The 121,896-nt window shown below is 47.6% G+C and overlaps 3 protein-coding genes, 1 long non-coding RNA gene and 2 pseudogenes across 5 annotated transcripts; 4 read left to right on the forward strand and 2 right to left on the reverse strand.

Moving 5' to 3' along the window:
* Nucleotides 1–12,072: 12,072 nt before the first annotated feature.
* Nucleotides 12,073–117,780, reverse strand: LOC144179816 (uncharacterized; annotated as a pseudogene). Its single transcript, XR_013324332.1, has 9 exons — nucleotides 117,443–117,780; nucleotides 113,124–113,461; nucleotides 63,015–63,410; nucleotides 59,295–59,357; nucleotides 53,325–53,680; nucleotides 32,308–32,312; nucleotides 24,083–24,280; nucleotides 22,049–22,110; nucleotides 12,073–13,029 (listed from the first exon to the last, which is right to left on the reverse strand). The product of XR_013324332.1 is annotated as an uncharacterized LOC144179816 (transcript).
* On the forward strand, nucleotides 33,282–37,122 carry LOC144178965 (uncharacterized). The gene is made up of 2 exons (XM_077707116.1): nucleotides 33,282–33,542; nucleotides 34,646–37,122. Exons 1-2 carry the CDS (start codon nucleotides 33,513–33,515, stop codon nucleotides 34,898–34,900), a joined length of 285 nt encoding a protein of 94 aa, XP_077563242.1. The 5' UTR covers nucleotides 33,282–33,512; the 3' UTR covers nucleotides 34,901–37,122.
* On the forward strand, nucleotides 79,915–81,485 carry LOC144178950 (zinc finger protein 862-like; annotated as a pseudogene).
* On the forward strand, nucleotides 90,816–103,586 carry LOC144178969 (uncharacterized). Its single transcript, XR_013324118.1, has 3 exons — nucleotides 90,816–91,004; nucleotides 99,844–100,006; nucleotides 103,471–103,586. It is a non-coding gene; the product is annotated as an uncharacterized LOC144178969 (long non-coding RNA).
* LOC144178953 (uncharacterized) lies at nucleotides 102,450–112,520 on the reverse strand. The gene is made up of 2 exons (XM_077707103.1): nucleotides 112,410–112,520; nucleotides 102,450–107,155 (listed from the first exon to the last, which is right to left on the reverse strand). The coding sequence occupies exon 2, from the start codon at nucleotides 103,669–103,671 to the stop codon at nucleotides 102,931–102,933; it is 741 nt and encodes a 246-aa protein (XP_077563229.1). The 5' UTR covers nucleotides 103,672–107,155; nucleotides 112,410–112,520; the 3' UTR covers nucleotides 102,450–102,930.
* A 75-nt stretch (nucleotides 117,781–117,855) lies between the features above and the next one.
* Nucleotides 117,856–119,747, forward strand: LOC144178956 (uncharacterized). Its single transcript, XM_077707106.1, has 4 exons — nucleotides 117,856–118,113; nucleotides 118,350–118,509; nucleotides 119,168–119,331; nucleotides 119,437–119,747. Exons 1-4 carry the CDS (start codon nucleotides 117,911–117,913, stop codon nucleotides 119,579–119,581), a joined length of 672 nt encoding a protein of 223 aa, XP_077563232.1. The 5' UTR covers nucleotides 117,856–117,910; the 3' UTR covers nucleotides 119,582–119,747.
* The last annotated feature ends 2,149 nt before the right edge of the window (nucleotides 119,748–121,896 follow it).

The raw sequence follows: 121,896 nt of genomic DNA on the forward strand, positions 1-121,896 counted from the left end.
TTGTAGCTTTCCTGAAGGAGGGAAAGGACCCGTCATCCCCCTCAAGTTACCGTCCTATTGCCCTGACGAGCTGCCTGTGCAAGCTCTTCGAGAAGATGATAAATCGCAGGCTCGTGTACTTCCTTGAGTACAACGGTCTTCTCGAGAGCTGCCAGGCAGGCTTCAGGGTAGGGCGATCGACGAACGATCAACTGTTAGCTCTTGACTCGTACATCAAGGATGCCTTCGCGCACAAGCAGTATTGTTTAACTGTGTTTTTCGACCTTGAGAAGGCATACGACACCGCTTGGCGTTATGGGATCCTTAGGGACCTCAAGTCATTCGGTGTTTCGGGAAACATGTTGAACGCTCTTGTCAGTTACTTGTCGGACAGGACGTTCCGAGTAAGAGTTGGTGGTGCACTCTCAAAGGTTCACGTGCAAGAAAATGGCGTGCCACAGGGTGGCGTGTTGAGCTGCACTCTCTTCATAGTAAAAATGAACTCTCTTGGTAAGGCACTGCCACCTACAATCTCTTATTCCATGTATGTAGATGACGTCCAGATATCCTATAAATCATGCAATATGTCAATCTGCGAACGTCAAGTCCAGCTTGGTGTAAAGAAACTTGCCGGCTGGGCAGACAAGAATGGTTTTAAATTGAATCCGGTAAAAAGCTCCTGCGTTGTGTTCTCCAGGAAGCGCGGTGTCCATCCGGACCCAGACATTCATCTTAATGGCGTGTCGCTTCCTGTGAACAAGGAGCACAAGTTCTTAGGTGTTGTGTTTGATCACAAACTCACATTCATTCCCCACATCAAGGAACTTAAAAATAAATGTCTCAAAACAATGAATATACTTAAGGTTCTCTCCCACCAATCCTACGGTTCCGACAAAGAACTCCTGCTTCGCTTGTATACTGCATTGGTTGGGTCTCGTTTAGACTATGGCAGTGTGGTATATGGGTCGGCTACTAAAACAGCGTTGCGAATGCTTGACCCAGTGCTACACTTGGGGCTTCGTCTCGCCTCGGGTGCTTTTCGCACTAGCCCTGTCGAGAGTCTGTATGTCGAGTGTGATAAGTGGAGCCTTGAGAACCAACGAACGTACATGGACTTGCTATATGCTTTTAAAATTTCATCACTGAATAATCATCCTTTTTATCCTGTTTTTAACGATACATCAACATCTCTGCTCTTTGCAAATCGCCCATCCGTTCCTCTGCCCTTTTCACTTAGAGTGAGAGAGCGAGCCTCGGATCTAAGTGCTTCGTTTTTAGATGTGTACAGGTCATCCTTTTCTAACAGTTTACCGCCTTGGCAAGTTCGCCCGGTGTCGTGCGACCTTACTTTTATGAGACTTGAAAAAAATCGTGTACCACGAGCTGCAATACTGCAGCACTTTCTGTCTTTGCAGTTTAAATACACATGTGCAGAATTTTATAGTGACGCTTCGAAATCCTCCAGTATGGTGTCGTGCGCTGCTCATGGTCCTAATTTCAATGCAGCCAGAACCATGAGCGTGCACACATCAATTTTTTCAGCAGAAGCGTATGGGATTTTACTGATTGTACGACACATTCTTGAAACTCAAATTCCCAATTCCATCATCTATACAGATTCTTTGAGTGTTGTTCGCGCACTGTCATCGCACAAGCCCCCCAAAAACCACATAGTTAATCTTGTATTCAGCACTATCATGTCCGTGTATGCACAAAAGCATGAGCTGGTCCTCTGCTGGGTCCCAGGACACGCAGGGATCGCTGGGAACGAGTTGGCAGACGAGAGGGCCGGTGCTGCTGCACTCAGGAACACTGTGGACATTACAACGGTACCCTACACAGACCTCAAGCCACACATAAGACAACACCTGCGCAGAACATGGCAAACACACTGGGACGAACAGACAGACAACAAACTACATGTAATAAAGCCACACTTGGGACGGTACACAACTGACTCACACAACAGACACACTGAAGTCGCCTTGGGTAGGCTGCGGATAGGGCACACCCATGCGACGCACTCGTATCTGCTGACGGGATCATCTAGACCCCAGTGCAGCAGGTGCGGAGAGGCCCTATCCGTAGTGCACATACTAATCACATGCAAGGCACTTCACGCAACACGACACAAACACTTCAGAGAACTCTACAGACAACATATTCCCCTACATCTGTCGTTTTTTCTAGGTGACGATGCCATTGTTACCGTGAAACGTGTGTTTGAGTTTTTGTCAGAAGTCAAGTTTTTAAACCTCATTTCCTATCACGCATAATCATATCTGGCCCTATACACCAGCCATCCTCACTGTCTTTTATTGATTTTACTTTTGTTCTTGCTTACTGATTTCAGTGTCTAAGTTCTCACCTCTCATATTTAACCACTGTTTTGGCGCTCTTTGCCCTAGTTGGCCTTGCGCCATTAACATCCAACCATCATCATCATCATTTACACACCCGACTTGTCAAGAAAATCTATTTCCTCATCTATTAGGTGGTTATTACAGCCTTACGTTGTCGAGTACCCAAGTTAAATAGGTACTTGCACAGTTCTCGTCTGGCGCCAACAGCTCTGTGCAGCTATTGCAACGAAGACGAGTCTGTTGAACACTACCTTTTGACATGCCGACGTTTTTCCCGACTGAGACGTCAGTCCCTGGAGGTGCCGCTTTACAGTTTGGGGATATCCATAACAGTGCCCGCTACTATCGTTTGGGGCATCCGAAACGGGGTACTGCCGCCGGGATGCATGCTCTGCCCTCCTGCGCTACATTGAAAATTCAAAACGATTCTCTTTATGGTTCCGATTGTTCACCCTTGCTTTGATTTTTCAGATTTTTTTTTTTCGAAACTTTTTCCAATAGGTCTAAATTATCTTTCCTAAGCGTCTCGTGATTAGATAAGAATTCCATTCATTTTAACCATCGTCTGTTGATTGGCCGATCCCCTGATTGGGTATGTGCCATATACCTAAAGGCGCAGCAACAACAACAACAACAACACAGCTCCGCCTTCTTTTATTGCGATTACCAGATTTCATCCCCACTAATCATAGCATGGCACATTAGATGGTCGACTGCACTGTAAATAATTATTTACAGCCCTGCTTATTTGTGTCAGTTTTGGTGTTTACAAAACGAACGCCAAGGAACGCCATGACAGGAGGGCGCTCGTGATGTCACCGTTCTTGTCGCACCACTGCCGGTCTGGATGCGCGCGCATCCAGTGTTTTCCACCATCTCTTGCAGCCAGGCACTATGTCGTCAGCCCCAAGACCATGATGGGATGCATACGCCGGAGCAGCGCGTGCCAACCGCAGCCAGGGCGTTCGCCACGCCACAGGGGCCCTCACATTGGCAGTTTGGGACCAGGAGGAGCAGGCGGCATCATGCTGACGCTGATTGCGGAAGGGTATCCGTTCTGAGTTTTTTCGAGTGCGAAAGCTTTAATTTATTTAAAATATGTTATACTGAATGGTTACTAATGAAACTCGCTGGGAATATCTCCATACAAAAAGGATAACTATACAAAACATAGTTATCTCAGCATTGAAATTTTATGTCAGTACTCCTTTAAAGGGGCCATGTAGACAAAATACAAGTTTCTTTTATCCGAACGATTTCAAATTTTATAGTGCCCCCAGCGCTTGTCTGGCAGAAAACGATGCCGTATTCACTGAGAAATAAATCAGCTTAGGTTAAAATTTTGATTCTCCCGCCATATTGTGTGTTTTCGGGACACCAGCAATAAAGTCACAAGTGCGTGTATTCAAACTTCCACTGTGTCATTACGCTCAGCCATGGCCTCCGCGATTTGCTGCCGGCGGCGCGCCGTTGCTCCGGCCGTCCCATTCGGCGCGAAAGCAAGGGGAGCTGTGTAATTTTGCTTACTCCGACACACGCCGCGAGGCGGCGCTTTTAGCCTAAGGTTGAAGCGAGGCTCGTCTGGCCGACGCTGCCTGCACTTTGAGTTGTAATTCAGCCTTCATTGTCGCGTCTTCGTCATAGAAAACTCTCAATATGTGGTCTATGTATTTTGACTCGATCCTACAAGTACAAAGCTGTTTAACGTACGTTGTTTAACACCCACGATTGCCTTTGCACGCAGCTTTATGCAAACGACCACTATAGTGGTTATTTGCTTGAAAGGCGAATGCCATAGCCCAGGGTTCTGTCATCTCAGGCAGAGTGAATGCCAGCGTGCTGAATTCTTTTTTCACTGTTACAGCATTTTCGCAGGATATTGCTGCGCGAAAATATGCTTTTTTTTGCCTTTTAATTTGTTTCGAACGCTCTGGGTATTCGTTGTGTGTGTGTGTGAATGCACGTGCGCGAAAACAGCATAATACCGACAAGCTCTCGTGTATTATTTATAGGCAGGTGACTACGATAATAAAATAATCTGCTAGGCCTCTACGGGTACGAATCAATCATTTTTTGCATTTTATTTAATATGCTTGGGGTTTCAAGTACCTACTGCAATCTCGCTACCAAATTATTTGTCGTGAGTAAAAACGTCATGGTATTCCGCGATGCCTTTCATATCGCTATCGACTCCACATGTGTATTTTTTCCAGACTGTTTCTGAATTTCTAGATTTGCTGGGGTAATATATTCTGCACATAATTTGTTGGCATGACATATTAAGGGCATTATTTTTTTTGGTGAGTAGTTAAGCTGATCACTAATATCTGTATGCACAACATCGGCTGTAAGTAAGTTGTTCGGGATATTAGTGAATAAACACATCAAGTGGACAACTTTACCAATCGTAACTCGGTAAAGATTTTTATTACATTACTTAGACCACGTCCATTTGGTAGACTGGAAGTCTCTCTGTACGCTTGTATTGCAAGCATGCATGCCAATAAACGGCACCAGCACGTTGTGTGGAGCGCCTTGGCACGACACCTTCTGGCCTAAAGGGTGTTGCCAGGAGCCCCTCACCGCGAGCTCCCTTCCCTCGCCTACCGTGCGGCCCGGTCGCCGGAGAGATGGCGCGAGTGGGCGTGTAGGAGAGGGCGGTGGTGAAGAGGAACCGCGCGCGGGGACTCAGGACTCGGGGCCGAGAGAGTGTTTTTGGTGTACATGTGTATGCCCGGACGAGGATGTAAGTAAAGAGTTCTTTCACGCAACCACAGTGTGCCTCATTCCTTGGCATGCCGTAGAGAGCAGGCCCACAACGTTTACCCTGCCTATTGCTCATTTGGACAGTATACACTTCAGATGCTTAAGTATACGACGTCTCTGTTAATAGTATCGCAGTAAAAGTTGCGCCAAACGTTCCAAGTAGCGTTGCCATGTCATCTACTTTATCTGTAAAAAACCGCACGCTTAAAGGAGAAAAAAGGAAACGACATAGGGAGTATTTTCCTGTTTACTAATGGTTGGATTTCGGTCGGCTGAATTCCCTTAATTTGGTTCTTGCTTGGAACGCACGGAATATGAGTTCCGTGCGTTCCAAACAACATGTACGAGATTTTCAGAAATAAAACCGGTTGTGTTTTGGAAGCACGCGCGACTACAAAAAAGAATACTGCTGTGCAATGAATTCACTTATGCATCACCCCGGGATGCATCTACGTCGAAAATTCCAAGGCACCAGTAACTACCCTAATGGCACCAGCACCTACTTCCACCTTTCTCCTGCATTGGTGTGAGGTAACTTTTTAATTATTAAAGGGGCCCTGAAAGGCATTTTGAGCACACTAAATGAACTAGCGCAACCGTTAGATTGGGTCGTCAACGTCCTCTGTGCCAAGTATTACTCTTTTACGCGCAGCGGAAAGCTCACACTTTTGTTGCAAAGTTTGTCATTTTTTTCTCACCCTTCCCTTCGTGTTTTTGGACGCCGCCATCTTCACATGTCTACATCAACGATTCCCAGATGTTCGTCATGAGCTAGATATCCTGCTATTGGGTGACTTTTTCACGCACTTCCGGCAAAGAAATGAGTCGTCTGCTCAGCGTCGGCTCGCAGGCTGATCTGACAGCGGAGTGCCGGAGTGCTTGGGCATTTTACGACAAACGAAACAAGTGTAAAACAAATGCTTAACCGTTTGTATTGAATGCAACACGGCCATAACACGACATGGATATTCTGTTACCTGAGTACGTTCCATAAAGAAAGCGTTGAAGCCCCGTGGCACTTCTTTCATGCAATCGCAGAGAACGCCCTGAGCCAAATGACGAGTTTGACGCATACATTTTATTCAACTTCAAAACAATTCGGAGATGCGTTTCTAACGAACACAACGTCACAACATGCGTTGAAAGTCTGAACCACGATTGACAGAGGATGGGTTGCCTCCTGCCCGTCGTAAATTCGGTACTCACCTCGCGCGCGGTTTGCGGGGACGAACAGCAAGTAACTTAACTCTGGCGCACAAGCCGATGGCTTTTAGCCACGCACACTGCACATACCCCATGCGAGGTTGAGTCGTACGTCGCTCGAGAAAGATAATCCAGACCATGGGAAGCACTATCCACCCGCAGAAGCACAACGTCGCATTTCATCGCGAAACAAAGGCGTCCACAACACACACACCATCGCCTCCTGTAATGCCAAACGCATCTCGCACTTCCCAATGGGAGTGAGTGGTACGCCTGCAGTGCCCACATGTCGCGAAGTGGAGCCCCAAGCTGAACCGGGATCACGCAACCGTAACTGACTTCTTGGGCGGTTTGTGCCTCGTTGCCAAGGCAACCGATGTTTGAGATTGTCAAAGAAATGGCGCTCGCTCCAGCGCTAGAAAGCTCAGAGCAGCGGCGGAGCATGTTTTGCCAACGTTGCCGCTCTCCACCACGCGTCGCCCCAAGCTGAACTGGTCACATGATTGAAGCGTTTTGTGCACGGGTTCTGTATCGGTTTAATACGACTTTTTCACATGCCGCCGGCAGGAATTACCACCGCCGCAAAATAAGACCCGGCACCAGCGGGGCCACATCTGATACGGCGCGGTGCATCAAGCGAACGAGCGCACAACCCTCCCCGTGCCGCTGCGAGTTCGCCGCCGATAAAAAGTCATGTGCCGCCAGCAACGTACACCGCGAAAGGGCAAGGCCAGGCCGCCGCATACATGCGGCCAAATTTTTCGTTTGCTTTTCCAGCCTTGAGCGGAGTGCGGGATTCATGGTGTCAACAAAGGTTGCCCATAGCAGACGACAGTCTGAGCAGCGCAATAGCGGAAGTACGTCACCGCTGCGGGGCACAGCATCATGGGAGGCAAGGCTCGCGCGCCGTCAGCAGCGGAGAGTAAGTCGAAAGGAGGAGGAAACGTGGAGCGACGATAATGCGCGGTTTTTTATTTACGATTTCTCAGCTAATACTCATCGCTTTAACAAAATTCTTGCGGGAGGAGATTGCAAATACATTGCTTTATTTGGGTACATGTACATCCATGCATCGGAGGTATTTCAGGACCCCTTTAAACATCGCACACAAGCCGCGAAGGCGGAGTTTTCACCCTCTGCGCCCGCCCGTGCCAGCGAAAGCGACCTTAGGCAACTCGCGCCGCGGTGCGGCAAAAAACGCGGCCACGCCCCCTTTTCAACTTACGCTCTCTTCGGGCGATTGGGACGGCCGGAGCAACGGCGCGCCGCCGGTAGGCGATCGCGGAGGCCACGGCTGAGCAGCCTTGCTTACTGTCAGTCCTCCCAGATGGCGCTATCATACTCATCCACGGGCCGCTGTCCGCTGTTGCTTTGTTTGTCTGTATCTGCACCTGGCTTGTTTGTGTTACTGTAGAAAGCAATAGTTTCGTGAAACATGGGGTATCCTAGACAAACAGGGTCACGTAAAACAACGTCGCTAACGCTAACTATGCAACTCTCAAGCAATAAACTGCTGTGCAGCTAAAACAAGCATAGTGCGCCCAGCACCAACAGCAGTGCTATCAGTACTTGTATGTTTGCATGTATTTTCGTAAGTTTCATTGTTTATTGCACCATTATTACTGTTGTAAAATGAATATGTATTACGTTTAAGCGCAAATAGTTTCCGGCAAGCTTATCACAACTGTAAAGCAGGTGGTTGGGTCAAGTTATAATGTCTCTGCCAACTACCACTCAAAGCTGCTTCCTAATATACGCACAAAATGCTACTACAGCAATACCAGAAAAATAAAAACAAGCAAAAGAAATATTTATGTACTGGGAGCACAATTGCGGTTTAACTGATGATCTAAAAGTTCACAATCTGAAAAACAATATACCGTAAAATTCCGAGCAAGCACCCCCCCTCAGCAAGTCGGAATTACCGGCAAAGTGGAGGGGGGGCGCTATCCTGGAACGGCACCGAAATTCAAGGTGGCGGCGACAATTGTTTTTACGAAAAAAAAACGCAGTGCGCGTGGTTTTAAACTTTCATTAGGAAGATGAACTTTATTACGCAAAAGATGTTACTGTTAGTTACTTTGGAAACCATTGAAAAACTTAGCAGAAAAAAAAAAAGTTCACAGCACTCTGCTGCCCCAGTCTTCGGGTGCCACGGCTTGATCTTAGTGCTGTTTGTCACTTTCGAAACCATCCACAGACTCCCCAGAGTCTGTAGCAAAAAAAAGTTCGGCGCACTCGGCTTCCAGTCCGCCCCGGTCTTCTGCCACCATGGCTCCGACATCTGCCAGCCCGCCGTGCAGGTCGCCGTCCTCGGAGCCATCGAGTGCGTTGGCAATGCCGCACCCCTTTAAGGAGCGTGCCACTGTTTCCTCCGGTACAGCAGCCCACGCCTCGGCAACAAAATCAAGGACCTGCTGCCGCGACGGCTTCTTAAAGTTGCCTTTTGGCGTCATTTCCCCATCGCAAGGAGTTCGCGGAAGTCCGGAAGGCGCTTACTGCCTCCGCAGATTCCTTGGGCGTCCGCTGGCTCTCGTTCGTGGCGTGGCGCATTGCAACGCCGAACCGCTGCTTCAACCTGCTTATGTAGTGGCTGGAAGCAACAAAGTTACCCAACTGCATGCTGTTTGTTATTTTCACAGCCTCTATAGACAGCGCCGGTTACTAACGGCGCGTCCCACACTTTTTTCGCGCTCTAAGAACTCGAACAGCGCATCCACGTACTCGCTGAACACTGGGGCGCCGTTCCGTAGCTTCCGTCGAAGTTTTGCTTTTCCAAGTTTTGCTGCAGGAGATTGTCAAAATTCTTCTCCCATTCCCGTATGCGCTTTTGGTCGAGCTTGAACTGTCGAGAGGTCTGGTGCACGTTTTTTCCGTGCTCTCGGTGCCATCGGATCACCTCGATTTTCTTTGCAACTGTGTAGGAATGCATGACCTACTACCGCCAAAACAAAGAAACAAATGGCGCGTAGCGTTCCGGGAATCCGGACGCAAAGTTGAAGCAGGATTGGATTGGACAGGATTCTTAGACTGGATCCGGCAAACCAGTGTTGCCTGCACACGGTGCGTGATAACTACGCGGGAGGAGGGGGGTTGGGGCGCTTTCCCGGAACGGCGCGGAAATTTGAAATTAGCACTGAAGTGGTGGGGGTGCTTGCACGGGTCCATGCGCTTGCACGGGTGGGGGCGCTTGCTCGGAATTTTACGGTATTCATTTGGCTACAGGTTGCATGCCTTTTCAAAGATACCACCCAGTGCTAAAGTCAGCCTGCAATCATGACTAAAGAAAGTCGACCCATCGTCACGACCAAAGCGCATCCACATGAAATTGCCGCCATGCACAACCTGGCAGGTTTAGTTGGCATTTCTTGCCATGGTGTGCCCTCTAACAATGAGGAGGAGCTTATTTGCAGCCAATATATGTTCAAATAAACACGGAAATACAATTTTCGGGTGAAATATTCAAGTAAGGCACATGCTTTCTTTCACACATGTTCAAGCAATAGCATGCCGGCATGATTGGCTTGCCTAAGCCACAACTTTTAGCAGCACATAATTTTTCTGGCAAACTGATTGTATACAGCTGACGCAGCAACAAAACGATAGGCCACATGGGAAACTCTAAAGAGAATGCAGGTGTCCGCTACCATTTCAAAACAGCCCGTTCCACAGGAAACTTGCCCTTTTCTCGGTGTTGTGTGCACATCCATGCATGTCAGACATAAAGGATTGACAGACTCCAAACGTAACAGCTCGCAATTCCATAATTAAGGAGAGACAGTGTGTGACCTCATCTCTTGCAAGAAAAAAAACGGCAAATCGTATTAACACCAGGTGGAGCTAAAGCACTGCACGGGCCGATTTTTTCTGGCCTGGTCCCGGCCCGGCCCGGTGTTTTCAAATATGGCCCGTACCCGACCCGGGCCTGAAAGGTTTGGGCCCGGCCCGGCCCGTTTCAGCCAATTATGTCTTGAGCATAAACGAGGCACTGTCCAATCCCCAGTTTTTGTGAAGATACCAGCAGCACACAAGATATTTTTTGGAGAGGGCTGTGAGAACTTGAGACATCACGATTTTCAGTGATACTGCGTATACCGTCGGTTAATTGCGCTTCTAACACTTTTGCGAAATACTTGCAGGGCAATATTATAAGCGGAGGCATAGGTGGGTGTCTCATGCACGCAGTGCTAACCACGCAATGTCCTTATTGCATTTAAAGGAATGACTACAACATACAACGCCCACATAAAATGGAAGAACCGTGGACATTTATAGTTGAGTTTACATCAATTTCTGACAAGCTGGGGCTGTTGAGTAACAACAGCAGAAAATTCGCATGCAAACTTCGTTTATTGCACAATGCAATGAGAGAGGGAAAAAAAGCACTGGAACTGCTCCTGGTGGGATTAAACCAGGCTGAGTAGTTGAGACCGGCAGCCAGCCAGAGCCTCTAAAGGCTACAGCAAGCCTGAAAGAGGTGCATCTTCCATGATACCTTTCGCGGGAGGATCCCGACGAGAGGAGAAAGAGGCATCAGAGGAGGTTGGCTTGCCAAAGCTAGGCCGCCTGACTTCATGCTCCATCCTAAAATTTTTCTTCCTCCATGCATATCACGCGTTCGCCACTCGACGCCGTTGCGGCACCCTGGCTCACTGAGGGAGACGGGCGCGGTGGTGGCGCGGCGCCTCCTCTCTCATCAGTCTTCTCGGTCTTTTAGAATTCGTTGCCTGGGTTATGTAGTTTTGTGTTTGAACAGACATCCGAACCAATAAAACCAGGCATTAGCATACAGGCGCCATTACCCACAGGTATAAGACCCGGCAATGATGCGGGCCTGGCTCAGGTCCAAGGCCGGCCCGGGCCCGATCGAACAATCCCTTACCTGGACCTACCCGGCCCGCGGTCCGGGCCTCCCTGGGCCTGTGCAGTGCTCTAGGTGGAGCTGTATCGACCCACAAATTTATTCTATCAAGAGCGCCCCCTTTGGGAGCTATACATATCAAACCCATGCAACGTAGCAGCTCAGATGTCCTTTGGAAAAGAAAGCCAGCTGTAGTTCTCGAGTGCACCGAAGTCGTGTTTCTGATCCAGATGTAGCCTACAAGTGGAAATAAAAGATTTTGGAATCTTTTACATAGGGGAGGACAAGAGTTTGCAGCAATGATAGCACTGCTTCTGGGAGAAAGCTACAAAGAACCACTTAAATTTTTCTGGCAGGAAATTCCGCTAGCTGCCCCCTAGAAACATCCGCATCGTTGCTGTAAACAGTTGCTCCTTCCCATCCCCATTTCAGAAGGGATCCCCGGTATTTCATTTCTGAAAACTAAGATGGGGGGGCACAGAGGTTGTTGGCTATTTCATTGTGCAAAGAGTCATAATTTTCAAATAAATACATTCAGGGAGTGAAGAAACACACAGCCGTACGTACACTAACATCAACTGCGCACTGCAGATAATTTTTGCCATTTAGCAGATATATCAAAGAAATGAATCACACTATATCAATAAATAGGGTAACATGACCATCCCCTTAGATAATGCCATTTTCAGGTATCAGCACGTTTCAAACAAGAAATAATGACACTTCCCTTCTGTCTCTTTTTCATTATGGTTTCTGCTACCTTATTCCATGCATTTTCCAAATGGTGGAAACAAAGTTGAATGGGTAACCGACGTAAGTTTGTCTTGTGTTTCCTTACTCTCTGATTGTTCATAGGTGCACATATCAGTTACTTGTACAAGGAACACACGTGACAAGCACTGAATGTGAACTGTTTTTTACTGACAGAAGAACAATCGCAGTGGCAAATTACATGAGACACACACAGCTAGTGCATTTGCACGCATATTGGTGGTGACGCCTAATTGTTCTTTCCAATAAAAGTGCCCCTTTTTGCCTGCATCAGTCCGCAAAGCTGCAGCACGTGTTCAAATGAGCCATACACTGTGGGTTCCTGAGACAAATGCACAGTTCCCACCCACAGTTGCACTTCCCGCACAAGCATGGAGCAATCGTCACCCAGCTGGGAAGGCCACATTGCGTCAGCGAAATTTTTACTTGCAGCATGGTCTTGTAGGGTAAATGGGTCCCACTCTCTGACCCCACCTCTTTCATGCTGCACAAACCTCTGTAGGAATGTTGTGTTTGCGCGCACACTCACACAGCTGAGCCCTTCCCCTCTTGCCACACCAAGCATCCCCTGACAGCGTGCCAAGGCTGTGGAGCATAGGAGTCAGCGGAGGGAATACCCGGTTGTGTGGCTGCGCACATGGTGGACCAGGCTGCCATTGAAGGCAAAAGTCGTGGGGCACAGGTGGCACTCGTAGGGCCTCTCGCCCGTGTGGATGCGCAGGTGCTGGATCAGGTTGCCCTTCTCCGTGAAGGCCTTCCCACAATGGCTGCACTGGTGGGGGCGCTCACCGGTGTGGATGCGCAGGTGGTGGACCAGGTTGCCCTTCTCCGTGAAGGCTTTGCCACAGTGGTTACACTGGTGGGGGCGCTCGCCCGTGTGGATGCGCAGGTGGTTGACCAGGTTGCTCTTCCGCCCAAAGGCTTTGCCGCAGTGGTTGCACTGGTGGGGACGCTCGCCCGTGTGCGTGCGTACGTGTTTCTTGAGGTCACTCCAGTAGGGTGTCATGTAGCTGCACTGCTGGCAGTGGAACAGTTGACGATCCGGTGGGGCGTTGTGCTGCCTCCTCTGGCCATTAGGGGAACAGCCTGCAACAGGGAGTAGGGGGAACAAACTGATAGCCCTGCCACCGACAAACACAGTGACTATGCACCAGCAGCAAGGTTTTAAAGGGGCCATGAAGCCAAAATGCAAGTTCATGTTATTCGAAAGATCTGGTGGTTTATATTATCCCCAGCGGCAAACGATGTTTTATTACTGAAAAATTTAAAATTTTAAGCTAAAACTTCGGGTCTCCCACTATGTTGTGCACTTTGTAGCACCAGTGATGACATTCGAAGGAAAGGTGTCTAAAACAAAAACTATTAATATTGACTAGAGCTGTTGCAAATGAGGAATCATCATTCCTTGCCTCCTTTTCCCTCTGCCTTCACAGATGACGTGACTACCTCTGAAGGACTGGTGTGCGAACTTTGTTTCTTACCAGCTTTGTACCAAGCTTTTGCTACTGTTCTTAGTTAACAACCGTGAAAAATTGCGTATGCTTGACAAACCGAGTTATGCCAGTTGGCCAGCATTGTGTAAGACAAGCCCCACATGCCTGATGGGTGTGCAGCATCTGCAGGCATACTGCACGCCATAAAAACTGGTGCTTTTATGCTGACATGTGTTTGTAATGCACATTGTTTTACCACTATAGAAAAAATGTGCACTAAGCTTAAGAGTAGGAAGCTCGTTCTGCAAGCTTATAATCCCTGTAATTTTTGTGTTGCATTTTGTCAGCTTCAGCCAGTTCCAGCCCACTGCCCATAATACAGCATAAGTACAGAGCGAAAAATAGCTAGGATGTTGCATGCCTTTTGTTTTCATCATTACACAGCTTACTTGAGTGAAGTTTGCGTTAAACGTGCTGTCAGTGTTAATTTAGAATGGCAACCTTTCGAATGAACCAAACAAGGAAGTCTTTCTTGGGCTACTTAAATGCAAAAATTTTGGTCTGCCTGCCTGTCTCTTGACTTCTGGCCAAGAGTTGAACCATTCGCAAAACAACATGTCGGCAGAACCATTCCAAACAACTAAATCTGCTGGACTAACTCGTACATGTCACCATTATTCATTGCAAAGGCTCCCTCAGGCACAATTGACGGAAAATGCAAATATGTAATTAGTAGCTCCTGTGTTCTTTTAGTCAAGAATACACCTTGGGTTAGTTTTTACGATATCAGGGGGGAAAACAGCCCATTAAAAATGATGCAGAAAGACTCCAGTGCAGGCAAGGTAAAAGAAAGCACAAAAAAAACAGAGCTCACACTGTCCTAGGCAGAGCAAGAGACACAAGATAAAGAACGGAATTTGCACTGTCCCAACCGATGGGCACGAGCAGTTTGAACACGGGAAAATTGAACTGCACTGAACAAACCTCCATTCAACTAATCGCACGAGGAGTGAGAGGGGAGGGAATTGCGTGACGGGTGTGAAGGGTGTAGTGGCAGACGACGATAGTCATTTGATAACATTTGCAGTGAACCATTCAGATACACTGCCAACATTTTGGCCACTGTTATGGAAGCCACCAGAATAAGCAGAATAAATCATCCTCGAGTCGTTTTTCACAAACGAACCAGATTAGTTTCCATCGATTGCAGTCACGCAAGGAATGGGCACACACAAAGCTGTTGCCAGCCGAATGAACTTAAAGAGACATTGAAGCAAATTAGTTCATGTCCTATTTGTGGCTGCATTATTAACTGTCCTCCACCTGATTAATTGATTATTAGCAGGTTTAATAGTCTCGATTTATTTTTAGCAGGTGACCGAACAAATTTTCACGGAATAAGCACGGTGACTCTATAAAATAACCCAATGACGCCACAGTGGTGTGGAATCTCTCTCCATGCTATGGTAGCCTTCAGAGCTATAGCTTTTGCCTTGTTTGTTAGTGTGGATTGTTTAATGCAACAGCGGTAGCAAACTCGGTTGGTCACAAAGCTGGTGTCGCTGGGCTGAAGAGAGCACACAACATGGCTGATGGATGGTTCACACATGCACAACAGAAGGGCCGGCATCTCAGAGAATGCAAAATAATTAAGGTGAAAGAATGCTCAAATGGCCGACATGTTTCCCAGAAAGCTCCCGTAAACAAAGTAAAGCAATTGAATCGAAAATAAAAGTGAGGAAATATGGATTGGGTGGGAATCAAACCCAGAAATCTGAAATGTGAGACGTGCAGCATCCCCAACACCAGGGTGGCTCAATGGCTCCAGCCAACTCAAGATGGCACCAACTGAATGTGCTGTGGCCTTCAACTTGGAAACACATGTTAGAGACATGTACCAAGGCCTACTTTCATAGTTTTGGCTTACTAATTAGAGATCTAGCAATGAAGCGAGTAACACTGTGCTTTGCTGCTAAATGTCTGCTTTGGGTGTTCAACAACGGCGCCATCATGCAGCGTCCACTAAAACCTGCATTCATACGGTACCCTCCCCTGATTGTGCTTGAGTGCAAACGTGGGAAAGGAGAAAGGCACAAGGGGGAGGCATAAGGAAGGACATGCTCATCAATGGCACATTAAATAAATGGCACATTAATGCATTTGCATTCAATGCATCATAAGGTGTCCTTGCACTTTCGCGTTTGTTCACTGAATGTTAAACATGGTGGCAGTCTATTCAATTAAGCCCTGAGGGCTTCATCTTGTGACATCGTAGCTGACATCAATATATAGCAGGAAGGATGATATGAGGAAAGCGGCACTTTTGACTGCGCTTTGTCTATTAAGAAATGCGCATAAATCCATCAAAGCTTAAAACCTAGCTTACCAATTCAAACTAGACAATCTTCACAACTGACAAAAGTGGCCCTTTAGGCTATTAGACACTAGCTAGACTAGCAGCAAGATTATAAATAGCTATGCAGTGAGAAGTGCAGGTTAAATTCCTGCAAACCTGACGCTAAACTATCAAATCAAGTAAAAACTCATCATTGACACGGCATTCTTCATACGCCACCTAAGTTCATCATTAAGCAAGTCCACTGAGCAACAGCCGGGCACGTCAGACATCTGCAAGACGACAACCACAGCAGCGTCAGACAGCAACTGAAGGGCACTGAACAAGGACGACCAACAATGGGAAGAGAGCACTTTGTAACAAACGAGCAACAAGCTCAAGCACTGGTGAAGTTGGCAGGAATGACACGTGCAGCATTTATCGGTGTCACCAAATGTTGCTGGAATCGTCACTCATAACCGAACAAGAAAGTTCCAAACACGGCCTTCTGTCTGGGTTGAACAGCTGGCATGTTCTTTCTCAGCAGATGGTACAGCTAGGCTGAGGTGCTTCGTAGGACTGGAGGAGACCACAGGGAGGTGACGATTTGACTGCTCGGTCACACATAATGGACTCGCAGATCATGGCCGTGTCAGAAGCATTTTCAGCACGATCTTTTAGTCCCAGCGGATCAAGCGGGTCAGGGGTTCACTGGCACGACTGATGCCTGCAAATATGGAGCACGACATACCAAGCCACTTCAGTTTTGCGAAGTCACAAAGCTTATTCTACAAGCCACCGTGCAGGCCAGGGGTGCCTTCACAACGGCTCGACAGTTCACACCTCCAACAAGCAGTTTGATACGAAATTGTTGTTTTATTTAGTTTCCTGGAAATTGACTGTCAAAAGAATCAAAACACCTAAGAAGACAGCACACTGTTCCGGGGCGCCCAGCAGCTTTTTTCTGCTGCTAGCTCGAACATGCCTAACCTGCATAACCTTTCACTACGACACAAAAATTCATGTCCGTGTCTCTTTCATAAGATATATCATACTCACAGAGCCCTCCCTGATTCAGTGTTTTGATCCCCAACCTACCGTACAATGCGGAATATAGGTCGACTCCCTTACCTTGTAGCCGAAAAATGCAAAAAAAATTAGGTACCAACCATTGTTTTATAGACTATAACTTGTTTCGGCTCAGATTACTCATTTAAAGCTGCCTGAAGTATCGTCGGACGACTGCTTCTGGCTCGCTGTCGCCCACACAGCAGGTCGTCCTGGGTGCAGTCCAGAGAATTGCGTATGCAGCACTTAAACACTCGCAAGACCATATCATCGTGAAGCAAGCGCAAAGCATGGGACACTCGTGGCCAGAGGGGGGAAGTGTGACAGCCGGCAGTCGGCGGGGCGCACAGGGGAGCGATGAAATTCATAGCGGAGTTGTAGATGGCGCTACTTGACACTGGTGTGCTGCCGTCGCGACTGCTGAAGAGAGCGTCGCCGAGCTGCTAGCACGCGCGTCGCGCACACTTTGCGTTGAAACGGAGGAAAACGTTTGAGCGATAAAAAGACAGTGGTTGAGAGTCAATTTTTTTTTTAATTTGTGCTGAAGGACATGTGATGCGCAGTGCAAACATCACGAGCTGTTTGCAGCTCAGAGCTGCATAAATACGATTAACTATACTTATTTTAGTGAGGAGAGAAAAAAAACCTATGCGTGATTCGCTAGCTAGCGAACGGCAAGAGAAGCTTAATGTGACAATCTAAAAAAAAAAGGAGAAAGAGTCTTAATGCGGGCTTGTTGGTGCATACTTAAATATCGAAAACAGCGTGCGGTCTCGTCTCGCCTTTCTTTGTCCCGTCGTAGCGCTGTTTTCGATCTTTGATGAAGAGTGTATTTTACACCCGGACGCTTAGCGGAATTTTCAGACGCTGGATACGTTCGCATTCATGAAAAGGCATGATGCTAAGTTAACGCAAGCAAATGGGGGAAGCGAACACGAACGACTCGGAACGCAGATTTTCAACTTAGTCCTTCACCCGCCCGGCGTATAGTCGGTGGCCACGCAAATAAAAAATTAAAAACATACGAACAAGCAAAAAACTACGTTGTGCACACACGCAATAAATCGCGGCAACTCTTTGCCGTTCTGTTCGCTTCAGAGTTCGCCAGCACGGTATACCTTTAACAGAAGCTTTAGTATTGTAAAAGAATTTGTTCATGTTAGTGCTTTGGCGAACCTAACATGCAGCAAATATTTTCCAATACAGTAGCTTTTACAGTGCGGAATCACAAGGTCAGAGGAAATACATATAGCACAGCAATCTACATACGCAAAATGTTCACTGGAGCGCACATGAGCTTTTTATTTCATAGAACACCTATCACATTTACAGGTCAGACAAGGAGAAGCAGCGGTATAGCAGCGGACTCTACTTGACCCTCCTTAACTTTAAATGCTTCTGGCGTTCCCTTTGAAGAGCCTTGTTCTTGTTCAAAGACATTGTATACATGCAGCCTACCACAATTTTCGCAGTAAGTTCTTTGCGATGAAGCTCGCCCCCTACTTGGCGGAGTGTTACACTGCTCAAAAACTGCATAAAGTCGTGCACACTGAATGCGTGAAGTTTCTCTGTTGAGAAGAACAACGTAAATGCATCATCTAACACCAGTACAATTGTGGCCAACGCATCGCCAGGGTACAAAAGGCCTCCCCTCTCAAACTGTAGCGTGCACACACTATCCGCAAGGCATTCAGTTGCTGCTCTGATGACTGCCAGGCCAGAAGCACACTGTCAGGCCTGAAGAAGCAAGAAATTTTACCACATAACCTTCTCGTTACACATCCTGCACGTTCGGCAACCGCTTCACCCAGGCAAAAAAAACATAATTCGCGCTTTCGATGCCATCAGTGCACACAACGTTACCTATTACATCGCACATGAATTGCACAATATCACGCACTGCACACCTCTGGCGCAGTGGCACATGAGCTACGCTTCCGAGCTTCGACGTGACGGCGATCGACGTACACAGCGGGGTTTACTACGCGGGCAAGTGGGTGGGCGCGCCGGCGAGCACACCAGCGGTGTTTCAGTGCCCCTGGCGGCGCCGGAAAATTTCATCGCACATCGCGCCTCTCTTTTCAACGGCGTGGATATGTCGCCCGTCACACTTCCCCCCTCTAGCCGCCATAGTACAGGGTGGAGACGCGCATACGCTGGCGCCGCCCTTTTTGGGTCGCCCACTCGCTGCCGAAGCAAGTCATTGTGTCAAAACCGCGCTAAAATTATCACCCCAACGCGGTTTACTGGCGAAGATTGAATCATCTGTTTCGAGTTGCTAGGTCTCGTGGGAAACGAAAATAACGACGCGTTGAGCACGTTGACCCAATTGCGGCAGCACGGGACCGTTCAAAGTGTGTCTCCACCCTGTACGACGGTGCTGTCCTCCAGGTCCCCTACGGTGGCGTCCCCACGTTTCTTTACGTTACCTGAACATAGATGGCGCCACCATACAGTGGCAAGCCTTTGGTTTGTTTTTGACCGTATTTAAACCCGGCTTGTTTTTGTTCTGGGAGAAAATGGCCGCCAAAAAAAGCCGTTGCAGCCGTCTCTGCTATCCTTTTTTTCGACAAAAATTTGTAGAAGAAGCGTCTAGGTCTGCTGACCAGGTGCGACAGCTTGCTGTGGCAGCCAGTTCGAGTGCAGCGGATGTCACAAACACATCTCTAAATGTTGCTGAAGTGTCAACCAACGAAGCAGCACTGCAGCATGCCGCGACACCCGGCGTGAATGCAGCCGACGTTGCCTCCACATCGTTGAAACGACCCTACCACTTCGGGATGCGGCACAATGTTTCTTCCAGCCATGCGGAAGCTGGTGATGGCAACAAGCACGCATCACGTTTAAACAAATCATGGCTTCGCGATCATCCATGGCTGCTTTACGATGACATCAAAGGTGGGATGCTTTGCAAGCTGTGTAAAAAGTACGACAAAAGACCATTTGACAAGTCCGTGTGGAACGAAGAACCCTGTAAAAGGATTCCGCTGGAAAGCGTTCGCAAACATGAAAATTGCTACTCGCACCGCGACGCAGTAGTGCTGGAGGCACTTAGCAACGAGGCTGCGTCGCCTTTGGAGGCTCTGCAATCTCCAGTTTCACGTGGTGCAATTCAAAAAGCATTCGCCAGCCTGTACTACCTATGCAAACATAGGATAGCGCACATGACGAACTACGAGCCACTTCTGGACTTACTGACGTTTCAGGGGCTGAATGTAAAAGACCAAATTGCAGCGGGAAAGAACGCGACCTATTGCATCCAGCGAGGTATCAAAGAGATGGGACCCGCCTGTCGAGTGTCATTGAGGACAATATTTTGCAGGAGCTTAAGCAAAGCGAACATTATTCTCTAATGTTCGACGAGACAACCGACTGCACTACAGTAGAGCAGTTAGTTATCCACTGCCATTACATTTTCGATGGAAACTTGCAGGTGAAGTTCCTGGCAATGATTGATGTGCTGGGCAGCCCAGACCAACAGTTGAATGAAGAAAAAGTGATTTCTCTTAATGCAGCCAATGTTGCAGGAGCAGTGGAAGATTTTATAGTAAAGAAAGGCTTGGCCTTTGAGTGCCTTCGTGGCATTGGAACTGATGATGCCCCCATAATGACAGGAAGGAAAGGGGGAGCTGTGAAGCTGCTAACTGACAGGCAGAGGGCAGCAACGGCTCCACAATGTACTCAAGCTGTAGGAGTACATTGTGGGGCTCGCAAGCTTAACCTGGCTGCAAACCATGCTGCAAAAGCACTTCCGTACATTGGCAAGTTGAAGGACCTGCTGCAGCACCTGTACAGTTTTTATGCATCTAGTCCAGTCCGCACTGCTGGACTGAGTGCTGTGCAAAAGTACTAGATACACAAGGAGGAGGAGGAAAGATCATTGGATCAGCTGCCACACGCTGGCTTAGTGTAAGGAGGATTGTGTGCAGCCGTTCGGACAATCTTTCCTCCATACTGGTCAGTCTGTCAAGAGAAGCAAGGGAGCGGAGCGACATAAAGGCTGCAGGCTTGCATAAATTTGTGTCCGACAAGAAGTTCATTGGCACTCTATTGACGATGTCTGAAGTGCTTCCATCCGTTGACAGGCTGTCCAAAGCGCTTCAGTCAAAGTCGCTGCATGTGGGTCTTTTACAAGGGCTGATTAAGTCCACAATCAAGATGCTGGAGGCACAAAAGAACATCCAGACACAAGTACAGGCCTTTTGTGAAGCCAATGGTATACCATTTACACCCACACAGGAATATGAAGAGTGGCTAAGGGCTACAAAAAGTGCATTCCTGGACAAGTTGACTGAAAACATCAAGGACAGATTTCAGGACGATGCCATACTGGCAGCCTTTTCTGTGTTGTTTGCCAGAGGCAGCTATGAAGAGGCTGTGTCTGGCAATGGTGTGGAGATTGCAGATGCACTGGAAAAGCTCTGCTGCGCACTGGGCAAGTCCTACACTTCTGACATGATGGAACAGTGGCGAAGTTTTGCAAACTTTGTGCTTGAATGCAAGAAGCTGCAAGAATTGGCAGATTCACAGTTTTTGCTGCATGTGGCTACAGGTATGAAGGAGTTGTTTCCTCTCTTGGCACACATTGCTGGTGCATACCTGGTCCTGCCTCCACACTGCAGACTGCAAAAGAGACTTCTCTGCTTTGAAGCTAATTAAAACACACTTGAGGAACCGCCTCAAGGAGGAGCCGCTCGATGCACTCATTCGTATTGCATGTGAAAGACCTGAAGTTGAAGAATATCCCTATGACAAGGTAGTGGAAAACTGGGCCAAGCTGAAGAACAGGAGGCTGAAAGTGTAAACGAGTCACCAAATTAAAATAGATGTTTCTAGGTTTGACAGTACCGCTGTGTTTTGAAATTTTTGCCCCCCCCCCCCCCCCACCTGCTTTGATGATGTCCACCTCTCGAAAAAAAATTGGGAGAACCCTGCCTGCCAACATCCATCATCTTAAGGGGATCGTGTGCACCCGAGCGTTGTATAATCGGGGTTTTTAATGCATTTTTCCTGTGGGGAGTTTGCAGGGACCGCGGCGATCAGTCGTAAAAAGCGGGTCGTCAGAAGACTTGCGGATGCATCAGCGGGGTTCCACTGTACAAACAGTTTCATTCATAAATCTTGCTAGCAAAGGCTTTCTGCCAATGGCACCCTCACTATGCCAAAGACTGCAAGCGAACCGGAGAGACTGCTACCCTCTTCTACGCCACGTGGGCTTGCCCACAACTCTGAGAAGTGGTGGGGTGGCCCACACATAAAAACAACCTACCGGCAATGGTGGGTCCTACCGACTTCATAAGAATCATGGGACGCCGTCCCGACCAGCCGTCACTGACAGATCCCAGAGGACATAACCAGCCAGGCCAAGACGGGAGCAAAAGCCACTGGAGCACTGGACTAAGGGCTCCACCTGTGATTCCCTCACTTCTATCCCCCTCCCTGTTCCTCCATCTTTACTGCAATAAAGTTTATTCATTTACTCAGTCGTACCCACAATCAGACTTCCCACCATGGAGGAAAGAAAAGCTTAGGAGAGGCCCTGACGTCACACCCAGCGCAGCCGGAAACGCCATTTCTGTAAGTCGAATGGCGGACCATTGGCCCTCCATGCCATTGGCGGACTCTTTTTGCCTCTCTCTCTCGGTGCACCTTCTCCGCCTCCTCCGTCGTGTATCGCCTCTCTTGTCGTCTGCATCTGCCAGCGCCGAGCCCGCGGAAATCAGCTGATAGGCAGGTAGAAGGCCGTTTTGCAGCGCGTGAACGTGAACCTAAACGCGCGGTTACACTGTTACACGTCTTCAGTGTGGCCGCAGCAGGTTTGCGAAGCGGCTCGCTCTAACAATGCCGCAATGCTCGGTGCCAGGCTGCAAGTCGCGATCGGTACCCAAGGAATTGGGCGTCACTTTCCACCGGTTAGTGCATCATTCCGCTGACAAGTATTGCTGTACATTGGTGTGCATTCATCCTTTGTTTGCAATCGCCGCTGTTTATAGGTTCCCAAGCGATGGAGAACGCCGCAAACAGTGGGCGAACGCCGTGCGGCTACTGGACTGGAAAGTGCCCAAGTTTGCGTTGCAGTTTCACTGGCAATCCCAGAGATGACTAGTCAATTAAACGGCCGTTCTATATATATAGGTAAGCAGTACTTCATGCAGATTTCACGCTAAAAAATTGTGGAATGTTTTTACCGTTGTTCGCGTGCCTTCGATAGAATTTTTTGCGAAGGAGGAGGAGGAGGAGGAGGCAAAACGTTTTATTGAGTAAAAAAAAATGAGAGGGTGGGTGGCGTCAATAAACTTTTTTTCGCCAAGTTTCAACTTGTCTCAGTGTCAATAAATTCAAGGTGATATCAGTTGAAAACGTTCATACACTAACCTCGCAGTATGAAGCGTTGAAAAGCGAAATCCAGAGCGAGACCACAAAAAGATCCAGATTCCAGATCCAGCACTCTTCCAGTCAACAGACGGACACCTACTAAGGTAATAGGACGATGGAATTATATCAACTGGGAATCTACCTTGTAACAGTTGCGAAGGCACTGCCGCGCATTGCCGGCCTAGCAAACTATATATTGCAGCGGCGATAACCAAAAAATTGAGTTGCGAATCGTTCGGTTGCAAGTCGCCTACGTACTGCACACCGTGTATCACTTCCCGAAAATCTACCTGACGGGTGTCTGCGCGTACGACGGGACGGCGCGTTCACGATATCTGCACTTCAAATAGCGCGTCGTGATCGCGACCGGAGCAAAAGCTTGACGCGGTACAAGGTGCACTTGCAAGTAGAAATTAAATGACATATTCACATCGGCGCAGCTGTCGCAACTCGCAGCATCCTTTTCGAGTTCCGCAAGACCACAGCGCAGCAAAGCGAAGCAGCAATCTTCGCAATCGGACGACAAGGCAGGCGCTGCCTTTCCTCCATGACTGGCGAACGGCGGGCGGGCTGTTGCTAGGACGCCGTTGCTAACGCGACTTCAAATGGCCGCCGAAAACACGTGACTTCCTCCACACTTTTGCCAATGCGCGGGGATAGCTGGGGGCCTCTCCTAAGCTTTTTTTTCCTCCATGCTTCCCACACTAGAGTGGAGCATTTGTCACCGTGCTGGCCACCATGTTAGGACAGAACATTCGGCCGTAGTCAGGTCCCATAAAATAAAATGGGCTCGTTCTCCATGACCCCCCCCCTGGTGTCCTGCACAATCCCTCTGGCTAACGACCGCACAAAGGAACTCGCTCCCCTCCGATCTCATTGGAGGGAGTGTGCGCACCCACCCACCTGGTCCCTGCTCCCTGGGCACTACTGGTGGTGGCGGTGCTCCTTCTGCTCGTGGGTTTTCCTCTGGATGTGGTGCGTGAAGGCCATCGCGCAGAAGCGTCAGTGGAAGGGCCTCTCCCCCGTATGCGTGTGCACGTGGCTGACCAGGTGGCTCTTCTGGGCAAAGGCGTTGGGGCACAGGTGGCATCGGTAGGGGCGCTCACCTGTATGTATGCGCTGGTGCCTCTTCAGGTGGCTTGGGCACAGTGCTGTGAAGCTGCACTGCTGGCAGCGCAGCAGTCTGCGAACCGCCTGGGGGTCGTGCTGCACCTTGTGGCCATTTGGTGAGGGGGAAGAGCCTGCAACCGAGAAAGCGGGGGAAAATTTTAGTGCCCTTTCACTCCGTGTGAAGAGGGATCACCAGCGGAGCTCTGTAGCATAATGTTAGAATAGTCTTAGCTGCTAATTCTCACAGAATTTTGTTTCCACATAGTTCTGATAAAACGACAGTTCCGGCCGTTTCTAGAACACCTTTGCAGTTAAAACAGAGCCGTTCCACAGATGAACACACTGACTGTATCAGCACTAAGATTTTATAGATGACAGTCTACCTTAAGCTACTTGAGCATGACAATTTTGACCTGTGTGTCTGTCCCTCTACCTGGCCTTGTGGCCAAAAGTTGAGACCATTCATCAAAATGAATTATCTGCAGAACCGTTTCACACAACTAAATCTGACGTCCTCATTATTCATTGCAAGGAAAACATTGGAGACAAAATGTCAGTACTTAACCGGTAGGTCCCGTGTTCTTATAGTTAAGAATTCACCCCGGGTTGTTTTATGATCAATGAAAAAAGGGTGGCAAAATGGAGCAGAAAGACCCCAGCATGTGTGAGGTAAACGAAAGCACGAATGTGCTCAAGCAGTTGTACGCAGAGAAAGAAAGAAAACAAAGAAAAAGGGATGTGCACTGTCCCAACAGGTTGCTGTGAGCAGTGGAAAGAAGGGAAAATAAGGTCACACTGGACAAACCTCTGTTCAGCTAATTGCAAGAGCGAGACAGGGACGAGATAGTGCGAGGGGTTGGAGTGGAGAGCAGAGGAGTTACATGGCACGGGAGGCACACAACTGTCTTTTGACGTTATTCGTAGTGAACAGAGCAGATACGTGGCCAATTTCTGTTAGACTGTCTTGGAGCCTTCCCGGAAAAATTGTGTCCATGATTCACCCCTAACAAATGAACCAGATAAAGTTCCATTCACAACAGTCATGCCAGGAATAAGCCAACACAAAGCTGCTGTCCGCCCAATGAACCTAAGGGGACAATGAAGCAAGTGTGTCTAGGTCCTATTTGTGGCCTTGTTATTAAGTGTCGATTGATTGATTGATTGTAGGATTTGGCTTCATTGTAGGAAATGGCTCCAGCTAAATAAAGGCATACACACTGAATGCACTGTGGCATACATCTTGGAAGCGAACGTTGGATACATGTACCGAGGCCTACATTTGTAGTTTGGGCATGCTCATTGTGCAAATAGCAAACAAGCAAATAACACGAATATCTCCAAAATGCCCGCTTTGCTTGGTGTCCAACAACAGTGCCACAATGAGGCACCTACTGAAACGTGCAATCAAATAAAACCGCCTCAACAGATGGTGTGAAAGCAGTGTGAAAACGGGAAAAGACAAAGGTGTGAGAGGAAGTGATAATGAGAGGGCATTTTCAGTAATGGCACATTACTGTATTCTCATTAAACTATGTCATAAGGTGTCTCCGTAATTTTTTGTTTGTTCGCTCTGAATGTTAAACATGCTAGCAATCTTAAAGCCCTGACGGGTTGCCAATATGTCATCATAGCCGACGTAAACAAACTATTGGGAGAATGGCATGAGAAAAAACGCACTTTCAACTCTGCTTTTCTCGTCAAACATGTGTGTAAATCAACCATAATCACTTAAAATCCAGCTTATATATTCTAGACAGACAATGTTTACAACGTAGTTAGGTGTCCATTTACGCTATAAGAGGTTAGACAAATTAGCAGCCGGCCTATGCACAGCTCCATGCAATGTCAAAAATTGGGGAAATGGCTGCAACGGTAAAAGATTAAGAATCGCAACGAAAAAAAAAACATTTTCATTTACACACGGCATTTTTCGTACACTACCCAAGGGCTTCATTTAAACATGTGCACATAGATCGCTGAGCACACCAGACTTTAGCAAGAGAACCACAGCAGCATCAAGGATGACTGACCAACAACGGTAAATAACACAGCAGTGCGTAACAAATACACCACAAGCTCAAGCACTGGTGGAAGAGGCAGCAAAAAGGTAGCACAGACACTGCCGGGAGCGAAAACAACGAAATTGGTACGCGTATCATTCTTTTGTTTGTCTCGCCGTTCACAGCAACCACTGCGGCAGGCGGCCGGGATTGACACCCCGTAGACACCACAAACTGGGCGACAACGCGGCTTCTCGTTTTTTTGGGCATCCGGCCAGCGATCGTCACACCGGAGAGTCCTTCAGTGTTCTTGAAACACTTTGGCGCACGCAAGAAAAATTCGAAATTCACGTGTCAAACTTTCAAAACAACCCTCCCGTTGGGAGCCGCCACTATTGATGCCATCTTGATGCGACTTTGCAAGGCCTGGCTAAAGACAGCAAAACAAAAAGGACACTTTTTGACGCAGACAGATTCTTCGCTGTAAACAACATGCATATTTTTTAAAATGCGTTTTACATATGTGGAGTATTGTTGTGGTGCCACTCAGTCACTGGCCTATATTGGTTTGTTTTGTTCATTTGTTTACGCGAAATCGAATCCAAGGCGTCGGCCAATCGGCTCTGAGGCCGACAAAGAAAAAAAAGCGGAAGTAGTCGAGTTATGCACTGCCCAAGATGCCAAGTGTTGTTTGTGTGGAGCGGCTCACCCAGTTGACTATTCTAATTGCCCTGCTAGACCTCAAGAAGTCCAAGTTGTCGAGGTCATGGGTAAGCGTCGCTGCTCGCGCGGGGATGCTGTTACCATTGTCAAAGAAAGGACACATGGTTACGCTGGAGTTACGGCCAAACACTCTCCATCACTCGCTGATGCAACCGCAGTGAGTACCATTGTTGGAGCGGTGGAACAAGCCGTTGCCAAGCTCCAACAGCCTTCCCTCGCTGACCCAGCTTTTGCTTCCGTTGTAGCAGCGGCTGTTGAGGAGGGTGTCTCTTCAGTTATCACCACGGAGCAAGATATAAAGAGGAGCGCCGACTGCGGCCCAGAAAAAAATCATTTGCTCGGGCCGATAATGTCCAAGCGCCGCCAGCCGCCCAGCTTTCTCTTTGCTCTCTTCCTCCTTCGTTCGCCCTCTCGTCGCTGTGCCTCTGTACATGGCTCTTCCCTTCTTCGCTCTCCCCAGAGAAGTCTTTTCTTTTGCAGCGACGCCTGTCTTATGCCTGTCCTACTATGCAGGAGAAGTACTGTCGGGAGCAAAAGTCTGGATTTCACGCGAGCGGCGGCCAAAATGCATTGCAGCGCCACCCTGCGAAAGCTCGCCTGCTGCGAGACACCGGCTGTAGGGCCTATCTTAACTGCACGCATGTTCGTTCGATTCATTCGATAAAAGCAGTCGCGAAGCGACACGCTTCCTTAAACCAGTTTGAGACTATTGATTTGCGGTGCAGTCGCAGATAGCAACTACTTTCGATGTGCAACGCTGATAAAGAGTGACGAAAAACTACCCGTTCAACGCATCAGTGGCCGCTTACTGCCACTCACTGAGACCGTATCGCAAATGCTACACGCCGACGGAATTGCCCAGTCGTAAATGCTAGACACGGCCGAAGCGACACCGTTCGGTCTTTCCGTGAACAAAAAGCGTATCAGACTCGTGGCGAGCAAACGAACATGCGTGCAGTTAAGATAGGCCCTACAGCCGGTGTCTCGACACAAGCATATCGGGCCAGCAGGCACCGCACCCTGATTGGTCCGTTAAAATGACGTCACACACACATTAACCGGATGTGACGTTTGATTTTTTTTTTTTCTCTCGCCAGGGCAGTCATTTGGCAGCGTGAGTTCAGAGCACGACCTACTCTATACTTACGACCACTTCATCAGGAGCGCGCCTACGGAGAGCGCTGTCCCCGGTTGCGGCCGCCGTAGTGTAGCACCACTCCACCAGATGGCGCCATGTCTCAGCTGTTGCGTTCGGGAGCAGAGCAAGGGCCGAGCTCTCCGTGCGGCCTCAAACTGTTGATGGACTACTTACTTTCGCTTTATTCCCTTGATAAAAAGTTCCTGAACTGAGAGGGTTTTTCTCAGACACACCCCTAAAACAGGCAACATGGAAATGAATGCGCATTGTTGTTCAGCCTGGGCGAAAAACATAGCTACAGACCGATCAAAACTAGGCGTTATGCTACTGGGGGATTGACGAATTTTAGCTTAAATTTCGTGACGCGAAGTCAGTTTCTAGCGTGATTTTGTCTGAACATCGGAACATAGGGTTTTTTTTTATGATCCCCCTCTTTTTTTTACGTATTTGTGGATATCTTACACACCTTCGTTGCATTTTTATACCTTTAATAAATTAATTGTGGGGTTAACGCGCCGATACCACTCCGGTTAGGTGCGCCGTAGTGGAGGGCTCCGGATTAATTTTGACCACCTGGGGATCTTTAACGTGCACCGAAATCTCGAACACACCGGCGTTTTTGCTTTTAGCCTCCGTCAGAAACGGCCGCCGCGGCCGTTATACTTTTTATAAAAATAGATGCTGCGAGGTCATACTTTTTTAAGAACTTTTATTTCTTGCCCTTTCAGTCAGTTGTTTAGCGTAGATGACGGCCAAATAGCAGGACCACAGAGATAATTCACATCAAAAGAAACATGCATTTCTTCATAAGGCACCTTCCTCGGAGAGTGCAGCACTTTTCCAGTTCGTCCACGGGACATCAACTTTGTCACATACACACTCACACCTTGAGCACCTTCCTGGATTCCGGTTTGTTGTTGAGGTTCTTCGCCTTCTGCTTCTTTTCGGACACATTTCTTGTGTGATTGGCCAAGAAGGGCCTCATAAATTTTGTAATTATCCTGGTAGCAAGGGCCCTTCTGTGGTCTTCGGAAGCGTCATGCTCACATTGTAGAAGGGGGTTCTTGCATACGGCAGGAAGCACAGCCTCCACAAACTTCTTCACTGGCCACCTACTCTTGAGGAGTGCAGTGACTGAAGCACTTGCGGCTTTCTCCAGGTTTACGACAAATCCAACAAAGGACAGTCGTGGGTAGGACAGGCCACCACGGTCTATGTTGGCAATCAGTGCCGTTGTGGGAGAGGATGACGCTGGTGCCTTCACAGTGTCAAGGCAGCCCGGGCAAGGGATGTTGTCCTGCACGGCCCGGACCAGGAAACCGGCGACAAGGCCTAGTGTGCTGGCTTGTAGTCCTGGTTGGGGTGTTCCTGAAACAGACAAAACAAAGAAAACATTACGTTACACTCCCCTCCCCCCTTCGAGAAAATATTAAAAGAAACATTGAATTTTTTTTCAAGTTCTAGAGATCAAACCCGCAAGCAGATGGTTACCTGGGAGCCTCTCCAGAGCATCAGTGTAGGGTTCCAAAATGTTAATGAGGTCAACAGGACTTGATGCGGTGGGGGAGGCTGTTGACACAACCTTCTTTAGCTCCCCTAGGGTTCCAACTGTATGGCTTGTGTTTCCACTTTTGGATGAATGTAGAAGCCCAGTCACCAGGATCTTCTGAAGTGAAGACAGGGCGGCACGGGCATTTGTCTGGTCATTTTGGCCATTCAGTTGGCGCAACATGGAGAACAAAGCCTCCACATCATCGCTGACGTATCGTGCTGTCAGGACGAAGTGGAAACCCATGGCCAGCAGGTGCCTTGTGCAGGCGACCGTAGAAGCAGTGGTAATGCACAAAGCCTCGTAAGTTTCCTCCGAGAGAAATGCAGCCTTTGCAGGGGCAGTGTTCTTCCAAACCAGGAAGTAATCCAGAAGATCGTTCTCCAGCCAGGTCAACCTGCAATGAAATAAAGATATGGTATCTCAATTGTTGAAAAAAAAAAGTAAAATAAGTAAAAGTGCACCATTCACCTCTCGTCATTAGAATCATAGAATGGCATCCTCATGGGGTCCCTGCTTAAGATGTGAAAGGTGCTGCTGCGGATGTTGTGAAGGGTAAACCACTTGTACACAAGCTCCATGAATTCGATGGTAGGGAGAGAGTCCTCAAAGCCGAAGATGCTAAACTGCTTTCCGTACTTCTGGAGGTACCTCAGCACCGAGGTCACCTAAAACAGAATATGCATTGTAATATTAATTAATGGCTTACTTTCAAAATGATATACTGTGAAATATTTAGGTTCTGCATACCTGAGGAGAGACAATGTCCAAGGCCCTTTTCACATTCATTTTCTCGAAATTGGTAGGGAAGACATGTTTTCGGGACAGTCCTCTCACCAGAGTGAAGGCACCTGCAAACAATTTTTTCTATATCATGATATGCACTTCATCACAGAAAGTTTAAAAGGCGCATCAATTTTTCTAACTTTTTTTTGCAAGGGTTAATGCCAGTAATGAGATACAGGAAGGTGTCACTTTACCTTGCTTTTGCTGGAGGTCATAGATGCCCCTCACATACTTCGGACTTATGTACTCCCCATTGTTGCACAGACACCTGTTCTTTGCTAGAAACTGCGATCTAATATTCTTCAAAATGTGGCAGGCGTCAAATGCAAGAAACAGCTTCCGTTCCTTGTCCAGTGGGTGACTGCGATGGTAAAAACATTAACGAGAGTTTAGTGCAGTACTTAATTGACATCACGCATGTTCATGTTTTATTACATACCTCACTACAGGGGCGATTTTTCCTCCACTTAAAGTTGAGAACACCTTGCAGTTCGATGCATGATTGTCTCCTACAAGTCTCAAAACCTTAAATCCTGCGCCTTCAACTGAGCGCATGACTTGCAGCGCCAGCTGATGCAGCTGTTGTCCATTCAAAGCCTTCGTAAAGTAATAACCAACTGGGAGCCTGAAAAAAAAAAGAATTTGGTGCTTTCACTACACTATCGGTAAAAATTTAATTATTATTAAATCTAAAACATCACAATGTCTATATACCTGTAGTGGGTTGAAAGCCCCACGAGAACAAAGCACAGCAAGTGTGTAGCAACTTCGTCTTGCTGCTCATACTGGATCTCCAGTCCGCCCAGTTGCACTAGTCCATGGACTGAATCTGCCTCCCTTTGGTATTCTAAGCCCTGCTTAATGGACATCTCGTCCATGACAAGGGAGCCATGCCGTGCCTGCACATGTGAAAAAGTTTGTAGAGGTAGCTCAAGCTAGCAATCACTTCAGGGAGCTTAGAAATTCTTACCAGCTCTGAATGAAGTTTAGCCTCTTGGTGCAGTCTTTGCTTCATCAGAGATGACACCACTTCTCCTGTACATGGCCCAACATACCGTTTCAATGTGGACCGACTAGGCAGGCTGAGAGCTTCAGAAGCCCGAACGAGCTCATAAGCGCAAGGCGATTTTGAGTGCCACAGTATGCATAGTCGTACTGTCTCCTCGGACCAATGATGTTTTTTCAAGTTTAGGCACCGAAGCTGCTCTTGAAGAAACAACGCCTTTGGCCTTCCTTCCTCTGCCTGGTCCTAAAATATTTGGAAATATCATCAAAACTTATTCTATACCCTTGCTATAGCGTGCATTATGGGCACCATCTGGATAACTTACCAAAAGAAGCTCGATGTTCGTAGTCTTCACAGTTTGTTCGGCTTTCTCTACTCGTCGTGTCAATGCCTCCACCTTTTCCTCCAGCACACTCTTTGCACTTTGAAGCCTGACACACTTCCTCTTGAGTGTCTTCAGCTGCTTCTGTAGGGACGCAAGCTTTTTTGATGTGAGCCCTGTCTGGGATGAAACACTGGGCGCGAGTCTTGCTTTCTCTTGGATGTTGGCAGGCATGGGTGGAACTGCGAAGACCTGGGCGTTGCTGTCTTGAATCTGTCGTAACACCTGCGACGATTCATTCTCTTGTGGCTGCATTTCGCCAAAAGCACCCGCATAGACGTCAGGAGGGGAATGTATTCTGAAAATGCAGTCAACCGGAGCAATATTGCAAAATCTCTGTATGCTTACTACACAAAGACTCCACCCAAAGACAGCATTTAGAACAAGGGCGTTCCAAAAAAAGGCATTAGCACCAACCTTTTTCTTTTTCTGCGCGCAGCATCTTGGTTCTCATCCGACGAACGCTTTAAAACACGCCGCGGTGGTTTGTCTGTCGTCTGTAGATACGCAGGGTACCCTGGGAACACTGAGGGAACCGCGTCTGCCTTTAGTCGTTTCTGTTTTAGCCCGGAACGATAGTCGTCATCCTTAAAATGAACACCGCAAACAACTGAGCGGTCACTTGGAAACCAGACCTCTGCCGCAGAGCCTGAAATCAAATGCACCCGAAACGTCAGATACCGTAAGTATTATCTAGTGAATCACACAAACTCCATGAATAATATTTACCTTTGCGTTTGACAGCTTTGATCCACTCGTCCCGTATACACGTGGTGGGAAATTCATGGAAGCTGACTCCGACTGCCTTGCCCCGTTCGGATTTACAGAACGGAACACAGCAATACACCATTCTGACTCTTCGCCTATGGGCCCGTCTTACGTTTTTCCATACCGTTCAACTGCCGCAGGCGTAGAAAATAACTTGTGACAAGAACGACACAAACCACATGTACGTACCACGCTCGGAAAGAAGCAACAGAGCGCCGAGAGCGCTTTCCGAGGCTGCCGGGGCGCTCTGAAGAACAGCTGAGATGGATCGCCATCTCTCGGCAGGGGCGCGAAATAGAACGCCGCCAAGGCGCGCGCTGTGGCTTCCGCGGGTGAAGTGGTCGTAAGTATAGAGTAGGTCGTGGTTCAGAGGACGGTTCTCTGTACCGTGGTTCATCGTTAGTGCAACGCCAGGCAGCCGGGTTCGAGTGATGTCGTTACGCGGAGTTCTAGTTGGTGACAGCCAACTCAAATTCATGTGCAGGTTGCGGCTGCGGTTGTTGCCGTTTGTGGAGACCTGCACATTTAGCTTCGGTGGCCACAACACTCCCCGGCTGTCCGAAGCAGTGTCGCGCTTGCGTTGCCGCCCGGCAGATTTCGCCGTTCTCTATGTTGGGGGGAACGACCTAGATCGGACCGGCGCAGATCCGCAGCGGATATGTGACAGCATCAAGGTGTGTACAGAGGAAACCCTCGGACTATTTTGTTTGTCTGTGAAGGCGGGATGGACATTAAATGTCGCCCTATTTGTGTTGTAGGCCCTGGTGACCCAGCTGCAGCGCGAGGTGGCCCCTGCCGTGTACGTCTTCACGGTGCTGCCTCGTTGCTTCCAGTCGGCAAGCGCGAGTTCCACTCGTCGCTTGCTGAACAGGAAGCTAACGGCCACCCTGAAGCGTATGCGGGACGTCTACATACTGAACGCTGAGGTAACAATGGACGAGCTCGTATAGGCCTACGTGTATTGTTTTGTTCTCTAGTGGCTACGTATAACTATATTTCTAACGCTGTCTTAAAAAATTAGAAATTGTACACAACTTTAGCCAGTTTTGCCTGGAAGTATGTCTATAGAAGGTACCATTCTGTTGTAAAAACATGTTGACCGACCACGTGCTTCGCCTGCGACGTCGCTGTGTTCTCGAAATGCATGTTATCAAACTTGTCGTACCCCCCCCTCGCGTTTGCACTGAAGTACGTTTATAGAGTCGGAAATAGGAGCTAAAGTCCCACTTTGTATGAAACTTTCGAGAAGTCTGCCTTACAAAATTAGTAATGGCAGAGTGCCACTAAATGTTTGCTATATGGTTTAATACCCCGGCTACATTAGGATCCGAATGTCATTCAGCATCCGCCGTGCTACACTACAATTTCGATGGTATTTGAAAGATTTCACAATTGCTCGCCGTGCTGTAGTGGCACTGTTGTCGCCCCGTTCCGTTTTCGTACAATAAATAATACAACGATCAAATTTAGGAGCAGTCTAAGGCAGTAAAATGATGTCAAATTAGAAGAGGCACCAGTTTTTACTCTAATGTGGCGGCTGTCTTGCGTGTTTTTTTTTTTTTTTTGCGACTGACCCACTGGTTTTGAGAGTATTAAAATTAAATATGTCTGTTTCATATTTTAAGTAAATCAGCAGTGAACAAAGTTCCACAAACAATAATATTTTGTTTGTTTTACGTACGGAAGTATTATATTTTTTATTGCCAATCGAAGACGCTGCGTTCGAGACTGCTAGAAATGGCATTTGAAATCCCAAATGTCTCTTTTGGTGCTTATTTGGCTCGAATCTCATTTGAGCCGTATGTCATTTCAAAACATAGTGTAGCAGGGGCATAAAAAGAACATATTTATGGCAGAGGCACACTAAATGTTTGCATACATGGTTTAAAAAGAACTTAGTAGTGAACCGATGCCTGCTTCGCATTTCTTCGCGAGTCCTGTTGTTACCAAACATTAAATATCTGTACTGTGAAGTGTGCTTGCATTTGCCCTGACAGTCTGCTTGCTTTGTTGTTGAATTTGTGCGCAGCACCGTTTCCTGAACGCGACCAAACAGCCGAAGCGGTCCCTGTTTGCTGCGGATGGATACCACGTGTCGAGGGATCGTGGCATCGACGAGATGTCCGCGATCCTTGTGAAGGCGCTGGCCAGGCGGTACGGGCGGGGCATTCTCTCGCCAGACCGAGCTGCACCTGGTGCCAAGTACACCTTCTCCCGCTGTGTCCGCTGTGGAGCCAAGGGCCACGAGAGGAACGACTGCCTGCAGTACTGCTCGCCATCCTGAGGTGCAACAAGGCACCACCGAAGACCATCGGCTTGCTAAAACGGCCCTTTTCAGGGCCACATATTTGCCTGCCATGCGGGATTCGCTGCAGCCAACCCTTCTCACCCCGTAACCTGCTCTCTCTAGTGGTATGGTCAGCATAAAACCCTACTTGGTGAATAGGTGGTGGAGAAAACTACTTGCACATTCATTGCAGTACAGGCAGCCATGATTTGTGCTTGCCCTAGGCCGAGAGTTGCACTTTCTTTTTATATGCTCTTAATTTCAAAATTCTCGACTTGCATGTACACCTTCTCCCAAACACGAATCAGAAATGGTTTGTTCCACCCAGTTGATGAAGCCTCAGTGCCACCCGCCGCGGTGGCTCAGTGGCTAAGGCGTGGCGCTGCTGAGCAGAAAGTCGCGGGTTCGATTCCCGGCCGCGGCGGCCACTTTTCTGATGGAGGCGAAAAGCAAGAACGCCCGTGTGTGCAAGATTTTGGCGCACGATAAAGATCCCCAGGTGGTCAAAATTAATCCAGAGCCCTCCACTACGGCGCGCCTCATTGCCTGCGTTGTGTCGGTGCGTTAAACCCTACAATCAATCAAGCCTCAGCGTGTCCTCTGCCCCAGTCTTGGGCAGTAACTAGTTACTAGTAACGCGTTACCGGTAACTAGTTACTTTTTTCAGTAACTTGTAACTGTAACTAGTTACTTTTAAGTTAGAGGAACTTGTAACTGTAACACTGTTACTTTTTTGTTCAGTAACTGTAACGAGAAATATCGTTACAGTTACTTTATTTCTATAAAAAATTATCCAACGGCAACACCCATTAACGACCGGTGTACAGTTTGCCCATTTCCCTTTTTCGGCCTTTCTTCCGCAGAACCTTCGTCTAAAACTATGCCAGCTCACTCCCTTCTCATGGGTGAAAAACATCTGTACTAGAAATGTTTAGGCGTGCACGTGTGCGTCGTGTCCCACGCGGTCTACTAAGGGCTCGAAGTTTCTAAGTCTAAGCTGCAGTATTTTCCTCAGCAGCGTGACATCGCTCTCACCCAGGCCATAAATAGCGCTGCGACATGCGTCTAAGCGCACGTGGATGCATTTTCGCCACATCTGGAGGGCAGTAAAAGTGTTTGACACAAAGGCGAACAGGAAAACAAACACCCACAAAATGCACTGAAACCTTTTCACTTTCGCGGAAGCCTGGAAAACTCCGGTCAGGGCGTCGCTTTCTCATTAGCGACGTGCAGCCCCGTTTGCAGGGTCATAAAACGCCGCGGGGAGTCTCTCGGCGGCCTCACGCTCGTCCAGCCCTGTGCGCATTGTAGAGTGTCCGATTGACAAGTCGCAGTTGCTTGCGACCATTGTTCGCTTTAGAGACCCCTGGCCGTATTTGGGACCACACGTTTGGGACCCCTGGTCTAGGGGCTCCATCGAGCTGTACCAAGTGCTCGAACGACGTCTAGGAAGTAATAAATTTCATGCCCCTCCACACATACGACGACCCCAACGATGGTGGCCCCCGAGTGCCCTCCCACCAGCCAGCATCTTGGCCGGCAGACGTCTGACCACAGTGCCACTGCACGAAGAAATGTTCTTGGGAAGCCTCCCGACTTCGTTTCGAGGGCTGTGGCCGAAACGAAAACAGTAGCTACGTCTGCTTTTGAATGTTGGGTGCAAGGAATACTTGGGTGAGCTTCGTTCGGCCTATGCCTCAAAGCAAACGAAGGGAGCGGTTCCTGGGATCGGAGACGTGAGTGCTGTGGAAGGCTGGGATTGTGAGAGCAGTTTTTTTCCGGTCGAGACGCAAAATCCGCCTTTGTGAGGACGGCGGAGGGGGGGAGGGGGGGGAGAGGAGAGGAAGGGGAGGACGAAAACAGTAAAGCGTTCGTTTCAGTTTCTATTCCCTTTGGAAATATCTTGTCTCATTCCGGGGATGGGGGCGGCCGCGGGTTGGGGCGGGAGAACGACTCCGAGGGCCCCCGGACAAACGCCGCTTCGGCAATGGCTCAAATTGATCTCCGTCTCTGACCACAAGTACGAAATAAAAAGTCAACCAAGCGCTTTTTTTTTTAGTATCCTTCAAAAACACCTCGAGAGCCGATGTACTCCCACGCCCGTTTCCCCTTTCCTACGAGGGCCTTCCGTCGATCCGCCACCTCCGCCCCCTTTTTTCCATTCTCTCTCACTGCGCAGGGCGGTCAAGAGACGGCATTGTAGGCGAAAATAAATTAAGTTGACATTGAAAGATTGTTTCGGCTGTGTTGTCCTCCAGTTCGTCCTCTCTGATTCCAACTTTGAAAAACATTTCCATGAGTGAAACTTAAGCGCAAAGGATGAGGGAAAGGAGAAGAGAAAAGGGAAGGGGTTGGGGCGGTTCTCTTGTACGGCCGTACGCATGTGCGAAGGGCACACGTGCTGGGTTGTTCAGTCTTGGGGGGTGGTATATATGTGTTTCGTTTTCATTAAAACTTTCAGTTGATAGTAAGCGCCTGTGTCGTTCCCTTTCTCGTCCCTGTGAAAAATTTTGCGCTTAAGTTTCACTCATGGAAATTGCGAACCAACTAGCTCGTCTCTCCATTTTGCTTTGAAAAACAACTAATTCATGCTACAATGATGTTTGCAAATAAATTTCTTCCAGTGAAAGTGCAGCAACCAAAAAATAAAGTTCCTTATGATGGATAGCAAAACTTCCGTAATAAAGAAAGTGAGCCGTAAACAACGATTGTTTGGGCATGAGTGCATCATTTTAGGTCCCCTCGTGTATAGCTTTACTACGTGTAATTTTTACTACCTGCATGCCTTCGTACGTTTCTATTAAATAAGCCAAATCTTTTTAGCTATTACTTAGTTTTATACAGTAACGGAAAAGTAACGACGTTACTTTTTTGCAGTAACTGTAACTAGTTACTTTTTTAGGTTAGGTAACTGTAACTGTAACACTGTTACTTTTTTTCGGTAACGTGCCCATGACTGCTCTGCCCTAGGGAAATTTGCTGCTAATAGCCATGCCACATTGTTTCTTTCGGCAACCACTGATTTTCACAGAAGATGCCACACTTGCTTCCATTTACTCAATGCTGCATGGCTGTGTCTGCTTAACACATCATTTCTGCTTGCATGCTATATTTCTGCTATATATACTCTTAAGCATCAGCTAACCTGAACCAAAGTAATTATGGCTAGCAATTTTGCAAGGAGTCCTCTAAAATCAGGATTCAAGAATAGCAGTGCATATCTTCGTACGAGACAGGCACACTTCATTGCACGACATCCTCATTATTAGCTTTAAAATAGCTCTCTATTGCTGCTGTTCTGCATCAGAGCTTTAGGGCAGTTTACATTGGCATGTTGTAAGCTTTACAGTGCATCTCAGAAAGCTCACGCATTCTGCAATTAAATGTAGTTGCTGCGTGTTTTTGACCCCCGTCATAATTCTAGGCTTTGCTGCTGCTTTGGCACAAATACTTCGTTGGGCAATTTTATTCATGCTTGCTGCATGAATATTGCCTGTACTGTACTCTTGCCACTGCAGAGAAAGGAATGGATTCAGATGACAGAGCATGCATTTGAAGTCTGTGGGAGGGGCCTTTGTGGTGCAGTGGACAGTAGGAGGCTGATTATGCACAAATATTCGTCATCGTGACTCAAAATGGCCATGGCAGCTAACCTGCACCAAGCCATTCTGCTAAGAGACATTATTCTGTTACCTGTTCATGTGCGCTGCATTCTACCATTTAGGATACCGCAAAGTTAGGGGGCTACTATGTAAGCTCCTTTTGCTTGAAAACAAGCGCCTTGATCTCTGATGTCTTGAGGTTTGTTGCCTTTTACTGGGTTTCATGATGGTTCTCTAAACACTTACAAACCACTGCATTGCACACACCCTTGATAAGCGTCAAAGTTTCTGAATAAATAAAATTAACCATAAGGCTACCACGTTAGGACGACCTGATTGTTTGGTTGATCATTAGCGAATAAAAAAATTTTGTAACACACAAAGTGATTATCTATCAACACACCATTAGGAACAATTGTTGAATCATTGCTTTGACAAGTGGAGTTATCTGAAGGGGATTCCTCTTGTTGAAATGTTGGCTCTATCAAGGTTCCCATTGTGGTGCTCAAAAATCGACACAGCTGTGAAAGACCTTGAAAACCCTCGCATTTCCATCATGAATGCAATTTTTATTGGAATGCTGCAGGTGCACAACGAACCACCATGTGGAAAGTTAAGTTGCAGAAGTTCATAATCAAGCGGTACTGTTGCTAGTCTTTCAAATGAGGTGTGCTCGTGGCAGCCTCCACCATGCACTCAATAGTTCCCATTTCCCACCCTGGCCTATATTGCTGTCTGTAGCAAAGAGATGTCTCTGAAGCGAACTTTCCAGGTAAATCATGTTTATTTGGATTAGTATGAATACAGTGTAGGCCCCATTGCCAAGGTAGTGTGGCAACACTCCTATTAGAGCACATCTCAAGCAATAAGGGAAACACCAACTGCAGCCCAGGCAACACATTTCTCAACATGTCTTCAGCTCCCTCAGTGTTGCATTCACAGCTCAAAATGAAAGTTCTTGGAGCACCAGTGACTTGTCCAGTAGCAGGTGCAGCAGGCAATGGGGATGGAGCATCTTCATGACAACAGGAACTTGCTGAATACAGAAAAACGAAACACATACATGAGTGACCATACTCTGCAGGACTGCATTTTAGGTAGTTGGACTGACAGGTAATAAATGAGTTTGTTCTCAGCTCGCAAAAAAAGCCTAGCACATGTTTGGGGAGGGGGCGGGGGTAGTGCACATCCAACTGCAGGCAAAAGTGGCGACATTCCAAGGCACTGAAATTTTTGTAGCACCTGTGAATGTGGTCTCCTAGCAAGCGAAAGAAAATGTACAGAGGCTGTAAGTGAGCCTTCACATCCGTCAACGGTAGCGAAACCCAAATGTCAGTCTGAGCAGGCCACGAGTTCTTTTGTAGCATGCTTTGGCAGCATGACAAGCTAAGGAGGGTTGCAGCATGCAGTAACTGAGGACAGCCAGGCTGTAATTGCAGGGAATGAATAGGCAAAATACGATGCTGCCAATGTCAAGATTACGGTGCACATTAAATAGCCCCAGGTTGTCTAAATTAGTCCGTAGCCCTCCACTAAGCTGTGCTTCGTGGCCCAGGTGTTGCTTTTTTTAAGATTAAACTGTAAGCAAAAGCATGCATTTTCTGTTGTACAGGAGTATCTGTCCCCACAGTTGGCCTCTTCTAGCACTGCTAGTTTAGCCGTGGTCAATTGTAGCAGCACCGAATCTCTCCCTTCCCCCCCCCTGGCTATCCAAAAAGAACCCATGGCAGCATGCTACCGAAGCGAGAGTGGACGGGGCTGCGGTGGGCCATTGTGGGCCGTGGCCCAGGGTGGAAGTCCTCTGGAGCTTAACGGGCTCAGGCAGGGTTGGGTATGCACCATCCCGGGGAAACGGGCACTGGATAAGGGGTGCAAGAAAACATACAGGCAGTCCAGAGCAACACTTTCAGCTCCGAGACAGGCTAAGTAGACGGATGGCATGCACACACGTAACCATGATATAGAACTAGCTTTCATTGTCGCGTCACCTGTTGGTCCGCGGGTGCAAGCACCACTCCTACCAAGCAGAGGCATGGGCTTGAGTTGCTTGAAAACTGGACTGGGTGGTTCATCTAGGTTGGCCCAAGCATGTGCTTGGGCCAACCTAGATGAACCACCCAGTCCAGTTTTCAGTCCAAAGATTACCAGTGCGGGATGACATGCAATTTGAATGCAACTGTAGTGCATACCATAATCACAACACATTTATTATTAATGATACTGCCATCTTTTACCAAACAGGAATGTGCAGGCTGAGTTTTTTAAATGAAGTATATGTTGTGCTGGTTGAAATCTGCTAATACTAGCCCGCCTCCTTGGTAGGAGCCTCCCTATCCGCCACCTGGGAGACGCGCTCTCTAGCAGGCAGGCTCTGCTGAGAGAAAAATGTTCTGGCTCACTGCCAGATGCAGCATAACACTGCAGCCTCACCATGGGAAGACCCGAAGGTGTGGGGGGGAGGGGAAGAGAAGGGGGTGTAAAGAGGTGGCACATGTGAATTGACACGGTAGATGCAAAATACATTCTGCGGGCTGAATACATAGAGAAAATGCATGCATATTTACAGTATATACATATTTACACTATATACAGATGCTCACTAGCAGCCCTCGGCAAGAAGGAGGCACCTGTGTCCATCCGAGCCCATGCAGTGTACCACGCGTCAGCCTCAGCATTATTTAACACTATATACAAATACTTACCAGCAGCCCACATGGCCACGCTCGGAGGCACCTCTGGTGCTCTAACACATGTACCATCCAAGCCATGGCCACGCGGCTGCATGCCTTAAGTTAGACGTAGAGACGCGGCAGCTGCTTGGGTAGGAGAACATGACCAGCAAATGACCTATTAAAAGCTGCCACCGAAACGTTGCCACTCTTGCCCTTTTGCACAAACGCCAATATCAACAGTATTCATGCCCTGATGATGTGCTTATCACATCACTTGCCAATTCGCCATCCATAATTTGCTTCTTCAGTATTTCTTTCTGATGCTCAGTTGGCTTCGAAAGGCTACTAGATGGGGCTGCCAGCCTGCGCTTTTTTGTGGAGTAAAACCTAGGCTGCTGCATAATCTTCTTGTTCGCTGGTTCTTTTGGCAGATCTGAAACCTTGGAAACATTACGGTCCTTTTCCCACATTTCCAATCCATGGTCCAAAAGCTTGATCATCTTCTCTTGGGTTTCTGCAGATGTTGAAGATGCATAGCATGCTGCGTAGGCATCCAGCTTTATTTTAAATGCAACGGCGCGTTCTACACTGGTAGATGCCTTTGTTGTTGCTATGCTGTCAAGCACCCGCTTTGCCTCATGTTCTTTGGATACACTGTCAGGCAGGTCCTGCACATTCTCATCATCTGTTCTTGCAGCCTTACTTGCTATGAGCACAGCATGAATGTGCTTGCAGACAGTGAAGTGGATGAGGTGTTCATCACAACTGCAAGCATACATGTGCACACATACGTTGCATTCGTCACATTTGAGGGGACAGCAGACTTCTTCAGCTACTTTCGAAACAGTGTAGAAGATATCTGGGTTCACCTGGGAAGGCACGCTCCATGTTCCATCCTCATTTGGTTGTACACTGCTAGTGAACTTCTTTGCAGCTTCGTGGCTGTTCAGGATTTTGCTCGTTTTCCGAGTCCTCCGACCCTTTAGAATGGCAATGGCCCTGTTCCTGATATTCCTATACGTCATTGTCATCAGAGCAGAAATTAGCCTGTCTACACGACGGTTCTTTTCGCCTTTCATCACATCGTGCTTCAAAGTTCTATGCATCCTCTCGAGATGCATGTTGGTGTTCACACCATTCCGAAGTCTATAGCAATAAGGCCAGAGTTGCAGGCGGCCTGGAGCTGCGTAGTACCTACTAAAGTACTGCATGAAATCTTCCAAGGCAGGCTCATTTTCTTTCAAGGCTATGAAACCCTGCAGGAGGCTCTGGAACTCATCTTGATCAGTGCACGCCATGAGAACACGAACGGCTTTGTAAACAACTGCTTGAAGCTCATTACCTGGTATAAGGCTGTGGATCTTCTCCCTCCAGTTCTTGTCCACATGCCAAGTGCAAAGAAGCCTGTGTTCTGGCTGTCCCATGACAGATTTCCATGCGTCGTAATATTCTATGGCATCATCGGACATGAAGACGTCAGATGTGATGGCTCCTGTGGCTAGCTTCAGACTTTCAAAAAAGGCCTTCAGCGTTTTCGCATTTGTTCTGTTGCTTATCAAATAAGCTACGGGCACACCTTTCTTATACTCATCTAAAACTAGAAGCGTGGTTAGCTGGAAGTCATAAATGTTAGTTCCATGAGTGGAATCGACGCACACAATGCCAGACCCATATTTGTTTAGCATCTCTTCCTGTAGCTCTGTCATTAATGCTAGAGCAAAGTCTTCCTTGCTGAAACTGTCATCTTTCCACTGCTCTCCCTGCTGCTTATACAGCCGGACAACTGGCTCATCTTGGGCCTTCATGGCTTCCACCCACATGTGCACGCTTGTTGCGTCGTCAGGATGGCACCGTTCTGGAGCAAAAAGGTTGAATTCACGACTAATGTTGTGCAGCTGTATGCGCTCTGTTGCCTGTAAAGGTGTTAAATCATCTCCAACAAAGATGGTTGCACTGATCCTATCCAAAATTGTGTTTAGAGACACACCTTTTGCAAGCTCTTCTGCTATTTCCGCTCTTTCAGCAGCAGTCATCATCAAGTGATTAACATCTCTGTCGTGCCCATAGTGGTGCTTTCGATACGACACTTCAACAGAAGCTCCAGGAGTGCCGTCAGCATTTGTGGTAGCAGTTATAGAGGCTAGACAGATCTTGCCAGACTTACAGGATCCTTGACTTTTCATCAAACGTACTCCTTTGCCTCGCCTGGGCGCAGCCGTTCCTGACCTGTGGCAGCGATAGTAGGTCCGCAACTTGCCACCGGCAACGCTTGAGGCACCATGCTGTTTAACGAAGCGACAGCGCTGGCTTTTTTCCTCACCTAATCGCCATTTATCAAAGTCTGCAACAGCGAAAAAAATGGGAAGAACAGACGCATTAGAGAGCCAAAGCATGATGACAGTTTCTATCAGAGGTTAACAGGACACATCGTACTGCCTCATGACAGCCAATGCCTGCAAGCTGACTCATATCCTTTTCCTTTCCCTTTCCCCACCCCTCCCCAAACGAAAACAAGAAAAAAGTGGGGAACAAAACCAGCATTAGCAAAACTATGTCTGGTTTACAGCCAATTAGATTTTAATGAGCAGGGGCAAGTGCCCAAAATGTAAATTTCAGAAAAACACAAACAATCGATTAAAAAAAAAGCACCAAAATACATGAAAATCACAACACGAAAAGAGCACAGGAGCACAACACTGCAGTTTGAAGAGGTCCTAAACCAATGCCTGCAAGCCATGCAAAGAGGTGAAGTGTTACATAATGCTTGTAGTGTCCACACATGCACGGCTGCTTTTCGAAATGGTATCAAAACACAAAAATGTCGGCCAAGGGCACTTAACTTTCTAGTGAGCAGTGAAAAGGTACATTTAGCACTGCTTGCTATCTTCACCGATAAAGCCTATTCAACACCGCTCACATTCAGGAACATATGAAAGCTAGATCTGAAACACTGCAGCAATAATTGCACTTTAATACGGTCGTGAATGTGGTGGGCTTTGGCTTTGAGTTGCGAAGGGTGATGCACCTGACCTTACGAAGAGGGGGAAAAAAAAAGAACGAACACCAACGCGCATCCCCGCAGGCTTGTCAAAAGCAAGGCATGCCCTGCGGGTGTAACTGCAAGCGTCATGCGCATTATTAGGCAGTTTTAGCATATCGTTACCGTGTTTGCGTTACCAGAATCCGGAGCTTCCATTTACCGCTGAAAACGGTGAAACACGTTTTAGACTCGCCGCGGTGGCTCAGTGGCTAAGGCGTTGCGCTGCTGAGCACAAGGTTGCGGGTTCGATTCCCGGCCGCGGCGGCCGCTTTTCTGATGGAGGCGAAAAGCAAAAACGCCCGTGTGTACGAGATTTCGGCGCACGTTAAAGATCCCCAGGTGGTCAAAATTAATCCGGAGCCCTCCACTACGGCGCGCCTCATCGCCTGCGCTGCGTCGGTGCGTTAAACCGTGCAATCAGAAACACGTTTTAGCTATCCGTTTGCGTATCCCGGCCGCCGTAGCAGGTAGCGACGCCTGTTGAATTTGTCTCAAAGCAAATTGCGCATAATTTTGTTGCTAATAGCTATTTGCATTCGTTTAAGGTAACTTGAATATTTCACATTTCAGGTGAAGCATTCACACAAGCTGTAATTGTTTTGAAAATACTGTAGCCATCACCTGTACAGCTTTAAAAAGAAAACGTGTTGGTGGCGCCATCTACTTAGTAAAGTTAGAATCAAAGTAAAATAGAATTTGCCCCAGCGCTAAATATTTAGGCAAGAAATGAGTAAAATATGTAGTAATTACTCAATAACCTACACTACGTTGCCCAGCACAACTTTTGGAGGCCTAAAAGCACTTTGCGAGCTCGGAAACTTATCGGAACTGTTTGAGGCGGGCAAGGCTTAGCACGAGTATGGATAGCCATTTTGCTCGCTCATCTGAGAAAAATGGTCGTTTGTCGCTTTCCTGAGCATTATTTAACAAGAAACACGTAATAAACAGCATCAAGTAAGATTACTTTCACAGGCTGTACCAAGCATAGGTACCAAGCATAAAGCGCCGAGCGCACTGCATTTGTTGTATTCAATACGCGACGGTACACTTTGTCTGCTAGAAGCTCGCTGGCGACGGTAAAGCCTGTGCCGGTAAGTTACTGTTCACGTTAACTCTCGCTCATGCGCAGTCGACTCCCGCAAACACGGTAAACGGTAACGTAAACACGGTTGTGTCACGTTGCCTTGATTCCAAGATTTTTTTTTTAGCGCCGCCACGACGGTGGACCGAAACACAAAGACACACCGTGCGCTGTGAGTCTTCCTTCCGTTTCGTTCCGCCGTCTTTGCGGCGCTTTTAAACCCTTGCAGTGATGTACCATCTCGCCAGAACCACGGCTCCGCGTCGTAATGTTGTTGTAATATGGTGAATGCGCGCAACTGCCACTTGCGAACGTTACCATGCTAATACGTTAGGCCTAGAAATTTGGAACGGTCACAACATGAAACAAGCGGAGGTTGATTTTACACGGTGACGAATATACGTCGGCTTACATTTCATTTGATTCAGTTTAGCTAACAGCAGGAAAGATACCGCCCGGCATTAATTGCAACGTCGCTGAGCGTGGACTTGACACTTGATAGGCCTACGTTGAGGCCTAACCAAAATTTGTAACACAGTCGCAAACAAAACAATGAAGTCATCGTTTCTATCTAACACTAATGTCCATTCAATGAAATATGAATATCTCTTCGCTCATATTTACATTTTCTTACTTCTAAACGCTGCTCACAGCTATTCAAGGTCACGTACGATAAAAGTCCTTAAATCACTGAGCACAATACTAGATGAAGCGGATTAACGTAGGCGAAATAAAAGCAAACTATTCCAAGTTTTCTTACCTTCAGCGCTGCCGAAGACCAGTTGCACAATCTCAGCGTCAAAACCGTGCATCGCTCTGTGGTGAAGGACGAGGTTGTCAAAAGTTGTAACGCTGTGACCGCATTTGTCACACTTCATGTGGCTTTTTGAGCTTGTCCCCTCTTTGTGGTGCACGTTTCTCTCGTGTTTAAGCATGACTTTTCGTTGCGAAAACACCTTGTCGCAGTCAGAGCAGCGCCGACGATCCTCATCGGTGGGAGCAGCACTCGACGAGCCCGCCATGCCGCAGAAAAGTAAATGCGCCGCAAACGTCGGAGGTCAGAGCAGCGCACCTTCAAGGCAGCACGTCTTTCTCCCATAAAAAAAAAAGCCATCCTTAAAAATGACGTCACATCCGCTTGTAAACCAACCAATCAGTGTGCTTAGAATTGACCAATCAGGGTGCGGTGCCTGCTGGCCCGATATGCTTGTCGCTGGACGGCCTCGAGTTGGAGGTCTTGGTTGCCAGATCGCTTAGAGGATCCCGTAACGCCAAGCGGTGTCATAGGCCTTCTCAAGGTCAAAAAACACCATTGCGCAAAACTGTTTGTGGATGAAAGCGTCATTGATGTATGATTCAAGGGCGACAAGTTGGTCATTTGTAGATCGCCCCGCCCTGAAGCCTGCCTGGCAGCCCTCGAGAAGACCGTTGTACTCAAGAAAGTACACCAGTCTCGCGTTTATCATATTCTCAAGAAGCTTACACAGGCAGCTTGTCAAGGCGATGGGACGATAACTGGCGGTAGAGGAAGGGTCCTTCCCTTCCTTCAGAAACGCCACTACTATGGCCTCCCTCCAAGATTTTGGAATTTTTCCCGAAAGATGCATATTTTATTGTATAGATGTAGGAGTGTTTCAAAAGTTTCTGGGTGTAGGTGTTGTATCATGGTGTATGTGATTTTGTCTGCACCTAGAGCTGAAGGCTTACATGTGGTCAGAGCGGCCTTCAGCTCATGAATTGAAAAAGGAGAATTGTAGGACGTGTGCAACTTGTTGTTATCACGCAGGGACTTCTTTTCCGCAGATGTTTTGTGTTTTATGATAGTGTGCTGAACTGGACACGTGTTCGGAATGTTGTGCAAGCGTGTTAGCCTGGTCTTCGAGTGTGTCCCCTGTTGTATACTGACCAGGGGCAGGCTGTGTGTCTGTTGTCCTTTGAGTTTGTGTATACATGTCCATACCTTGCGTGTGTCTGTGTATGATTTGATGGAAGTGAGGAAGGCGCGCCAACTCTCCCTTTTCGCCTCGCGACGCACCCGCTTCCCAAAAGCCTTTGCCCGTTTAAAAAAAAATGAGGTTACCCGACGTGGGGTACCGGTGAAGGACACCCCACGCCTTGTTCTGGACATCTCGCGCCCGCCTACAGTCCTCATTCCACCAGGGCCTCCTTGGGTTGCGGGACGCACTGGAGGCCTGGGGAATGGACTTTTGGCAGGCGTCGAGGATGTGCGCCGTGATGAGGTGGGCGGCTTCCTCCACGTGTAGGTGTTTTATGGATGTGTGGTGTAGTTTAGATGTTTCTGTGAATGTGCTCCAGTTTGCTTTTGATTCATTAAACCAATTATGGGAAGATGGACTGCTTGGGCCTTTACCTATGTATGTTAGGGATGTGGGGAAGTGGTCACTACCATATGGGTCCGTGCCCACGCTCCACTCAAGACATGGAAAGAGAATTGCAACCAATAGCCAAGTCGAGATGTGAGTACGTATTATGTCCTAAGTTATGGTATGTAGGCTGTTTTTTGTTGAAAAGGCATGCTCCTGAAGATGTAAGGAATTTCTCTATCAGGCGACCTCGGGCATCCGTTCTGGAGGAGCCCCAAAGAGAGTTGTGCGCATTAAGGTCGCCTGTTAGGATGTATGGTTCGGGCAGCTGGTCGACCAGCGCCTCGAAGTCGGAGCTCGAAAGTGCATGATCAGGAGGAATGTATATGGAACACACCGTTATCAATATATTGAATATTATTGTGCAAATTGCTACAGCCTCAAGGACAGTGTTCAAAGTGACAGGGTGGCATGCTAAGGATTTCCGGGCGATTATGGCCACACCCCCAGAAGAGTGTGTGCAGCCAACCCTGTCCTTTCTGAATAGCATGTACCTACTTAAGAAATCTGTCTGTTTAGAATTGAAATGTGTCTCTTGGAGACACACGAGACTTGGCTGATTGGCATGCAGCAGCTCATACACATCATCAAGATTTTTAAGGAGGCCTCTGCAGTTCCATTGAATTATGTTTTCTGTTCCCATTATTTGCGTTTAAGAATGGATGGAGTGTGTGTGTGTGTGTGTGTTCATGTGTCGTCTTTCGGGGCTGTGACTCTTGGATTGGGCTTTTTGGGCCTTTCTGTAGGCTTGGAAGTCGGTGGCCGCTCCTTGCGCTGCGTTGCAGGCAGGAACGGCCCGACATCCATCTCGTCGTCGGATGTCCGAGGGGTGCCCGACGGACCGGGCCCCCCCGGACTTGGCCCCCCTTCCGGAGCCCTTCGTTTGAGCCGCCACCGCCAAGGGCGTCCGGGGCACCAGAGGTGGCACAGGCGGTGCAGTGGCGGTGGGAGCCGATTCGGGGCCCGTGGTGTCCATCCCCTCGGCACCCTCCAACGCACTGGAGGACGGGGAGGCAGAGGCGGGAGCGGTACCGGTCCCAACAGAAGTGGTTTGCACCACAACCGCTGCTGCCTCAGCAAGCGGCGTGGTGCCTGGTTGGGCTGCGTAAGGCAACCCAGCGGGGGGGGGGGGGGGGGGGGGGGGGCGGGCGGGACCAGGTTAGGTTAGACTCGTTGAACTGGGTCCCTGTAGACACCACACGCCGCTCCGCCCCCCCCCCCCCCCCGGCGAGCTGCGTCAGCGTACCTCCCCAGGGGGAGAGGCGAACCTCTCTCGCGCCTCCAGGAAGGTGATGTTCTCAGTTACCTTGATGTTGATTATCTTTTTTTCCTGTTGGAACTTTTCACACTTGCGGGAGTACGATGCATGCATGCGGCCCACCGCAGTTCACACAAGACAGGGTATCGGATGGACAATTGTCACTTCACTCGGATGATCATTCGCCGCGCATTTCGCACACGTCGTTCGGCCACGGCAAGAGTTTGTACCATGCCGGAACCGCTGGCACTTAAAACAGCGCCGCGGGTTCGGGATGTACGGACAGATGGAGCAACGGATAAAACCTGCATTTACGTGTTGTGGGAGAACTGCGCGGTCAAAAGTCGAGATAATGTGCTTGGTGGGAATCTCCTTGTCGTCTCTGCGGATAGCGATGCGTCTCACGGCAGTGACGCCCTGTTCCTTCAAACCGGCAAGGAGATCCGCATCCGTTTCGTTCAGATCTGTCTCGGATATCACACCCTGCGAGCTGTTGAGGCTCCGATGGGGTGTGACTGATGTCGAGATCAGCCAGTCTAGTCTGAGCTAGAAGCTTTGCAGACTCCTGCTTGTCTTTATTTCGATTAGGAGTTCACCAGAACCTTTGTTTTTTGCACTTATACAATTTTCCTATTATGGCTTCAAGATACTTGGCGATCAAGAAGACTGACTGATATGCAAGATGGAGGGTTGGATTGAGGGACTCCATGACAAGAAATCAAGAGTAATGATCTGGTTCAGGATATGTCAAAGATGGCAATGGGGGAAACGATACTTCTGTGCGGCCCCTTTTAGGGGGCCGATCACGGTTGGGGGGGGTTTGAAAATACCATACAGCATAGTATAAAAGGGCCCATATCCCCGCGAGGGGGACTCGAGTAAATGCGTCGCATAGGGGGTGGGTGTATTGCGTTAACGTTTAGTGTTTGGGGAGTTGGTGGTAGTGAATGCGTTGTATCAGCAGCTTCTTGACGTAGTTTGAATGAGTCAAGGATATAAGGCGCGTTCGTAGCCTTTCATTCTGTGTCGGTTTTGTGGCGCAGTGGGAAGAGCACCATGTACCTCGCGTTCCGCCCACAGGTAGTGAATGCGTTGTATCAGCAGCTTCTTGACGTAGTTTGAATGAGTCAAGGATATGAGGCGCGTTCGTAGCCTTCCATTCTGTGTCGGCTTTGTGGCACAGTGGGTAGAGCACCATGTACCTTGCGTTCCACCCGCAGGGTCGTGAGATCGAAACCAGGCGCCGGTAAGTATTATTTTTTTATAGTGTAGGGGGAGGGGTGCGGACCTGTTGTTGAGAGCGAGGAGGGTAGCGTGATGCAGGAGAGGAGTGGGGGAGAGGGCGCACCTGGAACGGCTGTTGCGGACGCCGACAACGCCGGGTGACATCGTGAGTTAAAGAAATGCTCTGCATTTAAAAGCAGGGAGATGAGGGTACTTTCTCCTTTGACCTTACCCTGGTAGTCAAAGAGGTCCTGGAGCACCCTGCATGGTAGACAGGCAGGGAGCCCATCGGCCGGAGCTTGACCAAGGCTCTGACGGCCACCGTTTACGGCTTCTACCCTTCACCTTTCAGCACCTCGCCACGGTTGGACACGGCTTATGTATGGGATCTCGGGGTCCGCGGTGTTGCTGCTCACCGTCACCATGAATACTCAAGGTGCCCTGTGCGGGGCTGATGCAGGAACAAAACAATAGGCCACATGGGAAACTCCGAAGAGAATGCAGGTGTCCGCCACCATGTCAAAACAGCCCGTTCCACAGAAAACTTGCCCTTTTCCCGGTGTTGTGTGCACATTCATGCATGTCAGACAAAAAGGATTGACAGGCTCCAAACGTATAAGCTCGCACTTCCATAAACAAGGAGAGACAGTGTGACCTCATCCCTTGTAAGAAAAAAAAACAGTACATTGTATTAACACCAGGTGGAGCTATAGCACTGCACGGGCTGATTTTTTCTGGCCCAGGCCCGGCCCGGCCCGAAAGCGCCATGCTCAGGCCTACCCGGGCCCGGCCCGGTGTTTTCAAATACTGTGCCAACCTGACCCGGGCCCGAAAGGTTTGGGCCCGGCCCGGCCCAGATTCAGCCAGTTATGCCTTGAGCATAAATGAGGCACTGTCCAATCCCCAGTTATTGTGAAGATACCAGCAGCAGACAAGATATTTTTTGGAGAGTGCTGTGAGAACTTGAGACATCACGATTTTCAGTGATACTGCGTATACCATCGGTTAATTGCGCTTGTGACACTTTTGCAAAATACTTGCAGGGCAATATTATAAGCAGAGGCATAGGTGGGTGTCTCATGCATGCAGTGCTAACCACGCAATGTCCTTATTGTATTTAAAAGAATGACTACAACATACAACGCCCACATAACATGGAAAAACGGTGGACATTTATAGTTGAGTTTACATCAATTTCTGACAAGCTGGGGCTGTTGAGTAACAACAGCAGAAAATTCGCCTGCAAACTTCGTTTATTGCACAATGCAATGAGAGAGCGAAAAAAAGCGCTGGAACTGCTCCTGGTGGGATTACACCAGGCTGAGTAGTTGAGACCGGCAGCCAGCCGGAGCCTCTAAAGGCTACAGCAGGCCTGAAAGAGGTGCATCTTTCATGATACCTTTCGCGGGAGGATACCGACGAGAGAATGTGGCATCAGAGGAGGTTGGCTTGCCAAAGCTGGGCCGCCTGACTTCATGCTCCCTCCTAAAATTTTCCTTCCTCCATGCATATCACGCGTTCGCCGTTCGACGCCGTTGCGGCACCCTGGCTCACCGAGGGAGACAGGCGCGGTGGTGGCGCGGCACCTCCTCTCTCATCTGTCTTCTCGGTCTTTTAGAATTCGTTGCCTGGGTTGTGTAGCTTTGTGTTCGAACAAACATCCGAACCAATAAAATCAGGCATTAGCATACAGGCGCCGTTACCCACAGGTATGAGACCCGGCAATGATGCAGGCCTGGCTCAGGTCCGAGGCCAGCTCAAGCCCGATCGAACAATCCCTTACCTGGACCTACCCGTCCCGCGGTCCGGGCATCCCTGGGCCTGTGCAGTGCTCTAGGTGAAGCTGTATTGACCCACAAATTTATTCTATCAAGAGCACCCCCTTTGGGAGCCATACATATCAAACCCATGCAACGTAGCAGCTCAGATGTCCTTTGGAAAAGAAAGCCAGCTGTAGTTCTCGAGTGCACCGAAGTCGTGTTTCTGATCCAGATGTAGCCAACGAGTGGAAATTAAAGATTTTGGGGTCTTTTACATAGGGGAGGACAAGAGTTTGCAACAACGATAGCCCTGCTTCTGGGAGAAAGCTACCAAGAACCACTCAAATTTTTCCGGCAGGAAATTCCGCTAGCTGCCCCCTAGAAACATCCGCATCGTTGCTGTAAACAGTTGCTCCTTCCCATCCCCATTTCAGAAGGGATCCCCCGGTATTTCATTTCTGAAAAGTAAGATGGGGGGCACAGAGGTTGTTTGCTATTTCATTGTGCAAAGAGTCGTAATTTTCAAATAAAGACATTCAGGGAGTGAAGAAACACACAGCCGTACGTACACAAACATGAACTGTGCACTGCAGATTGTTTTGGCCATTCTAGCAGATATATCAAAGAAATGAACCACACTATACCAATAAATAGGGTAACAGGACCATCCCCTTAGATAATGCCATTTTCAGGTATCAGCACGTTTCAAACAAGAAATAATAACACTTCCCTCCTTTCCCTTTTTTGTTGTGGTTTGGGCTACCTTACTCAATACATTTGCCAAATGGTGGAAACAAAGTTGGATGGGTAACCGACGTAAGTTTGTCTTGTGTTTCCTTACTCTCTGATTGTTCATAGGTGCTAGAACAGACGAGACAAGAACTGAATGTGAACTGTTTTTTACTGACAGAAGAACCATCGCAGTGGCAAATTACATGAGACACACACAGCTAGTGCATTTGCACGCATATCAATGGTGACGCCTAATTCTTTCCAATAAAAGTGCCCCTTTTTGGTTGCGTCAGTCTGCAAAGCTGCAGCGCGTGTTCAAATGGGCCATATACAGTGGGTTCCCGAGACAAATGCACAGTTCCCACCCACAGTTGCACTTCCCACACAAGCGTGGAGCAATCGTCACCCAGCTGGTGAGGCCACATTGCGATGTCAAAATTTTCACTTGCAGCATGGTCTTGTAGGGTAAATGGGTCCCCCTCTCTGACTCCACCTCTTTCATGCTGCACAAACATCCTCTGTCACAATGTTGTGTTTGCGCGCACACTCACACAGCTGAGCCCTTCCCCTCTTGCCGCACCAAGCATCCTACGACAGCGTGCCAAGGCTGTGGATCATAGGAGTCAGCGGAGGGAATACCCGGCTGTGTGGCTGCGCACATGGCGGACCAGGCCGCTATTGGAGGCAAAAGTCGTGGGGCACAGGTGGCACTTGTAGGGCCTCTCGCCCGTGTGGATGCGCACGTGCTTGACCAGGCTGGTCCTCTGCACGAAGGCCTTGCCGCAGTGGCTGCACTGGTGGGGGCGCTTGCCCGTGTGGATGCGCAGGTGGCTGACCAGGGTGCTCCTCTCTGTGAAGGCCTTGCCGCAGTGGTTGCACTGGTGGGGACGCTCGCCCGTGTGCGTGCGTATGTGTTTCTTGAGGGCACTCGAGTAGGGTGTCATGTAGCTGCAGTGTTGGCAGTAGAGCATTCGACGACCCGGTGGGGCGTCCTGCTGCCTGCTGTGGCCATTAGGGGAACAGCCTGCAACAGGGAGGAGAAGGAAAAAATTGATAGCCCTGCCACCGAAAAACACAGTGACTATGCACCAGCAGCGAGGTTTTAAAGGGGCCATGAAGGCAAAATGCAAGTTCATGTTATTCGAAAGATCTGGTGGTTTATTGTATCCCCAGTAGCAAACGATGCTTTATTACTGAGAAATTAAACATTTTAAGCTAAAATTTCGGGTCTCTCGCTAGGTCGTGCATTTTGTAACACCAGTGATGACATACGAAGGAAAGGTGTCTAAAACGAAAACTATTAATATTGACTACAGCTGCTGCAAATGACGAACCATCATTCCTTGCCGCCTCTACCCTTTGCCTTCACAGATGACGTGAATACCCGTGAAGGACTGCTGTGCGCACTTTGTTTCTGACCAGCTTTGTACCAGGCTTTTGTTACTGTTCTTAGTTGACAATCGTGAAAAATTGGGTATGCTTGACAAACCGAGTTATGCCAGTTGGCCAGCATTGTGTAATACAAGCCCAACATGCCTGATGGGTGCGCAGCATCCACAGGCATACTGCACGCCATAAAAACTGGTGCTTTTAAGCTGACATGTGTTTGTAACGCACATTGTTTACCCTTCCATTCTTACCACTATAGAAAAAATATGCACTAAGCTTAAGAGTAAGAACCTCGTTCTGCAAGCTTATAATCCCATTATTTTTTGTGTTGCATTTTGTCAGCTTCAGCCAGTTCCGGCATACTGCCCATAATACATCATAAGTACAGAGCGGAAAATAGCTAGGATGTTGCATGACTATTCTGTTTTCATCATTATACAGCTTACTTGAGTGAAGTTTGCGTTAAACGTGCTGTCCGTGTTATTTTAAAACGGCAACCTTTCGAATGAACCAAACTGGGAAGTCTTTCTTGGACTACTTAAATGCAAAAATTTTGGTTTCCCTGCCTGTCTCTTGACTTCTGGCCAAGAGTTGAACCATTTGCTAAACAGACCATGTCAGCAAAACCATTCCAAACAACTATATCTACTGGAATAATTCAGACATGTCCCCATTGTTTATCGCAAAGGCTACCTCAGGCACAATTGATGGAAAATGCAAATACGTAATTAGTAGCTGCTGTGTTCTTTCAGTCAAGAATACAGCTTGGGTTATTTTTTACGATATCAGGGGGGGAAAACAGCCCATTAAAAATAATGCGGAAAGACTCCAGTGCAGGCAAGGTAAAAGCAAGCACAAAAAAACAGCTCACACTGTCCTAGGCAGAGCAAGAGACAGAAGATAGAGAACGGAGTTTGCACTGTCCCAATAGATGAGCACGAGCAGTGTGAACGCGGGAAAATTTAATTGCAATGAACAAACCTCCATTCAACTAATCGCAAGAGTGAGAGGGGAGGGAATTGCGTGACGGGTGTGAAGAGTGTAGTGGCAGACGACGATAGTCATTTGATAACATTTGCAGTGAACCATGCAGATACACTGCCAACATTTTCGCCACTGTTATGGGACCCACCAGAATAAGCAGAATAAATCATGCTCGAGTCATTTTTCACAAACGAACCAGCTTAGGTTCCAACCATGGCGGTCACGCAAGGAATCGGCACACACAAAGCTGTTGCCAGCCGAATGAACTTGAAGAGACATTGAAGCAAATTAGTTCATGTCCTATTTGTTGCTGCATTATGAACTGTCCTCCACTTGATTAATTGATTATTAGCAGGTTTAATAGTCTCAATTTATTTTTAGCAGGTGGCCGAACAGAAATTTTCACGGAATAAGCACGGCGACTGTATAAAATAACCCAATGATGCCACAGTGGTGTGGAACCTCTCTCCATGCTAGGGTAGCCTTCAGAGCTATAGCGTTTGCCTTGTTTGTTAGTGGGGGTTGTTTAATGCAACAGCGGCAGCAAACTCGGTTGCTCAAAAACCTGGTGTCGCTGGGCTGAAGAGATAGCACACAACATGGTTGATGGATGGTTCACACATGCACAACTGAAAGGCCGACATCTCAGAGAATGCAAAATAATTAAGGTGAAAGAATGCTCAAATTCCCGACATGTTTCCCAAATAATTAAGGTGAAAGAATGCTCAAATTCCCGACATGTTTCCCAGAAAAGCTCCCGTAAACAAAGTAAAGCAACTGAATCAAAAATAAAATTGAGGAAATATGAATTGGGTAGGAATCAAACCCAAGAAATCTGAAATGCGAGACGTGCAGCATCCCCAACACCAGGGTGGCTCAGTGGCTCCAGCTAATTCAAAATGGCACCCACTGAATGTGCTGTGGCCTTCAACTTGGAAACACATGTTAGAGACATGTACCGAGGCCTACTTTCATAATTAGGGGCGTACTATTTAGAGAACGAGCAATCAAGCGAGTAACACTGTGCTTTGCTGCTAAATGTCTGCTTTGGGTGTTCAACAACGGCGCCATCATGCAGCGTCCACTAAAACCTGCATTCATACGGTACCCTCCCAACTGATTGTGCGTGAGGAGTGCAAACATGGGAAAGGAGAAAGGCACGAGGGGAAAATGATAAGGAAGGACATGCTCATCAATGGCACATTAATGCATTTGCATTCAGTGCATCATAAGGTGTCCTTGCACTTTCGCGTTTGTTCACTGAATGTTAAACATGGTGGCAGTCTGTTCAATTGAGCCCTGAGGGCTGCACCTTGTGCCATCATAGCTGACATCAATAATATAGCAGGCAGGATGATACGAGGAAAGCGGCACTTTTGACTGCACTTTGTCTATAAAGAAATGCGCGTAAATCCATAAAAGCTTAAAACCTAGCTTACCAATTCAAACTAGACAATCTTCACAACTGACAAAAGTGGCCCTTTAGGCTATTAGACACTAGCTAGACTAGCAGCCAGATTATAAATAGCTATGCAGTGACAACGAACGGGTTAAATTCCTGCAAGCCTGATGCTAAACTATCAAATTAAATAAAAACTTATCATTGACACATGGCATTGTTCATACACCACCTAGGTACATCATTAAGCAAGTCCACTGAGCAACAGGTGGTCACGTCAGACATCTGCGAGACGACAACCACAGCAGCGTCAGATGGCAACTAAAGGGCACTGAACATGGGCGACCAACAATGGGAAGAGAGCACTTTGTAACAAACAAGCAACAAGCAGCTCAAGCACCGATGAAGTTGGCAGGAATGACACGTGCAGCATTTATCGGTGTCACCAAATGTTGCTAGAATCATCACTCATAACCAAACAACAAAGTTCCAAACACGGCCTCCTCTCTGGGTTGAACAGCTGGCATGTTCTTTCTCAGCAGATGGTACAGCTAGGCTGAGGCGCTTCGTAGGACTGGAGGAGACCACAGGGAGGTGACGATTGGACTGCTCGGTCACACGTAATGGACTCGCAGATCATGGCCGTGTCAGAAGCCTTTTCAGCACGATCTCTTAGTCCCAGCAGATCAAGCGGGTCAGGGGTTCACTGGCGGGACTGATGCCTGCACATACGGAGCACGACATACCAAGCCGCTTCAGTTTTGTGAAGTCACAAAGCTTATTCTACAACCCAACGTGCGGGCCAGGGGTGCCTTCACAACGGCTCGACAATTCACACCTCCAACAAGCAGTTTGATGCGAAATTGTTTTGTTTTATTTAGTCTCCTGGAAATTGACTGTCAAATGAATCGCAACACCTAAGTAGACAGCACACTGTTCCGGGGCGCCCAGCAGCTTTTTTCTGCTCCTAGATCGGACATGCCTAACCTGCATAACCTTTTACTACGACACAAACATTCATGTCTGTGTCTCTTTCATAAGATATATCATATTCATAGAGCCCTCTCCGATTCACTGTTTTCGTGCCCAACCTACATATCACGCAGCGATCACCAATACAAAGTTGGCATTCCTTTCAGCCACATGAAACAATATCTCAACTCTTTTGTCCTCAAAGCTTCCGGCTCCAGCATTTATCGCATCGATCCCCGACGCCAATGCCTTCAAAACAGCCGTTTCAAACACTGAATTGTAATTTATTGTAACATTGCCTTTTACTGTATGTTTTTTATTTGTTAGCCAATTTTCTCGGTAATGCCCCAAGCCTTGAGAGTAAATATTGAAATGAAATGACGCTGGAAAGACCGGCAGTAAAAGGATGCACGAGACAGGTTTTGTTCGTACCAGCAGCTTGCTGACGACAGTGAAGTTTGCGCTTTCGTGTTGAGAAGTGCGCAATTCGCAACCAAGGCACTAATGTGAACCACGTTGGAACTTACTTTTCAGAAAGCACTAGCAACAAAGACAGCGAAACTGAGTCTCAGTGATTTGAACTATTAATAGCAGGTGTCTTCCCGGTTGTCTCAGAGTAGCCACCAACTACCAAAATGGACATGTAATGTGCGGTCATGAATTTCCGACGCATTCAGCTAACATTTGCAAAGTGCGCTAAGGGTGTTATGGCGCTCAATGGTCAGGACATACATGGTCCGGTGCAAAAACAACTGAACTGGTACGTGTCAAAAACTCGGTTGTATCACTGTTCACTGTGCTCATTGGCTACTCGTTCACCCACGTCACTGAAGCCTGGTATAAAACAACCATGACGGCAGGCGGACAGGATTGACAGCCCGTAATCCTAACAAACTCCATGCTTCGCTAGTGCTACTCTGCACAAGCTGGCGGCTTTTCTTTTCCTTGGCCATCCGGCCGGCAAACATCACACCAAAGAGTCCTTCATTGTGTTTATAAGTCTGCCACACGCAAAATTATTTGGAATCCACTCTCAAATTGTCAAAACAAGCGTCTGGCTTGGCGCCGCCATCATTGATGCCATCTTGATACGACTTAGCAAGCGACTCCAAAACGGCTGTGCGTAATTTTGCAAAGAATGAAATTCAGGAAGCGGCATCTCAAATTCTATTAAGAAATCAGTTCGAACCCCACCAGATCCAGATTATCTGAATTCATGCGCACTCGTCACATCTGGGGAACAAAGTGGCCCCCACAGTTTTGCCCACGAACTCGTCGACCGGGCAGTGGACCAATCGTGCATGCGAGGGTCTAAGGAGCGTATGGTTACTTTTCAAGAAATTACAACTCACCACAGAAATGAGAGACTAGTTTACCCTGCCCCTCATTATTCCCTAACGAAAATCCAGCAAGCGACATGGAGGCAACTCCAATCTCCTACCTTCCTGAACCTTTATAAATTGGCCCTAATGTACCCAGGTCTGTACACCGCGAGGCTGGGTCTCTACCCAGTTCTGTGTGAGGCCGAAAAAGCCGACCTAGCCCATACCTTATATGAATGCCCCGAGCTCCAACCCAAAGCCGGATGGCATCTCTCAAACCAAATAGAATGGGAGACTGCGGTGACCGGTGTAGAAAAGGAGGAAGAGGACGAAGCGGGCCTGAGCACGCGCCACGATCATCATCAGTGTAGGTGTTCGATCACATCAAACAAAGAAGCATCGGTCGCTCTGTCTAGGGCTTGGGGCCTTGACTCGCGGTAGCTTCCGCGACATCTTTGGTGCCGACCAACCTGGAATATCGCCCTTCACAGCATCACCCGCATGGCTTTGTCGGTCGACAGCCGTCGGAAGTCTCGTGGCGTCGTCAGGAGCGGCGTCACGCGAGCACTCACCCAGCTGAATGACCTGCTGCAGCAGCGCTCTCCCGAAGCGGCAAACCTGAGCTCCCACGTCGACTACATCGTACAGCGAGAGCCTGAGCTCACCGCCCTAAATGAGCAAATCGCCGATGCCAGGGATGACGAGGGGCTGGATCAGAAGCTCGAAGTAGCGGTAGAGTACACCCACAAGATATCTTACGTCATCTCTCAAGCACGCTTCCTCCTACGAAATGCCCAGCAAGTGCCCAGCGCAACCGATTCTGTCGCCAGCGGAGGGACAGCTGCTCATTACTGATCCCGTGGGTGCGTCAGGAGGGCACAAGCATGTGTGACGTCATCAGACTGTTACTCTTCCCAAGCTCCAGATCCCAGCGTTCTCAGGCAACCTGCACGACTGGCAAGCGTTTTGGGATCATTTTATCATAACAGGGGTGAGACAGCTGCGCACATTGCGCCTTTTTGATACAATTCCATTTTCCTGCGCCAAGCTGCTCCAAAAGCATGAAAATGGCGAAAATTGCACCAAACTGCTCCAAAAGAGCCTGAAAGGCACGGATTTTGATGCTCATGTCAGTTCCGGTGGGGAAGAAAGCCTCTCGCATCCCAGTGACCGTTTTTATTGGCGGTCAATTGCAAACACAAAAATGACAAAAATAGAAAGACTTGAGAAATGAAGCAAACGGTAGCTTCTAAAACACGATTGGCTTTCAGTCCGGGTTCGCTGAAACGGCCTTCCCGATTAGGCATCGCTGTGGCTATGAACATGGCCGCCGCCTGATCTGCCTGCTACTGCCTACTTCACGCGCTCACTGCGCATCGCCGATATTTTCCCTGGTTTATTTTACGCTATCAGCTGGGTTCCAGTCTATTCATTCTATCAATTGTGGCTCTGAACAGTGACGTTAACGCGGGGATATGGTTTGAGATTGGTGCGACATTACGAGAAGTTGCGCGGCTCGTAAAAAAAGTTTTGAAATGCGGGGCCTACGACTTCGGCGTGGTTTGTCCTTGAGTGCGAAACGCAGTGCGTGGGCCTATAATCGGGTTCGTGAATTGAACTTTTTGGCTCGTTGTGGTGTTATAAAATGCTGAGGTGTTGCTATGCTTCGAAGCGCGATCGCGATCCTCAGCCCGGGAGGGAACGGTCGGCACGGAAGTTGCGGGTGGCGCTGCGGCGCCGCGACCTGTCCAGGCAGCGCCCAATAGCTGCAGGACTGCATGGTTGCCATAGCACGCGACTAATAACACTTGATGTATGCGAAGTGAAATTTAATGCCCGAAACTAGGTGGCTAAACAGTAACGCTACTCAAATGATCACCGGGTGGACGTGCGCCCCACGGACTGCAACGGGTAGGCATGCGACCGTTAGCTCGAAGTTGCTCAACTGTTACCGTGACTACACTCGTTCGTACAACGCAGCCTGGGATTACAAAAATAATACTTTTAGCATTGAAACGGTAAAAAAACGCCACAATTGCAGAGCCCTTAAATTTGATAATGTTAACGGCAGTTTTGTTGTCAGTGTTGCGTACAGCCACAACACAATCTCACCAGTTAGGAAAAAGGTAGTGCAGTTAGAACTTTGTGATACTCTTCAAAAATTCTTTCGCGTAAGGCTGTTTCAGTGTACGTGTATTCAAAACTGATTGGAATGTGTACTTGACCCTTCAAATTGCTGAAATTGTGATTTTTTAAGCTCACAAGACGATGTATTAAATGTCCCTGCCTGCTCCAAATCAAGCTTCTTCTGCTCCAAAATCCAAATTTTGATGCTCCGAAAACTGCTCCCAAATCTCTTTGGGCTGTCTCACCCCTGTCATAACGATCCATGAAAATTCCGAGCTGCCGAAGATAGAGAAGTTTAAGTACTTATTGACGTATTTTATCGGCGATGCCAAACGAGCGATTGAGGGAATCCGGCTTGCTAATGCGAACTACGATGTCGCGGTGAAGACCTTAGTTCAGCGATTCGGCCGACGAGACTTGCTCATCAACGAGCACATTGACCTACTCATGGCACCGAAGCCGATACGAAGCTCAATAGCTATCGAGAGGCTCCGCGAAATGTACGACAACGTATAATCTTGTGTCAGGCATGATTGGCTTGCCTAAGCCACAACTTTTAGCAACACACAATTTTTTTTTCGTGAACTGATTGTATACAGCTGATGGAGGAACAAAACGATAGGCCACATGGGAAACTCCAAAGAGAATGCAGGTGTCCGCTACCATTTCAAGACAGCCCGTTCCACAGGAAACTTTATGGGGCCCTTTTTCCGGTGTTGTGTGCACATCCATGCATGTCAGACATAAAGGATTGACAGGCTCCAAACGTAACAGCTCGCACTTCCATAAACTAGGACAGACAGTGTGTGACCTCATCTGTGAAAAGAAAAAAAAACACAGCAAATCGTATAAACACCAGGTGGAGCTGTATCGACCCACAGATTTATTCTATCAAGAGCACCCCCTTTGGGAGCTATACATATCAAACCCATGCAACGTAGCACCTCAGATGACGTTTGGAAAAGAACACCAGCTGTAGTTCTCTAGTGCACTGAAGTCGCGTTTCTAATGCAGATGTTGCCTAGAAGAGGAAATTAAAGATTTCGGGATTTTTTACGTAGGGGAAGACGAGTTTGGAGCGACGATAGCACTGCTTTTGTGAGAAAGCTACCAAGAAATACTTAAATTTTTCTGGCAGGAAATTCCGCTAGCGGCCCCCTAAAAACATCCACATCGTTGTCGTAAACAGTTGCTCCTTCCCATACCCATTTCAGAAGGCATCTCCCGGTATTTCATTTCTGAAGAGTAAGATGGGGGTGCACAGAGGTTGTTGGCTATTTCATTGTGCAAAGAGTTGTAATGTTCAAATAAAGACATTGAGGGAGTGAAGAAACACACAGACGTATGTATACTAACATCAACTGTGCACTGCAGATTATTTTTGCCATTTAGCAGATATATCAAAGAAATGAACCACACTATATCAATAAATAGGGTAACATGAGTATCCCCTTATATAATGCCATTTTCAGGTATCAGCTGCTGCAAACAAGAAATAATGACACTTCCCTCCTTTCCCTTTTTTATTATGGCTTGTGCTATCTTGTTCAATGCATTTGCCAAATGGTGGAAACAAAGTTGAATGGGTACCCGACGTAAGTTTAAGTCTTGTGTTTCCTTACTCTCTAATTGTTTTTAGGTACACCTATCCATTACCTGTACAAGGAACACACGAGACAAGCACTGAATGTGAACTGTTTTTTACCGACAGAAAAAACCATTTCAGTGGCAAATTACATGAGACACACACAGCTAGTGCATTTGCACGCATATTGATGGTGACGCCTAATTGTTCTTTCCAATAAAAGTGCCCCTTTTTGCCTGCGTCAGTCCGCAAAGCTGCAGCACGTGTTCAAACGGGCCATATAATATGGGTTCCTGAGACAAATGCACAGTTCCCGGCCACAGTTGCACTTCCTGCACAAGCGTGGAGCAATCGTCACCAAGCTGGTAAGGCCACATTGCGACGGCAAAATTTTTGCTTGCAGCATGGTCTTGCAGGGTAAATGGGTCCCCCTCTCTGACCCCACCTCTGTCATGCTGCACAAACCTCCTCTGTAAGAATTTTGTGTTTGCGCGCACACTCACACAGCTGAGCCCTTCCCCTCTTGCCGCACCAAGCATCCTCAGACAGCGTGCCAAGGCTGTGGAGCATAGGAGTCAGCGGAGGGAATGCGCGGCTTTGTGGCTGCGCACATGGCGGACCAGGCCGCTATTGAAGGCAAAAGTCGTGGGGCACAGGTGGCACTCGTAGGGCCTCTCACCCGTGTGGATGCGCAGGTGCTGGACCAGGGTGCTCCTCTCTGTGAAGGCCTTGCCGCAGTGACTGCACTTGTGGGGGCGTTCTCCCGTGTGGGTGCGCAGGTGGTTGACCAGGTGGACCCTCTGCACGAAGGCCTTGCCGCAGTGGCTGCACTGGTGGGGACGCTCGCCCGTGTGCGTGCGTATGTGTTTCTTGAGGTCACTCGAGTAGGGTGTCATGTAGCTGCACTGCTGGCAGTGGAACAGTTGACGATCCGGTGGGGCATCGTGCTCCCTCCTGTGGCCATTAGGGGAAGGGCCTGCAACAGGGAGGAGGGGGAATGAACTGATAGCCCTGCCACCGACAAACACAGTGACTATGCACCACCAGCGGAATCTTAAAGGGGCCATGAAGGCCCCTTTAACAGCATATCAGTGACCTGTGTAAAAAATTAAGTTTTGCTTGTTTCACGTTATACCAGGCACGACAGCATTTCCCCTTGCAAACATTAAAAACAATTTACAAGCTGTCTTTCACTGTCACTTAATATACTGCATTGAAACTTGTGGCAGCACATATTTATCGTATCTTTCCGCAGTTATGAAATTACAAAAACGAGCATTCCGCATTATAACCTTTTCAAAATGTACCGACGACACAACTCCTTTATTCAGTAAGCTAGAAATAATGCCTTTTTTGGTTGCTAGAGATTACAAAATAGCCTGCGTCACTCATAATATTTTGTCAGAAAAGAGCCCTTTGCCATCAAATATTTTCATAAAATCAGGTACAGTAACACGGAGTCACGCAAACATCAATTTTAGCATATCGCTTGTACACAACGTGTATGGCAGACGTACAATACAGTATCTTGGTACTAAGATATGGAACGCTATTTCTGTTGACGTTAAAGAAAGCCGCAATTTTTCTCGAGCGTTGAAAAACAGTATCAAAGGTAATTTCGAAACGCTAGCTTGACCTCCATATAACTACGTTTACCACATTTAAAACATGTATATTCTCTTTTTAAATGATTGGTCCTGGACAAAATATGGGCGATATTCAGCAGCGAGACTAGATTTGCCATTGCTTCTCTTTCGCGTGAGCATATATATGTCTATGTATGAGTATCTGCATTTGTATGCATGTGCATGTATGATTGTATATGTGCTATGTTTAAGTACATTGATGTGTACAGTGTGTTATGGTATGGTTCAGACGACCGCTTTTCTTTTGTTGTCCGTATTGAGTTACTTTAAAGGCTGAGTTGCTACAATATGATGTATTTATTGCATGGGCCCGCCACTAGCAAGGCTGCTATGGGCCCAGATGATGTATTGCAAATCAAAATGTATTCTTTTCTTGGTAAATAAAGTTGAATTGAAATTGAAATTGGAAATGCAAGTTCGTTTTATTCGAAAAATCTGGTGGTTTATAGTATTCCCAGTAGCAAACGATGATTTATTACTGAGAAATTAAAAATTTTAAGCCAATATTTTGGGTCTCCTGCTAGGTCGTGCATTTTGTAACACCAGTGCAGCGTGCAGCAGCACACCATGGGTGTGCAGCATCGGCAGGCATACTGCGCGCCATAGGCACTGGTGCTTTTAAGCTGACATGTGTTTGTAATGTACAGTGTTTACCCTTCCATTCTTATCGCTATAGAAAAAATGTGCACTAAGATTAAAAGAAGCTCGTTCTGCAAGCTTATAATTCCTTTAATTTGTGTTGGATTTTGTCAGCTTCAGCCAGTTCCGGCATACTGCCCATAATACGTCATAAGTACAGAGCGGAAAATAGCTAGGATGTTGCACGCCTATTTTGTTTTCATCATTATACAGCTTACGTGAGTGAAGTTTGCGTTAAAAGTGCTGTCAGTGTTATTTTAAAACAGCAACCTTTCGAATGAACCAAATTAGCAAGTCTTTCTTGGGCTACTTAAATGCAAAAATTGTGGTCTGCCTGCCTGTCTCTTGACTTCTGGCCAAGAGTTGAACCAATCGCAAAACAGAACATGTCGGCAGAACCATTCCAAACTAAATCTACTGGAATAATTCAGACATGTCCCCATTATTTATCGCAAAGGCTACCTCAGGCACAATTGACGGAAAATGCAAATACGTAATTAGTAGCTGCTGTGTTCTTTTAGTCAAGAATACAGCTTGGGTTATTTTTTACGATATCAGGGGGGAAAATAACCCATTAAAAATGATGTGGAAAGACTCCAGTGCAGGCCAGGTAAAAGCAAGCGCAAAAAAACAGAGCTCACACGCTCCTAGGCAGAGCAAGAGACAGAAGATAGAGAACGGAGTTTGCACTATCCCAAGATGTGCACGGGCAGTGTGAATGCGGGAAAATTGAACTGCACTGAACAAACCTCCATTCAACTAATTGCACGAGGAGTGAGAGGGGAGGGAATTGCATGACGCGTGTGAAGGGTGTAGTGGCAGACGACGATAGTCATTTGATAACATTTGCAGAGAACCATGCAGATACACTGCCAACATTTTGGCCACTGTTGTGGAACCCACCAGAATAAGCAGAATAAATCATCCTCGAGTCATTTTTCACAAACAAACCAGATTAGGTTCCATCCATGGCAGTCACGCAAGGAATCGGCACACACAAAGCTGTTGCCAGCCGAATGAACTTGAAGAGACATTGAAGCAAATTAGTTCATGTCCTATTTGTTGCTGCAATATGAACCGTCCTCCACTTGATTAATTATTAGCAGACTCAATAGTCTCGATTTATTTTTAGCAGGTGGCAGAACAGAAATCTTCACACAATGACCATGGCGAGCTTAAAAAATAACCCAATGACGCAACACTAGTTTGGAATGTCTTTCCATGCTATGCTAGCCTTCAGAGCTACAGCTTTTGCCTTGTTTGTTAGTCTGGATTGTTTAATGCAACAGCAGTAGCAAACTCGGTTGGTCAAAGACCTGGTGTCCCTGGGCTGAAGAGATAGCACACAACATGGTTGATGGATGGTTCACACATGCACAACTGCAAGGCCGGCATCTCAGAGACTGCAAAATATTTAAGCTGAAAGAATGCTCAAATTCCCGACACGTTTCCGAGAAAAGCTCCCGTAAACAAAGTAAAGCAACTGGATTGAAAATAAAATTGAGGAAATATGAATTGGGTAGGAATCAAACCCAAGAAATCTGAAATGCGAGACGTGCAGCATCCCCAACACCAGGGTGGCTCAGTGGCTCCAGCTAACTCAAGATGGCACGAACTAAATGTGCTGTTGCCTTCAACTTGGAAACACATGTTAGAGACATGTTCCGAGGCCTACTTTCATAGTTAGAGGCGTACTATTTAGAGAACTAGCAATGAAGCGAGTAACACTGTGCTTTGCTGCTAAATGTCTGCTTTGGGTATTCAACAACGGCGCCATCATGCAGCGTCCACTAAAACTTGCATTCATATGGTACCCTCCCAACTGATTGTGCGTGAGGAGTGCGAACATGGGAAAGGACAAAGACACGAGGGAGAAATGACAATGAAGGGACATGCTCATCAATGGCACATTAATGCGTTTGCATTCAATGCATCATAAGGTGTCCTTGCAATTTCGCATTTGTTCTCTGAATGTTAAACATGGTGGCAGTCTGTTCAATCGAGCCCTGAAGGCTTCACCCTGTGCCATCATAGCTGACATCAATAATATAGCAGGCAGGATGATACGAGGAAAGCGGCACTTTTGACTGTGCTTTGTCTATTAAGAAATGCGCGTAAATCCATGAAAGCTTAAAACCTAGCTTACCAATTCAAACTAGACAATCTTCACAACTGACAAAAGTGGCCCTATAGGCTATTATACCCCTGTCACACGGGCACTTTCAATCGCGATTGAAGTGAATCGCGATCGAGTTTTCGAGCACGCTCGACGCACTGCCGCTACTACACAGCCCGTTTCAATCGCGATCGAAAAGTTGCACCGGTTTCACTCGTGTACGCTAGATGGCGCTAACGTTGCATTTGCGGCCCGCATCTGGTAACTTCTCGCGGTCGTAGGTATACGTAACTATGGAAATGTTACCTCACGCTTATTTGGGTCAAGTTATTTGACACAGTTTGTGGCGTTAGTTGAAGTTTTCACCTTATGTGTCATTACTGAGCGGGACGAGAGTATCGCCGCTTTCGTTCGATCGCGCTTGAGAAACCAGGATTGAGTTCGAGCGGGATCCAGCTCGATCGCGATTGAAACTGCTGTGTAGCATGCACCCGATCCGGATTGAGCTCGATCCGGATCGACTCAATCGCGATTGAAAGTGCCCGTGTGACAGGGGTATCAGACATTAGCTAGACGATCAGCCAGATTATAAATAGCTATGCCGTGACAAGTACGGGTTAATTTCCTGCAAGCCTGACGCTAAACTATCAAATCAAGTAAAAACTCATCATTGACACACGGCATTCTTCATACACCACCTAGGTACATCATTAAGCAAGTCCACTGAGCACGTCAGACATCTGCAAGACGACAACCACAGCAGCATCAGACGGCAACTGAAGGGCACTGAACAAGGGCGACCAACAATGGGAAGAGAGCACTTTGTAACAAACGAGCAACAAGCTCAAGCACTGATGAAGTTGGCAGGAATGACATGTGCAGCATTTATCGGTGTCACCAAATGTTGCTAGAATCGTCACTCATAACCAAACAACAAAGTTCCAAACACGGCCTCCTCTCTGGGTTGAACAACTGGCATGTTCTTATTCAGCAGATGGTACAGCTAGGCTGAGGTGCTTCGTAGGACTGGAGGAGATCACAGGGAGGTGACGATTTGACTGCTCGGTCACACATAATGGACTCGCAGATCATGGCCGTGTCAGAAGCCTTTTCAGCACGATCTCTTAGTCCCAGCAGATCAAGCGGGTCAGGGGTTCACTGGCGGGACTGATGCCTGCACATACGGAGCACGACATACCAAGCCGCTTCAGTTTTGCGAAGTCACAAAGCTTATTCTACAAGCCACCGTGCAGGCCAGGGGTGCCTTCACAACGGCTCGACAGTTCACACCTCCAACAAGCAGTTTGATACGAAATTGTTCTGTTTTATTTATTCTCTTGGAAATTGACTGTCAAAGGAATCACAACACCTAAGTAGACAGCACATTGTTCTGGGGCGCCCAGCAGCTTTTTTTCTGCTGCTAGCTCGGACATGCCTAACCTGCATAATATTTTACTACGACGCAAAAATCCATGTGTCTCTTTCATAAGATATATCATACTAATAGAGCCCTCTCCGATTCACTGTTTTCGCGCCCAACCTACATGTCACGCAGCGATCACCAATACAATGTTGGCATTCCTTTCAGCCACATAAACCAATATCTCAACTCTTTTGTCCTCAAAGCTTCCGGCGACTGGAAGCACCTTCCAGCATTTATCGCATCGATCCCCGAGGCCAACGCCTTCAAAACAGCCATTTCAAACACTGAATTGTAATTTATTGTAACATTGCCTTTTACTGTAAGTTTTTTATTTGTTAGCCAATTTTCTCGGTAATGCCCCAAGCCTTGCGAGTAAATATTGAAATGAAATGACGCTGGAAAGACCGGCAGTAAAAGGATGTATCAGACAGGTTTTGTTCATACCAGCAGCTTGCTGAAGACAGTTAAGTTTGCGCTGTCGTGTTGAGAAGTGCGCATTTCGCAACCAAGGCGCTTATGTGAACCGCGTTGGAACTTACCTTGCAGAAAGCACTAGCAAGAAAGACAGCGAAACTGAGTCTCGGTGATTTGAACTATTAATAGCAGGTGTCTTCCCGGTTGTCTCAGAATAGCCACCAACTAGCAAAATGGACATGTAATGTGTGCTCATGGATTTACCGAAGCATTTAGCTACGATTTGCAAAGTGCGCTAAGGGTGTTAGGCGCTCAGCGGTCAGGACATACATGGTCCGGTGCAAAAACAACTGAACTGGTACGCGTCAAAAACTCGGTTGTATCACTGTCCACTGTGTTCATTGTCTTGTCATTCACCCACGCCACTGAAGCCTGGTATAAAACAACCATGACGGCAGGCGGACAGGATTGACAGCCCGTAATCCTAACAAACTCCATGCTTCGCTAGTGCTACTCTGCACAAGCTGGCGGCTTTTCTTTTCCTTGGCCATCCGGCCGGCAAACATCACACCAAAGAGTCCTTCATTGCGTTTATAAGTCTGCCACACGCAAAATTATTTGGAATCAACTCTGAAATTGTCAAAACAAGCGTCTGGCTTGGCGCCGCCATCATTGATACGACTTAGCAAGCGACTCCAAAACGGCTGTGCGTAATTTTGCAAAGAATGAAATTCAGGAAGCGGCATCTCAAATTTTATTAAGAAATCAGTTCGAACCCCACCAGATCCAGATTATCTGAATTCATGCGCACTCGTCCCATCTGGGGAACAAAGTGGCCCACAGTTTTGACCGCGAACTCGTCGACCGGGCAGTGGACTTATCGTGCCTGCGAAAGTCTAAGGAGCGTATTGTTACTTTTCAAGAAATTCCACCTCACCACAGAAATAAAAAACTAGTTTACCCTGCACCTCATTATTCCCTAACGAAAATCCAGCAAGTGACATGGAGGCAACTTCAATCTCCTACCTTCCTGAACCTTTATAAATTGGCCCTAATGTACCCAGATCTGTACACCGTGAGGCTGGGTCTCTACCCATGTCCGTGTGAGGACGAAAAAGCTGACCTAGCCCATATCTTATATGAATGCCCCAAGCTTCAACCTAAAGCCGAATGGCATCTCTCAAACCAAATAGAATGGGAGACCGCGGTGACTGGTGTAGAAAAGGAGGAAGAGGACTAAGCGGGCTTGAGCACGCGCCACGATCATCATCAATGTTGGTGTTGGATCACATCGAATAAAGAAGCACGGGTCGCTCTATCTAGGGCTCTGGGCCATGACTCACGGTAGCTCCTGCGAAATCTTTGGTGCCGACCAACCCGGAAAATACCCCTTCGGAGCCTCACCCGCATGGCTTTGTCGGTCGACCACCATCGAAAGTCTCGTGGCGTCATCACGTGAGCACTCACCCAGCTGAATGACCTGCTGCAGCAGCCCTCTCCCGACGTGGAAACCCTGAGCTCCCATGTTGACTGCATCGTACAGCGAGAGCCTGAGCTCACCGCCCCTAACGAGAAAATCGCCGATGCCACGGATGACGACGGACTGGAGCAGGAGCTCAAAGGAGCGGCAGAGTACACCCACAAGATATCTTACGTCGGCTCTCAAGCACGCTTCCTCCTACGAAATGCCCAGCAAGTGCCCAGCGCGACCTCTGTCGCCAGCTGAGGGATAGTTGCTCCAGTTACCAATCCTGTGGGTGCGTCAGGCGGGCACACGCATGTGTCACGTCATCAGACTGTTACACTTCCCAAGCTCCAGATCCCAGTGTTCTCAGGCAATCTGCACGACTGGCAAGCATTTTGGGATCATTTTAACATGACGATCCATGAAAATACCGAGCTGAAAATACCGAGGTTAGACATCGTCCAATCACGGTGCGTCTCCTCCCGTCGTCACAGCCTTTAGTTGGTGCGGCCGCCGCAGATCGCGCATGGTAGTTTTTCTTCCTTTGCGCTTTGTAAAATAACCGACTTGTCAACCGGATAAATGATGAAAAGTGTGCTAATTTGAGCCAGTCTACGCAGTACAAGCAAAAACGGGAGCTTGACAAATTCACTTCAGTGTCCCTTTAATTACTTATTGACGTACTTGATCGGCGACACCAAACGAGCCATTGAGGGAATCCGGCTTGCTGACGCAAACTACGACCTCGCGGTGAAGACCTTAGTTCAGCGATTCGGCCGGCGAGACTTGCTCATCAACGAGCACCTTGACCAACTCATGGCATTGAAGCCGATACGAAGCTGAATGGATATGGGGAGGCTCCGTGAAATGTACGACAATGTACAATTGTGTGTCAGCGCCCTGGAAGCCCTGGGAGTTCCGCGAGAGTAATACGCTGTAGTCCTGAACCGTGTGCTCCTCCGATGCCTGCTGGATGACCTGACTCTAATGTACCGGCAGAGGGTTAAGGAGACGGACAATGGGCTAACAGACGAATCCGCGACGCGGCAGCAAGGAGCTGGCCAGACAGAAAAGCCGATGGAATTCTTAATAGTTCAAATAGAAATTCGGGAGGAAGGGAGACAGGGACAGCCTCCATCGACCGCAGCTCGTCGGTCCGTCCAGAATGCCGACTTCAACTCCCCAGGACGATCGGAGACACCCGTTCCCTCAGCGTTGGAATTGACCGCGGAGACCGAGTCCTCAGCGACACCGGCGTGTCCCTTGTGTGAAAGCCACGGTCACAACGTGGCGGACTGTCGGGTCAACCTGTAGGCGGCCGGAAGAGCATGTGACTGTGTGACGCTCGCTGCTGCTTCTGATGCAGCAGACACAACCATGAGGCTCTTCAGTGCAGAGCCTTGCGTGTCACCTCACCGTGCTGTGTGACATGCTCCGGCCGGCTGACCGCACCACACCCAAATCAACGCCGCAGGTAAAAGCTGGACAAGGGGCACCGCCAACTGTGGTAACGGCGTTGAGTGGGCACTCCAGAGCAATGTCAGTACTTCTGCAGACGGCTCGAGCCTAGGCAGAGGGTTCTCAGCGACGTTTAGTGCGAGTACTTCTAGATACTGGCAGCCAACACACCTTCATTTGCCAGGATGTGGCTTGGGCCCTGAAATGCATGGATGTTGGTACCAAAGACCTGTCCTTAGCAACGTTCGGCAGTGCGAAGTCACCCAAGGTTCTACGGTGCCGGCGAGTACAGGTGACACTACGCGGACAAGCTCGTGGAAAGCCAGTCATGTTAGAAGCTTTAGAAGTTCCGAAGATTTGCTCCCTTACGAGTCCGGAACTCCACACCGCGACCGTGGAAACACTTATAGAAAAGCAATATAACATAGCCGACGCCTTCCAGCCGAGTACATGGAAGGCAAATGAAATCAGCGCACTGGTTGGATCAGACGCCTACTGGAAGATGGCCACGGACAGGGTGGACAGAATCAACGAAGAGCTGACAGCGGTGGAAACAGTTCTAGGTTGGACGGTCCAGGGGATGGTCGAATCTCCACCGTGCAGGTTAGCTAGTGCTATGCGTCTGTCGGGTGGCACACGGAGGCATTTGGACTTCGCAGCATCTACTATGTGGCGGCGGCAGAACTGCAGTTCCCGTTTATCACCTGAAACCAAAACCCCTAAGGCCCGTCCGAGCACTCGTGTAAGAAGGCAAGCGGCAAGCAAAAGGTTGATGAAGTCATTGACAACGAAGAGGCGCAGTTAATATGTAGTGCTAGCCAGCCGACATCTGAGTGTGCAGCTACCCAGAAGACAGTCAAGTGGAAGGCCGCATCCACGAGATGGGAATGCACCGATAGCACCACTGAAAACACAACACGTGGATGCCAGAAAAATCAATCCACAGACGGCCCCGAAAGAATATGGATAAGGATCCGACGATGAACCCAAGCGCAGTATTGAAGGAGGGGGCCGTAAAGGCACTCGAGAGCTTTTAGCCATGAAAGCCCATCCAAGGGGAAGATGAAAGTAAAAGGTACGCACCAAGGACGTTCAGCAAAATGCAAGAGTGTGTAGATGGAGAACAGCAAGACCAGCAATGAAGGAAACGACAGGCAGACAGTCCAGCACATAAGCGGTTTCTCAAGGCAACAGAACCAACCAAGAACGCGCACGGGCACTTGTGTCAGCGAGGCCGAAACGTCAGTCATTGAGTTGCTGGAAGGAATCTCATGCAGTGGTTTGTACCCGAAGGTTCTTCCGATGTAACTCCATCGCCAGGCCAAGTAAGCAAAACGTCGAACACCGCAGATGGAGATGGTGACCTGTTTTGTATTTGCCGCCTAATCATCGTGGGCCCGTGGGAAGATGTAGAAAAGGAGGAAGAGCATGAAGCGGGCGTGAGCACGCACCACGATCATCATCAGTGTAGGGGTTCGATCACATCGAATAAACAAGCATGGGTTGCTCTGCCTAGGGTTCTGGGCCATGACTTGCAGTAGCTTCCGCGACAATCAGCTTCGAGCCTCAGACCCAAATTCAGGCCGTGGACTGGGATTTGGAAGCCGCCATGAAGCAACGTATTCTGGCCACCTCACAGAGTCAAGAAGAAGCACGTCATTCATCAAACAACTCAATGATTGTTGACTAAATAAAGTTGTTTCTCCTCCTCCTCCTTCAAAATGCTAGAAAACTGCGGGTATATATCCAATTCCACATCATGATGCAACGGCAACGGAAGCCCAGATGCAACGAAAGATATAGTGGAACCCCAATAATACGATTTTCAAGGGATCAATTCGAGGGATCAATTTGCAAACCTCTAACTGAAATCAAAAGTTTCTAAAAATAAAACTCCTATTTTGTGCCCCCTCCCCTTGACAGCATCTGCGCTAGCCCGCCAGCCATGCACCGTGTCCTACACGAGCCCTGTGGCATCCGGCGCTACTTATACGCATCGACCTTAGGGGTGGCTGCGCTGCCTGCCACCGCTTCTCTGCGGTCTCTACGATATGAGTGCTGGCTGATTGATAGGAGCTCATGCAATGTTTTGGTTCTCTTTCGCATTTTTTTTTCCTTTCTGCACCCTAAACAGCTTGTTATGGTCATGTCTGTAAGCAAATAGTACGTTTAGGGCATTTCAAAAGACAGTTGTGGCTTGATAGAGTGCTGGGACTCCAACAAAAGCTATCCAGGGACACGGGTCTGTGTGCTTCCTGAGCGCTCTTACAAGTGTCCAGCATGGCAGCAGCGTGTCACCACTGTCAGCCGAATATGTCAGGCACAAGTGAATTCTATTGTCTCCCCGTTTAGACCTGATATGGCACAGTAAGAGGTCGGTGTTGTCTTGCAGCGCGGACAACGAATGCTGCTGTTTCATTTCAAATATATACGTCGTAGAAAAATCTGCCTCAATAATGTTGTTATCCCAATGCCTGACACCCACCTGAGCCTTTTAATGGAATACAAGCCACAAAAAAATGTTGAGCACAGTGCAAGGTTCTACGTTGTTAAATATGTCATGCCTTAAAAGGAATAACAAAGGAAAGTAAATGAAACCACGGTGTAATATATGGTGTGCAAGTCGGGCAGAAACAGAATATCTCTTACAAAAGTGGGAAAAAAATATAGTGCAGCTTCAGAAATGCTTCTTCTCAACTTAAATTAAGCCAGGTAGTATTCACCAGACCCAACGAGATGCGAAAGAACCGGACATTTAATTATAGTTGTGTCCAAATACAGAACGAAATCAAGGAATGAACGTTCTAGTAATCACGCACACAAACACTATGCGTTCACTTTTCTTTTTGTTTTTTGACTTAAAGGGACACTGAAGTGAATTTGTCAAGCTCCCTTTTTTGCTTGCACTGCGTAGACTGGCTCAAATTAGCACACTTTTCATCGTTTATCCGGTTGACAAATCGGTAATTATTTTACAAAGCGCGAAAGAAGAAAAACAACCATGCGCGGTTTGCGGCGGCCGCACCAACTAAGGCTGTGACGTTGAGAGGAGGGGCGCCGTGATTGGACGATGCCCAAGGTTAGCAATCACACAAGTTTCGGTTTCGGTTCTGTAAAACATAACCAATGGCTTTGTTGGATGGGCATTCTCAATATCTCAGTAATCATCGTACCGCGCTTCTGCCATGTTGTCGGCTGTAAAATGCACAAGATAAGCCTCCCAGGACGGCTTGTAGTCGTAGCATTCACTAGCCGAGACCTACGCAGTGCATGAACGCCCTCCGCGTACCCGCAGACGCCCAAATGTCATGCGCTTTTCCCCCATATTTGGAGCTTGCCTCCCTCATGCCTGTATCGTAAAAAGCGTGTTCGCACCAGGCCAAGGGTCTGTTCATTCTGGCCTGTGCCCACTGCCTGCAAGCAGTCGGTGCTTATGGCAACAGCACGCCAACGAGAACTCGCTAGCGCGCCAGTGCCAGCCTGCGCGCGTTTTGTGAACTAGTTCGTGTAGCCATGAACGTTGCGGCCCCAAAAAAGGTGAACTCAATATAGAAAACATCGGCGGAAAACAAAAAAGTTAACTTACAAAAAAAAAAAAGCACGTACCCGCGGGGATTCGAACTCGTGACTCGCAAAACATTTACGGTGATTCCTAGCGCCCCAGACTGCTAGGCTACGGAGCGGGGCGCGAAAGTCTTGCTAATATAGGGTATATATTGTACAACCGGTTTACACTTTTATTTAGTTTAGGCATTTCAAGCCGCTTAGGTGACTATTTGTTGTACTGCGATCGTGCAGTAAGCGTCGCCCGAGTTTCCACAGTAGCTCACGTCTAGCAATTGCATTTCGTAGACGGAAAAGCGTTCGCAGATGCGTAGTCGTGCTGCTGACCGCTGTGCTTGTTCGCCCAGCGCAAAAAAGTGCTTCCCGCGCCCTAGTTTTACGCTGTACGGTAAAAATATCAGTTGATTTTATTTGCTTAGTACCTATATTGACTTCGCTGACTCTTCTCCCGCCTTCAAGAGGCCTTATATTTTCCTACTGGCGTACCAGTCAGCGAAGCGTCGCATGTGCAGCGCTTGTGTGAAGCGACCTTGACTTGGAGCTAGATACAGTGTACAAACAAACCAAGTAAAGAAAGGCACATTCTTCCATTCACAAACGTGTCCTGGCTTCGTTTCAACTAAGCGAACGAATTGCGACCAAGCAATTTTTTTTAACCTCCTTGATTGCAACGACCCGCCGGCGGCCGGCGGACGAAACGCTGGGCCGACTGACTCTGTCGGCCGGGGAGCCGTGCAGTAGCGCAGCCGTGGCGCAGCCAATTGCCAGCTCATCCCCTCCTGACGTCACACGAAAACGCCACAGAAAATGGGCGAGCGTAAAGAGAGGAGGACAGCGTTTTCGAATTAGTTTTTCTACTAAATAAAATCGCGTAAACGCGCCTAGAGTGGTCGAAACATGGCCTGGGGACTCCGGACTACAATTTGCGCTAGTAATCCCGCAATGTTTACATATCACTTCAGTGTCCCTTTAAACGAACAGCTGATCATTTGGCGGATGCATTTTTTGAAGTACAGAGTAGGCAGCTGACAAACGACAAAAAGTGTCGCTGAAAGAGTGATATCTGATGAGGCCCTCTGATCTTAGTTTTTGCTGGTTTCTGCAGGATCCCTGTTTCATATGGTTACGTTTTGAAGAAGCGTTCGGTGCAGACGTGGCTTGCTCTATAAGCTCGTCACCACGCCGCTCGTGGAGGATATACGCAGCAGATGATGAATGTTTCTGAGATCTCACCTAAGGACAAGATGACCCAGCATTAAATTCTTTGTCAGGTGCTGATCGCAGGGTATAATTTTGCATTATCCGCAGTACTTCTTTCGTAGTATCACCTTAAAGGAGCCATGATGAGAAAATCAAGTTTGTTTGATTCGAAAGATTTTGTGTTTTTTAGTGCCCCCAGCGCTTCTCCGGATACCAACAATGCTTTATTCCCTGAAAAATGAATCAATTTAAGTTGAAATTTTGATTTTCCCTCTAAATCGTTTGTTTTCGAAATCTGCAATGACATCACAGGAACCGACCGCTCTGCAGCCTGGAGTGCCTTGATTCACGTGTCCGCCGTACAGGTATGGTGGCTAGAGGGGGGAAGTGTGACGGGCAGCAGTCGGCGGGGCGCACAGGGGAGCGATGAAATTCGGAGCGGAGTTGTAGATGGCGCTACTTGACGCTGGTGTGCCGCCGTCGCGGCTGCTGAAGAGAGCGGCGCAGAGCCGCTAGCACGCGCGTCGCGCACACTTTGCGTTAAAACAGAGGAAAACGTTTGAGCGATAAAAAGACAGTGGTTGAGAGTCAATTTTTTTTTTAAATTTGTGCTGAAGGACATGTGATGCGCGGTGCAAACATCACGAGCTGTTTGCAGCTCAGAGCTGCATAAATACGATTAACTAAACTTATTTTAGTGAGGAGAGAAAAAAAACCTATGCGTGATTCGCTAGCTAGCAAACGGCAAGAGAAGCTTAATGTGACAATCTGAGCACGAGGTCGCCGGTTCGATTCCCGGCCGCGGCGTCCGCTTTTCTGATGGAGGCGAAAAGCAAAAACGCCTGTGTGTGCGAGATTTTGGCGCACGTTAAAAATCCCCAGGTGGTCAAAATTAATCCGGAGCCCTCCCCTACGGCGCGCCTCATCGCCTGCGTCGCGTCGGCGCGTTAAACCCCAACAATCAATTAATGTGACAATCTAAAAAAAAAAAGGAGAAAGAGTCTTAATGCGGGCTTGTTGGTGCATACTTAAATATCGAAAACAGCGTGCGGTCTCGTCTCGCCTTTCTTTGTCCCGTCGTAGCGCTGTTTTCGATCTTTGATGAAGAGTGTATTTTACACCCGGACGCGTAGCGGAATTTTCAGACGCTGGATACGTTCGCATTCATGAAAAGGCATGATGCTAAGTTAACGCAAGCAAATGGGGGAAGCGAACACGAACGACTCGGAACGCAGATTTTCAACTTAGTCCTTCACCCGTCCGGCGTATAGTCGGTGGCCACGCAAATAAAAAATTAAAAACATACGAACAAGCAAAAAACTACGTTGTGCACACACGCAATAAATCGCGGCAACTCTTTGCCGTTCTGTTCGCTTCAGAGTTCGCCAGCACGGTATACCTTTAACAGAAGCTTTAGTATTGTAAAAGAATGTGTTCATGTTAGTGCTTTGGCGAACCTAACATGCAGCAAATATTTTCCAATATAGTAGCTTTTACAGCGCGGAATCACAAGGTCAAGGGAATACATATAGCACAGCAATCTACATACGCAAAATGTTCACTGGAGCGCACATGAGCTTTTTATTTCATAGAACACCTATCACATTTACAGGTCAGACAAGGAGAAGCAGCGGTATAGCAGCGGACTCTACTTGACCCTCCTTAACTTTAAATGCTTCTGGCGCTCCCTTTGAAGAGCCTTGTTCTTGTTCAAAGACATTGTATACATGCAGCCTACCACAATTTTCGCAGTAAGTTCTTTGCGATGAAGCTCGCCCCCTACTTGGCGGAGTGTTACACTGCTCAAAAACTGCATAAAGTCGTGCACACTGAATGCGTGAAGTTTCTCTGTTGAGAAGAACAACGTAAATGCATCATCTAACACCAGTACAATTGTGGCCAACGCATCGCCAGGGTACAAAAGGCCTCCCCTCTCAAACTGTAGCGTGCACACACTATCCGCAAGGCATTCAGTTGCTGCTCTGATGACTGCCAGGCCAGAAGCACACTGTCAGGCCAGAAGAAGCAAGAAATTTTACCACATAACCTTCTCGTTACACATCCTGCACGTTCGGCAACCGCTTCACCCAGGCAAAAAAAACATAATTCGCGCTTTCGATGCCATCAGTGCACACAACGTTACCTATTACATCGCACATGAATTGCACAATATCACGCACTGCACACCTCTGGCGCAGTGGCACATGAGCTACGCTTCCGAGCTTCGACGTGACGGCGATCGACGTACACAGCGGGGTTTACTACGCGGGCAAGTGGGTGGGCGCGCCGGCGAGCACACCAGCGGTGTTTCAGTGCCCCTGGCGGCGCCGGAAAATTTCATCGCACATCGCGCCTCTCTTTTCAACGGCGCGGATATGTCGCCCGTCACACTTCCCCCCTCTAGCCACCATAGTACAGGGTAGAGACGCGCATACGCTGGCGCCGCCATTTTGGGTCGCTCACTTCCTGCCGAAGCAAGTCATTGTGTCAAAACCGCGCTAAAATTATTGCCCCAACGCGGTTTACTGGCGAAGTTTGAATCACCTGTTTCGCGTTGGTAGGTCTCGTGGGAAACAGAAATAACGACGCGTTGAGCACGTTGACCCATTGCGGCAGCATGGGATTGTTCAAAGTGTGTCTCCACCCTGTACGACGGTGCTGTCCTCCAGGTCCCCTACGGTGACGTCCCCACGTTTCTTTACGTTACCTGAACCTAGATGGCACCACCATACAGTGGCAAGCCTTTGGTTTGTTTTTGACCGTATTTAAACCTGGCTTGTTTTTGTTCTGGGAGAAAATGGCCACCAAAAAAAGCCGTTGCAGCCGTCTCTGCTATCCTTTTTTTCGACAAAAGTTGTAGAAGAAGCGTCTAGGTCTGCTGACCAGGTGCGACAGCTTGCTGTGGCAGCCAGTTCGAGTGCGGTGGATGTCACAATCACATCTCTAAATGTTGCTGAAGTGTCAACCAACGAAGCAGCACTGCAGCATGCCGTGACACCCGGCGTGAATGCCGCCGACGTTGCCTCCACATCGTTGAAACGACCCTACCACTTCGGGATGCGGCACGATGTTTCTTCCAGCCATGCGGAAGCTGGTGATGGCAACAAGCACGCATCACGTTTCAACAAATCATGGCTTCGCAATCATCCATGGCTCCTTTACGATGACATCAAAGGTGGGATGCTTTGCAAGCTGTGTAAAAAGTACGACAAAAGACCATTTGACAAGTCCATGTGGAACGAAGAACCCTGTAAAAGGATTCGGATGGAAAGCGTTCGCAAACATGAAAATTGCTACTCACACCACGACGCAGTAGTGCTGGAGGCGCTTAGCAACAAGGCTGCATCGCCTTTGGAGGCTCTGCAATCTCCAGTTTCACGTGGTGCAATGCAAAAAGCATTCGCCAGCCTGTACTACCTATGCAAACATAGGATAGCGCACACGACGAACTATGAGCCACTTCTAGACTTACTGACGTTTCTGAGTCTGAATGTAAAAGACCAAATCGCAGCGGGAAAGAACGCGACCTATTGCAGCCAGCGAGCTATCAAAGAGATGGTGACCTGCCTGTCGAATGTCATCGAGGATAATATTTTGCAGGAGCTGAAGCAAAGCGAACATTATTCTCTGATGTTCGACGAGACAACCGACTGCACTACAGTAGAGCAGTTAGTTATCCACTGCCGTTACATTTTCGATGGAAACTTGCAGGTGAAGTTCCTGGCAATGATTGATGTGCTGGGCAGCCCAGACCAACAGTTGAATGAAGAAAAAGTGATTTCTCTTAATTCAGCCAATGTTGCAGGAGCAGTGGAAGATTTTATAGTAAAGAAAGGCTTGGCCTTTGAGTGCTTTCGTGGCATTGGAACTGATGGTGCCCCCATAATGACAGGAAGGAAAGGGGGAGCTGTTAAGCTGCTGACAGGCAGAGGGCAGCAACGGCTCCACAATGTACTCAAGCTGTAGGAGTACACTGTGGGGTCACAAGCTTAACCTGGCTGCAAACCATGCTGCAAAAGCAGTTCCGTACATTGGCAAGTTCAAGGACCTGGTGCAGCACCTGTACAGTTTTTATGCATCTAGTCCAGTCCGCACTGCTGGACTGAGTGCTGTGCAGAAAGTACTAGCTACACAAGGAGGAGGAGAAAAGATCATTGGATCATCTGCCACACGCTGGCTTAGTGTAGGAGGATCGTGTGCAGCCGTTCGGAACAATCTTTCCTCCATACTGGTCAGTCTGTCAAGAGAAGCAGAGGAGTGGAGCGACATAAAGGCTGCAGGCTTGCATAAATTTGTGTCCGACAAGAAGTTCATTGGCACTCTATTGATGATGTCTGAAGTGCTTCCATCCATTGACAGGCTGTCCAAAGCGCTTCAGTCAAAGTCACTGCATGTGGGTCTTTTACAAGGGCTGATTAAGTCCACAATCAAGATCCTGGAGGCACAAAAAAACATCCAGACACAAGTTCAGGCCTTTTGTGAAGCCAATGGAATACCATTCACACCCACACAGGAATATGAAGAGTGGCTAAGGGATACAAAAAGCGCATTCCTGGACAAGTTGACTGAAAACATCAAGGACAGATTTCAGGACGATGCCATACTGGCAGCCTTTTCTGTGTTGTTTGCCAGAGGCAGCTATGAAGAGGGTGTGTCTGGCAATGGTGTGGAGATTGCCGATGCACTGGAAAAGCTCTGCTGCACACTGGGCAAGTCCTACACTTCTGACATGATGGAAGAGTGGCGAAGCTTTGCAAACTTTGTGCTTGAATGCAAGAAGCTGCAAGAATTGGCAGATTCACAGTTTTTGCTGCATGTGGCTACAGGTATGAAGGAGTTGTTTCCTCTCTTGGCACACATTGCTGGTGCATACCTGGTCCTGCCTCCACACACTGCAGACTGCAAAAGAGACTTCTTTGCTTTGAAGCTAATTAAAACACACTTGAGGAACCGCCTCAAGGAGGAGTCGCTCGATGCACTCGTTCGTATTGCACGTGAAGGACCTGAAGTTGAAGAATATCCCTATGACAAGGTAGTGGAAAACTGGGCCAAGCTGAAGAACAGGAGGCTGAAGGTGTAAACGAGTCACCAAATTAAAATAGATGTTTCTAGGTTTGACAGTACCGCTGTGTTTTGAAATTTTTGCCCCCCCCCCCCCCCCCCCCCCCACCTGCTTTGATGATGTCCACCTCTCGAAAAAAAACTGGGAGAACCCTGCAACATCCATCATCTTAAGGGGATCGTGTGCACACGAGCGTTGTATAATCGGGGTTTTTAATGCATTGTTTCTGTGGGGAGTTTGCAAGGACCGCGGTGATCAGTCGTAAAAAGCGGGTCGTCAGAAGACTTGCGGATGCATCAGCGGGGTTCCACTGTACAAACAGTTTCATTCATAAATCTCGCTAGCAAAGGCTTTCTGCCAACGGCACCCTCACTATGCCAAAGACTGCAAGCGAACCGGAGAGACTGCTACCCTCTTCTACGCCACGTGGGCTTGCCCACAACTCTGAGAAGTGGTGGGGTGGCCCACACATAAAAACAACCTACCGGCAATGGTGGGTCCTACCGACTTCATAAGAATCTTGGGAGGCCATCCCCACCAGCCCTGACTAACAGATCCCAGAGGACTTAACCAGCCAGGCCAAGACGGGAGCAAAAGCCACTGGAGCACTGGACTAAGGGCTCCACCTGTGATTCCCTCACACTTCTCTCCCCCTCCCTGTTCCTCCATCTTTACTGCAATAAAGTTTATTCACTCAGTCAGTCCTACCCACAATCAGACTTCCCACACTAGAGTGGAGCAATCGTTACCCTGCTGGTGAACCCACCATGTTAGGACAGAACATTCGGCCGTAGTCAGGTCCCATAAAATAAAATGGGCTCGTTCTCCATGACCCCCCCCCTGGTGTCCTGCACAATCCCTCTGGCTAACGACCGCACAAAGGCACTCGCTCCCCTCCGATCTCATTGGAGGGAGTGTGCGCACCCACCCACCTGGTCCAAGCTCCCTGGTCCCTACTGGTGGTGGCGGTGCTCCTTCTTTTCATGGGCTTTCTTCTGGATGTGACGTACAAGGGCCTCGGGGCAGAAGATGCAAGGGAAGGGCCTCTCCCCCATGTGTGTGTGCACGTGGCTGCCCAGGTGGCTCTTCTGGGCGAAGGCCTTGGGGCACAGATGGCATCGGTAGGTGTGCTCACCTGTATGTATGCGCTGGTGCCTCTTCAGGTGGCTTGGGCACAGTGCTGTGAAGCTGCACTGCTGGCAGCGCAGCAGTCTGCGACCTGCCTGGGGGTCCTGCTGCACCTTGTGGCCATTTGGTGAGGGGGAAGAGCCTGCAACCGAGAAAGCGGGGAAAAATTTTAGTGCCCTTTCACTCTGTGTGAAGAGGGATGACCAGCGGAGCTCTGTAGCATAATGTTAGAATAGTCTTAGCTGCTAATTCTCACAGAATTTTGTTTCCACATAGTTGTGATAAAACGACAGTTACGGCCGTTTCTAGAACAGCTTTGGAGTTAAAACAGAGCCGCTCCACAGATGAACACACTGACTGTATCAGCACTAAGATTTTATAGATGACAGTCTACCTTAAGCTACTTGAGCATGACAATTTTGACCTGTGTGTCTGTCCCTCTACCTGGCCTTGTGGCCAAAAGTTGAGACCATTCATCAAAATGAATTATCTGCAGAACCGTTTCACACAACTAAATCTGACGTCCTCATTATTCATTGCAAGGAAAACATTGGAGACAAAATGTCAGTACTTAACCGGTAGGTCCCGTGTTCTTATAGTTAAGAATTCACCCCGGGTTGTTTTATGATCAATGAAAAAAGGGTGGCAAAATGGAGCAGAAAGACCCCAGCATGTGTGAGGTAAACGAAAGCACGAATGTGCTCAAGCAGTTGTACGCAGAGAAAGAAAGAAAACAAAGAAAAAGGGATGTGCACTGTCCCAACAGGTTGCTGTGAGCAGTGGAAAGAAGGGAAAATAAGGTCACACTGGACAAACCTCTGTTCAGCTAATTGCAAGAGCGAGACAGGGACGAGATAGTGCGAGGGGTTGGAGTGGAGAGCAGAGGAGTTACATGGCACAGGAGGCACAAAACTGCCTTTTGACGTTATTTGTAGTGAACAGAGCAGATACGTGGCCAACTTCATTCAGACTGTCTTGGAGCCTTCCCGAAAAAATTGTGTCCATGTTTCACCTCTAACAAATGAACCAGACAAAGTTCCATTCACAACAGTCATGCCAGGAATAAGCCAACACAAAGCTGTTTTCCGCCCAATGAACCTAAGGGGACACTAAGGCAAATGAGTCTATGTCCTATTTGTGGCCTCGCTATTAAGTGTCGATTGATTGATTGATTGATTGTAGGATTTGGCTTCATTGTAGGAAATGGCTCCAGCTAACTAAAGGCATACACACTGAATGCACTGTGGCATACAACTTGGAAGCGAACGTTGGATACATGTACCGAGGCCTACATTTGTAGTTTGGGCATGCTCATTGTGCAAATAGCAAACAAGTAAATAATAACACGAATATCTCCAAAATGCCCGCTTTGCTTGGTGTCCAACAACAGTGCCACAATGAGGCACCTACTGAAACGTGCAATCAAATAAAACCGCCTCAACAGATGGTGTGAAAGCAGTGTGAAAACTGGAAAAGACAAAGGTGTGAGAGGAAGTGATAATGAGAGGGCATTTTCAGTAATGGCACATTACTGTATTCTCATTAAATTATGTCATAAGGTGTCTCCGTAATTTTTTGTTTGTTCGCTCTGAATGTTAAACATGCTAGCAATCTTAAATTTAGCCCTGACGAGTTGCCAATATGTCATCATAGCCGACGTAAACAAACTATTGGGAGAGTGGCATGAGAAAAAACGCACTTTCAACTCTGCTTTTCTCGTCAAACATGTGTGTAAATCAACCATAATCACTTAAAATCTAGCTTATATATTCTAGACAGACAATGTTTACAACGTAGTTAGGTGTCCATTTACGCTATAAGAGGTTAGACAAATTAGCAGCCGGCCTATGCACAGCTCCATGCAATGTCAAAAATTGGGGAAATGGCTGCAACGGTAAAAGATTAAGAATCGCAACGAAAAAAAAACATTTTCATTTACACACGGCATTTTTCGTACACTACCCAAGGGCTTCATTTAAACATGTGCACATAGATCGCTGAGCACACCAGACTTTAGCAAGAGAACCACAGCAGCATCAAGGATGACTGACCAACAACGGTAAATAACACAGCAGTGCGTAACAAATACACCACAAGCTCAAGCACTGGTGGAAGAGGCAGCAAAAAGGTAGCACAGACACTGCCGGGAGCGAAAACAACGAAATTGGTACGCGTATCATTGTCTTTTGTTTGTCTCGCCGTTCACAGCAACCACTGCGGCAGGCGGCCGGGATTGACACCCCGTAGACACCACAAACTGGGCGACAACGCGGCTTCTCGTTTTTTTGGGCATCCGGCCAGCGATCGTCACACCGGAGAGTCCTTCAGTGTTCTTGAAACACTTTGGCGCACGCAAGAAAAATTCGAAATTCACGTGTCAAACTTTCAAAACAACCCTCCCGTTGGCAGCCGCCACTATTGATGCCATCTTGATGCGACTTTGCAAGGCCTGGCTAAAGACAGCAAAACAAAAAGGACACTTTTTGACGCAGACAGATTCTTCGCTGTAAACAACATGCATATTTTTTAAAATGCGTTTTACATATGTGGAGTATTCTTGTGGTGCCACTCAGTCACTGGCCTATATTGGTTTGTTTTGTTCATTTGTTTACGCGAAATCGAATCCAAGGCGTCGGCCAATCGGCTCGGGTAAGTCTCGTGCCCCGCGCGGGGTACGAGATCTAGCCCCCTCGCGGTGGCTCCTGCCCCGCAGAAGTGACGTCAAACTAAACTAGTCACGTGACTTCCTGTGACGTCACTATTTTTTTTTTTTTTTGCACATTTGAAGACGTTTTTGACGGCGTGTGTGCGCCATGTGGGATTCCGGCCTGTTGGCTCCAACCGCAAGCCTGCGCAACGTTACGTCCTTATCCTCCCTGTTCTGTGTTATCGCCTTGCACAGCGGCTGCCTTGCCTCGCGGCGCTTTTTTCTTGTTCGGAGGGTTGTTTGAAATGATTTATTGAGTATTTTTCGTGAACTTGCTGCTGCTAGTCTTGGTAAGCCTAACGCATCCTATTTTGGCAAGCTGCTTCGCCCTGCTTTTTTCCGTGCTCCTTTTGTTGCCGTTAAATATGTTGCTAGCTTCATATTGTCTTGGAGTTCGCGTGCCATCGGCTTTATGCTCCTGCATTCGTTGTCTACTTGTTCCGATCGCTACTTGCATTCCAAGCCTTGTATTTTGATTCTGGCGTAAAACGTGCGGATCAGCGCTTTGCGCCGTGGCTAACGAGGTAGCTGACTTTGATGACGTGATAGCGCGAGCGACGCAGTGTCATCGGCGTCAGTGTGCACGAATCAAGTATCGTCAGGTAACGCAGGGCATCGTCGAACGCAATCCGTCCTGGCATGTAGCCTGTTCTGCAATTTTTCTCGCGGGGTACTGCGAGAAACCTTACTACCCCGCGGAAACGATCCGTGCACGCTGCATGCAGGGAGCGCAGCTCCACTTTCGTGGGTGGCCTGGTGAATGGGAGAGCCCAGCAGCCGCCCGTCCATGGGCAGCATAGGTACTCAGCTATCGCTGAAACCAACCGCCCACTGGCTGGCTTCTTGTGCAAGGAGGCTCAAGCTCCAAATGTGCAAGTTCGGGAGAAGTCAAGCCGATAAGATCGCCGTTTGTGCCAAGCTTGACACTTGTGTTAAATAGTGCTTTCAAGTTTGGTGTGCTCAAGGTAAACAAGTGACTTGTTGTTCATCTATGTTTTTCGAATTTGCTCCTTCGAATAATACTATTGTGCTTTCATGATATGCAAGACTTCAAATCAGCTGCGAATTCTAAGCAATCTCTAGGCAGCTATTATTGAATGCACAGGAAACAACGTTTTGTCTACCTTGAAATCTTCTACATAGGGTACGTGGAACTGCCAGCTAGCAAGTTTAATGAAAGGTTTTTATCTGCTCAATTATAGTAAAGAGGTAGCAAGGGATAGATAGGATGGCCCTCCCTCCTTACCAGTTGATCGTCTGGCCGCGTCTCATAACTTAGTTCACAATTACCGCATGGATTTTATTTCCCTAACCTTTGCCCCAGTGCCTTCTTCAACCCGGTTAGCCAACAAAACGTCATCCTGCATCTGTTCTGATTATGTATTTTGGTACGCTAGTTTTTTGTTTACTCGTGTTTGGCTTGGAAGTCAACATAACCAACAACAATACTTTCATGCCCACTCAGTTGGATGGCCAGTAATGGTGAGAGCTTCTCTCGAAGGCTTACAGTGGATTCACGAATTCTGATTGACTGTGACATCAATGTACCCATCCGGAGCACCCTGTGGAATTCAACTTGACGTAAATACTTGTGTTCACAGCTGGTAATTGTCTGCTCTGTGTTTCGGGGAGGGGGTGAACAGTAAAAGTTTCTAATTGCAAGGAGATATTTCATGTTCTTTTGCTTTTTGACTCTGTGCTGTGTAAAAAACTGTTTCGGCTAATTGCTTAAGTGACTATGCTTAGTCGTAAGGGCCATAATACAGTGTCCCATATTTTGTTTGCAACGATGCATACCCAGCAGAGCCCAACTGCTAGAAAGCACATTCTCTGGTGGTGGTAATTAGCTTGAAAAAAAAAGGGGGGCACTGAAACTATTTTTTAAGCTAACAAGCCTAAAAAACAATTTATGGAACACATCTACGAGGGAATGGCTCTTGTACAGCTTGACATTACCCTCTCCCGAGAGTACTTAATACCTTGTGCAGGAACTGGAGCCAAGGACACCTATGTGGACGTGAATGTCTTTATTGTTGTTTGTGAATATTGCAGTACAGCTGAAAGCTGTAAGTATCCTGGAAGGCTTCAACAATAAAATGACTCCAATGAACGTACTTCTGCTTTGGTGTCAACGGGCAGCATGTGAGCATTGACAAGTGCTTCGCTGTTGACATTTTTGTTACCCAAAAGCACGCTTGATCAGGCACTGTAGCAAGTCCATGAAAAAACACGGGAAAGAAACTGGACAAAAAAGCTGCGAACACATGGACACTGTTCATCACAGCACCTTTCCTTGTACTTCAGTACTGTTATTGTCGCTGTATTTTTCCCCAAAATATAAATCAACTCTCCCAGATTCACACCTTCAGACAGAAAGCAAACATGGTGTTTGTCAATGACAAGTGATTCTACCAAACTTCCGTGGCTGTGAAAAAAGTCAGTAGCTCTACTTTCTCTGCACGGTCTGTGGTGTGAAGTTCCTTTTCCAAATAAAACGCAAGGGTTTCTTGGCACAATACACAGAAAAAGTGCCAAATAAGCAAGTGATGCCTTCTAGCACTACACTACAGTCCTGCAGGAAAGCCAAACAACCAAGTGATCTTTTTGCTTGAGTGCAAAGCTCTGCAGAGAAGCCAAGAAAGATTCCTTTTTTGTTGACACCAGTCTAGCTGGCCAGTATCTGGCTGGCAAGTGGGCATTTGTTTAGTGACCACTGCTTAGGGGCACAGTAGGCAGGCTGTTGCAGAGGCTACGAAGAAAAAATACAAGGTTCGTTCATTAAAAAGACTTCTTTGCCCAAAAAACAAATGACATCAATTTTATTGTAAACTTCAAACAAATAAGATAGTACAGAAAATGTGTAGAGCAGTGGAAGTTCCATACACATTTTCCAGCTATTTCTCTATGACATCACAGAATCTTGTTTGTGCAATTGACAGCCACCAACCGAACCCACCGTAAAAAAAAGCATAACTGGGCAATCACAGTGGGGCCTCCATTCCGTTTGATCGTATCACTTGAGTGCTAACAACACAGATAACTGCATTTACAGTGCAAGTCCATATGACGTCACTCGTGCCCATATTACACCAATGCAGTTTGAAATTGGGATGTTTTTCACCATTTTTTTTGGTTAAACTCCCACCATTACAGCCTTGACCTTTGCCTATCAATTACATTTCCAGTGTGTTCGCTGCATATACCCATGGACACAAACAATCCGCTGAGGCTTTCACGTTCCAGGCACATCTTGGGATTCTCTTTGACGTAGACTATTGAGCCTGCATAGAACCCATGGGTTTTCATATGATGGAGACATGATGGTTGGCCAAGTGTATACCCTTCCTGTTACCGTCTGTACAGCTTCTTCTCTGACCCTATCGGCTGGGTGTCCTGAATGAAGTCCTTTGCATGAGGGGACTCGGTAAAATATGGCCAACATAGCATATACTGACACATATACAGAGACGTGAAGGTTATGCCAATGCAGCAGCTATGGCATGAAGCGCCTAGCTAGTGTACCTTTTGGAGGACCCAGTTCCTAATTTGTCGTAGCATCATGTGTGTGCCAATGTGAGGAGCTGAATGCATGATGGAAACTACCCAGCCACAATCTGGGCCACGGGATACGAGACTGCCAATGTTCTCACTCTTTCACATACTTTGTATCGCAGATGTATTTCTGCCACATTTTACTGTAGTGAAATGGCTCACCACTACAGCTGCAATAATTTCTTCTGAAAAATCTTTTCAAGCGCTGAATATCATGCATTTATGATGCAAGAAGCCCATGATCACCAGACTTTTCCGCGCACAAAACTTATTTCGGGTAAACAATTCTAAGCCACAATTCAGTCCACTCGAAAATACATACAAAGAACGCGACAAACTGCAGATTTTCGGGTCTTCTTTGCTAATCTCCTTAAAGGGGAAACTACTGTGCTGGGTTGTACGCGGTACATGTGTGGGAACACCAATGATTACCTTTTCTAGCTATCCGTGGTTTGCACTTCTAATGCGCACATGCGACCAGTAAAATATCAGTGGCCGCGTCCAGCCTACGTCCTGAGCACTGTAAGTTCCGCGCTGCTGTCATTTTGAAAACACACCGCGATTTCAGGCCACCCATTTAAGCATTCTGAACTTGCCGTGGGGCAAACTGTTGATAGCAGATGCCGCCGCGCGGACATGCCGCAGCAGGCTCACATAATCACGCTCGGACGGTGTCTTTTCTTGCGTGGGACGTGGGTCGTTCGAACGGGGCCACTCGGCTGCGCGATTTCGTAGATCTAACGCAGGTACCATCGGCATACAGCAGGCGGTCACAGGTCAGCATTACTCGAGAGGATTTCGCTACCGTGTGGAAAGGCTGGCTTGGTGCCCGCATACGGCAACGTTCTCGCACATTCTGATAGTGCTTCTAACTCTATCAACTCTGCTTCATCTACGTTGTCGACCCAAGAAATTCAGGCATTCAGGGCTTTCGGCACTTTCGGAAACGCCATACCGCCAGCAGCGGCAGCATCGGCGGCTTCCGCAAGAACGAACAAAAAAATTCTTTTATAAAACTTCTAGCGAATGAGTGGCTTCCTAATTTTTTATTAAAATGTAAAAAAATGTGCTTTTTGTATTCTACTACGCAAACTAATAACAATTGCTGTTAATATGACGTCACTATGACGTATATATGACGTCACGCGGGGCAGGAGCCGTTGCGAGGGGGCTAAATCTCGTGCCCCGCGCGGGGTTCCAGACGCTGCCAATCGGCTCTGAGGCCGACAAAGAAAAAAAAGCGGAAGTAGTCGAGTTATGCACTGCCCAAGATTAGCCAATCACGCGAATGCGAAGTTAGCCTAACTAACTTTCGCTGTGGCGTACCAAATTTAAATTATTATTTGTACCGCTGTGATCTGGCCCCTTCACCCCTTTGTGTATTTTGCAATGAATTAGAGACTATAGAACATTTTCTCCTCCACTGCCGACGGTTTGCCTCCCTACGAAAAAGATATTTGGAAAACCCTTTTAATCAATTGGCCCACCCACTCACTCTTCCTCTAATATTATCATTCGGGGCGACAGTACTGGGTTTTTGCCGCGGGGATCTTTGCCGCGCTGTACACTCATTCATCTTTGAATCACGCCGTCTGCCGTGCTAGCAGCTAATTCAAGATGGCGGGCTGCTCTTAAAAACATGTCTGCGCCTGTATCCTTTGCCTTCCCGCTCTCTGCCTCCCCTTCGTTGCCGAATCTTCTTTCTTTAATTTTCTTACATAATTTCCACGAATGTCCTTCGGCCAATCCTTTCCTTATTCATTTGTGCTGATTTTGTAGTTGGTGAGCTCTATCTGCTACCGCACCTTATTATCTGGCAGTTTACTTATTATCTGTTTACTCCCGCTCATACTCACCTTTTTCTGTAATTATTCACTTTTCTTCTTTTAATCCAAATTAGTTTTTTCTCTTCTCTCAGTTAGCGCCCATTTCCTGGCCAATCCCCCTGAGTGGGTACGAGCCATTTTTTTTTGGACCAACAACAACAACAAAGATGCCAAATGTTGTTTGTGTGGAGCGGCTCACCCAGTTGACTGTTCTAATTGCCCTGCGAGAGCTCAAGAAGTCCAAGTTGTCGAGGTCATGGGTAAGCGTCGCTGCTCGCGCGGGGATGCTGTTACCATTGTCAAAGAAAGGACACATGGTTACGCTGGAGTTACGGCCAAACACTCTCCATCACTCGCTGATGCAACCGCAGTGAGTACCATTGTTGGAGCGGTGGAACAAGCCGTTGCCAAGCTCCAACAGCCTTCCCTCGCTGACCCAGCTTTTGCTTCCGTTGTAGCAGCGGCTGTTGAGGAGGGTGTCTCTTCAGTAATCACCACGGAGCAAGATATAAAGAGGAGCGCCGACTGCGGCCCAGAAAAAAATCATTTGCTCGGGCCGATGATGTCCAAGCGCCGCCAGCCGCCCAGCTTTCTCTTTGCTCTCTTCCTCCTTCGTTCGCCCTCTCGTCGCTGTGCCTCTGTACATGGCTCTTCCCTTCTTCGCTCTCCCCAGAGAAGTCTTTTCTTTTGCAGCGACGCCTGTCTTATGCCTGTCCTACTATGCAGGAGAAGTACGTGCACGCGCGGAATTTAAACACCCGCGCGCAGCCGCAATAGATGGCGCAGATAATCGCACACCATCGCATACATCGTGATCGCTTATTCTCTATCAGGGAGCGTTTATTCTGACATTATAAAGACCCGCTAAAAATATTGCAGTAACCCAGCAGATGTAAGACGCAACTGAACGACGACGACTTCAGAAGCACCAAAGATGAGCAAGAGTAATATGGAATGCCACAACACGCAGTCTAGCGTGATTCTGCTTACGGCAAATAGATGCAGCGCAAAAATTGCCCTCTGTTGTTCGTCCGCTCCCTGGGCACGTGCTTAATTATTTATGCTGCTTCTGCGCACGAACAACGCTTACAAGGTTCGCCCGGAGTCTCTATCGGCAAACGGCAATGATACATTTCTGTGCCAATGACTGAATAGGACGGCTACCCTGTTGTATTAAGTATACAAAAACACTGTCAGCTTGATAAGGCGCCCAAGAATATCATACGCAATCTTCATTGAAACTCATGCCGCAACTTACCGCCCGATGTTCACTGTTGCTCTGCGGTCGTGTTATCTCGTCGATAACGCCGCAGACTCCAAATAAAATTCTGCAGTTTGTATGGCTGCAATTTTGGGCCTACCAAAGTTCCCGGCGTTTTTTTTTTTTTTTTTTTTAAGCGGCTGACCATCGAAACAACCGGCTCGTTAAACCTTTTCTTTGGGCGAGTCATCACCACAGAGATATAGGGTCCGGATGCGTTCAAATATCACGAAATGAAGTCTTGTGAAAAGACCGCACTGTCAGGGCCTTGATCTTGAGCAGATTGCTACGCCGCGGGCAGTCGCGGCTGATGTTATTGCGTTTCTGTTGTTTTCTGATGAGCGTGTGAGTGCCGGTCCGTGTTCTAGGCACACTCTGTTCTGGACGTAAGTTGGAGAACTGCGAGAAAGCTGGGGGAACTTTTATAATCGCTATTGATCAGAACTAGTTGCTCCTTTCGCCTTTTGTGAAACCTGTTAAAACACAGCCAAATTGGTATTCACAAATTTACAAAATGGAGTCACATTTTTGGCAAGCACTGCGCGAAAGGTAGTGTTTGTATAGCAGCCATATGACTATATGTGGTCTCTACATTTTGTTTTTCCGCCATGGAAACCAATCCTTAACGTACCTTTGCCGTACGACCACTCAGTTCCTTTGGGTACGGGTTACCCAGAAGGTGCTGTCGAACAAGTTAATCAAGCCGTGCAAAGGAGGAGCACAATGAACGCAAAGCGGTGCCAAAGCAGTCCCAAAGCACTCCGTGCCCAAATCTACCGTCGCCAAAGCAGACGACAAAAGCGATGGAAAGCGTACCGCCAACGCGCACGGGGAACGCCGGCCGCTTAGCCGGCCGGCCATTCGCTGCACCATCTACATTGTGCTCCGCGAGTGATGGACATTAAGCTCCCGTTAGAGAGAGCGAAGTCGGTGCTCCTGTTTATCTCGCTCCGTGGTAATCACCCAGTTAACTTCCACCATAGGGACCGGGCGGCCGTTGTATGGCACCACCGTCGCTTCAGCGAACAGCGCCTCCCGTGGCGAACCATTCGTCAGTGGAATGCCGGTGGCGGTCAGCGCAGCGTTATTGTGCATGGCTTTCTTTCGTTTTTCTGTGGTGCAGTTTGCAAAGCGTAGATAACTACAGGGGCTTTTTTCAGATCGGTAAATCTTGAGCCTGGATATGACCTTTACGAGGCACGCCATGTGTGTGATTTACGCCAATACGCAGTATTTACAAATAGCAGACGTGCTCAATGCGCCAAGCTGGAAGTCAAGCTGGAAGTGAAAATCCTTTCCTTCATGCAATTTCTTCATGCCTGCATGCAGTTTCGCGTATCGAGGAGCATATTGCAGCTAAATGCTCCCACAAAGCTGGTGTGTGCAACCGATTCAGGAATGCTGCGGCGCTGGCCTTTGACAGTTGATGACGAAACAACGTCGTGCACAAGCGAAAGACAAAGTTGGGGGGTGCCTTCTAAGATTTACCTCAAAATGAAAATTGTGATGTACGACGCTTCCGTAACTTCATTAACTACGGCTGAAACGTTAATTTCACAGAAATGCTCTTACTACAGTCATCGAGAATTGTTTACAGAATAAATACCGCATGATAGAAAGTTATTGCTTGACGTGGAGAAGCATTGCTTTACAAGAATTGTAATGGTTGCTGGCTAGTATTGGTTAATGGTTTTTCAAAAACCAATTCCTGCCTGGCTGAAGGACGATAGACAGGAGGGTGCCGAGGGGGCACTCAGTTTCACAACTGAATGCTGCGGTCGTTTTACAAGCTGCCACGTACCCTTGAAAAATCATGCACTTCTCCGTCTAACGACGATGAGGGTGTCTCGCAAAACTTTCTTGTGCGGCTTTCATTGGTTGCCTTCTGGATTTAAACTTTGACTACTTGATCTTCGAATTTGACCAGCCTGCAGTTTGGTCTTTTGATCGCAGCGTCGTTGACCAATTCCCATTCGATTTCGCGCGACGAAAGCTTTGCGTTCAACCATGGTAATCATTGGACGGAGGGCTAGATGATTTTGCTGTTTAATTTTGAACTTACGTGCACCCCTATCCAAAGCTAAACTTTTTCCAGCGTGTCGGAAATGTGTCTGTGCTGGAGGACTCAGGGTGATGCACCCATATTTTAGGCAACTAATCGCGCATTTTTGGCGTCTTCACAAGGCATTACACAATTTTTTAGGTACTCTGTAAATATTACTTAAGCATTAAAAAATCTGGCTGACATTAACACTGCCACATTTTTAACTATCGGTGCCAGCATTTATTTCACGCAGGTGGTAAAACGGGAAGGGGAGGAGGGATGGTTTGTAGCTTGGGCTGTTGAGTTGGTGAATAACTTTGGCTCTTGATAAAATGACCACCACAAACGTGGGAGTTCCACTTCTGCATTCAGGCTCCCATGCTGTCAAACTGTCGCTCAGCAAACCTGAAGGCACAAAGCTCACGGTTACAGAAAGAAAGTGTAAACTACCGCAACATTTCTACGAGTACACGGTAATCCATCTCGTACGCAAGTGCCTTTCTCTTCAAAGCACACGTATCGAGGTATCCCAGCGCTAAGGCTGGAGTGGAAACCGTAGTCATTGAAGCCATTGAAGATAATTTAAAGTGGTAGAAATGAATACTAATATTCATAATAATTTTATTCCTACTCAGATCGCGCAGAGCCATGCGCAGAACCCTGCAAAACGTGCTCATGTCAGTGTAGCCCGTTCCCAAATTTAGAAGCATCAAATAAGTTTGCGTAGCTGTTAGTGCATTTAAGAAGAAATGAATAATAATAGTAGTTGTATTTGTACTCAGAATGGGTGGAGTCAAGCGTAGATCGCTGCAAAAAGCGCTCATGCCATTGTAGCCGATACCCAACTTTAGAAGCATTCGACAAGTTTGCGTAGCCGTTACTGTATCTAAAAACCCAACACATCTGTCTAGACTTCGTTTCATCTCACATGTCCGCCTACAGCACCACCAAAACATTCAAAGCACCGAAGCAAACACGACAAAAACAACAGGAGGCTGTGTAGTCCAATGCACCGGCTCATTCCACTGACGAGGGGAGCGGCGAGTGGTGGCCCCAGCCGTCCAGCTGCCCGGTCCCTATAATCGAGTGCGTGTCTTGCACAGTGGTGACAGCTGGCGCCATATTTGCAGCCCACTCCACTTTTGTGTACCTCTTGTCCCCAAGTGATCCAGCAAGTTTCCACCGTTCCTGAAGGTCCGCAGCTCTCAGCAGCTAATCCTGCCTCGGATTCTGTTAAAGTCTCGTCTAGTCTCGCTACTTCTGTCCGTTGATCGGAACATCCTACTTATGCTGAGGCTGGTACTTCGTCTGTTCGTGGTCCTACGACCGACACAGAGTATTTGCCCCCCCCCCTTTCGCCCTCTTCAGACTCTGACATGGAGCTTCAGGCTTGGCCTATGGAGTCTGTTTATCAGTATAGTAAACGTTCCGGATCATTTAGTACCGAAACCCTGGAAGTGCAGCCAATAGCAAAATTCAAGAAAGGTAAATCTGTTTCAAAGCCCAAGGATCAGATATTAGAGGCTGCAGTTGCTGCAGCCGGTCTCTCTGAATCATAGGGGTTCTAAAAGTTATTCAGTGGAATTGTCGCTCTGTTTTGGCAGGCTTTGCGGATTTACTTTGTGCTCCCAATTTTCCCCAGACGTAACTTTGCTACAGGAAACCTCGCTTAGTAGCAACCAAAAATTTGGTCTTTATAATTACCGCACCTTTTGACTTGACAGGCTAACCTGCAGTGGCGGTCTGTTAAGTTTGATATCAACAAAGTTTGCCCACAACGCGAAGGTGTCCTATTAACTTCAACGCCCAGACTGTGAAATTTTAGTGCTGAAATTAAAGCTACCTGGTTGCTTCCCCTTCTCATTGGCCAACGTGTACTTTCCTAGTGGCGTCGTTCATTCCGAACCACTTGATTTGGCTATTGCTTCGGCTGTACCTCCCATTATCTTTGCAGGAGACTTTAATTCCCACCACGTTACTTGGGGCTTCTGGAATGAATTCTTGAGGTAATCACTTGTTGGATTGGATTACAGATAACAACTTAACATGCATAAATTCGGATTCTCCAACCTCCCATATGGAACAAACGCAATCTGTTTTGGATTTAACTATATCTTCTCGAGGTGTTTCAGTTCCTTCTTGGTCGACCGTTGATGGCGGGTCGAGTAGTGACCACATCCCAATAGTTTTTCACATTGGGTGTTCCATCCGTTTAATTAACCACCAGAGCCGATCTTTTCTTAACTATAAAAGGTTTCAAACCTCTCTGACGGAGTCCCTGTCCTCTCTGGTCACACAAAATGAAGCTGAATGTGCGACAGGCCTTTGTTCCGCCCTTTCCACTTCAGCTCAGTCGTCATTATTTGAAGTGATGTCGAAGAAGTCAGTATTGCCTAGTTCCTGGGGGAAGGAAGAATGTTCGCGCAGCTTTAGACGTAGAAAGGCGGCCTGGAAGAAACTTTGCCAGAACATAACCCGCTTAACTGGTGCAACTACAAATATTTTTCAGCGGTATTCAAACAAGCTGTTTCTAATGCTAAACAGACTTATGACACAGATCGATCTTTGTGTCTCTCCAAGCCTAACAATAAGCGTGCGCTTTTTCACTTTCTTCGGTCGCGGAAAGCAGTACCCTCTCCACATAATACAGACTGTGGTGCTATCTTCAGGTGAACTCTCAGTCCCTAGAGTCGATAGCTGATGGGCTTCAAGCTCGTTTTTCATCTTCCTTAGCGATGTCATTTAGTCCGCCAGACGTGGTAGACGACTTCATAGAGGTAACGCTCTCAGACCTCGCTGACGTCATGACTAAATTGACTGCTGCAGCTCCTGGCCCAGATGGCATTACAACTGAAATGCTGAAATTATTATTTGACGAGGCTCCCAATCATTTACTTAACATGATCAATTATTCTATTAGACATGCATGGATCCCCGATGTCGAGCGTCTCGTCAAAATACTTCCTGTACTTAAGAATGCAGGGCAGGGCCTCTTGGTTGAAAACGTCAGGCTTATTGCGTTGACATCTAACGTGCTTAAATTAATCGAGCGGATTTTGCAGCAGCGCATAATGCAATTGGTGTCCAGTTCTAGTATCTTTAGCCCAAGCCAAATTGATTTCCGCCCTGGGTGTTCGCTTTGGAGTGCGCATATGGACCTTGAACGCCGGATTAAATTAGCCTGTCCCACTAACCAGTTTTCGGCCCTAGTTACCCTAGATGTAGCAAAAGCTTTTGATAGCGTCGAATTCCCTGTGTTGTTGTCCAGATTACAAGTCTTAAACTTCCCAAGGTACATCATGGCTTGGATTTGTGAATTTGTCAGAGACAGGCAGTTCAGTTGTGTAAAATTTCATGTTACTTCCTCACAGCGGCAAGAGTCTAGGGGCGTACCGCAACGGGCGGTCCTTTCCTCTGTTCTTTTAACAATCCTTGTAAGCGCTATTCCGGTGGTGTCTGGTGTCTCTACATATGTATATGCCGACGATATTGCGTTTTTTGCATCAGCACCTGACATTCAATCTCTTTACGAATTATTGCTGTCATATCTGAACATTATTGCCTCCTGGTTGGACAGTATTTGTCTCTTTATGAATGTCAACAAATGTTTCTTATTAGTTGTTCCGATCTCAGGCCCTGTTAACATTACTCTCAGTTACCGACAGTGCATAATTCCTCAGGTTCCTTCTTTAAAGTACCTCGGGAATATTTACACCAGTGAACTTGACTGGACCCCACATATAGCCCTGATTGAGGCCAAAGGTGCACGTGCTGTTGGGATGTTGAGCAGTCTCAGCCATAGAAAGAAGGGCATGCACAGAGAGACCCTTCTTATGATATACAAAATGTACGTTCGCCCCATTTTAGAGTTTGGGTGCGTGTTATTCGCTGGGTGCGCCGCGTATAAGCTTTATCATCTGGTTATTCTGGAGCGCCAGGCTCTTCGCTGCTGCTTAGGGTTGCCTAAGAATGCAGCAAGTGCAGTAGTTTATTTGGAAGTGCGCGTTCCCTCTCTGCATAATAGGTTCCGGATACTGATTGTTGAAACTTTTCTGAGAGCTTATAGCTCTGAGGTGAACAGGGAACAGTTTATCTTTATTGCAGAACCAGGTGCGTTTATGGTGCACCAATGGCCCAGGTTTTTATGTCCACAAAGCACTTTGGTACAGAGCTTCCTTTCTCCATTTGGTGTAGCAATAAATCAGGTTATTCCACATAGGTACTGACAGGAGTTCACCTCTTTCTATCCATTTCCAGAACATTTTCCCCCAAAACGCTAAACTTTTACCAGCCCAGCTGCTCAATCATCTTCTTGAAGATTATTTAGCCTCCATGCAGCCAGGTGCTATAATAATATACAGATGCCTCTCAACGAGAAGAAAAATCCGGTATAGGAATATTTTCCCTTTCCCTTAACTGGACCTTTTCGGTTCGTCTGGGTGATTTTATCCACATATTCTCCGCGGAATTCCTGGCAATTGTCATGGCGCTACGAAAGCTGGATGTATCAACTACATCTCCAATGATAATTTCCGATTCTTTTTTTGTATGCTTAGCCCTTTCTTCCCCTAAAGACACTCCCCTTCTGCGGACATTTCGGTCACTCCTGCCACCTCACTTCACTGAAATTAACCTTCTTTGGGTCCCTGGTCATGCGGGGATCACATTCAACGAGACTGCCCACTCTCTAGCAAGGATAGCACTTTCTGGGCCTGTAGTAGACGTCGTAGAGCCGACACCTTTAATAACAGCAGCTAGGTACCGTAGCATGCTGAAACTCCAAGAACAGCAAGAATCCGTTTTATTATCATTAAGAGATTTTAATCATCTTAAATTCTCATGGAAACCTGAATGGTGCTCTTCACGCAACTTAAAGGTGGTTCATGGTGGTCAGCATGAACGGAAACAACACACAAATAAGAGAATGGACGACACAGGCGCTGTCTAGCAACTGAAATTTTATTGGAAGAACATGTGTTATTTAAGCAACCAAGAAGAGATAAAAAAATTGATGAAATCATACACGAGTCACACAACCATATCACGTACGCACTTTACACACACGACTTGTCAAGAAAATCTATTTCCTCTTCTATTAGGTGGTTATTACAGCCTTACGTTGTCGAGTACCCAAGTTAGATAGGTACTTGCACAGTTCTCGTCTGGCGCCAACAGCTCTGTGCAGCTATTGCAACGAAGACGAGTCTGTTGAACACTACCTTTGACATGCCGACGTTTTTCCCGACTGAGACGTCAGTCCCTGGAGGTGCCGCTTTACAGTTTGGGGATATCCCTAACAGTGCCCGCTACTATCGTTCGGGGCATCCGAAACGGGGTTCTGCCGCCGGGATGCATGCTCTCTCTGCCCCCCTGCGCTACATTGAAAATTCAAAACGATTCTCTTTATGATTGCAAATGATCACCCTCGCTTTGATTTTCCCGAATTTTGTTTTTCAAAACTTTTTCCAACTGGTCTAAATTATCTTTCCTAAGCGTCTCGTGATTAGATAAGAATTCCATTCATTTCAACCATCCTCTGTTCAATGGCCGATCCCCTGATTGGGTATGTGCCATACCTAAAGGCACAACAACGCCGCCGCTCCGCCTTCTTTTATTGCGTTTACCAGATTTCACCCCATTTTTAATGCAAAATTTCTTGCCGCCTTTTTTTTTTTTTTTTTTTTGCTGTGCCTACCAGCCCACTAATCATAGCATCGCACATTAGATGGTCGACTGCAGTGTAAATAATTATTCACAGCCTTGCTTATTTGTGCCAGTTTTGGTGTTTAGAAATCGAACGCCAATGAACGCCATGACAGAGGGCGCTTGTGATGTCACCGTTCTTGCTGCACCACTGCCGGTCTGGATGTGCGCGCATCCAGTGTTTTCCACTATCTCTTGCAGCCAGGCAGGATGAAGTCAGCCCCAAGGCCATGATGTGATACACACACCGGAGCAGCGCGTGCCAACCATAGCCAGGGCGTTCGCCACGCCACAGGGGCCCTCACATCGGCAGTTTGGGACCAGGAGGAGCAGGCGGCATCATGCTGACGCTGATTGCGGAAAGGTATCCGTTCTGAGCTTTCTCGTGTGCGCAAAGCTTTAATTTATTTAAAATATGTTATACTGAATGGTTACTGTTGAAACTCGCTGGGAGATATCTCCATACAAAAAAGGATAACTATATAAAACATAGTTATCTCAGCTTTGAAATTTTATGTTAAAACTCCTTTAAAAGGGCCATTAAGACAACATACAAGTTTGTTTTATCTGAAAGATTTCAAATTTTATAGTGCCCCCAGCGCTTGTCTGGCAGCAAACGATGCCGTATTCACTAAGAAATAAATCAGCTTAGGTTAAAATTTTGATTCTCCTGCCATATCGTGTTTTTGTGACACCAGCAATGAAGTCACAAGTGCGTGTATTCAAACTTCTACTGTGTCATTACGCTCAGCAGCCTTGCTTACTGTCAGTCCTCCCAGATGGCGCTACCATACTAATCCACAGGCCGTTGTCCGCTGTTGCTTTGTTTATGACCGTATCTGCACCTGGCTTGTTTTTGTTACTGTAGAAAGTAATAGTTTCGTGAAACACTGGTATCCAAGACAAACAGGGTCACGTAAGACAACGTCGCTAACGCCAATTGGCAAGTGTTCTGCTATACAACTCTGAAGCTGTAAACTGCTGTGCGGCTAAAACAAGCATAGTGCGCCCAGCACCAACAGCAGTGCCATCAGTACTCGTATGTTTGCTTGTATTTTCGTAACTTTCATTGTTTATTGCACCATTGTTACTGTTGTAAAATGAATATGCATTACGTTTAAGCGCAAATAGGTTTCGGCAAGCTTATCACAACTGTAAAGCAGGTGGTTGGGTCAAGTTATAATGTCTCTGCCAACTACCACTCAAAGCTGCTTTCTAATATACGCACCAAATGCTACTACAGCAATACCAGAAAAATAAAAACAAGCAAAAGAAATATTTATGTAGGTACTGAGCACCATTGCGTTTCAACTGATGACCCAAAAGTTCACAATCTGAAAAACAATACTGTATTCATTTGGCTACTGGTTGCATGCCTTTTCAAAGATACCACCCAGTGCTAAAGAAGTCGGCCTGCAATCATGACCAAAGAAAGTCGACCCATCGTCACGACCAAAGCGCATCCACATGAAATTGTCGCCACGCACAACCTGGCATGTTTAGTTGGCATTTCTTGCCTATTGTGTGGCCTCTAACAATGAGGAGGAGCTTATTTGCGGCCAATATATGTTCAAAGAAACACGGAAATACAATTTTCAGGTGAATTAGTCAAGTAAGGCACATGCTTTCTTTCACACATGTTCAAGCAATAGCATGCAGGCATGTTTGGCTTGCCTAAGCCACAACTTTTAGCAACACACAATTGTTTTGGCAAACTGATTGTATACAGCCGACGCCGGAACAAAACGATAGGCCACATGGGAAACTCCAAAGAGAATGCAGGTGTCCGCTACCATTTCAAAACAGCTCGTTCCACGGGAAACTTTATTGTGCCCTTTTTCCGGTGTTGTGTGCACATCCATGCATGTCAGACATAAAGGATTGACGGGCTCCAAACGTAACAGCTCGCACTTCCATTAACTAGGACAGACAGTGTGTGACCTCATCTGTAGTAAGAAAAAAAAAACCAGCAAATCGTATAAACACCAGGTGGAGCTGTATCGACCCACAAATTTATTCTATCAAGAGCACCCCCTTTGCGAGCTATACATATCAAACCCATGCAACGTAGCACCTCAGATGACCTTTGGAAAAGGTCATCGTAGTTCTCTAGTGCACTGTAGTCGTGTTTCTGATGCAGATGTCACCGAGAAGAGGAAATTAAAGATTTTGTGATCTTTTACATAGCGGAAGACAAGAGTTTGCAGCAGCGATAGCACTGCTTTTGTGAGAAATCTACCAAGAACCACTTAAATTTTTCTGGCAGGAAATTCCGCTAGCTGCCCCCTAGAAACATCCACATCGTTGTCGTAAACAGTTGCTCCTTCCCATCCCCATTTCAGAAGGCATCCCCCGGTATTTCATTTCTGAAGAGTAAGATGGGGGGGGCACAGAGGTTGTTCGCTATTTCATTGTGCAAAGAGTCGTAATGTTCAAATAAAGACATTCAGGGAGTGAAGAAACACACAGACGTATGTATACTAATGTCAACTGCACACTGCAGATTATTTTTCCCATTTAGCAGATATATCAAAGAAATGAACCACACTATATCAATAAATAGGGTAACATGACTATCCCCTTATATAATGCCATTTTCAGGTATCAGCACGTTTCAAACAATAATGACACTTCCCTCCTTTCCCTTTTTTGTTATGGTTTTGCTACCTTATTCCATGCATTTGCCAAATGGTGGAAACAAAGTTGAATGGGTAACCGACGTAAGTTTGTCTTGTGTTTCCTTACTCTCTGATTGTTCATAGGTGCACCTATTAGTTACCTCTACAAGGAACACACGAGACAAGAACTGAATGTGAACTGTTTTTTACTGACAGAAGAACCATCGCAGTGGCAAATTACATGAGACACACACAGCTAGTGCATTTGCACGCATATCGATGGTGACGCCTAATACTTGTTCTTTCCTACAAAAGTGCCCCTTTTTGCTTGCGTCAGTCCACAAAGCTGCAGTGCGTGTTCAAATGGGCCATCTACTGTGGGTGCCTGAAACAGATGCACAGTTCCCGGCCACAGTTACACTTACTCCCGCACTATGTGGAGCAATCGTCACCGAGCTGGTGAGGCCACATTGCGACGGCAAAATTTTCGCTTGCAGCATGGTCTTTTCGCTTGCAGCATGGGTCCCCCTCTCTGACCCCCTCTTTCATGCTGCACAAACCTCCTCTGTAAGAATGTTGTGTTTGCGCGCACACTCACACAGGTGAGCCCTTCCCCTCTTGCCGCACCAAGCATTCTCTCACAGCGTGCCAAGGCTGTGGATCATAGGAGTCAGCGGAGGGAATGCGCGGCTTTGTGGCTGCGCACATGGCGGAGCAGGTTGCTATTGGAGGCAAAAGTGCTGGGGCACAGGTGGCACTCGTAGGGCCTCTCGCCCGTGTGGATGCGAAGGTGCGTGACCAGGACGTTCCTCTCTGTGAAGGCCTTGCCGCAGTGACTGCACTTGTGGGGGCGTTCTCCCGTGTGGGTGCGCAGGTGGTTGACCAGGTGGACCCTCTGCACGAAGGCCTTGCTGCAGTGGTTGCACTGGTGGGGGCGTTCTCCCATGTGGCTGCGCAGGTGCTGGACCAGGTGGGTCTTCTGCACGAAGGCCTTGCCGCAGTGACTGCACTGGTGGGGGCGTTCTCCCGTGTGGGTGCGCAGGTGCTCGACCAGCTTGCTCCTTTCCGTGAAGGCCTTGCCGCAGTGGCTGCACTGGTGGGGGCATTCTCCCGTGTGGATGCGCAGGTGCTGGATCAGGTTGCCCTTCTCCGTGAAGGCCTTCCCACAATGGCTGCACTGGTGGGGGCGCTCACCGGTGTGGATGCGCAGGTGGTTGACCAGGTGGACCCTCTGCACGAAGTCCTTGCCGCAGTGGCTGCACTGGTGGGGACGCTCGCCCGTGTGGATGCGCCGGTGGCTGAGCAGGTTGCTCTTCTCCCCAAAGGCTTTCCCGCAGTGGTTGCACTGGTGGGGACGCTCGCCCGTGTGCGTGTGTATGTGTTTCTTGAGGTGACTCGAGTTGGGTGTCATGTAGGTGCACAGCTGGCAGTGGAACAGTTGACGATCCGGTGGGGCGTCGTGCTGCCTGCTGTGGCCATTAGGGGAAGGGCCTGCAACAGGGAGGAGGGGGAATGAACTGATAGCCCTGCCACCGAAAAACACTGACTATGCACCAGCAGCAAGGTTTTAAAGGGGCCATGAAGCCAAAATGCAAGTTCATGTTATTCGAAAGATCTGGTGGTTTATAGTATCCCCAGCAGCAAACGATGCTTTATTACTGAAAAATTAAACATTTTAAGCTAAAACTTTGGGTCTCCCACTAGCTCGTGCATTTTGTAACACCAGTGATGACATTCGAAGGAAAGGTGTCTAAAACAAAAACTATTAATATTGACTAGAGCTGCTGCAAATGACGAACCATCATTCCTTGCCTCCTTTACCCTCTGCCTTCACAGATGACGTGAATACCTCTGAAGGACTGCTGTGCGCACTTTGTTTCTGACCAGCTTTGTACCAGGCTTTTGTTACTTTTCTTAGTTGACAATCGTGAAAAATTGGGTATGCTTGACAAACCGAGTTATGCCAGTTGGCCAGCATTGTGAGAGAAGCCCAACGTGCCTGATGGGAGTGCAGCATCCACAGGCATACTGCACGCCATAAAAACTGGTGCTTTTATGCTGACATGTTTGTTTGTAATGCACATTGTTTACCCTTCCATTCTTACCACTATAGAAAAAATGTCCACTAAGCATAAGAGTAACAAGCTCGTTCTGGAAGCTTATAATCCCATTAATTTGTGTTGCATTTTGTCAGCTTCAGCCAGTTCCGGCATACTGCCCATAATACATCATAAGCACAGTGCGGAAAATAGCTAGGATGTTGCATGCCTATTTTGTTTTCATCATTATACAGCTTACTTGAGTGAAGTTTGCGTTAAACGTGCTGTCAGTGTAATTTTAAAACGGCAACCTTTCGAATGAACCAAACTGCGAAGTCTTTCTTGGACTACTTAAATGCAAAAATTGTGGTCTGCCTGCCTGTTGGCTTCTGGCCAAGAGTTGAACCAATTGCAAAACAGAACATGTCGGCAGAACCATTCCAAACTAAATCTACTGGAATAATTCAGACATGTCCCCATTATTTATCGCAAAGGCTACCTCAGGCACAATTGATGGAAAATGCAAATACGTAATTAGTAGCTGCTGTGTTCTTTCAGTCAAGAATACAGCTTGGGTTATTTTTTACGATATCATGGGGGAAAAACAGCCCATTAAAAATAATGCGGAAAGACTCCAGTGCAGGCAAGGTAAAAGCAAGCACAAAAAAACAAAGCTCACACTGTCCTAGGCAGAGCAAGAGACAGAAGATAAAGAACGGAATTTGCACTGTCCCAACCGATGGGCACGAGCAGTTTGAACACGGGAAAATTGAACTGCACTGAACAAACCTCCATTCAACTAATCGCACGAGGAGTGAGAGGGGAGGGAATTGCGTGACGGGTGTGAAGGGTGTAGTGGCAGACGACGATAGTCATTTGATAACATTTGCAGTGAACCATGCAGATACACTGCCAACATTTTCGCCACTGTTATGGAACCCACCAGAATAAGCAGAATAAATCATGCTCCAGTCATTTTTCACAAACGAACCAGATTAAGTTCCATCCATGGCAGTCACGCAAGGAATCGGCACACACAAAGCTGTTGCCAGCCGAATGAACTTGAAAAGACATTGAATCAAATTAGTTCATGTCCTATTTGTTGCTGCATTATGAACTGTCCTCCACTTGATTAATTGATTATTAGCAGGTTTAATAGTCTCAATTTATTTTTATCAGGTGGCAGAACAGAAATTTTCACACAATGACCACGGCGAGCTTATAAAATAACCCAATGATGTCACACTAGTTTGGAATGTCTTTCCATGCTATGCTAGTCTTCAGAGCTACAGCTTTTGCCTTGTTTGTTAGTCTGGATTGTTTAATGCAACAGCAAGCAAACTCGATTGGTCAAAGACCTGGTGTCGCTGGACTGAAGAGATAGCACACAACATGACTGATGGATGGTTCTCACATGCACAACCGAAAGGCCGGCATCTCGGAGAATGCAAATTAAGGTGAAAGATTGCTCAAATTGGCGACATGTTCCCCAGAAAACTTCCCGTAAACAAGTAAAGCAATCGAATCGAAAATAAAATTGAGGAAATATGGAGTTGGTGAGAATCAAACCCAAGAAGTCTGAAATGTAAGACGTGCAGCATCCCCAACACTAGGGTGGCTCAGTAGCTCCAGCTAACTCAAGATGGCACCAACTAAATGTGCTATGGCCTTCAACTTGGAAACACATGTTTGAGACATGTACCGAGGCCTACTGTCATAGTTGGGGCGTACTAATTAGAGAACTAGCAATGAAGCGAGTAACACTGTGCTTTGCTGCTAAATGTCTGCTTTGGGTGTTCAACAACGGCGTCATCATGCAGCGTGTACTAAAACCTGCATTCATACGGTACCCTCCCAACTGATTGTGCGTGAAGAGTGCAAACATGGGAAAGGAGAAAGGCACAAGGGGGAAATGATAAGGAAGGACATGCTCATCAATGGCACATTAATGCGTTTGCATTCAATGCATCATAAGGTGTCCTTGCAATTTCGCATTTGTTCAATGAGCGTTAAACATGGTAGCAATCTGTTCAATTGAGCCCTGAGGGCTGCACCCTGTGCCATCAAGATGACATCAATATTATAGCAGGCAGGATGATACGAGGAAAGCGGCACTTTTGACGCGCTTTGTCTATTAAGACATGCGCATAAATCCATGAAAGCTTAAAACCTAGCTTACCAATTCAAACTAGACAATCTTCACAACTGACAAAAGTGGCCCTTTAGGCTATTAGACACTAGCTAGACTAGCAGCCAGATTATAAATAGCTATGCAGTGACAAGTACGGGTTAAATTCCTACAAGCCTGACGCTAAACTATCAAATCAAGTAAAAACTATTGACACATGGCAATCTTCATACACCACCTAGGTACATCATTAAGCAAGTCCACCAAGCAACAGCCGGGCACGTCAGACATCTGCGAGATGACAACCACAGCAGCGTCAGACGGCAACTGAAGGGCACTGAACAAGGGCGACCAACAATGGGAAGAGAGCACTTTGTAACAAACGAGCAACAAGCAGCTCAAGCACTGATGAAGTTGGCAGGAATGACACGTGCAGCATTTATCGGTGTCACCAAATGTTGCTAGAATCGTCACTCATAACCAAACAACAAAGTTCCAAACACGGCCTTCTCTCTGGGTTGAACAGCTGGCACGTTCTTTCTCAGCAGATGGTACAGCTAGGCTGAGGCGCTTCGTAGGACTGGAGGAGACCACAGGGAGGTTACGATTTGACTGCTCGGTCACACATAATGGACTCGCAGATCATGGCCGTGTCAGAAGCCTTTTCAGCACGATCTTTTAGCCCCAGCGGATCAAGCGGGTCAGGGGTTCACTGGGGGGACTGATGCCTGCAAATATGGAGCACAACATACCAAGCCGCTTCAGTTTTGCGAAGTCACAAAGCTTATTCTACAAGCCACCGTGCGGGCCAGGGGCGCCTTCACAACGGCTCGACAATTCACACCTCCAACAAGCAGTTTGATGCGAAATTGTTCTGTTTTATTTACAGGTGACACTGCGTGGACAAGCTCGTGGAAAGCCGGTCATGTTAGAAGCTTTAGAAGTTCCAAAGATTTGCTCCCTTACGAGTCCGGAACTCCACACCGCGATCGTGGAAACACTTATAGAAAAGCGGTATAACATAGCCGACGCCTTCTAGCCGAGTACATGGAAGGCAAATAAAATCAGCGCACTGGTTGGTCCAGACGCCTACTGGAAGGTGGCCACGGGCAGGGTGGACAGAATCAATGAAGAGCTGACAGCGGTGGAAACACTTCTAGGTTGGACGGTCCAGGGGATGGTCGAATCTCCGCCGTGCAGGTTAACTAGTGCCATGTGTCTGTCGGGTGGCACACGGAGCCATTTGGACTTTACGGCATCTAGTCTGGCGGTGGCAAAACTGCAGTTCTAGTTTATCACTTGAAACCGAAACCCCTAAGGCCCGTTCGAGCACTCGTAAGAAGGCAAGCGGCAAGCAAACGGTTGAAGAAATCATTGCCAATGAAGAGGTGGAGGTAATATGTAGTGCTAGCCAGCCGACGTCCGAGCCTGCAGCTACCCAGAAGACAGTCAAGTGGAAGGTGGCATCGTGGAGACGGGAATGCACCGATAGCACCCCTGAAAACACAACACGTGGATGCCAGAAAAATCGATCCGCCGAAACGGCCCCGAAAGAATATGGATAAGGATCCGACGATGACGCAGTATTGGAGGGGACCGTAAAGGCATGCTCGAGAGCTTTCAGTCATGAAAGCCCATCCAAGGGGAAGACGAAGGTAAAAGGTATGCCCCATGGACGCTCAGCAAAATGCAAAAGAGCGCAGATGGAGAACAGCAAGACCAGCAATGAAGGAAACGACAAGCAGACCATCCAGCACATACCGTATTTTCCGGTGTATAGGTCGCGGTTTTTTTCTGAAATTTTCGTTGGTGCGTCTTATCCACCGGTGCGACTTATGTATGGAAGAATTCCGGTTCGCGGCGGCCGCGCGTGGGCAGCGCCCGTTAGGAGACACAGGTGTATGGTCAAAATGAATCCGAAGCCCACCGCTACCGTTGTGTTTCTCATAGCCCATATGTTGCTTCAGGACATTAAATCAAATAATTAGCAGTTTATTCCAGTCTAAAACAATGATAATGGCTTGCGACAACCGCGCGCCACTTTCTGCCATGCGCAGTAACTACAGTTCAGAATAAATTCAAAGTAATATCAAACTGGGTAGCAAAAATAAAATGCAGCTTATAAATTATCACAGAGAGTTACTCTGAAGGAGGTAAACGTGCTGCTAATTTCTAAAATGACAGCTTGCTGATAAGTTTCGATTTTCAGGCCGCTTCCGGTCGCGTCACTTCCGTCCGCCATGACACCTTTATTGCGCTGATTTACGACAGCACGCAAGAGACGCGCGACGTTTGGAGAGGTGGCCAAATGGGTCTCCGACTCTTGGAACTCCATTTCTACAAAAGCAGTTGTAGCCGGGTTCATAAAGGCCGGAATGATCCGTTCCGCGAGTGGTGACGATGTTGGCGAAGAAGATATCAGTGAGTCGGAGGGTGATAGCGATGTGCTGGCGGAACTCCCACTTGAAGTTGCTGAATTGTTTGTTAGCGAGTCTGAGGAAGAAGACTTCGATGGTTTTGCCTAACGCCGTTTGTAAGTACATGCCATCTTTGTGTATCAATAAACCATTTTTGAGAACTTTCTGTCAAGACTTCGGATGGGAGATGCACGTGTCTAGCCCTCCTCAGCGTGCGATGCGTTGATAGGCGGCGGCTGCCGCAACCATGTACTTTCGCCGCTCTTTCTAACGATCTGATTCACTGTGAGTTTACCTAATTAACAAGTGCGTCTTCTACACCGGTGCGACTTATATACGTTTTTTTCCGGAAAAACTGTCATTTTGAGGGGGGTGCGACTTATACAAAGGTGCGACTTATAGACCGGAAAATACGGTAAGCGGTTTCTCAAGGCAACACAGAACCAATCAAAAACGCGCACGGGCACTTGTGTCAGCGAGGTTGAAACGTCAGTCATCGAGTGGCTGGAAGGAATCTCATATGGTGGTGTGTAACTGGAAGGTTCTCGCGGTGTTGACTCCATCGCCAGGCCAAGTAAGCAAGACATTGAACACCGCAGATGGAGATGGCGACCTGTTTTGTATTTGAATCATCGTGGGCCTGCGGGAAGATGTAGAAAAGGAGGAAGAGGACGAAGCGGGCGTGAGCACGCGCTACGATCATCATCAGTGTAGGGGTTCGATCACATCGAATAAAGAAACAGGGGTCACTCTGTCTAGGGCTCTGGGCTGTGACTCGCGGTAGCTTCCGCGACAACGAGCTACGAGCCTGAGACCGAAATTCAGGCCGTGGACTGTGTTTTGGAAGCCGCCATGAAGCGACATATTCTGGCCACCTCACGGAGTCAAGAAGAAGCCCATCATTCATCAAACAACTCAATGATTGTTGACTAAATAAAGTTGTTCCTCCTACTCCTCCTTCAAAACGCCAGAAAACTGTGAGCTACATATCCAATCCCACATCCTGATGCAAAGGCAACTGAAGCCCTGATGCTACGAATAATACAGTGGAACCCCGATAATACGATTTTCATAGGATCGCGCATAAGCGTCGTATGGAGAGAGTGCGTATGATCGGATTACAGGTAAATGCCAGCCTAGTAGTCTTTTTCACATGACATGTGGGCTAAGAAAGTATTTAAATTACTAGATGTAGCGCATTCTCAGAAAATTTGTGAACTTCTAACTGAAATCTAAATATTCCAAATATAAAACGCCTATTTTGTGCCACCTCACCTTGACAGCATCTGTGCTAGCCGGCCAGACATGCACCGCGTGCTACACGACCCCTGTGCCATCTGGCGCTACTTATACGCCTCGAGCTTTGCGATGGCTGCGCTGCCTGCACCGCTTTTCCGCGGCGTCTACGGGATGAGTGCTAGCTGACTGATAGGGGCACATGCGATGTGTTTGTTCTCTTTCGCTTTTTTTTTTGCCTTTCTGAACCCTAAACAACTTGTTATGGTCATGTCTGTAAGCAAATAGTACGTTTAGGGCACTTAAAAAAACAACTTGTTATGGTCATGTCTGTAAGCAAATAGTACGTTTAGGGCACTTAAAAAAACAATTGTGGCTTGATCGAGCGCTGGGACTCCAACAAAAGCTATCCAGGGACGCGGGTCTGCACGCTTCCTGAGCGCTCTTACGGGTGTCCGGCATGGCAGCAGCGTGTCACCACTGTCAACCCCGAATATGTCAGGCACAAGTGAATTCTACTGTCGCCTCGTTAAGACCTGATATGGCACAGTGAGAGGCCGGTGTTGTCTTGCAGCGCGGACAACGAATGCTGCTGCTTCATTTCAAATATATACGTCGTAGAAAAATCTGTCTCAAGGATGTTGTTATCCCAATGCCTGACACCCACCTGAGCCTTTTAAGAGAATACAAGCCAGGCAAAAATGTTGAGCATAGTGCAAGGTTCTGCGTTGTTAAATATGTCATGCCTTAAAAGTAATAAAAAAGGAAAGTTAATGAAACCACGGTATAATATATGGTTAATCGACCAGATTTAGGAAAAATCCCCAAGGTCTGGAGTAAGTTTCTATGAAGGAAAGTTTGACATCCACCCAAATGCAGCCATTTGGGTGGATGTCAAACTTTCCTTCATTTAATATATGGTGTGCAAGTCCGGCAGAAACAAAATATCTCTTACAAAAGTAGGAAAAAAATAAAGTGCCGCTTCGGAAATGCTTCTAAACTTAAGCCAGGTAGTACTCACAAGACCCAACGAGATGCGAAAGAAGTGGACGTTTAATTATAGTTGTGTCCAAATGCAGAACGAAATCCAGGAATGAACGTTCTAGCAATCACACACACACACACACGTGTACACACACACACACTATGCGTTCACTTTCCTTTTTGTTTTTTTACTTAAACGAACAGCTGATCATTTGGCGGACACATTTTTTGAAGTACAGGGTAGGCAGTTGACAAACGACAAAAGGTGTCGCTGAAAGAGTGATATCTGATAAGGCCTCCTGATCTTAGTTTGTGCTGGTTTCTGCAGGATCCCTGTGTCATATGGTTATGGTTTGAAGAAGCGTTTGGTGCAGACGTGGCTTGCTTTATAAGCTCGTCACGACGCGGCTCGTAGAGGATATATGCAACAGATGATTGTTTGTGAGATCTCACCTAAGGACAAGATGACCCAGCATAAAATTCTTTGTCAGGTGCTGATCGCGGGGTATAATTTTGCATTATCCGCTGTACTTCTTTCGTAGTATCACCTCAAAATATATGCCACATTCCTTGTCCAGGGTGGTAATCAATATCCCAGATAGGATATTGGCAACCATTACTGGCTTATGTGCTGTCAGATATGAGTGCTCTGCAAGACTATGCAAGCGCACAAAACCGATTTACGCCATTGTGTATAGCCATAGCATGACCATCTGAAGAAACGCTGCTTACGGAGACAGTAAATTTCAGGGCAGGAAAATGACAATCAGCTCTATGCATATGCCAGCTTCGCGACATTGGTCTGTGACGAACACCTGGCGCCAACACAGACTGAATGTACCACATTAGGATCGCGTAATACACGTTTACAATCTCGTAAATACATCACAGTTACAAACAGAGGGACTGCTCCACATTAATATTTCAAACGCATGCAAACGGTAAACCTCAGTTGTGAACGTGACCCAAAAGCAGTGGCGGCAGTGTGGAGCGGGCCGGAGCGTCCCGCAGCTGCTTCAGACACAGGCTGCTAGGGGGATTTCAGAGGCGCCCCTCCAGACAGTGTTTGAGGCATATAGCCCGCCAGCTCTGTACCTAACGTGCGCTAAATAACGTTGATGTGCTGGATCAGATTGAGAAGGAAAAAGGCACGGGTGTGAAACTGCCAAGGCCAAGCGAAATGAATGATAGTACAAGGCAGTGATAGCAAAAAGGTGGAAAAGAAAGGAGCAGAGCGACAACATGGTTTTGAGAGACAGTGATAAGACGACAGCGGAGATAGAGCGAGAAAGCAAGGAAGAAACTTGGATCAAGCGGGAGAGAAAAGCAGGTGTTTGCTCATCACCGTGGTGTTGTGTCGTGTGTGTTTTTGACTTGGTCAGATGGATGGGAGCTTCAAATTCGCGGTCCATCGGCCACCTGGACTTCGACTTCTTACAGTTGATGCGTTGACATTCTGCAACCGCATGGGACCGTCAAAGGTTACTTCCCACCTGTGAACCTTTGAACTGCAAGAGAACAGGAGAGACTGCTACCCTCTTCCACGCCACGTGGGCCTGCCCACACCTCTGAGAAGTGGTGTGGGCAGCCCACACATCAAAAGGACCTACCTGTGGTGGTGGGTCCTACCGACTTCATAAGAATCATGGGAGGCCGTCCCCACCAGCCCTGACTTACAGATCCCAGAGGACTTAGCCAGCCAGGCCAAGACGGGAGCAAAAGCCACTGGAGCCCTGAACGAAGGGTTCAACCTGTGATTCCCTGACATTTCTTTCCCCCTCCCAGTTCCCCCATCTTTACTGCAATAAAGTTTATTCATTCAGTCAGGCCTACCCACAATCAGACTTCCCACACTAGACCGGAGCATTTGTCACCGTGCTGGTGAGGCCACAATGTGAGGCCAAAACATTCGGCCGTAGTCAGGTTCCATAGAATAAAATGGGCTCTTCCTCCATGAGCCCTCCCCCTTGGTGTCCTGCACAATCCCTCTCGCTACCGACCGTACAAAGGCACCTGCTCCCCTCAGATCTCGTTGGAGGGAGTGTGCGCACCCACCCACCTGGTCCCTGCTCCCTGGGCACTACTGGTGGTGGCGGTGCTCCTTCTGCTCGTGGGCTTTCCTCCGGATGTGACGTGTGAAGGCCATGGGGCAGAAGACGCAGGGGAAGGGCCTCTCCCCCGTATGCGTGTGCACGTGCCTGACCAGGTGACCCTTCTGGGCAAAGGCGTTGGGGCACAGGTGGCATCGGTAGGGGCGCTCCCCCGTATGTATGCGCTGGTGCCTCTTCAGGTGGCTTGGGCGCGTTGTCGAGAAGCTGCACTCGTGGCAGCGCAGCAGCCGGCGATCCGCCGGGGAGTTGTGCTGCACTTTGTGGCCATTTGGTGAGGGGGAAGAGCCTGCAACCGAGAAAGAGGGGGAAAATTTCAGTGCCCTTCCACTCTGTGTGAAGAAGAATCACCAGCAAAGCTGTGCTGCGTTATGTTAGAATAGTCTTACAGCTAATTCTCACAGAATTTTCTTTCTGCATAGTTCTGGTAAAATTACACTTCCGGCCGGTTTTTTTTTCATAACACCACTTCCCTCTGTAGACAGCAATGTATTTACAACACAGCGATTCTGTAGAACTTCACTGCAAACTAATTATGACAAGTATATGAAAGCATCTTAGTCGTCCTTGCGGGTAATTCTCACTAATTTGCTGCAGGATACTTTCGATAACACGAGTTAGCCATTTTCCGTTATTGTCCTTTCAAGAGATGGGACTGCTTCACCGTGCAGCACACAATGTGAAAAAGCCAGACCAAGCTTACACCAATTTCTTTGAAGTTGGCTTCACGTCTCAATACAAAACCACTGCAGCTAAGACATTTCTCCAGGTGCAACACAAGCAATCATATCAAGACATGCAGGACCCAGGACATTGTTTTTATTTTTTTATGATTTTTTTGTACTGGTAACCGGTTTTTGCGTCGCGAAGAAACTCGCTCCAGAGCGAGCATGACATGATACCAGCACAGGCTGTCGACACGGCCAGCGCTAGAACAGCTGCGCAGTTAAAACAGAGCCGTTCCACAGATGAACACACTGACTGAATCAGCACTAAGATTTTATACATGACAGTCTACCTTAAGCTACTTAAGCATGACAATGTTGATCTGTGTGTCTGTCCCTCCCCCTGGCCTTCTGGCCAAAAGTTGAGACCATTCATCAAAAAGAATTAAGTATCTGCAGAACCACTTCACACCACTAAATCTGATGTCCTCATTATTCATTGCAAGCAAAACATTGCAGACAAAATGTCAGTACTTAACCGGTAGGTCCCGTGTTCTTATAGTTAAGAATTCACCCTGGGTTGTTTTGTGATCAATGAAAAAAGGGTGGCATTAAATATGGAGTAGAAAGACCCCAGCATGTGTAAGGTAAACGAAAGCACGAATGTGCTCAAGCAGTTGTACGCAGAGAAAGAAAGAAAACATAAAGAAAAAGGGATGTGTACTGTCCCAACAGGTTGCTGTGAGCATTTGAAAGGAGGGAAAATAAGGTCACACTGGACAAACCTCTGTTCAGCTAATCGCAAGAGGAGCGAAACAGGGACGGAATAGTGCGAGGGGTTGGAGTGGAGAGCGGAGGAGTTACATGGCACAGGAGGCACACAGCTGTCTTTCGACGTTATTTGTAGTGAACAGAGCAGATACGTGGCCAAGTTCATTCAGACTGTCTTGGAGCCTTCCCGAAAAAATTGTGTCCATGATTCACCCCTAACAAATGAACCAGACAAAGTTCCATTCACAACGGTCATGCCAGGAATAAGCCAACACAAAGCTGTTGTCCGCCCAATGAACCTAAGGGGACAATGAAGCAAGTGAGTCTATGTCCTATTTGCGGCCTCATTATTAAGTGTCGATTGATTGATTGATTGTAGGGTTTAACACGCTGACACAATGCAGGCGATGAGGCACGCCGTATTGGAGGGCTCCGGATTAATTTTGATCACCTGCGGATCTTTAACGTGCGCCAAAATTTCGTACACACAGGCGTTTTTGCTTTTTGCCTCCATCAGAAATGCAGCCGCTGCAGCCGAGAATTGAAGCCGCATCCTTGTCCTCAGCAGCAATAGCCACTGAGCCACCGCGGCCGGTCATTATTGTCTTCCACCTGATTAATTGATTACTTAGAGACCTCTAGAGTCTCGATTCATTTATAGCAGGTGGCAGATCACAAAATCCTGTACACCAACTATGGCAACCCTATCAACCGCTGCAATAAAGCCATACTAGTTTGCAGTCTGTTTTCATGCTATGTATGCTTCCCAAACTTTAGATTTTTTTTGTTAGTGTGAACTGTTTAATACAACGGCATTAGCCGACTCAGTAGGTGAAAAACCTGGTGTTACCAAGGGGAAAACAAATAGCACACAACATGGCTGACGGATGGTTCACAAACACACACAAAAGAAAGGCCAGTATCTCAAACAGTACAAAACTAGCGGAAATTAACAGCATGTTTCTCAGAAAAGCTCCCAAACCGAGTAAGGCCACTGAGTCGAAAAGAAAATCGATCAAATATGAATCTGGGTGGGAACCAAACCCAGGGCCTCTGAAATGAGAGACAAACAGGCGTCCCCTACACCAAAGTGGCTCAATGGCTCCAGCTAACTAGAGGCGTACACACTGAATGCACTGTGGCATCCGACTTGGAAGCGAACGTTGGATACATGTGCCGAGGCCTATATTTGTAGTTTGGGCATGCTGATTGTGCAACTAGCAAACAAGTAAATAAGAACACGAATATTTCCAAACTGCCCGCTTTGGTTGGTGTCCAACAACAGTGCCACCATAAGTCACCTACTGAAACCCGCAATCAAATAGAACCGCCTCAACAGATGGTGTGAAAACGGGAAAAGACAAAGGTGTGAGGGGAAGTGATAATGAGAGGGCGTTTTTAGTAATGGCACATTACTGCATTCTCATTAAACTACATCATAAGGTGCCTCCGTAATTTTTTGTTTGTTCACTCTGAATGTTTTGTTCACTCTGAATGTTAAACATGCTAGCAATCTTAAATTTAGCCCTGACGGATTGCCAGTATGTCATCATAGTCAACATAAACAAACTATTGGGCAGAGTGGTATGAGAAAAAACGTACTTACTTTCAACTGTGCTTTTCTCGTCAAACGTGTGTGTAAATCAACCATAATAACTTAAAACCTAGCATATATATTCCAGACAGACAATGCTGACAATGTAGTTATGTATCCATTTACGCTATAAGATGTTAGGCAAATTAGCAGCCGGCCTATGCACAGCTCCATGCAATGTCAAAGATTGGGGAAATGGCTGCAACGATAAAAGAATCGCAAAAAAAAAAAAAAAACCATTTTCATTTACACACGGCATTTTTCGTACACCACCCAAGCGTTTCATTTAAACATGTGCACATAGATCGCTGAGCGCACCAGACTTTAGCAAGACAACCACAGCAGCATCAGATGGCAATTGAAGGGCACTCAACAAGGATGACCGACCAACAACGGTAAATAACACAGCAATGCGAAACAAATACACCACAAGCTCAAGCACTGGTGGAAGAGGCAGCAAGGAGGCAGCACAGATACTGCCGGGAGCGAAAACAACGAAATTGGTACGCGTATCATTGTCTTTTGTTTGTCTCGCCGTTCACAGCAACCACTGCGGCAGGCGGCCGAGATTGACACCCCGTAGATACCACAAACTGGGCGACAACGCGGCTTCTCGTTTTCTTGGGCATCCAGCCAGCGATCGTCGCACCGGAGAGTCCTTCGGTGTTCTTGAAACAATTTGGCGCACGCAAGAAAAAATCGGAAATTCACTTGTCAAACTTTCAAAACAACCCTCCCGTCGGGAGCCGCCACTATTGATGCCATCTTGATGCGACTTTGCAAGGCCTGGCTAAAGACAGCAAAACAAAAAGGACACTTTTTTATGCAGACATACTTCGCTGTAAACAACATGCATACTTTTTAAAACGTGTTTTACATATGTGGAGTATTCTTGTGGTGCCAGTCAGTCACTGGCCTATATTGTTTTGTTCATTTGTTTATGCGAAATCGAATCCAAGGGGGCGGCCGAGCGGCTCTGAGGCCGACAAAGAAAAAAAGCGAAAGTAGTCGAGCTATGCACTGCCCAAGATGCCAAATGTTGTTTGTGTGGAGCGGAACACCTAGCTGACTGTTCTAATTGCCCTGCTAGAGCTCAAGAAGTTCAAGTTGTCGAGGTCATGGGTAAGCGTCGCTGCTCGCGCGGGGATGCTGTTACTATTGTCAAAGAAAGGACACATGGTTACGCTGGAGTTACGGCCAAACACTCTCCTTCACTCGCTGATGCAGGCGTAGTGAGTACCATTGTTGCAGCGGTGGAACAAGCCGTTGCCAAGCTCCAACAGCCTTCCCTCGCTGACCCAGCTTTTGCTTCCGTTGTAGCAGCGGCTGTTGAGAAGGGTGTCTCTTCAGTAATCACCCAGTTAACTTCCACCATAATCGAGTGCGTGTCTCGCACAGTGGTGGCTCAAGGCACATTCCCACTGGCGATTCGCCTCGTCACGCAATAGGAGCGAAAGAGCAGCGCTCTCACTTGCGACGCGATCGTAGTGATCGTAGCGACCGCCCCATTGAGGAAAGAAAAGGTATTCCAAAGAAAAGGTATTCTTTCCTCCATGGACCGCCCCCATCGCTTCTCGAGGTTTCTCGCCGCAGACGAGATATCCCGGAGTTGCGCGCGCTTTTTACCTCTCGGGTGCTGTCTGCTACAACGCTTTTACGTGTCTCTGCTGAGCCAAGGCGAGGTTGGCTGAGCCCTTCTTCCTGCGCCATGAATCTCGACGAGCTAAGCGAAGAGGAAAAGATCGCCACTATACTTCTCGTTTCGGCGGCGCTGTCTGCAAAGGCGGCTGTTACCCTGCCGAAGAAACGGCGGTTTTGGGTGCGGTCGTATTTGCGCTGTCGAGAAGCTGCCGGACACGCGAGCCGTCTGCTCCCAGACCTTCGCGCGCACGACCTGGAGTACTTCAGAGAGTAAGCTTTTTTCTTTACATTCTGCCTCTGTAATCCTTAAAAGCGCTGCGGGCAGGATCTTGTAGATGTTCCCCTCTCCTACAGAGACGCGATCTCCGCTCACGATCGCTTGGCCGTAAAGTTGAGGTGAGAAATATGCTACAGCGAATCGCGTCTATGTGTACGGCTGATCACGAAGCTGTTAATGGGACTGAGCTCTGTGTTCATTGCGCTTTCTCTCCCTCTCGTCGTCGCAGGTTTCTAGCTGCCGGCAGTACTCTTCGCAGCATTTCTTTGGACTTCCGGGTGGGCCGCTCAACCGCGTGCGATGTGGTCGCGGACGTCTGCGCGGCCCTCTGGGACATCCTCAAGCCTCTCTACCTCGTCTCACCACAAACAGCTGACGAGTGGATCAAGGCAAGAAATTAGTTCAACAGCCTATGCTTTCGTGTTCATACATTTTTTTTAACAGCTTTTGTGTTCATACGAGTAGACTTCAGTTGATATGTTGGTATTATTAGCAGCTAATTCTATTTTGTGTTCATACGAGTAGCCTTCAGTTGATGTTGGATACACACACTGCCTCCAGTATGTAGAAGTAACGTAAAAATGAACTTCGAGTGGTCAAAATGGAGAAGTATACAACAGGCCCGTGTATGTTTTTCCTGCATGTATGCACCATGCAATAAATGCCTGGCTGCGTCCGTTATGTTTAAATTGTACCTGTACACATGCAGCTGCCGGCCTAAACTCACCTACACACTAGTTTATAGGCACAACTCAGTCTTTTTCCTAGCGCACTTTTTACTCAAGGTGGCGTTGTGTTCCTGATCTAAGCTGCAGGTTGACATCTTCAAGGTGGAACACAAAACTGCATGCTTTATTATTACGGTATCACTATGGTGCAGGCAGCACACATGTGCACATGTGGAGAAAATATTTTCTCTTTTGAAAGCTTGCAGTTTTGGACAAGGTCAGTGCAGTTGTACGCCCTGTTACCTGAACCAAACATAGGTCACAACTAGTCATGCACTGCCAATTTGATAAGTTGCTGTTCTTTTATTTTCACGTTCAGATTGCAGCTGATTTCGAGCAGCGTTGGAATTTTCCCCACTGCATGGGTGCTATCGATGGGAAGCACATGAACGTTGAATGTCCTCCAAATTCCGGGAGCTTGGACCGCAACTACAAAGGTGCCTTCAGCAAGTCTCCGCTTGCTATCAGTGACGTGCAGTATAGGTAAGGTGTGCTGCTACTAATGAGTAAATGGCATTATGCGGTTGCTTACACTATTGGAGAGCTGTTGGAGTTGGAACTGAAGGTGCCGCTGTTTTTTGTGTGCAGGTTTATGTACATTGAATTCGGCCACCATGGCAGTGACTGCGATGGGGGCATCTTTTCGCGGTCTCGGCTCCTGGAGCAACTGGAGGACGGAACGTTCCCCTTGCCATGCCCCAGCAACGTAGGGGACGAGGGGCAGCTTCCCTAGTTTTTTGTGGGTGATGAGGCGTTCCCTCTGAAGGGATTTATGATGCGGCCGTATCCGAGGAGAGTTCACACTTCTACTTCTTCACACTTCTAGAGTTCACACTTCTAGTGAGGAGAGTTCACTACTATTCCACAAAAAGAAATGCCATACTGAAAGTGTACACACCTTCCTCATTTTATTTCTCGTAGTCTTGCACCAAGGCACCAGCCAGGAGTACACTGAGCGCCGCCTCTTTAACTACAGGTTGAGCAGGGCAAGGCGGGTAGTCGAAAATGTGTTTGGAATTCTCGCCCAAAGGTGGAGGATTTTGCGGAGGCCTTTTACGGCCAAGGACGAAAACAGTTGTCGCATCATCGGCGCCTGCCTTGTCCTGCACAACTTCATGATGAAGACGAGTGAAGTGGCGTCACGCTTGTATTGTTCAGCTGGCATGGTCGCCAGCGAGGACGGGTGACCCCGGGTCACTGGAGAGCTGACCCTCGCACAAGTGTTGTGCTTGTTGCACCAGCAATGACTGGCTGCAACTCTACACGGTAAGTACATCTCTGTAGCGCCAGCACTGCTTTCAACACACGTTGCTTATGAAAACTAGTGTTGATCTGACAGTGAACTCGTACGACAAATGCTGGCGCTGAGCTTTTTTTTTTTTTTTGCTGATCATTGGCCTAGCCACATTTCGGAACAGCCGTAGTTGCATTTTGTTTTAAAACAGGTATAATTGTCAAAATGCCTCATCGTGTTCTTATACACACTGCAACTTAAAAAAAAACATTTCATCTAAATTTGTGATGCTAAAGGCACTAATCTCACAGAATGCTTTCACCTAGTTATTCTCAAGCCGTACGGAGCAAGCTGGCACATCACTTTGTATCAGCTGGGCAACTCCCTGGCAAGATCGCATGATCGCATGCACCCAAGAATGAGACAAGGTACTTTTTTTTGTAATAATTCTTTGTTTCGCTCGAGTGACAAAATACTACTATAGTGGCATTTGTGTAAACAATGCAGCAATTCATGTGGGTTGGGCATGCATACCTATTATTATTCTTTATTATTGCACACAGTCATGGCATGTAACAAAAAGGTTAGTGGCAGCAAAGTCGCCACAAATCTGTATCGAAGGTTAATAATACAGACATACAATCGTTGGAAAAGGGAGAAAATACAGTCTTTGTCCTGCTATGTATGAAAACATGTCAAATGTATGACATGAAAAAGACTGCTGAATAACACATCAAGAGAATACGTAGAGAATTCAACAAAAATATCACAGGAAGTATTGTTCGGTCTTAATCACAAATTTATCGCAGAACACTATGAACCCGTGCTGCCGAACGGAGTATTGAAAAGTGGACCGATATGAGACACTGATATGGGAAAGCTTACATAAATGCATTGCTTGTGTATGGTGGACTGAGATCAATAGAGCAAGTTCATTATTAGTTATTGCATTCAAGCATTGCACGTATTAAATAGCTAGGTGACTAGCAAAGTGAAACGAGATCTTTGCAAAAAAAACAAGTGTCTTACTGTGTATGCACAACCTTGAAAACATGCCTAGGACACAGCATGAAATAAATTATAGTACAAAACACAGCAACAGCGTATGTAAACATTCTTACAAAAATCCTGTTTGGTCAGTCACAACCACAAAAAATGTTTGGAACTTATGAGCAAATGACTGCTACTCACTGATTATTGCAAAAAAAAAGAAAAGACTGAGGAGACAGGACGCAAGGAGGAAGGATGACGGCACAGTGCTATAGCCTGTATTCAATAGCCAGGCACGCATGCAGGCAACAATGCGAGTGCGCTGTCACTGGTTATGTCGGGCTCCGCGGGATGGTGGTACTTGTCCGTGCTAAGCGCATGATATGGGTTGGACATTCCAAGATCTAGCCCGCCGAACGCAAAGTAATTCCTTGACTCTAATGTGAGCGGTTAATAGCAACTCTGTTGACACCACCGTTGAGAATCGGGTTGAAACAGAGCAGACAACGCACGCCGGTGTTATTTTTTTCTTTGGCGTGCGGCTGCAGTGGCACAAGCCGCGCCATGTCCGTAGCCATTTCAGTGTTGCCAAGCGAAGAAATTGACAGCTAAACTTTCCAATGAATACCACCTATACCATCACCCCTCCTTTTTGCTCCTGTCTCAACTTGCCATCCTTCTACTGGTCACTGTTACGCATGGCTGCCCTGCACTGCCTTGAAGTATCGTGTACTGCGTTTTCGATACTGTTGATGAGGTCTTCAGCCACATCTTGGGGCAGGGTTCGCAGCCGTGCGTCGAGGCGCATGCAAAAGTAGTAAATC

This window comes from Haemaphysalis longicornis, unplaced genomic scaffold (genome assembly GCF_048455015.1).
Source record: "Haemaphysalis longicornis isolate Haplotype H1 unplaced genomic scaffold, Haemaphysalis longicornis Haplotype H1 scaffold_4, whole genome shotgun sequence".
NCBI lineage: Eukaryota > Metazoa > Arthropoda > Arachnida > Ixodida > Ixodidae > Haemaphysalis > Haemaphysalis longicornis.

Excerpts from the sequence above, each read along its gene's own strand:
- LOC144178965 (XM_077707116.1), top strand. The coding sequence starts at position 33,513 with ATGCGGGACGTCTACATACTGAACGCTGAG. Across the intron at positions 33,543-34,645 it reads TCTACATACTGAACGCTGAG|CACCGTTTCCTGAACGCGAC; the intron begins GTAACAATGGAC and ends ATTTGTGCGCAG.
- LOC144178956 (XM_077707106.1), top strand. The coding sequence starts at position 117,911 with ATGAATCTCGACGAGCTAAGCGAAGAGGAAAAGATCGCCACTATACTT. Across the intron at positions 118,510-119,167 it reads CAGCTGACGAGTGGATCAAG|ATTGCAGCTGATTTCGAGCA; the intron begins GCAAGAAATTAG and ends TTTCACGTTCAG. Across the intron at positions 119,332-119,436 it reads ATCAGTGACGTGCAGTATAG|GTTTATGTACATTGAATTCG; the intron begins GTAAGGTGTGCT and ends TTTTGTGTGCAG.
- LOC144178953 (XM_077707103.1), bottom strand. The coding sequence starts at position 103,671 with ATGACACCCAACTCGAGTCACCTCAAGAAACACATACACACGCACACG.